This window comes from Coregonus clupeaformis, unplaced genomic scaffold (assembly GCF_020615455.1).
Source record: "Coregonus clupeaformis isolate EN_2021a unplaced genomic scaffold, ASM2061545v1 scaf0436, whole genome shotgun sequence".
Taxonomy (NCBI): domain Eukaryota; kingdom Metazoa; phylum Chordata; class Actinopteri; order Salmoniformes; family Salmonidae; genus Coregonus; species Coregonus clupeaformis.
Window position 1 is genome coordinate 123,098 of NW_025533891.1, and position 115,380 is coordinate 238,477.

Genomic DNA, 115,380 nt, shown 5'->3' on the forward strand with positions numbered 1-115,380 from the left:
AGAGAGAGAGAGAGAGAGAGAGAGAGAGAGAGAGAGAGAGTCTGAGCTAACAGCATAACAGCCTCCTCCCATCCCCTGGTCTAATGAGATCTTCAGCAATTACAGGCCAGGGTGATTCTCCTACTAGCATTCTGCACACGCTCACTGAGGACTTCCTGGTAGGACTCTGCACACACTCACTGGGAACTTCCTGAAGGTGACCTTTCCAATGGCGGTAACCATAGTAACCAACCTCACCGTTCAGAGGAGCAGCTTGTACACAGAGAAAGAGAGAGATAGATAGAGAGAGAGACATAAAGAGAGAGAGAGAGAGAGAGAGAGAGAGAGAGAGAGAGAGAGAGAGAGAGAGAGAGAGAGAGAGAGAGAGAGAGAGAGAGAGAGAGAGAGAGAGAGAGAGAGAGAGAGAGAGAGAGAGAGAGAGAGAGAGAGAGAAAACAGAGAGCAAGAGAGAGATGAAAAAACGACAGAAATGCTATGGCTTGTGTACAAAGAGGGAGAGATGAGTTTGTACACAGAGCGAAGGGAGAGATGAGCACAGTCTGTAACCTGAGAATCTTTATACAAAAGAATGGAAATGCTTGTACACAGAGAATTTCTAGTTAAACAACAGAGAGACATGTCTTGTACACACAGAGAGAGAGAGAGAGAGAGAGAGAGAGAGAGAGAGAGAGAGAGAGAGAGAGAGAGAGAGAGAGAGAGAGAGAGAGAGGGTGAGATGAGGTAACACAGCTTGTAAACACAGAGAGAGAGAATATAAAAAAATGGTGTCATTAACCCAAATTTGAAACCTTTACTCAAGGTTTCAAAGACCTCTCTGATGAGGATAGGCTACCCATCCTGTTGGGGAGGACGCAGAGAGCTGTGGGTTGGCAGCGCACTACATTGCTGCCTGCCATAAGATGAGGGGCAGTGTCTGACAGACCAACCAACCTGCACATGTCCTCTATGCTTATTGTTATTGTTATTATTCAATGGATGGTTATTTTTGCCCTTGATGATTGTTGTTACTGATTGTCCCATTGACAATATTGGTTATTATTATTTTAATTATGTTAACATTGTAAATGTATCAGTCAATCTCCAAAGTACGCTTTGGCAATATGTGCATTGTTAGGTCATGCCAATAAAGCAAATTGAACTGAATTGAGAGAGAGAGAGAGAGAGAGAGAGAGAGAGAGAGAGAGAGAGAGAGAGAGAGAGAGAGAGAGAGAGAGAGAGAGAGAGAGAGAGAGAGAGAGAGAGAGAGAGAGAGAGAGAGAGAGAGAGAGAGAGAGAGAGAGAGAGAGAGAGAGAGAGTGAGAGATGAGGTAACACAACTTGGACACAGAGAATCTAGGGCTATGGTCAAAAGCAATTTCTCCAGCAAACAAACAAGCTATGGTATGGTATGGTATGGTATGGTATGGGTAAACAGCCAAGTGGGTAGGATAGTATTGACCACAGTCAGACAATGTGTGGTGATTGTGAGGGTGGACAAGGCTGGTAGGATAGTATTGACACCAGTCAGACGATGTGTGTTGATTGTGAGGGTGGACAAGACTGGTAGGATAGTATTAACCCTAAAACTTCCAGGTTCTATTAACATGTAACACTGAACAACACTGCTGCCAGGAAGAAAACCCAGGCCTTTACCCACAAGGAAGACATCCTGGAATACACATCTGTTCAGGAGCATGTTAACAGGATGATGTCAGAGCTACAACACATAAAGTCCAGTGGTCATGGTGTGGACTTACTGTCTTATTACTGAAGGTAGGCCTTTCATCATTGGCCAGAGAAACACACATGGACATTAATAAATAGATTGATGCGTAGTGGAATCTGGTCAAATATTGATAGACAGGTTGATTATTAACAGTAATTGATTGATTAGGTGTTTGTAAAGGAATCCTGTGTGGGTGTTGTGGCAGTGTTCTTCTCCCTCATCTGTTTCCTCCAGTAGAAAAAGAGAGAAACTGAGCCAGTGACTAACGCCTAATGCTGGCTTCACATGCTACGTCAATGGACCTAGGGCTATAAATAAACCGGCTCTAGAATGTGATGGGAATTCAATTCAGGGGATTGGTTCTAGAATCATTGGAAGATTTCAACTTTGTAGAACATAAGGAAGGGTTGTTGTGTTTAAAATCCTACCCTCATCAGTGGTTTAATTACAGTCCATTCTCCTTTATGAGAGTTGTATGATTCTTACATCATTATTAGAAACATGTCCAAGATCTTGTCCAAAACAGAGAGGTGTTGCAAGGGGATCTCACAGCCTGTTCTATCCTGTTTCTGGGCCTCATTTAACTGTTGATATCAGCCTGCTTGTCTCATGGGGGAGGATTGGTACTATTACATCAGTAGTTCCTATGGAAACACACATCCAGTCAGGGCTGGTTGTACCGTCTACCTATTATTACCATAGAGCCATACAGGTATATATAATGGAGTTGGTCATTACCGTAGAGCCATACAGGTATATATAATGGAGGTGGTCATTACCATAGAGCCATACAGGTATATATAATGGAGGTGGTCATTACCATAGAGCCATACAGGTATATAAAATGGAGGTGGTCATTACCGTATAGCCATACAGGTATATATAATGGAGGTGGTCATTACCATAGAGCCATACAGGTATATATAATGGAGGTGGTCATTACCATAGAGCCATACAGGTATATAAAATGGAGGTGGTCATTACCGTAGAGCCATACAGGTATATATAATGGAGGTGGTCATTACCATAGAGCCATACAGGTATATAAAATGGAGGTGGTCATTACCATAGAGCCATACAGGTATATAAAATGGAGGTGGTCATTACCGTAGAGCCATACAGGTATATATAATGGAGGTGGTCATTACCATAGAGCCATACAGGTATATAAAATGGAGGTGGTCATTACCATAGAGCCATACAGGTATATAAAATGGAGGTGGTCATTACCGTAGAGCCATACAGGTATATATAATGGAGATGGTCATTACTGTACATTTACATTTTTACATTTTCGTCATTTAGCAGACGCTCTTATCCAGAGCGACTTACAAATACTCTCTCTCTCTCTCTCAATTCAATTTCAATTCAATTTAAGGGCTTTATTGGCATGGGAAACGTATGTTAACATTGCAAAAGCAAGTGAAGTAGATAGTAAACAAAAGTGAAATAAACAATAAATATTAACAGTAAACATTACACTCAGAAGTTTCAAAAGAATAAAAACATTTCAAATGTCATTTTATGTATATATACAGTGTTGTAACAATGTGCAAATAGTTAAAGTACAAATGGGAAAATAAATAAACATAAATATGGGTTGTATTTACAATGGTGTTTGTTCTTCACTGGTTGCCCTTTTCTTGTGGCAACAGGTCACAAATCTTGCAGCTGTGATGGCACACTGTGGTTTTTCACCCAGTAGATAAGGGAGTTTATCAAAATTGGGTTTGTTTTCGAATTCTTTGTGGATCGCTGTAATCTGACGGAAATATGTGTCTCTAATATGGTCATACATTTGGCAGGAGGTTGGGAAGTGCAGCTCAGTTTCCACCTCATTTTGTGGGCAGTGTGCACATAGCCTTTCTTCTCTTGAGAGCCAGGTCTGCCTACGGCGGCCTTTCTCAATAGCAAGGCTATGCTCACTGAGTCTGTACATAGTCAAAGCTTTCCTTAAATTTGGGTCAGTCACAGTGGTCAGGTATTCTGCCACTGTGTACTCTCTGTTTAGGGCCAAATAGCATTCTAGTTTGCTCTGTTTTTTTGTTTGTTCTTTCCAATGTGTCAAGTAATTCTCTTTTTGTTTTCTCATGATTTGGTTGGGTCTAATTGTGTTGATGTTGTTGTTGTTGTTGTTGTTGTTGTCCTGGGGCTCTGTGGGGTCTGTTTGTGTTTGTGAACAGAGCCCCAGGACCAGCTTACTTAGGGGACTCTTCTCCAAGTTCATCTCTCTGTAGGTGATGGCTTTGTTATGGAAAGTTTGGGAATCGCTTCCTTTTAAGTGGTTATAGAATTTAACGGCTCTTTTCTGGATTTTGATAATTAGCGGGTATTGGCCTAATTCTGCTCTGCGTGCATTATTTGGTGTTTTACGTTGTACACGGAGGATATTATGCAGAATTCTGCATGCAGAGTCTCAATTTGGTGTTTGTCCCATTTTGTGAATTCTTGGTTGGTGAGCGGACCCCCGACCTCACAACCATAAAGGGCAATGGGTTCTATAACTGATTCAAGTATTTTTAGCCAGATCCTAATTGGTATGTCAAATTTTATGTTCCTTTTGATGGCATAGAAGGCCCTTCTTGCCTTGTCTCTCAGATCGTTCACAGCTTTGTGGAAGTTACCTGTGGCGCTGATGTTTAGGCCGAGGTATGTATAGTTTTTTGTGTGCCCTCTCTCTCCCTCTCTCCCTCCCTCCCTCCATCCCTCCCTCCCTCCCTCTTCCTCCATTCTCCTCCCTCCCCCACTGTACCTGTGTAGATGTCAGGGTGCGATGTGTATGCAGCGAGTGAAGTCAAGCGCAGGACACAGAGATGCTAGCAGACTTACTTTACTAAATGTAAAGCACAAAACAAAAACCTCAGAACCTGGAGGGAAAAACACCATACTCGTAATATGGAGAATACAGCTATACCGACTAGACACAAAACAATAACACACAAATACCAAACGTGAGACAAGGGTAAATATAGGCTATACAATCAAACATAATAGACAACAGGTGTAACTACTCAAGACAAAACAAGACAAACAACGAAACATCGATCGGCAGTAGCTAGTACTCCGGGGACGACGAACGCCGAAGCCTGCCCGAGCAAGGAGGAGGAGCAGCCTCGGCAGAATCCGTGACAGTACCCCCCCCCCTTGACGCGCGGCCCCAGCCGTGTGCCGACCCCGGCCTCGGGGACGGCCAGGAGGACGCGGAGCAGGGCGAGTCGGATGACTCCGGTGGAACTCCGTCAAGAGGGAGGGATCTAAGATGTCCCTCCTAGGGACCCAGCACCGTTCCTCCGGACCGTACCCCTCCCACTCCACGAGATACTGCAGACCCCCCATCCGACGTCTCGAATCCACGATGGACCGGACTGAGTACGCCGGAGCCCCCTCGATGTCCAGTGGGGGCGGAGGATCCTCTCGTATCTCATTCTCCTGGAGTGGACCAGCTACCACCGGCCTGAGGAGAGACACATGGAACGAGGGGTTAATGCGGTAATTTATGGGCAGTTGTAACCTATAACATACCTCGTTCAATCTCCTCAGGACTTTAAATGGCCCCACAAACCGCCGACCCAGCTTCCGGCAGGGCAGGCGAAGGGGCAGGTTTCGAGTCGAGAGCCAGACTCGATCTCCAGGTGCATAAACTGGACCCTCACTGCGGTGGCGATCGGCGCTCGCCTTATGCCTACTGATAGCCCGCTGCAGATGGACAAGCGCCGAAATCACTCATCCACCGCAGGAGCCTCGATCTGGCTCTGATGTCAGGGTGCCAGGACCGGCTGATACCCCAACACACACTGAAAAGGAGTACGATTAGTGGAGGAGTGGCGAAGTGAGTTTTGGGCAATCTCTGCCCAGGGGATATACCCCGACCACTCCTCCTGCCGGTCCTGGCAATAGGACCTCAGAAACCTACCCACATCCTGGTTTACTCTCTCCACCTGCCCATTACTCTCAGGGTGAAAACCCGAGGTAAGGCTAATCGAGACCCCAAAACGTTCCATAAACGCCCTCCAGACTCTAGAGGTGAACTGGGGACCCCAATCAGACACTATATCCTCAGGCACCCCGTAGTGCCGGAAAACGTGTGTAAACAGGGCCTCAGCAGTTTGTAGGGCAGTAGGGAGACCTGGCATAGGAATGAGACGGCAGGCCTTAGAAAACCGATCCACAACGACCAACATCGTGGTGTTCCCCTGGGAGGGGGGAAGGTCAGTGACAAAGTCCACCGATAGGTGAGACCACGGCCGTTGTGGAACGGGTAGGGGTTGTAACTTCCCCCTGGGCAGGTGTCTAGGTGCCTTACACTGGGCGCACACCGAGCAGGAGGAGACATAAACCCTCACGTCCTTGGCTAAGGTTGGCCACCAGTACTTCTCACTAAGGCAGTGCACTGTCCTGCCAATCCCAGGATGACCAGAGGAGGGTGACGTGTGAGCCCAATATATCAGTCGATCACGGATCTCGAGCGGCACGTACTTCCGCCCCTCTGGACACTCAGGATGAGTAGGGTCTGCACGTAACGCCCGCTCGATCTCCGCATCGACCTCCCACACCACCGGTGCCACCAGACAAGATTCCGGAAGTATGGGAGTGGGCTCAATGGACCTCTCCTCTGTGTCATATCGCCGGGACAGGGCGTCTGCCTTCACGTTCTGTGACCCTGGTATATACGTGAGCTTAAATACAAACCGGGCCAGAAACATGGCCCACCTAGCCTGACGAGGGTTCAGTCTCCTCGCTGCCCGGATGTACTCAAGGTTACGATGGTCAGTCAGAATGAGGAAAGGGTGTTTCGCCCCCTCAAGCCAATACCTCCACACCTTTAGGGCTTGAACCACCGCTAGCAGCTCCCTGTCCCCCACGTCATAATTCCGTTCCGCCGGACTGAGCTTCTTAGAATAAAAGGCACAGGGACGGAGTTTAGGAGGCGTGCCCGAGCGTTGAGACAGTACAGCACCAATCCCTGCCTCTAACGCGTCCACTTCCACTTGGATCGCCAAAGAGGGGTCCGGATGTGCCAGCACCGGAACTGAGGTGAACAGGTCCTTCATGTCACGATCGTCGGGAAGAGAGGACCAATGCGCAGCGTGGAATGTGAACATACTTTATTTTTTTATTCACCACACGAACAAAACAACAAACGATACGAAACGTGAAGTCCTTGGTTACAAGACAAACCATACGGAACAAGATCCCACAACACACTGTGGAAAACAGGCTGCCTAAGTATGGTTCCCAATCAGAGACAACAAGCAACAGCTGATACACGTTGCCTCTGATTGAGAACCACACCGGCCAACATAGAAACAAAAGAACTAGATAATAACCCTAGCACACAAAACACATAGAAACCACACACCCTGGCTCAACATAACAGAGTCCCAGAGCCAGGGCGTGACAGTACCCCCCAAAGGCGCGGACTGCGACCGCGCCAAACATAAACCGAACAGGGAGGGCCGGGTGGGCATTCCTCCTCGGAGGCGGTTCCGGCTCCGGGCTTGACCCCCACCCTCCAACCAACCCCCCCAAAGCGCCCCTGGTCCGGTCTGGCCCTGCTGGCCGGAGCTGGACTGAACACTGGTGGAGCGGATTGCTCTAGCTCCGGAGTGGAGCAGCTGACCGGTGCCGGACCAGGCACCGGTGGAACAGGCACGGGCTGTGCCGGACTGACGACGCGCACCACAGGCTTGGTGCGGGGAGCAGGGACGGGCCGGACCGGGCTGACGACGCGCACCCTTGGCTTGGTGCGGGGAGCAGGGACGGGCCGAACCGGGCTGACGAAGCGCACCACTGGCTTGGTGCGGGGAGCAGGAACAGGCCGGACCGGGCTGACGACGCGCACCATTGGCTTGGTGCGGGGAGCAGGGACGGGCCGAACCGGGCTGACGAAGCGCACCACTGGCTTGGTGCGGGAGCAGGAACAGGCCGGACCGGGCTGACGAGCGCACCACTGGCTTGGTGCGGGGAGCAGGGACGGGCCGAACCCGGGCTGACGAAGCGCACCACTGGCTTGGTGCGGGGAGCAGGAACAGGCCGGACCGGGCTGACGAAGCACACCACTGGCTTGGTGCGGGGAGCAGGAACAGGCCGGACCGGGCTGACGACGCGCACCACAGGCTTGGTGCGAGGGGCAGGAACAGGCCGGACCGGGCTGACGACGCGCACCATTGGCTTGGTGCGGGGAGCAGGGACGGGCCGAACCGGGCTGACGAAGCGCACCACTGGCTTGGTGCGGGGAGCAGGAACAGTTCGGACCGGGCTGACGAAGCACACCACTGGCTTGGTGCGGGGAGCAGGAACAGGCCGGACCGGGCTGACGAAGCGCACCACTGGCTTGGTGCGGGGAGCAGGGACGGGCCGAACCGGGCTGACGAAGCGCACCACTGGCTTGGTGCGGGGAGCAGGAACAGTTCGGACCGGGCTGACGAAGCACACCACTGGCTTGGTGCGGGGAGCAGGAACAGGCCGGACCGGGCTGACAACGCGCACCACAGGCTTGGTGCGAGGGGCAGGAACATGCCGGACCGGGCTGGCGACGCGCACCACAGGCTCGGTGCGAGGGACAGGAACAAGCCGGACCGGGCTGGCGACGCACACCACACGCTCGGTGCGAGGGACAGGAACAAGCCGGACCGTACTGGGGACACACACCACTGGCCCTATGCGGGGATCAGGAACGGGCCGGACCGGACTGGCAACACACCCCAGTACCTCTCGCCGTGCCTCTACATTCTCCTTCCCCCTGGTGACCAGTGACTCCCGTAACCTGGCGGCCTCCTTTGCCAACCCGCTGAACCACTCTATCCCGGCCTCCTGCTGCCCCGTCGTCCACGGCGTGAGCCCCCCCCCTAAAAAATTTCTGGCCGTCTCTCCTCCCCGTGGGCCAGGCCTCCATGGCTCTCGCCAGACTCTCGCTCCTCTGCTCCCAAGTCCAGCCTCTCTCCTCCTCCCGCGGCTTGACCCAGTCGAGGTTGATATCCTTTAACGCCCTCTCTGGCGTTGGCTCCTGGACACGCTGCTTGGTCCAGTTATGGTGGGATCTTCTGTCACGATCGTCGGGAAGAGAGGACCAATGCGCAGCGTGGAATGTGAACATACTTTATTTTTTAATTCACCACACGAACTAAACAACAAACGATACGAAACGTGAAGTCCTTGGTTACAAGACAAACCATACGGAACAAGATCCCACAACACACTGTGGAAAACAGGCTGCCTAAGTATGGTTCCCAATCAGAGACAACAAGCAACAGCTGATACACGTTGCCTCTGATTGAGAACCACACCGGCCAACATAGAAACAAAAGAACTAGATAATAACCCTAGCACACAAAACACATAGAAACCACACGCCCTGGCTCAACATAACAGAGTCCCAGAGCCAGGGCGTGACACTTCAGATGTCTAAACGCCCTGTCCGCCTCAGCCGACCACTGCAAACGCACCGGGCCCCCCTTTAGCAGGGAGGTGATGGGAGCTGCTACCTGTCCAAAACCCCGGATAAACCCCAAAACCGCTGCACCTCCTTAACCGTGGTGGGAGTCTGCCAATTACGCACGGCTGAAACGCGGTCAATCTCCATCTCCAACCCTGACGCGGACAAACGATGTCCCAGGAAGGAGATGGACTCCTGGAAAAACAGGCATTTCTCCGCCTTCACATACAAGTCATGCTCCAACAGCCTACCCAACACCCGACGCACCAGGGACACATGCTCGGCTCGTGTAGCGGAGTATATTAGAATGTCATCAATATACACCACTACACCCTGTCCATGCAAGTCCCGGAAAATCTCGTTCACAAATGTTTGGAAGACTGAAGGAGCATTCATTAACCCGTAGGGCATGATGAGATACTCATAGTGACCCGAGGTGGTACTAAATGCTGTTTTCCATTCATCTCCCTCCCTAATGCGCACCAGGTTGTAAGCGCTCCTGAGATCCAATTTTGTGAAGAATCGCGCCCCATGTAATGACTCCGTCATACTCGCAATCAGAGGGAGAGGATAACTGTATTTAATGGTAATCTGATTGAGACCACGGTAATCAATACACGGGGGCAAACCTCCATCCTTCTTCTTCACAAAAAGGAAACTCGAGGACGCAGGAGAAGTGGAGGGCCGTATGTATCCCTGTCCCAGAGATTCGGCGACGTATGTCTCCATAGCCGCCGTCTCCTCTTGAGACAGAGGATACACATGACTACGCGGAAGTGCAGCGCCTGCCTGGAGGTCTATCGCACAATCCCCCTGTCGATGAGGTGGTAATTGAGTCACCCTCTTCTTACTGAAGACGGGTGCCAAATCTGTATACTCAGGAGGAATGTGCAGTGCGGGCATTTGGTTCGGACTTTCCACCGTTGTCGCCCCTATGGAAACACCTATACACCGCCCGACACACTGATCAGACCATTCCCTGAGAGGCCTCTGTTACCATGAAATGTTGGGGTCATGAGATATTAACCAAGGAAGCCCCAACACCACGGGAAACGCAGGAGAGTCGTTCAAATACAACTGTATAATCTCCTCATGACCCCCCTGCGTCTTCATCTTAAGTGGCGCTGTGACCTCCCTAATCAATCCCGACCCCAAAGGGCGGCTGTCTAGGGCATGGATAGGGAAGGGCACATCAACTGGTATGAGGGGAATCCCTAACTTATAACAGAAACTGCGATCAATAAAATTCCCAGCTGCGCCTGAATCGACTAGCGCCTTATGCTGGGAGTGAGAAGAAACCTCGGGGAACACAACTTGGAAACACATGTGGACAACAGGGAGCTCTGGGTGAGTTGGGCGCTTACTCACCTGGAATGACTCATCAGTGCGTGACCTGCTGCCTCGATCCCTAGGAGACCATCCCCAGCACCGAACCGCAGTGTGTCCTCTGCGGCCACAGTTGGTGCAGGGGACAGCCTCTCTCCTGGTCTCTCTCCTCCTCTCTCTAGCACCAGCACCCCCGAGCTCCATAGGGCTCGGCTCGGAGGTGCTGGGGGATGGAATGGACGGCCCCAGCTCCGGACGTCCGCGGGTGGCCAACAGGGTATCCAGACGAATCGACATGTCCACCAACTGATCGAAGCTTAGGTTGGTGTCCCTGCAGGCCAACTCTCGGCGAACGTCCTCCCGTAGGCTGCACCTATAGTGGTCGATGAGGGCTCTCTCATTCCATCCCGCATTGGCCGACCAGAGTCCGGAAATCCAGTGCGAATTCCTGCACGCTCCTCTTCCCCTGTCTGAGGTGGAACAGACGCTCCCCCGCCGCTTTCCCCTCTGGGGGATGATCGAAAACCTCCCTGAAGCGGCGGGAGAACTCCGCATAACTGACTGTAACGGCGTCTATTCCCCTCCATTCGGCATTGGCCCACTCCAGTGCCTTGCCGGACAGACAGGAGATGAGGGCGGAGACGCTCTCGTATCCCGAGGGCGCCGGGTGAATGGTTGCCAGGTAGAGTTCTACTTGGAGCAGGAAACCCTGACACCCGGCCGCGGTGCCATCATAAGCACTCGGGAGCGAGAGCCGAATCCCACTGGACTCCGGAGATGGAACGATGGGTATGGCCGAGGGTGGTGGTATTGTTGGAGGAGGTGTGGGCAAACCTCCTCTCTCCCATCGGCTCAAAGTGTCCATAACATCCTGCATGGCGGTGCCCAGTCTCTGGATCATGGCGTCTTGGCTGCTCCAATGATCCCGTTGGTACCGCTGATCCTGCTGACTCCATGGTGAAGTGTGTTATTCTGTCAGGGTGCGATGTGTATGCGGCGAGTGAAGTCAAGCGCAGGACACAGAGATGCTAGCAGACTTACTTTACTAAATGTAAAGCACAAAACAAAAACCTCAGAACCTGGAGGGAAAAACACCATACACGTAATATGGAGAATACAGCTATACCAACTAGACACAAAACAATAACACACAAATACCAAACGTGAGACAAGGGTAAATATAGGCTATACAATCAAACATAATAGACAACAGGTGTAACTACTCAAGACAAAACAAGACAAACAACGAAACATCGATCAGCAGTAGCTAGTACTCCGGGGACGACGAACGTCGAAGCCTGCCCGAGCAAGGAGGAGGAGCAGCCTCGGCAGAATCCGTGACAGTAGAGCCATACAGGTACAGTGGGGTCCGAAATGATTGACACCCTTGATAAAGATGAGCAAATGTGACTGTATAAAATAAATAATTAAAATACTGAGCTATATTATAAAAAAATATTTTCTACTAATACAATTGCTCAGGGAAATAGATTTTGTTTAACAAGTCATATTCTTTTCTCAAAAAGATAGGGGTCAAAATTGTTGTCACACCTATAGATTCTTATAAATCCACATTAATCTAGAAGTGTTTAGAAACATATTCTATCTTTTTTACAATAAAAGTGAATCCAAAATGACACAATACATTATTTATCATTCATTTTTATTAGGCACATAATAATCTGAAACACATCCAAAACGAACTACAAATGCATCCAACAAGTTTGTAGAGTCACACGCTTGATGTAGTCATTGTATGTCAGGTATATGGGACCAAATACTAAACTTTTCACTACTTTATTGATAGGAATCTTTAGCAGTGTCAATAATTTTGACCCCTATCTTTTTGAGAAAAAAATATATTACTTGTTAAACAAAATATTTATCTTTCTCGGCTTTATGTGCTGATTTAAAGTAATCTTAGTGGCCTTTTAAATGGAAGGAAATCTGATAATTCCCTCATTCATTGTTATTATTATTTTTATTATTTTTATATAATAAAAAATATACAGTACCAGTCAAAAGTTTGGACACACCAACTCATTCAAGGCTTTTTCTTTATTTGTACTATTTCCTACAATGTATAATAATAGTGAAGACATCAAAACTATGAAATAACACATATGGAATCATGTAGTAACCAGAAAAGTGTTAATCATATTAAAATATATGTTATATTTGAGATTCTTCAAAGCATCCACCCTTTGATTCTCTCAACCAGCTTCATGAGGTAGTCACCTGGAATGCATTTGAATTAACAGGTGTGCCTTGTTAAAAGTTAATTTGTGGAATTCAAAACTATTAAATAGCACATATGGAATCACAGAGTAACCAAAGAAGTGTTAAAGGTTGGGTGATTGTGGAGGCCAGGTCATCTGATGCAGCACTCCATCACTCTCCTTCTTGTTCAAATAGCCCTTACACAGCCTGGAAGTGTGTTGGGTCATTGTCCTGTTGAAAAACAAATGATAGTCCCACTAAGCCCAAACCAGATGGGATGGCGTATCGCTGCAGAATGCTGTGGTAGCCATGCTGGTTAAATGTGCCTTGAATTCTAAATAAATCAACAGCAAAGCACCCTCACACCATCATACCTCTTCCTCCATGCTTCACGGTGGGAACCACACATGCGGAGATCAGATTTCCAGCGGTCTAATGCCCATTGCTCATGTTTCTTGGCCCAAGCAGGTCTCTTCTTCATATTGGTGTCCTTTAGTATTGGTTTCTTTGCAGCAATTCGACCATGAAGGCCTTATTCACACAGTCTCCTCTGAATAGTTGATGTTGAGATGTGTCTGTTACTTGAACTCAGTGAAGCATTTATTTGGGCTGCAATCTAAGGTGCAGTTAACTCTAATGAATTTATCCTCTGCAGCAGAGGTAACTCTGGGTCTTCCTTTCCTGTGACTGACCTTTATGTCTTAAAGCAATGATGGACTGTCGTTTCTCATCGCTTATTTTAGCTGTTCTTGCCATAATATGGACTTGGTCTTTTACCAAATAGGGCTATCTTCTGTATACACCCCTACCTTGTCACAACACAACTGATTGGCTTAAACGCATTAAGAAGGAAAGAAATTCCACAAATTAACTTTTAACAAGGCACACCTGTTAATTCAAATGCATTCCAGGTGACTACCTCATGAAGCTAGTTGAGAGAATGCCAAGTGTGTGCAAAGCTGTCATCAAGGCAAAGGGTGGATGCTTTGAAGAATCTCAAATATAACATATATTTTGATTTGATTAACACTTTTTTGGTTACTACATGATTCCATATGTGTTATTTCATAGTTTTGATGTCTTCACTATTATTCTACAATGTAAAAAATAGTACAAATAAAGAAAAACCTTTGAATGAGTAGGTGTGTCCAAACCTTTGACTGGTACTGTGTATATAATATTAGTATAAAATAATATAATTTACAAAATTTTTGGAGCATACAATATAGCTCAGTATTTGAATGATACATTTTATACAGTCATTATTGCTGATCTGTATCAAGGGTGTCAATAATTTCGGAGCCCACTGTATATGTAATGGGTGTGGTTCAGTGAACCATGAGTGATGAGTGGGTTTGATAAAATAATGTATGCACTAACTGTAAGTCGCTCTGGATAAGAGCGTCTGCTAAATGACTAAAAATGTAAATGTAACATAACCTTGTCTGAGACCTGAAGAATTGTGTTAGCAGTGCAAGCTAACACCAAGGCTTTAGGTCTTCAGGTTATCACAGTCGGATTAAGGCTTTAGGTCTTCAGGTTATCACAGTTGGGATAAGGCTTTAGGTCTTCAGGTTATCACAGTTGGGGTATGCCGGATACCCAGATTCAGACCCAGTCACATACAATATCTCCATATCATTTTCGATTATCTCCATCATTATCCACTTATAAGATATGGACTGAGCTCCATGTTATGCTATTCATATGTACCAACTGTTTGTTTTATCTTAGATGAAATCACTGATATCATACACACATTGCATGTGCTTCTGCCTCTGCATTGTTTTCTCTTTGGGGTTTTAGGCTGGGTTTCTGTATAAGCACTTCGTGACAACTGCTGATGTAAAAATTGCTTTATAAATAAATGTCACTGATTGATGATTGATTGATTGACAAATCAGTTACATAGCTGTTGTCTCCTTTACCGCCCACATGCTGTGGTCACTAATACAAATACAAGTGAGTGACCTTGAAAAACAAGCCATATCAAAATATCAGAATTATGAACCCAGACTAGAACATTAATGGGGAAAGAATGGGGTTTTGGGATAAACACAGAAAATAAGGTCTGAGGTTAACACAGGCTTAGGACATCTTATAAGTTCTATGAGGTAATATCAGTCAGTTAACATTACCTTTATGAATTATGAACCCTGTATGTGCTTTATATGCCTTTTTGTATTACATAAATGGTTCAAATTTCACAAAAAGTGACGAAAGCTGATGACAATTATCTCATAGAACAAAACATATAAGATCTCCTAAGCCTGTGCTTACCTTACATTCGGCGTTTATCAAAAAACCGTCCTAAAACCTATTTCTCAAAGGCTTTGTCCAACGAGTTATTGCCTACAAAAAGATGCCATTACTATTGCTCTCTATTGAGTATGTCGGCAAGACATGGATCTGACGCCTGCGCAGAGGCCAGCATGAGTCTGAATCATCGATAGGGAGACTGTCGGATCTAAGAATCTAGAGTGATGGGACCAGAGTGAAGGAACAGCCGCGAGTGATCACTCTCCAAGCCGGTTATGACAGGTAGATTTCAGCCTTCAATGCATTCGGATATTGCTGTAACGGTTTTTAACGGTTTTATAATGGAAACGACTGTAATAGGCTATAAGATGTGGATTGCATAATAGTGGTGGAAATATGATTAGCTGTATTGCATTTCAACATCTGGAAGTAACATTTAAAATTACAAAATGCCTTGATCTAGTGTGTCAACCTTTAGAGTGTGATTAATCGTCGAGTTATGTATTTATTTTTGAAAGAACTAGGCAGAAGACGTGTTGTCAGACTCAGATCAATAGCGTTTGTAGCTAGGTAAATAGACAGTTACTTGACTTCCCAATCTCAACTTATTTATCCTATAGCATGCGCCTGGTGTGGCTGAGAATCCAAAGCAAATCCGTTTATTTTGACGATAACAGCGTGCAGCCTAATCGATTACAGGGTTTGATGCTATTATCTTAGATAAAAGATGTCTCAAGGGGTCTGTGAAGACAAGACGAAGGAAGGACGTGTGTGTCAGAGCAGTATGGCGTCATGTCTTACATCCCTCCCTCATTGGGTAGAGCGGATTCACATTCAGCTCCATGGACAGCGATATCTCTCTCTCGCTCTCTCTCTCTCTCTCTGTAGTCGCAGTCATTGAGCTATAAAAGAAGGTCGCATTTTGCCGGCCTAGGCTACTTGTTCACCGCCGGCAAATAATAATAATATGCCATTTAGCAGACTTACAGTCATGTGTGCATACATTTTTACGTATGGGTGGTCCCGGGGATCGAACCCACTACCATGGCGTTGCAAGCGCCATACTCTACCAATTGAGCTACAGAGGACCAAATAACACTGTTTACTTCATGGTTTGGTTTAAATGTTAATTTTTTATGATTCTAGATTGGGCTGGGTTGCAATCGGTGAGAGAACATGGTCAAAACATGCTTCAAAACAAGATCAAGTGTATTGACCACTGGCATACACGTGACCTTATAATTGGTATGATAGAGGTTATTATAGGCTACGTTCTGGTTTCTGTTTTGTTTGTTTAATTGACAACTAGGTTTTCTTGAGTGTGTTTACATGGAATATTACTTATCAAAGCACTGGATTGAAACAAATGATGTTGTGGGCTCTTCAGAGCCATATTTATTATGTATGAAGTACATTTTCAAGGAGTACACCAACTACACATTCCGCAATTTTTATTATTTGCATTTTTCATAATACTAAATGCTGAATATTTAGTAATTATTTTTCCACAAGCACATTCCATTTTATTTTACCTTTATTTTAAAGACCAAGGTCTCTTTCACAGATGAGCCCTGCATACACATCATTTACAAAATACAATATAATACAATATACAGAAAATACAACTACCTCCTTCAACACTGATTACATATAGACAACATCACTTTTTTTCATTCAGATAGAGTCTATGTACCAAATGGCACCCTATCCCCTATATGGTGCAGCAGGTAGCAGACAGCAGGCAGAAGGTAGCAGTAGACAGGTTGCAGATAGCAGGTAGCAGGCAGCAGGCAAAACAGGTAGCAGGTAACAGGTAGAAGGAAGCAGGTAAGAGGTAGCAGGTAAAACAGGTAGCAGGAAGCAGGTAGCAGGTAAAACGTAGAAGGAAGCAGGTAGTAGGTAACAGGTAGCATGTAGCAGGTAGAAGGAAGCAGGTAGAAGGAAGCAGGTAAAACAGGCAGCAGGAAGCAGGTAACAGGTAGCAGGTAACAGGTAGAAGGAAACAGGTAGAAGGAAGCAGGTAGAAGGAAGCAGGTAACAGGGAGCAGGTAAAACCGGTAGCAGGAAGCATATAACAGTTAGCAGGTAATAGGTAACAGGTAGCAGGTAAGACAGGTAGCAGGTAGGAGGAAGCAGGTAGAGGTAACAGTTAGCAGGTAGCAGGTAACAGGTAGAAGGAAGCAGGTGGCAGGTAGAAGGTAAAACAGGTAGCAGGAAGCAGGTAACAGGTAGCAGGCAACAGGCAGTAGGCAGCAGGCAGCAGGTAGCAGGTAGACCAGAGTCAGAACAATCAGCTCTGGGCAGCAGGTACTAGCTCCACATCCAGACCAGACCAATCAGCTCTGGGCAGCAAGTAGGTTCTGGACGCCTCCTTCAGACACTAACACATCTGCTTTGTTGATAAGATAGAAACCAGCCCTTATCTCCCATGTAACCACGATGTGATAGAAACCAGCCCTTATCTCCCATGTAACCACGATGTGATAGAAACCAGCCCTTATCTCCCATGTAACCACGATGTGATAGAAACCAGCCCTTATGTCCCATGTAACCACGATGTGAGAGTCAATGGGGAGATACATGAGGAGGACCATCTCACAAATGAACCACAGAACACACAGACAATTACTGATTCTCTGGGGTATAGTCAAGACAACAGGTAATAGATGGAGGGTACCATGGTTACAAATAATGGTTATACACCTTGGACTGAGTTGATGTGGATTCGCTTTTCCTGAATGTTGTTGTTGCTGCTACATTAGCAGCAGCTTGAACATTACTATTCAGGAGGCAGAAACACAACCTAATATCCTGAACAGGTAGCAGGCAGAAACACAACCTAATATCCTGAACAGGTAGCAGGTAGAAACACAACTTAATATCCTGAACAGGTAGCAGGCAGAAACACAACCTAATATCCTGAACAGGTAGCAGGCAGAAACACAACCTAATATCCTGAACAGGTAGCAGGCAGAAACACAACCTAATATCCTGAACAGGTAACAGGTAGCAGGCAGAAACACAACCTAATATCCTGAACAGGTAACAAGTAGCAGGTAGCAGGTAGAAACACAACCTAATATCCTGAAAAGGTAGCAGGTAGAAACACAACCTATTATCCTGAACAGGTAGCAGGCAGAAACACAACCTAATATCCTGAACAGGTAGCGGGCAGAAACACAACCTAATATCCTGAACAGGTAGCAGGCAGAAACACAACCTAATATCCTGAACAGGTAGCAGGCAGAAACACAACCTAATATCCTGAACAGGTAGCAGATAGCAGGCAAAAACACAACCTGATATCCTGAACAGGTAGCAGGTAGCAACACAACCTAATGTCTTGAACAGGTAGCAAGTAGAAACACAACCTGATATCCTGAACAGGTAGCAGGTAGCAGGCAGAAACACAACCTAATATCTTGAACAGGTAGCAGGTAGCAGGTAGAAACACAACCTAATATCCTGAACAGGTAGCAGATAGCAGGCAAAAACACAACTTCATATCCTGAACAGGTAGCAGATAGCAGGCATAAAACACAACCTGATATCCTGAACAGGTAACAGGTAGCAGTGTCATGATCGTCGAGAGACGGATTAGACCAAGGCGCAGCGTGGAATGCATACATGTTTATTAAAACAATAAACACTGACAAAACAACAAAAGGCAACGAAACGTGACGTCGGAAGGCTATACACAAACAAGCCAAACACACCGAAACACAAACAAGATCCCACAACCAGGCAGGAAAACTGGCTGCCTGAGTATGATCCCCAATCAGAGACAACGAGCGACAGCTGCCTCTGATTGGGAACCACACCGGCCAAACATAGAAATACAAAACATAGAGTTTCACACCCTGACCAAACTACCTAGAGAATAACAGTCTCTCCTGATCAGGGCGTGACAAGCAGTCAGGAACACAACCTAATATCCTGAACAGGTAGCAGGTAGCGGGTAGAAACACAACCTGATATCCTGAACAGGTAACAGGTAGCAGGTATCAGGTAGAAACAAACATAATATCCTGAACAGGTAACAGGTAGCAGGCAGAAACACAACCTAATATCCTGAACAGGTAACAGGTAGAAACACAACCTAATATCCTGAACAGGTAGCAGGTAGAAACACAACCTAATATCCTGAACAGGTAGCAGATAGCAGGCAAAAAAACACAACCTGATATTCTGAACAGGTAGCAGGTAGCAGGCAGAAACACAACCTAATATCTTGAACAGGTAGCAGGTAGCAGGTAGAAACACAACCTAATATCCTGAACAGGTAGCAGATAGCAGGCAAAAACACAACTTGATATCCTGAACAGGTAGCAGATAGCAGGCATAAAACACAACCTGATATCCTGAACAGGTAAAAGGTAGCAGTCAGGAACACAACATAATATCCTGAACAGGTAGCAGGTAGCAGGCAGAAACACAACCTAATATCCTGAACATTTAACAGGTAGCAGGCAGAAACACAACCTAATATCATGAACATTTAACAGGTAGCAGGCAGAAACACAACCTAATATCCTGAACATTTAACAGGTAGCATGCAGAAACACAACCTAATATCCTGAACAGGTAGCAGGTAGCAGGCAGAAACACAACCTAATATCCTGAACAGGTAGCAGGTAGCAGGCAGAAACACAACCTAATATCCTGAACATTAAACAGGTAGCAGGCAGAAATACAACCTAATATCCTGAACATTTAACAGGTAGCAGGCAGAAATACAACATAATATCCTGAACAGGGAACAGGTAGCAGGTAGAAACACAACCTAATATCCTGAACAGGTAGCAGATAGCAGGCATAAAACACAACCTGATATCCTGAACAGGTAACAGGTAGCAGTGTCATGATCGTCGAGAGACGGATTAGACCAAGGCGCAGCGTGGAATGCATACATGTTTATTAAAACAATAAACACTGACAAAACAACAAAAGGCAACGAAACGTGACGTCGGAAGGCTATACACAAACAAGCCAAACACACCGAAACACAAACAAGATCCCACAACCAGGCAGGAAAACTGGCTGCCTAAGTATGATCCCCAATCAGAGACAACGAGCGACAGCTGCCTCTGATTGGGAACCACACCCGGCCAAACATAGAAATACAAAACATAGAGTTTCACACCCTGACCAAACTACCTAGAGAATAACAGTCTCTCCTGATCAGGGCGTGACAAGCAGTCAGGAACACAACCTAATATCCTGAACAGGTAGCAGGTAGCGGGTAGAAACACAACCTGATATCCTGAACAGGTAACAGGTAGCAGGTATCAGGTAGAAACAAACATAATATCCTGAACAGGTAACAGGTAGCAGGCAGAAACACAACCTAATATCCTGAACAGGTAACAGGTAGAAACACAACCTAATATCCTGAACAGGTAGCAGGTAGAAACACAACCTAATATCCTGAACAGGTAGCAGATAGCAGGCAAAAAAACACAACCTGATATTCTGAACAGGTAGCAGGTAGCAGGCAGAAACACAACCTAATATCTTGAACAGGTAGCAGGTAGCAGGTAGAAACACAACCTAATATCCTGAACAGGTAGCAGATAGCAGGCAAAAACACAACTTGATATCCTGAACAGGTAGCAGATAGCAGGCATAAAACACAACCTGATATCCTGAACAGGTAAAAGGTAGCAGTCAGGAACACAACATAATATCCTGAACAGGTAGCAGGTAGCAGGCAGAAACACAACCTAATATCCTGAACATTTAACAGGTAGCAGGCAGAAACACAACCTAATATCCTGAACATTTAACAGGTAGCATGCAGAAACACAACCTAATATCCTGAACAGGTAGCAGGTAGCAGGCAGAAACACAACCTAATATCCTGAACATTAAACAGGTAGCAGGCAGAAATACAACCTAATATCCTGAACATTTAACAGGTAGCAGGCAGAAATACAACATAATATCCTGAACAGGGAACAGGTAGCAGGTAGAAACACAACCTAATATTCTGAACAGGTAACAGTTAGCAGGTAGAAACACAACCTAATATCCTGAACGGGGACAGATGAGTGATTCAAAATGGGAGCAACACTGTGGCTGATCATTCAGCATTGTATTTTTGCTGAATCTCTTCCATGCTACATAATAAAACTGTTTATGTGTGTGTGTGTGTGTGTGTGTGCACGTGCTTGGCTGGATGTCTGCTTGCCTCCCTACCTGTGTGTGTGTGTTTGTATCCCTGTGTGTGTGTGTCGGTGTGTGTGTGTGTCAATGTGTGTGTGTGTGTTGTGTGCAGGCAGTGGCACCCGGTGTGTGTGAGGTTAGTGTGGTGTTCTCTCTCTCTAGACAGAGCTGAACTGAGGTGAAGGGTCAGGATGACTTCAGCCTGTGCTGAGATATGTGGGTCAGACTACGCTGAACAGACGCAGCATGACCAGCGATACGGAGTCAGATCATACCTCCACCAGTTCTATGAGGAGTGTACCGCCTCTATCTGGGAACGCGACGAAGACTTTCAGATTCAGAGATCGCCTAGTCGGTGGAGCTCTGTCCTCTGGAAGGTATGATATATGAGAGAAGAGATATCATCCTGACATGGTCTGGGTAGGGTGTTGGGCCAGGTTACTGTAAACAGCCTGATGTGGTCTGGATAGGATATTTGGGCAAGTTACTGTAAAGACTTTTAGAATCAGAGATCGATTGGGAGTGGCACATGAGTCTAGTTCTTCTTGAGGCTTCTTCCCCCTACAGTATTTCTTTGGGGGTTAAGATTAGTTACTGTAAAGCACTAGTTGTTATTGATTGACATCCTTATCTGTCATTTACCCCTCCTCTCTGTTTAACATGTTACTATATTGTCCTTTACCCCACCTCTCTGTTGAACATGTCACTATACTGTCCTTTACCCCTCCTCTCTGTTTAACATGTTACTATACTGTCCTTTACCCCTCCTCTAGGTTTAACATGTCACTATACTGTCCTTTACCCCTCCTCTAGGTTTAACATGTCACTATACTGTCCTTTACCCATCCTCTCTGTTTAACATGTCACTATACTGTCCTTTACCCCTCCTCTCTGTTTAACATGTTACTATATTGTCCTTTACCCCTCCTCTCTGTTGAACATGTCACTATACTGTCCTTTACCCTCCTCTCTGTTTAACATGTTACTATACTGTCCTTTACCCATCCACTCTGTTGAACATGTCACTATACTGTCCTTTACCCATCCACTCTGTTGAACATGTCACTATACTGTCCTTTACCCCTCCTCTCTGTTTAACATGTCACTATACTGTCCTTTACCCCGCCTCTCTGTTTAACATGTTACTATATTGTCCTTTACCCCTCCTCTCTGTTGAACATGTCACTATACTGTCCTTTACCCTCCCTCTCTGTTTAACATGTCACTATACTGTCCTTTACCCCCCCCCTCTCTGTTTAACATGTCACTATACTGTACTTTACCCCTCCTCTCTGTTTAACATGTCACTATACTGTCCTTTACCCCTCCTCTCTGTTTAACATGTCACTATACTGTCCTTTACCACTTTCTCTAATGGAATTTGTCCTTGCCAAATGCTTCGATCCTGTATCGCACCTCATTATCTATTTCACCTGTCAATATCGTCTGTCAATCTAAGTTCCTTTCATCCTTCCTGTCTCTCCCTCCCCCAGGTCTGTCTAGAGTTAGGAACCCTGATCCTGTCTCTCCCTCACCCAGGTCTGTCTAGTGTTAGGAACCCTGATGATGTCTCTCATCCATCCCTCCCCCAGGTCTGTCTAGAGTTAGGAACCCTGATCCTGTCTCTCCCTCACCCAGGTCTGTCTAGTGTTAGGAACCCTGATGCTGTCTCTCATCCATCCCTCCCCCAGGTCTGTCTAGTGTTAGGAACCCTGATCCTGTCTCTCATCCATCCCTCCCACAGATCTGTCTAGTGTTAGGAACCCTGATCATGTCTCTCATCCAATCTCCCCCAAGTCTGTCTAGAGTTAGGAACCCTGTTCCTGTCTCGCATCCATCCCTCCCCCAGGTCTGTCTAGAGTTAGGAACCTTGATGCTGTCTCTCCCTCACCCAGGTCTGTCTAGTGTTAGGAACCCTGATCATGTCTCTCATCCAATCTCCCCCAAGTCTGTCTAGAGTTAGGAACCCTGTTCCTGTCTCGCATCCATCCCTCCCCTGGTCTGTCTAGAGTTAGGAACCCTGATCCTGTCTCTCCCTCACCCAGGTCTGTCTAGTGTTAGGAACCCTGATGATGTCTCTCATCCATCCCTCCCCCAGGTCTGTCTAGAGTTAGGAACCCTGATGCTGTCTCTCATCCATCCCTCCCCCAGGTCTGTCTAGAGTTAGGAACCCTGATCATGTCTCTCATCCATCCCTCCCACAGATCTGTCTAGTGTTAGGAACCCTGTTCCTGTCTCGCATCCATCCCGCCCCCAGGTCTGTCTAGAGTTAGAAAGCCTGATCCTGTCTCTCATCCATCCCTCCCCCAGGTCTGTCTAGTGTTAGGTACCCTGATCCTGTCTCTCATCTATCCCTCCCCCAGGTCTGTCTAGAGTTAGGAACCCTGATCCTGTCTCTCCCTCCACCAGGTCTGTCTAGAGTTAGGAAACCTGATCCTGTCTCTCATCCATCCCTCCCCCAGGTCTGTCTAGTATTAAGTACCCTGATCCTGTCTCTCCCTCCCCCAGGTCTGTCTAGAGTTAGGAACCCTGATCCTGTCTCTCCCTCCCCCAGGTCTGTCTAGAGTTAGGAACCCTGATCCTGTATCTCATCCATCCCTCCCCCAGGTCTGTCTAGTGTTAGGAACTCTGATCCTGTCTCTCCTCCCCCAGGTCTGTCTAGAGTTAGGAACCCTGATGCTGTCTCTCATCCATCCCTCCCCCAGGTCTGTCTAGTGTTAGGAACCCTGATCCTGTCTCTACCTCCCCCAGGTCTGTCTAGCGTTAGGAACCCTGATGATGTATCTCATCCATCCCTCCCCCAGGTCTGTCTAGAGTTAGGAACCCTGATGCTGTCTCTCATCCATCCCTCCCCCAGGTCTGTCTAGAGTTAGGAACCCTGATCATGTCTCTCATCCATCCCTCCCACAGATCTGTCTAGTGTTAGGAACCCTGATCATGTCTCTCATCCAATCTCCCCCAAGTCTGTCTAGAGTTAGGAACCCTGTTCCTGTCTCGCATCCATCCCTCCCCCAGGTCTGTCTAGAGTTAGGAACCCTGATCCTGTTTCTCCCTCACCCAGGTCTGTCTAGTGTTAGGAACCCTGATGATGTCTCTCATCCATCCCTCCCCCAGGTCTGTCTAGAGTTAGGAACCCTGATCATGTCTCTCATCCATCCCTCCCACAGATCTGTCTAGTGTTAGAAACCCTGATCATGTCTATCATCCATCCCTCCCCCAGGTCTGTCTAGAGTTAGGAACCCTGTTCCTGTCTCGCATCCATCCCTCCCCCAGGTCTGTCTAGAGTTAGGAACCCTGATAATGTATCTCATCCATCCCTCCCCCAGGTCTGTCTAGCGTTAGGAACCCTGATCCTGTCTCTACCTCCCCCAGGTCTGTCTAGCGTTAGGAACCCTGATGATGTATCTCATCCATCCCTCCCCCACGTCTGTCTAGAGTTAGGAACCCTGATCCTGTCTCTCATCCATCCCTCCCCCAGGTCTGTCTAGTGTTAGCAACCCTGATCCTGTCTCTCATCCATCCCTCCTCCAGGTCTGTCTAGAATGAGGAACCCTGATCCTGTCTCTCCCTCCCCCAGGTCTGTCTAGAGTTAGGAACCCTGATCCTGTCTCTCATCCATCCCTCCCCCAAGTCTGTCTAGTGTTAGGAACCCTGATCATGTCTCTCATCCATCCTTCCCAAAGGTCTGTCTAGAGTTAGGAAACCTGATCCTGTCTCTCATCCATCCCTCCCCTAGGTCTGTCTAGAGTTAGCAACCCTAATCCTGTCTCTCCCTCCCCCAGGTCTGTCTAGCGTTAGGGACCCTGATGATGTCTCTCATCCCATCCCTCCCCCAGGTCTGTCTAGAGTTAGGAACCCTGATCCTGTCTCTCATCCATCCCTCCCCCAGGTCTGTCAAGTGTTAGGAACCCTGATGATGTCTCTCATCCATCCCTCCACCAGGTCTGTCTAGTGTTAGGAACCCTGATCCTGTCTCTCATCCATCCCTCCTCCAGGTCTGTCTAGAGTTAGGAACCCTGATCCTGTCTCTCCCTCCCCCAGTTCTGTCTAGAGTTAGGAACCCTGATACTGTCTCTCATCCATCCCTCCCCCAAGTCTGTCTAGTGTTAGGTACCCTGATCCTGTCTCTCATCTATCCCTCCCCCAGGTCTGTCTAGAGTTAGGAACCCTGATCCTGTCTCTCCCTCCACCAGGTCTGTCTAGAGTTAGGAAACCTGATCCTGTCTCTCATCCATCCCTCCCCCAGGTATGTCTAGTATTAAGTACCCTGATCCTGTCTCTCCCTCCCCCAGGTCTGTCTAGAGTTAGGAACCCTGATCCTGTCTCTCCCTCCCCCAGGTCTGTCTAGTGTTAGGAACCCTGATCCTGTCTCTCATCCATCCCTCCCACAGATCTGTCTAGTGTTAGGAACTCTGATCCTGTCTCCTCCTCCCCCAGGTCTGTCTAGAGTTAGGAACCCTGATGCTGTCTCTCATCCATCCCTCCCCCAGGTCTGTCTAGTGTTAGGAACCCTGATCCTGTCTCTACCTCCCCCAGGTCTGTCTAGCGTTAGGAACCCTGATGATGTATCTCATCCATCCCTCCCCCAGGTCTGTCTAGAGTTAGGAACCCTGATGCTGTCTCTCATCCATCCCTCCCCCAGGTCTGTCTAGAGTTAGGAACCCTGATCATGTCTCTCATCCATCCCTCCCACAGATCTGTCTAGTGTTAGGAACCCTGATCATGTCTCTCATCCAATCTCCCCCAAGTCTGTCTAGAGTTAGGAACCCTGTTCCTGTCTCGCATCCATCCCTCCCCCAGGTCTGTCTAGAGTTAGGAACCCTGATCCTGTCTCTCCCTCACCCAGGTCTGTCTAGTGTTAGGAACTCTGATCCTGTCTCTTCCTCCCCCAGGTCTGTCTAGAGTTAGGAACCCTGATTCTGTCTCTCATCCATCCCTCCCCCAAGTCTGTCTAGTGTTAGGAACCCTGATCATGTCTCTCATCCATCTCTCCCCCAGGTCTGTCTAGAGTTAGGAACCCTGTTCCTGTCTCTCATCCATATCTCCCCCAGGTCTGTCTACAGTTAGGAACCCTGATCCTGTCTCTCCCTCCCCCAGGTCTGTCTAGAGTTAGGAACCCTGATCCTGTCTCTCATCCATCCCTCCCCCAAGTCTGTCTAGTGTTAGGAACCCTGATCATTTCTCTCATCAATCCCTCCCCCAGGTCTGTCTAGTAATAGGATCCCTGATCATGTCTCTCATCCATCCCTCCCCCAGGTCTGTCTAGTGTTACGAACCCTGATGATGTCTCTCATCCATAACTCCACCAGGTCTGTCTAGTGATAGGAACCCTGATCCTGTCTCTCATCCATCCCTCCCCAGGTCTGTCTAGTGTTAGGAACCCTGATGCTGTCTCTCATCCATCCCTCCCCCACGTCTGTCTAGAGTTAGGAACCCTGATCCTTTCTCTCCCTCCCCCGGGTCAGTCTAGAGTTAGGAACCCTGATCCCTTCTCTCGTCCATCCCTCCCCCAGGTCTGTCTAGTGTTAGGAACCCTGATGCTGTCTCTCATCCATCCCTCCCCCACGTCTGTCTAGAGTTAGGAACCCTGATCCTTTCTCTCCCTCCCCCAGGTCAGTCTAGAGTTAGGAACCCTGATCCCTTCTCTCATCCATCCCTCCCCCAGGTCTGTCTAGTGTTAGGTACCCTGATCCTGTCTCTCATCCATCCCTCCCCCAGGTATGTCTAGTGTTAGGTACCCTGATCCTGTCTCTCCATCCCCCAGGTCTGTCTACTGTTAGGTACCCTGATCCTGTGTCTCATCCTTCCCTCCCCCAGGTCTGTCTAGAGTTATGAACCCTGATCCTGTCTCCCTCTCCCCCAGGTCTGTCTAGTGTTAGGAACCCTAATCCTGTCTCTCCATCCCCCAAGTCTGTCTAGTGTTAGGAACCCTGATCCTGTCTCTCCCTCCCCCAGGTCTGTCTAGCATTAGGAACCCTGATCCTGTCTCTCCCTCCCCCAGGTCTTGTTAGAGTTAGGATCCCAGATCCTGTCTCTCCCTCCCCCAGGTCTGTTTAGCATTAGGAACCCTGATCCTGTCTCTCATCCATCCATCCCCCAAGTCTGTCTAGTGTTAGGAACTTTGATCATGTCTCTCATCCATCCCTCCCCCATGTCTGTCTAGTGTTAGGTACCCTGATCCTGTCTCTCCCTCCACCAGGTCTGTCTAGAGTTAGGAAACCTGATCCTGTCTCTCATCCATCCCTCCCCCGGTCTGTCTAGTATTAAGTACCCTGATCCTGTCTCTCCCTCCCCAGGTCTGTCTAGAGTTAGGAACCCTGATCCTGTCTCTCATCCATCCCTCCCCCAGGTCTGTCTAGTGTTAGGAACTCTGATCCTGTCTCTTCCTCCCCCAGGTCTGTCTAGAGTTAGGAACCCTGATGCTGTCTCTCGTCCACACCTCCCCCAGGTCTGTCTAGCATTAGGATCCCCGATCCTGTCTCGCCCTCCCCCAGGTCTGTCTAGCCTTTGGAACCCTGATGATGTCTCTCATCCATCCCTCCCCCAGGTCTGTCTAGAGTTAGGAACCCTGATCCTGTCTCTCATCCATCCCTCCCCCAGGTCTGTCTAGTGTTACGAACCCTGATGATGTCTCTCATCCATAACTCCACCAGGTCTGTCTAGTGATAGGAACCCTGATCCTGTCTCTCATCCATCCCTCCCCAGGTCTGTCTAGTGTTAGGAACCCTGATGCTGTCTCTCATCCATCCCTCCCCCACGTCTGTCTAGAGTTAGGAACCCTGATCCTTTCTCTCCCTCCCCCGGGTCAGTCTAGAGTTAGGAACCCTGATCCCTTCTCTCGTCCATCCCTCCCCCAGGTCTGTCTAGTGTTAGGAACCCTGATGCTGTCTCTCATCCATCCCTCCCCCACGTCTGTCTCAGAGTTAGGAACCCTGATCCTTTCTCTCCCTCCCCAGGTCAGTCTAGAGTTAGGAACCCTGATCCCTTCTCTCATCCATCCCTCCCCAGGTCTGTCTAGTGTTAGGTACCCTGATCCTGTCTCTCATCCATCCCTCCCCCAGGTATGTCTAGTGTTAGGTACCCTGATCCTGTCTCTCCATCCCCCAGGTCTGTCTACTGTTAGGTACCCTGATCCTGTGTCTCATCCTTCCCTCCCCCAGGTCTGTCTAGAGTTATGAACCCTGATCCTGTCTCCCTCTCCCCCAGGTCTGTCTAGTGTTAGGAACCCTAATCCTGTCTCTCCATCCCCCAAGTCTGTCTAGTGTTAGGAACCCTGATCCTGTCTCTCCCTCCCCCAGGTCTGTCTAGCATTAGGAACCCTGATCCTGTCTCTCCCTCCCCCAGGTCTTGTTAGAGTTAGGATCCCAGATCCTGTCTCTCCCTCCCCCAGGTCTGTTTAGCATTAGGAACCCTGATCCTGTCTCTCATCCATCCATCCCCCAAGTCTGTCTAGTGTTAGGAACTTTGATCATGTCTCTCATCCATCCCTCCCCCATGTCTGTCTAGTGTTAGGTACCCTGATCCTGTCTCTCCCTCCACCAGGTCTGTCTAGAGTTAGGAAACCTGATCCTGTCTCTCATCCATCCCTCCCCCGGTCTGTCTAGTATTAAGTACCCTGATCCTGTCTCTCCCTCCCCCAGGTCTGTCTAGAGTTAGGAACCCTGATCCTGTCTCTCATCCATCCCTCCCCAAGGTCTGTCTAGTGTTAGGAACTCTGATCCTGTCTCTTCCTCCCCCAGGTCTGTCTAGAGTTAGGAACCCTGATGCTGTCTCTCGTCCACACCTCCCCCAGGTCTGTCTAGCATTAGGATCCCCGATCCTGTCTCGCCCTCCCCCAGGTCTGTCTAGCCTTTGGAACCCTGATGATGTCTCTCATCCATCCCTCCCCCAGGTCTGTCTAGAGTTAGGAACCCTGATCCTGTCTCTCATCCATCCCTCCCCCAGGTCTGTCTAGTGTTAGGGACCTTGATGATGTCTCTCATCCATCCCTCCACCAGGTCTGTCTAGTGTTAGGAACCCTGATCCTGTCTCTCATCCATCCCTCTGCCAGGTCTGTCTAGAGTTAGGAACCCTGATCCTGTCTCTCCCTCCCCCAGGTCTGTCTAGAGTTAGGAACCCTGATCCTGTCTCTCATCCATCCCTCCCCCAAGTCTGTCTAGTGTTAGGAACCCTGATCATTTCTCTCATCCATCCCTCCCCCAGGTCTGTCTAGTAATAGGATCCCTGATCATGTCTCTCATCCATCCCTCCCCCAAGTCTGTCTAGTGTTAGGAACCCTGATGATGTCTCTCATCCATCCCTCCACCAGGTCTGTCTAGTGGTAGGAACCCTGATCCTGTCTCTCATCCATCCCTCCCCCAGGTCTGTCTAGAGTTAGGAACCCTGATCCTGTCTCTCATCCATCCCTCCCCCAAGTCTGTCTAGTGTTAGGAACCCTGATGCGGTCTCTCATCCATCCCTCCCCCAGGTCTGTCTAGAGTTAGGAACCCTGATCATGTCTCTCATCCATCCCTCCCCCACGTCTGTCTAGAGTTAGGAACCCTTATCCTTTCTCTCCCTCCCCCAGGTCAGTCTAGAGTTAGGAACCCTGATCCCTTCTCTCATCCATCCCTCCCCCAGGTCTGTCTAGTGTTAGGAACCCTGATGCTGTCTCTCATCCATCCCTCCCCCACGTCTGTCTAGAGTTAGGACCCCTGATCCTTTCTCTCCCTCCCCCAGGTCAGTCTAGAGTTAGGAACCCTGATCCCTTCTCTCAACCATCCCTCCCCCAGGTCTGTCTAGTGTTAGGTACCCTGATCCTGTCTCTCATCCATCCCTCCCCCAGGTCTGTCTAGTGTTAGGTACCCTGATCCTGTCTCTCATCCATCCCTCCCCCAGGTATGTCTAGTGTTAGGTACCCTGATCCTGTCTCTCCCTCCCCCAGGTCTGTCTACTGTTAGGTACCCTGATCCTGTGTCTCATCCATCCCTCCCCCAGGTCTGTCTAGAGTTATGAACCCTGATCCTGTCTCTCCCTCCCCCAGGTCTGTCTAGTGTTAGGAACCCTAATCCTGTCTCTCCATCCCCCAAGTCTGTCTAGTGTTAGGAACCCCGATCCTGTCTCTCATCCATCCCTCCCCCAGGTCTGTCTAGTGTTAGGTACCCTGATCCTGTCTCTCATCCATCCCTCCCCCAGGTATGTCTAGTGTTAGGTACCCTGATCCTGTCTCTCCCTCCCCCAGGTCTGTCTACTGTTAGGTACCCTGATCCTGTGTCTCATCCATCCCTCCCCCAGGTCTGTCTAGCATTAGGAACCCTGATCCTGTCTCTCCCTCCCCCAGGTCTGTCTAGAGTTAGGAACCCTGATCCTGTCTCTCATCCATCCCTCCCACAGGTCTGTCTAGAGTTAGGAACTCTGATCCTGTCTCTTCCTCCCCCAGGTCTGTCTAGAGTTAGGAACCCTGATTCTGTCTCTCATCCATCCCTCCCCCAAGTCTGTCTAGTGTTAGGAACCCTGATCATGTCTCTCATCCATCCCTCCCCCAGGTCTGTCTAGAGTTAGGAACCCTGTTCCTGTCTCTCATCCATATCTCCCCCAGGTCTGTCTAGAGTTAGGAAGCCTGATCCTGTCTCTCATCCATCCCTCCCCCAGGTCTGTCTAGTGTTAGGAACCCTGATCCTGTCTCTCCCTCCACCAGGCCTGTCTAGAGTTAGGAACCCTGATCCTTTCTCGCCTTCCCCCAGGTCTGTCTAGAGTTACTAACCCTGATACTGTCTCTCATCCATCCCTCCCCCAGGTCTGTCTAGCATTAGGATCCCCAATCCTGTCTCTCCCTCCCCCAGGTCTGTCTAGCCTTAGGAACCCTGATGATGTCTCTCATCCATCCCTCCCCCAGGTCTGTCTAGCCTTAGGAACCCTGATGATGTCTCTCATCCATCCCTCCCCCCAGGTCTGTCTAGAGTTAGGAACCCTGATCCTGTCTCTCATCCATCCCCCCCCCCCAGGTCTGTCTAGTGTTAGGGACCCTGATGATGTCTCTCATCCATCCCTCCACCAGGTCTGTCTAGTGTTAGGAACCCTGATCCTGTCTCTCATCCATCCCTCTGCCAGGTCTGTCTAGAGTTAGGAACCCTGATCCTGTCTCTCCCTCCACCAGGTCTGTCTAGAGTTAGGAACCCTGATCCTGTCTCTCATCCATCCCTCCCCCAAGTCTGTCAAGTGTTAGGAACCCTGATCATTTCTCTCATCCATCCCTCCCCCAGGTCTGTCTAGTAATAGGATCCCTGATCATGTCTCTCATCCATCCCTCCCCCAGGTCTGTCTAGTGTTAGGAACCCTGATGATGTCTGTCATCCATCCCTCCACCAGGTCTGTCTAGTGATAGGAACCCTGATCCTGTCTCTCATCCATCCCTCCCCCAGGTCTGTCTAGTGTTAGGAACCCTGATGCTGTCTCGCCCTCCCCCAGGTCAGTGTAGAGTTAGGAAACCTGATCCATTCTCTCATCCATCCCTCCCCAGGTCTGTCTAGTGTTAGGAACCCTGATGCTGTCTCTCATCCATCCCTCCCCACGTCTGTCTAGAGTTAGGAACCCTGATCCTTTCTCTCCCTCCCCAGGTCAGTCTAGAGTTAGGAACCCTGATCCCTTCTCTCATCCATCCCTCCCCCAGGTCTGTCTAGTGTTAGGTACCTGATCCTGTCTCTCATCCATCCCTCCCCCAGGTCTGTCTAGTGTTAGGTACCCTGATCCTGTCTCTCATCCATATCTCCCCCAGGTATGTCTAGTGTTAGGTACCCTGATCCTGTCTCTCCCTCCCCAGGTCTGTGTACTGTTAGGTACCCTGATCCTGTGTCTCATCCTTCCCTCCCCCAAGTCTGTCTAGAGTTATGAACCCTGATCCTGTCTCTCCCTCCCCCAGGTCTGTCTAGTGTTAGGAACCCTAATCCTGTCTCTCCATCCCCCTAGTCTGTCTAGTGTTAGGAACCCTGATCCTGTCTCTCCCTCCCCCAGGTCTGTCTAGCATTAGGAACCCTGATCCTGTCTCTCCCTCCCCCAGGTCTGTCTAGAGTTTTGGAACCCAGATCCTGTCTCTCCCTCCCCCAGGTCTGTCTAGAGTTAGGAACCATGATCCTGTCTCTCATCCATCCATCCCCCAAGTCTGTCTAGTGTTAGGAACTTTGATCATGTCTCTCATCCATCCCTCCCCCAAGTCTGTCTAGTGTTAGGAACCTTGATGATGTCTCTCATCCATCCCTCCCCCAGGTTTGTCTAGAGTTAGGAACCCTGATCCTGTCTCTCATCCATCCCTCCCACAGGTCTGTCTAGAGTTAGGAACTCTGATCCTGTCTCTTCCTCCCCCAGGTCTGTCTAGAGTTAGGAACCCTTATTCTGTCTCTCATCCTTCCCTCCCCCAAGTCTGTCTAGTGTTAGGAACCCTGATCATGTCTCTCATCCATCCCTCCCCCAGGTCTGTCTAGAGTTAGGAACCCTGTTCCTGTCTCTCATCCATATCTCCCCCAGGTCTGTCTAGAGTTAGGAAGCATGATCCTGTCTCTCATCCATCTCTCCCCCAGGTCTGTCTAGTGTTAGGAACCCTGATCCTGTCTCTCCCTCCCTCAGGTCTGTCTAGAGTTAGGAATCCTGATCCTGTCTCTCCCTCCCCCAGGTCTCTCTAGAGTTAGGAACCCTGATCCTGTCTCTCATCCATCCCTCCCCCAAGTCTGTCTAGTGTTAGGAACCCTGATGCTGTCTCTCATCCATCCCTCCACCAGGTCTGTCTAGAGTTAGGAAGCTTGATCCTGTCTCTCATCCATCCCTCCCCCAGGTCTGTCTAGTGTTAGGAACTCTGATCCTGTCTCTTCCTCCCCCAGGTCTGTCTAGAGTTAGGAACCCTGATGCTGTCTCTCGTCCATCCCTCCCCCAGGTCTGTCTAGCATTAGGATCCCCGATCCTGTCTCGCCCTCCCCCAGGTCTGTCTAGCCTTAGGAACGCTGATGATGTCTCTCATCCATCCCTCCCCCAGGTCTGTCTAGAGTTAGGATCCCTGATCCTGTCTCTCATCCATCCCTCCCCCAGGTCTGTCTAGTGTTAGGGACCCTGATGATGTCTCTCATCCATCCCTCCACCAGGTCTGTCTAGTGTTAGGAACCCTGATCCTGTCTCTCATCCATTCCTCTGCCAGGTCTGTCTAGAGTTAGGAACCCTGATCCTGTCTCTCCCTCCCCCAGGTCTGTCTAGAGTTTGGAACCCTGATCCTGTCTCTCATCCATCCCTCCCCCAAGTCTGTCTAGTGTTAGGAACCCTGATCATTTCTCTCATCCATCCCTCCCCCAGGTCTGTCTAGTAATAGGATCCCTGATCATGTCTCTCATCCATCCCTCCCCCAGGTCTGTCTAGTGTTAGGAACCCTGATGATGTCTCTCATCCATCCCTCCACCAGGTCTGTCTAGTGTTAGGAACCCTAATCCTGTCTCTCATCCATCCCTCCCCCAAGTCTGTCTAGTGTTAGGAACCCTGATCATTTCTCTCATCCATCCCTCCCCCAGGTCTGTCTAGTAATAGGATCCCTGATCATGTCTCTCATCCATCCCTCCACCAGGTCTGTCTAGTGATAGGAACCCTGGTCCTGTCTCTCATCCATCCCTCCCCCAGGTCTGTCTAGTGTTAGGAACCCTGATGCTGTCTCGCCCTCCCCCAGGTCAGTGTAGAGTTAGGAACCCTGATCCATTCTCTCATCCATCCCTCCCCCAGGTCTGTCTAGTGTTAGGAACCCTGATGCTGTCTCTCATCCATCCCTCCCCCACGTCTGTCTAGAGTTAGGAACCCTGATCCTTTCTCTCCCTCCCCCAGGTCAGTCTAGAGTTAGGAACCCTGATCCCTTCTCTCATCCATCCCTCCCCCAGGTCTGTCTAGTGTTAGGTACCCTGATCCTGTCTCTCATCCATCCCTCCCCCAGGTCTGTCTAGTGTTAGGTACCTGATCCTGTCTCTCATCCATATCTCCCCCAGGTATGTCTAGTGTTAGGTACCCTGATCCTGTCTCTCCCTCCCCAGGTCTGTGTACTGTTAGGTACCCTGATCCTGTGTCTCATCCTTCCCTCCCCCAAGTCTGTCTAGAGTTATGAACCCTGATCCTGTCTCTCCCTCCCCCAGGTCTGTCTAGTGTTAGGAACCCTAATCCTGTCTCTCCATCCCCCTAGTCTGTCTAGTGTTAGGAACCCTGATCCTGTCTCTCCCTCCCCCAGGTCTGTCTAGCATTAGGAACCCTGATCCTGTCTCTCCCTCCCCCAGGTCTGTCTAGAGTTTTGGAACCCAGATCCTGTCTCTCCCTCCCCCAGGTCTGTCTAGAATTAGGAACCCTGATCCTGTCTCTCATCCATCCATCCCCCAAGTCTGTCTAGTGTTAGGAACCCTGATGATGTCTCTCATCCATCCCTCCACCAGGTCTGTCTAGTGTTAGGAACCCTAATCCTGTCTCTCATCCATCCCTCCCCCAAGTCTGTCTAGTGTTAGGAACCCTGATCATTTCTCTCATCCATCCCTCCCCCAGGTCTGTCTAGTAATAGGATCCCTGATCATGTCTCTCATCCATCCCTCCACCAGGTCTGTCTAGTGATAGGAACCCTGATCCTGTCTCTCATCCATCCCTCCCCCAGGTCTGTCTAGTGTTAGGAACCCTGATGCTGTCTCGCCCTCCCCCAGGTCAGTGTAGAGTTAGGAACCCTGATCCATTCTCTCATCCATCCCTCCCCCAGGTCTGTCTAGTGTTAGGAACCCTGATGCTGTCTCTCATCCATCCCTCCCCCACGTCTGTCTAGAGTTAGGAACCCTGATCCTTTCTCTCCCTCCCCAGGTCAGTCTAGAGTTAGGAACCCTGATCCCTTCTCTCATCCATCCCTCCCCCAGGTCTGTCTAGTGTTAGGTACCCTGATCCTGTCTCTCATCCATCCCTCCCCCAGGTCTGTCTAGTGTTAGGTACCCTGATCCTGTCTCTCATCCATATCTCCCCCAGGTATGTCTAGTGTTAGGTACCCTGATCCTGTCTCTCCCTCCCCCAGGTCTGTGTACTGTTAGGTACCCTGATCCTGTGTCTCATCCTTCCCTCCCCCAAGTCTGTCTAGAGTTATGAACCCTGATCCTGTCTCTCCCTCCCCCAGGTCTGTCTAGTGTTAGGAACCCTAATCCTGTCTCTCCATCCCCCTAGTCTGTCTAGTGTTAGGAACCCTGATCCTGTCTCTCCCTCCCCCAGGTCTGTCTAGCATTAGGAACCCTGATCCTGTCTCTCCCTCCCCCAGGTCTGTCTAGAGTTTTGGAACCCATATCCTGTCTCTCCCTCCCCCAGGTCTGTCTAGAATTAGGAACCCTGATCCTGTCTCTCATCCATCCATCCCCCAAGTCTGTCTAGTGTTAGGAACTTTGATCATGTCTCTCATCCATCCCTCCCCCAAGTCTGTCTAGTGTTAGGAACCCTGATGATGTCTCTCATCCATCCCTTACCCCAGGTTTGTCTAGAGTTAGGAACCCTGATCCTGTCTCTCATCCATCCCTCCCACAGGTCTGTCTAGAGTTAGGAACTCTGATCCTGTCTCTTCCTCCCCCAGGTCTGTCTAGAGTTAGGAACCCTGATTCTGTCTCTCATCCTTCCCTCCCCCAAGTCTGTCTAGTGTTAGGAACCCTGATGATGTCTCTCATCCATCCCTCCCCCAGGTCTGTCTAGAGTTAGGAACCCTGATCCTGTCTCTCATCCATCCCTCCCCCAGGTCTGTCTAGTGTTAGGAACTCTGATCCTGTCTCTTCCTCCCCCAGGTCTGTCTAGAGTTAGGAACCCTGATGCTGTCTCTCGTCCATCCCTCCCCCAGGTCTGTCTAGCATTAGGATCCCCGATCCTGTCTCGCCCTCCCCCAGGTCTGTCTAGCCTTAGGAACCCTGATGATGTCTCTCATCCATCCCTCCCCCAGGTCTGTCTAGAGTTAGGAACCCTGATCCTGTCTCTCATCCATCCCTCCCCCAGGTCTGTCTAGTGTTAGGGACCCTGATGATGTCTCTCATCCATCCCTCCACCAGGTCTGTCTAGTGTTAGGAACCCTGATCCTGTCTCTCATCCATTCCTCTGCCAGGTCGGTCTAGAGTTAGGAACCCTGATCCTGTCTCTCCCTCCCCCAGGTCTGTCTAGAGTTTGGAACCCTGATCCTGTCTCTCATCCATCCCTCCCCCAAGTCTGTCTAGTGTTAGGAACCCTGATCATTTCTCTCATCCATCCCTCCCCCAGGTCTGTCTAGTAATAGGATCCCTGATCATGTCTCTCATCCATCCCTCCCCCAGGTCTGTCTAGTGTTAGGAACCCTGATGATGTCTCTCATCCATCCCTCCACCAGGTCTGTCTAGTGTTAGGAAGCCTGATCCTGTCTCTCATCCATCCCTCTCCCAGGTCTGTCTAGAGTTAGGAACCCTGATCCTGTCTCTCATCCATCCCTCCCCCAAGTCTGTCTAGTGTTAGGAACCCTGATGCTGTCTCTCATCCATCCCTCCCCCAAGTCTGTCTAGTGTTAGGAACCCTGATCATGTCTCTCATCCATCCCTCCCCCAGGTCTGTCTAGAGTTAGGAACCCTGTTCCTATCTCTCATCCATATCTCCCCCAGGTCTGTCTAGAGTTAGGAAGCCTGATCCTGTCTCTCATCCATCCCTCCCCCAAGTCTGTCTAGTGTTAGGAACCCTGATCATGTCTCTCATCCATCCCTCCCCCAGGTCTGTCTAGAGTTAGGAACCCTGTTCCTATCTCTCATCCATATCTCCCCCAGGTCTGTCTAGAGTTAGGAAGCCTGATCCTGTCTCTCATCCATCCCTCCCCCAGGTCTGTCTAGTGTTAGGAACCCTGATCCTGTCTCTCATCCATATCTCCCCCAGGTCTGTCTAGAGTTAGGAAGCCTGATCCTGTCTCTCATCCATCCCTCCCCCAGGTCTGTCTAGTGTTAGGAACCCTGATCCTATCTCTCCCTCCCCCAGGTCTGTCTAGAGTTAGGAACCCTGATCCTGTCTCTCCCTCCCCCAGGTCTCTCTAGAGTTAAGAACCCTGATCCTGTCTCTCATCCATCCTCCCCCAAGTCTGTCTAGTGTTAGGAACCCTGATGCTGTCTCTCATCCATCCCTCCACCAGGTCTGTCTAGAGTTAGGAAGCTTGATCCTTTCTCTCATCCATCCCTCCCCCAGGTCTGTCTAGTGTTAGGAACCCTGATCCTGTCTCTCCCTCCACCAGGTCTGTCTAGTGTTAGGAACCCTGATGATGTATCTCATCCATCCCTCCCCCAGATCTGTCTAGTTTTAGGAACCCTGATCATGTCTCTCATCCATCCCTCCCCCAGGTCTGTCTAGATTTAGGAATCCTGTTCCTGTCTCTCATCCATCCCTCCCCCAGGTCTGTCTAGTGTTAGGTACCCTGATTCTGTCTCTCATCCATCCCTCCCCTAGGTCTGTCTAGAGTTAGGAACCCTGATCCTCTTTCATCCATCCCTCCCCCAGGTCTGTCTAGTGTTAGGAATCCTGTTCCTGTCTCTCATCCATCCCTCCCCCAGGTCTGTCTAGTGTTAGGTACCCTGATTCTGTCTCTCATCCATCCCTCCCCCAGGTCTGTCTATTGTTAGGAACCCTGATGATGTCTCTCATCCATCCCTCCACCAGGTCTGTCTAGTGTTAGGAACCCTGATCCTGTCTCTCATCCAACCCTCCCCCAGGTCTGTCTAGAGTTAGGAACCCTGATCCTGTCTCTCCCTCCCCCAGGTCTGTCTAGAGTTAGGAACCCTGATCCTGTCTCTCATCCATCCCTCCCCCAGGTCTGTCTAGAGTTAGGAACCCTAATCCTGTCTCTCCCTCCCCCACGTCTGTCTAGAGTTAGGAACCCTGATCCTTTCTCTTCCTCCCCCAGGTCAGTCTAGAGTTAGGAACCCTGATCCCTTCTCTCATCCATCCCTCCCCCAGGTCTGTCTAGTGTTAGGTACCCTGATCCTGTCTCTCATCCATCCCTCCCCCAGGTCTGTCTAGTGTTAGGTACCCTGATCCTGTCTCTCATCCATATCTCCCCCAGGTATGTCTAGTCTTAGGTACCCTGATCCTGTCTCTCCCTCCCCCAGGTCTGTGTACTGTTAGGTACCCTGATCCTGTGTCTCATCCATCCCTCCCCCAAGTCTGTCTAGTGTTAGGAACCCTGATCATGTCTCTCATCCATCCCTCCCCCAGGTCTGTCTAGAGTTAGGAACCCTGTTCCTGTCTCTCATCCATATCTCCCCCAGGTCTGTCTAGAGTTAGGAAGCCTGATCCTGTCTCTCATCCATCCCTCCCCCAGGTCTGTCTAGTGTTAGGAACCCTGATCCTGTCTCTCCTCCATCCCTCCCCAGGTCTGTCTAGAGTTAGGAACTCTGATCCTGTCTCTATCCTCCCCCAGGTCTGTCTAGAGTTAGGAACCCTGATGCTGTCTCTCATCCATCCCTCCCCCAGGTCTGTCTAGTGTTAGGAACCTGATGCTGTCCTCTCTCCATCCCTCCCCAGGTCTGTCTAGTGTTAGGAACCCTGATTCTGTCTCTCATCCATCTCCCTAGGTCTGTCTATTGTTAGGAACCTTGATGATGTGTCTCTCTTCTCACCAGGTCTGTCTAGTGTTAGGAACCCTGATCCTGTCTCTCAGTCGACTCAAATCCTTGTCTCTCCCTCCCCCAGGTCTGTCTAGAGTTAGGAACCCTGATCCTGTCTCTCATCCATCCCTCCCCCAGGTCTGTCTAGAGTTAGGAACCCTAATCCTGTCTCTCCCTCCCCCACGTCTGTCTAGAGTTAGGAACCCTGATCCTTTCTCTTCCTCCCCCAGGTCAGTCTAGAGTTAGGAACCCTGATCCCTTCTCTCATCCATCCCTCCCCCAGGTCTGTCTAGTGTTAGGTACCCTGATCCTGTCTCTCATCCATCCCTCCCCCAGGTCTGTCTAGTGTTAGGTACCCTGATCCTGTCTCTCATCCATATCTCCCCCAGGTATGTCTAGTCTTAGGTACCCTGATCCTGTCTCTCCCTCCCCCAGGTCTGTGTACTGTTAGGTACCCTGATCCTGTGTCTCATCCATCCCTCCCCCAAGTCTGTCTAGTGTTAGGAACCCTGATCATGTCTCTCATCCATCCCTCCCCCAGGTCTGTCTAGAGTTAGGAACCCTGTTCCTGTCTCTCATCCATATCTCCCCCAGGTCTGTCTAGAGTTAGGAAGCCTGATCCTGTCTCTCATCCATCCCTCCCCCAGGTCTGTCTAGTGTTAGGAACCCTGATGATGTCTCTCATCCATCCCTCCCCCAGGTCTGTCTAGAGTTTGGAACTCTGATCCTGTCTCTTCCTCCCCCAGGTCTGTCTAGAGTTAGGAACCCTGATTCTGTCTCTCATCCATCCCTCCCCCAAGTCTGTCTAGTGTTAGGAACCCTGATCATGTCTCTCATCCATCCCTCCCCCAGGTCTGTCTAGAGTTAGGAACCCTGTTCCTGTCTCTCATCCATATCTCCCCCAGGTCTGTCTAGAGTTAGGAAGCCTGATCCTGTCTCTCATCCATCCCTCCCCCAGGTCTGTCTAGTGTTAGGAACCCTGATCCTGTCTCTCCCTCCCCCAGGTCTGTCTAGAGTTAGGAACCCTGATCCTGTCTCTCCCTCCCCAGGTCTCTCTAGAGTTAGGAACCCTGATCCTGTCTCTCATCCATCCCTCCCCCAAGTCTGTCTAGTGTTAGGAACCCTGATGCTGTCTCTCATCCATCCCTCCACCAGGTCTGTCTAGAGTTAGGAAGCTTGATCCTTTCTCTCATCCATCCCTCCCCCAGGTCTGTCTAGTGTTAGGAACCCTGATCCTGTCTCTCCCTCCACCAGGTCTGTCTAGTGTTAGGAACCCTGATGATGTATCTCATCCATCCCTCCCCCAGATCTGTCTAGTTTTAGGAACCCTGATCATGTCTCTCATCCATCCCTCCCCCAGGTCTGTCTAGATTTAGGAATCCTGTTCCTGTCTCTCATCCATCCCTCCCCCAGGTCTGTCTAGTGTTAGGTACCCTGATTCTGTCTCTCATCCATCCCTCCCCTAGGTCTGTCTAGAGTTAGGAACCCTGATCCTCTTTCATCCATCCCTCCCCCAGGTCTGTCTAGTGTTAGGAATCCTGTTCCTGTCTCTCATCCATCCCTCCCCAGGTCTGTCTAGTGTTAGGTACCCTGATTCTGTCTCTCATCCATCCCTCCCCCAGGTCTGTCTATTGTTAGGAACCCTGATGATGTCTCTCATCCATCCCTCCACCAGGTCTGTCTAGTGTTAGGAACCCTGATCCTGTCTCTCATCCAACCCTCCCCCAGGTCTGTCTAGAGTTAGGAACCCTGATCCTGTCTCTCCCTCCCCCAGGTCTGTCTAGAGTTAGGAACCCTGATCCTGTCTCTCATCCATCCCTCCCCCAGGTCTGTCTAGAGTTAGGAACCCTAATCCTGTCTCTCCCTCCCCCACGTCTGTCTAGAGTTAGGAACCCTGATCCTTTCTCTCCCTCCCCCAGGTCAGTCTAGAGTTAGGAACCCTGATCCCTTCTCTCATCCATCCCTCCCCCAGGTCTGTCTAGTGTTAGGTACCCTGATCCTGTCTCTCATCCATCCCTCCCCCAGGTCTGTCTAGTGTTAGGTACCCTGATCCTGTCTCTCATCCATATCTCCCCCAGGTATGTCTAGTCTTAGGTACCCTGATCCTGTCTCTCCCTCCCCCAGGTCTGTGTACTGTTAGGTACCCTGATCCTGTGTCTCATCCTTCCCTCCCCCAGGTCTGTCTACAGTTATGAACCCTGATCCTGTCTCTCCCTCCCCCAGGTCTGTCTAGTGTTAGGAACCCTAATCCTGTCTCTCCATCCCCCAGGTCTGTCTAGAGTTAGGAAGCCTGATCCTGTCTCTCATCCATCCCTCCCCCAGGTCTGTCTAGTGTTAGGAACCCTGATCCTGTCTCTCCCTCCCCCAGGTCTGTCTAGCATTAGGATCCCCGATCCTGTCTCTCCCTCCCCCAGCTCTGTCTAGCCTTAGGAACCCTGATGATGTCTCTCATCCATCCCTCCCCCAGGTCTGTCTAGCCTTAGGAACCCTGATGATGTCTCTCATCCATCCCTCCCCCAAGTCTGTCTAGTGTTAGGAACCCTGATCATTTCTCTCATCCATCCCTCCCCCAGGTCTGTCTAGTAATAGGATCCCTGATCATGTCTCTCATCCATCCCTCCCCCAGGTCTGTCTAGTGTTAGGAACCCTGATGATGTCTCTCATCCATCCCTCCACCAGGTCTGTCTAGTGATAGGAACCCTGATCCTGTCTCTCATCCATCCCTCCCCCAGGTCTGTCTAGAGTTAGGAACCCTGATCCTGTCTCTCATCCATCCCTCCCCCAAGTCTGTCTAGTGTTAGGAACCCTGATGCTGTCTCTCCCTCCCCCAGGTCAGTCTAGAGTTAGGAACCCTGATCCCTTCTCTCATCCATCCCTCCCCCAGGTCTGTCTAGTGTTATGAACCCTGATGCTGTCTCTCATCCATCCCTCCCCCACGTCTGTCTAGAGTTAGGAACCCTGATCCTTTCTCTCCCTCCCCCAGGTCAGTCTAGAGTTAGGAACCCTGATCCCTTCTCTCATCCATCCCTCCCCCAGGTCTGTCTAGTGTTAGGTACCCTGATCCTGTCTCTCATCCATCCCTCCCCCAAGTCTGTCTAGTGTTAGGAACCCTGATCATGTCTCTCATCCATCCCTCCCCCAGGTCTGTCTAGAGTTAGGAACCCTGTTCCTGTCTCTCATCCATATCTCCCCCAGGTCTGTCTAGAGTTAGGAAGCCTGATCCTGTCTCTCATCCATCCCTCCCCCAGGTCTGTCTAGTGTTAGGAACCCTGATCCTGTCTCTCCCTCCCCCAGGTCTGTCTAGAGTTAGGAACCCTGATTCTGTCTCTCATCCATCCCTCCCCCAAGTCTGTCTAGTGTTAGGAACCCTGATCATGTCTCTCATCCATCCCTCCCCCAGGTCTGTCTAGAGTTAGGAACCCTGTTCCTGTCTCTCATCCATATCTCCCCAGGTCTGTCTAGAGTTAGGAAGCCTGATCCTGTCTCTCATCCATCCCTCCCCCAGGTCTGTCTAGTGTTAGGAACCCTGATCCTGTCTCTCCCTCCCCCAGGTCTGTCTAGAGTTAGGAACCCTGATCCTGTCTCTCCCTCCCCAGGTCTCTCTAGAGTTAGGAACCCTGATCCTGTCTCTCATCCATCCCTCCCCCAAGTCTGTCTAGTGTTAGGAACCCTGATGCTGTCTCTCATCCATCCCTCCACCAGGTCTGTCTAGTGTTAGGTACCCTGATCCTGTCTCTCCCTCCCCCAGGTCTGTGTACTGTTAGGTACCCTGATCCTGTGTCTCATCCTTCCCTCCCCCAGGTCTGTCTAGAGTTATGAACCCTGATCCTGTCTCTCCCTCCCCCAGGTCTGTCTAGTGTTAGGAACCCTAATCCTGTCTCTCCATCCCCCTAGTCTGTCTAGTGTTAGGAACCCTGATCCTGTCTCTCCCTCCCCCAGGTCTGTCTAGCATTAGGAACCCTGATCCTGTCTCTCCCTCCCCCAGGTCTGTCTAGAGTTAGGAACCCAGATCCTGTCTCTCCCTCCCCCAGGTCTGTTTAGCATTAGGAACCCTGATCCTGTCTCTCATCCATCCCTCCCCCAAGTCTGTCTAGTGTTAGGAACCCTGATGCTGTCTCTCATCCATACCTCCCCCATGTCTGTCTAGTGTTAGGAACCCTGATGATGTCTCTCATCCATCCCTCCCCCAGGTCTGTCTAGAGTTAGGAACCCTGATCCTGTCTCTCATCCATCCCTCCCACAGGTCTGTCTAGAGTTAGGAACTCTGATCCTGTCTCTTCCTCCCCCAGGTCTGTCTAGAGTTAGGAACCCTGATTCTGTCTCTCATCCATCCCTCCCCAAGTCTGTCTAGTGTTAGGAACCCTGATCATGTCTCTCATCCATCCCTCCCCCAGGTCTGTCTAGAGTTAGGAACCCTGTTCCTGTCTCTCATCCATATTTCCCCCAGGTCTGTCTAGAGTTAGGAAGCCTGATCCTGTCTCTCATCCATCCCTCCCCCAGGTCTGTCTAGTGTTAGGAACCCTGATCCTGTCTCTCCCTCCCCCAGGTCTGTCTAGAGTTAGGAACCCAGATCCTGTCTCTCCCTCCCCCAGGTCTGTTTAGCATTAGGAACCCTGATCCTGTCTCTCATCCATCCATCCCCCAAGTCTGTCTAGTGTTAGGAACTTTGATCATGTCTCTCATCCATCCCTCCCCCAGGTCTGTCTAGTGTTAGGAACCCTGATGATGTCTCTCATCCATCCCTCCCCCAGGTCTGTCTAGAGTTAGGAACCCTGATCCTGTCTCTCATCCATCCCTCCCACAGGTCTGTCTAGAGTTAGGAACTCTGATCCTGTCTCTTCCTCCCCCAGGTCTGTCTAGAGTTAGGAACCCTGATTCTGTCTCTCATCCATCCCTCCCCAAGTCTGTCTAGTGTTAGGAACCCTGATCATGTCTCTCATCCATCCCTCCCCCAGGTCTGTCTAGAGTTAGGAACCCTGTTCCTGTCTCTCATCCATATTTCCCCCAGGTCTGTCTAGAGTTAGGAAGCCTGATCCTGTCTCTCATCCATCCCTCCCCCAGGTCTGTCTAGTGTTAGGAACCCTGATCCTGTCTCTCCCTCCCCCAGGTCTGTCTAGAGTTAGGAACCCTGATCCTGTCTCTCCCTCCCCCAGGTCTCTCTAGAGTTAGGAACCCTGATCCTGTCTCTCATCCATCCCTCCCCCAAGTCTGTCTAGTGTTAGGAACCCTGATGATGTCTCTCATCCATCCCTCCCCCAGGTCTGTCTAGAGTTTGGAGCTCTGATCCTGTCTCTTCCTCCCCCAGGTCTGTCTAGAGTTAGGAACCCTGATTCTGTCTCTCATCCATCCCTCCCCCAAGTCTGTCTAGTGTTAGGAACCCTGATCATGTCTCTCATCCATCCCTCCCCCAGGTCTGTCTAGAGTTAGGAACCCTGTTCCTGTCTCTCATCCATATCTCCCCCAGGTCTGTCTAGAGTTAGGAAGCCTGATCCTGTCTCTCATCCATCCCTCCCCCAGGTCTGTCTAGTGTTAGGAACCCTGATCCTGTCTCTCCCTCCCCCAGGTCTGTCTAGAGTTAGGAACCCTGATCCTGTCTCTCCCTCCCCCAGGTCTCTCTAGAGTTAGGAACCCTGATCCTGTCTCTCATCCATCCCTCCCCCAAGTCTGTCTAGTGTTAGGAACCCTGATGCTGTCTCTCATCCATCCCTCCACCAGGTCTGTCTAGAGTTAGGAAGCTTGATCCTGTCTCTCATCCATCCCTCCCCCAGGTCTGTCTAGTGTTAGGAACCCTGATCCTGTCTCTCCCTCCACCAGGTCTGTCTAGTGTTAGGAACCCTGATGATGTATCTCATCCATCCCTCCCCCAGATCTGTCTAGTTTTAGGAACCCTGATCATGTCTCTCATCCATCCCTCCCCCAGGTCTGTCTAGATTTAGGAATCCTGTTCCTGTCTCTCATCCATCCCTCCCCCAGGTCTGTCTAGTGTTAGGTACCCTGATTCTGTCTCTCATCCATCCCTCCCCTAGGTCTGTCTAGAGTTAGGAACCCTGATCCTCTTTCATCCATCCCTCCCCCAGGTCTGTCTAGTGTTAGGAATCCTGTTCCTGTCTCTCATCCATCCCTCCCCCCAGGTCTGTCTAGTGTTAGGTACCCTGATTCTGTCTCTCATCCATCCCTCCCCCAGGTCTGTCTATTGTTAGGAACCCTGATGATGTCTCTCATCCATCCCTCCACCAGGTCTGTCTAGTGTTAGGAACCCTGATCCTGTCTCTCATCCAACCCTCCCCCAGGTCTGTCTAGAGTTAGGAACCCTGATCCTGTCTCTCCCTCCCCCAGGTCTGTCTAGAGTTAGGAACCCTGATCCTGTCTCTCATCCAACCCTCCCCCAGGTCTGTCTAGAGTTAGGAACCCTAATCCTGTCTCTCCCTCCCCCACGTCTGTCTAGAGTTAGGAACCCTGATCCTTTCTCTCCCTCCCCCAGGTCAGTCTAGAGTTAGGAACCCTGATCCCTTCTCTCATCCATCCCTCCCCCAGGTCTGTCTAGTGTTAGGTACCCTGATCCTGTCTCTCATCCATCCCTCCCCCAGGTCTGTCTAGTGTTAGGTACCCTGATCCTGTCTCTCATCCATATCTCCCCCAGGTATGTCTAGTCTTAGGTACCCTGATCCTGTCTCTCCCTCCCCCAGGTCTGTGTACTGTTAGGTACCCTGATCCTGTGTCTCATCCTTCCCTCCCCCAGGTCTGTCTACAGTTATGAACCCTGATCCTGTCTCTCCCTCCCCCAGGTCTGTCTAGAGTTAGGAAGCCTGATCCTGTCTCTCATCCATCCCTCCCCCAGGTCTGTCTAGTGTTAGGAACCCTGATCCTGTCTCTCCCTCCCCCAGGCCTGTCTAGAGTTAGGAACCCTGATCCTTTCTCACCTTCCCCCAGGTCTGTCTAGAGTTAGTAACCCTGAAGCTGTCTCTCATCCATCCCTCCCCCAGGTCTGTCTAGCATTAGGATCCCCGATCCTGTCTCTCCCTCCCCCAGGTCTGTCTAGCCTTAGGAACCCTGATGATGTCTCTCATCCATCCCTCCCCCAGGTCTGTCTAGCCTTAGGAACCCTGATGATGTCTCTCATCCATCCCTCCCCCAGGTCTGTCTAGAGTTAGGAACCCTGATCCTGTCTCTCATCCATCCCCCCCCCAGGTCTTTCTAGTGTTAGGGACCCTGATGATGTCTCTCATCCATCCCTCCACCAGGTCTGTCTAGTGTTAGGAACCCTGATCCTGTCTCTCATCCATCCCTCTGCCAGGTCTGTCTAGAGTTAGGAACCCTGATCCTGTCTCTCCCTCCCCAGGTCTGTCTAGAGTTAGGAACCCTGATCCTGTCTCTCATCCATCCCTCCCCCAAGTCTGTCTAGTGTTAGGAACCCTGATCATTTCTCTCATCCATCCCTCCCCCAGGTCTGTCTAGTAATAGGATCCCTGATCATGTCTCTCATCCATCCCTCCCCCAGGTCTGTCTAGTGTTAGGAACCCTGATGATGTCTCTCATCCATCCCTCCACCAGGTCTGTCTAGTGATAGGAACCCTGATCCTGTCTCTCATCCATCCCTCCCCCAGGTCTGTCTAGAGTTAGGAACCCTGATCCTGTCTCTCATCCATCCCTCCCCCAAGTCTGTCTAGTGTTAGGAACCCTGATGCTGTCTCTCCCTCCCCCAGGTCAGTCTAGAGTTAGGAACCCTGATCCCTTCTCTCATCCATCCCTCCCCCAGGTCTGTCTAGTGTTATGAACCCTGATGCTGTCTCTCATCCATCCCTCCCCCACGTCTGTCTAGAGTTAGGAACCCTGATCCTTTCTCTCCCTCCCCCAGGTCAGTCTAGAGTTAGGAACCCTGATCCCTTCTCTCATCCATCCCTCCCCCCAGGTCTGTCTAGTGTTAGGTACCCTGATCCTGTCTCTCATCCATCCCTCCCCCAGGTCTGTCTAGTGTTAGGTACCCTGATCCTGTCTCTCATCCATATCTCCCCCAGGTATGTCTAGTGTTAGGTACCCTGATCCTGTCTCTCCCTCCCCCAGGTCTGTGTACTGTTAGGTACCCTGATCCTGTGTCTCATCCTTCCCTCCCCCAGGTCTGTCTAGAGTTATGAACCCTGATCCTGTCTCTCCCTCCCCCAGGTCTGTCTAGTGTTAGGAACCCTAATCCTGTCTCTCCATCCCCCTAGTCTGTCTAGTGTTAGGAACCCTGATCCTGTCTCTCCCTCCCCCAGGTCTGTCTAGCATTAGGAACCCTGATCCTGTCTCTCCCTCCCCCAGGTCTGTCTAGAGTTAGGAACCCAGATCCTGTCTCTCCCTCCCCAGGTCTGTTTAGCATTAGGAACCCTGATCCTGTCTCTCATCCATCCCTCCCCCAAGTCTGTCTAGTGTTAGGAACCCTGATGCTGTCTCTCATCCATCCCTCCCCCATGTCTGTCTAGTGTTAGGAACCCTGATGATGTCTCTCATCCATCCCTCCCCCAGGTCTGTCTAGAGTTAGGAACCCTGATCCTGTCTCTCATCCATCCCTCCCACAGGTCTGTCTAGAGTTAGGAACTCTGATCCTGTCTCTTCCTCCCCCAGGTCTGTCTAGAGTTAGGAACCCTGATTCTGTCTCTCATCCATCCCTCCCCAAGTCTGTCTAGTGTTAGGAACCCTGATCATGTCTCTCATCCATCCCTCCCCCAGGTCTGTCTAGAGTTAGGAACCCTGTTCCTGTCTCTCATCCATATTTCCCCCAGGTCTGTCTAGAGTTAGGAAGCCTGATCCTGTCTCTCATCCATCCCTCCCCCAGGTCTGTCTAGTGTTAGGAACCCTGATCCTGTCTCTCCCTCCCCCAGGTCTGTCTAGAGTTAGGAACCCAGATCCTGTCTCTCCCTCCCCCAGGTCTGTTTAGCATTAGGAACCCTGATCCTGTCTCTCATCCATCCATCCCCCAAGTCTGTCTAGTGTTAGGAACTTTGATCATGTCTCTCATCCATCCCTCCCCCAGGTCTGTCTAGTGTTAGGAACCCTGATGATGTCTCTCATCCATCCCTCCCCCAGGTCTGTCTAGAGTTAGGAACCCTGATCCTGTCTCTCATCCATCCCTCCCACAGGTCTGTCTAGAGTTAGGAACTCTGATCCTGTCTCTTCCTCCCCCAGGTCTGTCTAGAGTTAGGAACCCTGATTCTGTCTCTCATCCATCCCTCCCCAAGTCTGTCTAGTGTTAGGAACCCTGATCATGTCTCTCATCCATCCCTCCCCCAGGTCTGTCTAGAGTTAGGAACCCTGTTCCTGTCTCTCATCCATATTTCCCCCAGGTCTGTCTAGAGTTAGGAAGCCTGATCCTGTCTCTCATCCATCCCTCCCCCAGGTCTGTCTAGTGTTAGGAACCCTGATCCTGTCTCTCCCTCCCCCAGGTCTGTCTAGAGTTAGGAACCCTGATCCTGTCTCTCCCTCCCCCAGGTCTCTCTAGAGTTAGGAACCCTGATCCTGTCTCTCATCCATCCCTCCCCCAAGTCTGTCTAGTGTTAGGAACCCTGATGCTGTCTCTCATCCATCCCCCCACCAGGTCTGTCTAGAGTTAGGAAGCTTGATCCTGTCTCTCATCCATCCCTCCCCCAGGTCTGTCTAGTGTTAGGAACCCTGATCCTGTCTCTCCCTCCACCAGGTCTGTCTAGAGTTAGGAAGCCTGATCCTGTCTCTCATCCATCCCTCCCCCAGGTCTGTCTAGTGTTAGGAACCCTGATCCTGTCTCTCCCTCCCCCAGGTCTGTCTAGAGTTAGGAACCCTGATCCTGTCTCTCCCTCCCCCAGGTCTGTCTAGCGTTAGGAACCCTGATCCTGGTGACAGGCCTCATCGTCCTACTGGTGGGCTACGCCACCCCGACTAAGATCGAAGCGTTCGGGGAGGAAGAGCTCCTCTTCGTGGACAGCCACGCTGTGCGCTTCAACCGAGCCCTGGATGTGTGCAAGCTGACGGGCGCCGTGCTGTTCTGCGTGGGTGGCAGCCTGATGGCTGTAGGTCTCCTCCTCTCGGCCTTCTCTAAGAGCTACTCCAAGGAGGAGCTGTACCTGCAGCAGAAGTTTAAGGAGAGGCTGGTTGATATCCAGAAAACGGTCCATCCCATCACCAGAGCCCCTACTCCGGGGGAGAGTAAGATCCCTGTCACCCTGTCTAAAGTGCAGAGTGTCCAGCCCAACTCAGAGACATAACAGTTATCAACATAGTAGTGACGGTGAATCATCAGTGGTGTACATGTGTCCTTGTTCCTAACCCTTCTAAAGGTCAGCTTACGTCATCTTAGTACTACTCCAGGAAAAACAAACCCTCTGTATCCAGAACACACACTAAAGGCTGCAGGAGGTATCACACAGCTGATTTCATGTAATGCTGTGTTAGTGAGTGTCAACTACTGGCTGGGTTCCAATCAGCTTACGTGATTATAGTACCTAGACCAAGATAACTAACATACTCGCTGTATAGAGCAGTGGTTCTCATCCTGGGGTACATGTACCCATGGGGTACTTAGCCTATCCACAGGGGGTACTTATCCTATCCACAGGGGGTACTCATCCTATCCACAGGGGGTACTTATCCTATCCACAAGGGGTACTTATCCTATCCACAGGGGGTACTTATCCTATCCACAGGGGGTACGTAGCCTATCCACAGGGGGTACGTAGCCTATCCACAGGGGGTACGTAGCCTATCCACAGGGGGTACGTAGCCTATCCACAGGGGGTACGTATCCTATCCACAGGGGGTACTTATCCTATCCACAGGGGGTACTTATCCTATCCACAGGGGGTACGTAGCCTATCCACAGGGGGTACTTAGCCTATCCACAGGGGGTACTTAGCCTATCCACAGGGGGTACTTATCCTATCCACGGGGGTACTTATCCTATCCACAGGGGGTACTTATCCTATCCACAGGGGGTACGTAGCCTATCCACAGGGGGTACTTGGGAAGACTCATCAGAACGTAGGCCCACTGGTCAAATGAGGGGGGAGTTCTGGGGTACAGTAAACAAAAAATTTGGCGGACCACTAATATAGAGGACAATACATTGACTTGACAAAACATTAAGAACACCTGCTGTTTCCATGATTGTCTGACCAGGTGAATCCAGGTGAAAGCTATGATCCCTTATTGATGACACCTGTTAAATCCACTTCAAATCAGTGTAGATGAAGGGGAGGAGACAGGTTAAAGAATAATTTTAAAGCCTTGAGACAATTGAGACATGGATTGTGTATGTGTGCCATTCAGAGGGTGAATGGGCAAGACAAAATATTTAGGTGTCTTTGAACGGGGTATGGTAGTAGGTGCAAGGTAAACCGGTTTGTGTCAAGAACTGCAACACTGCTGGGTTTTTCAAGCTCAACTGTTTCCCATGTGTATCAAGAATGGTCCACCACCCAAAGGACATCCAGCCAACTTGACACAACTGTGGTAAGCATTGGAGTCAACAAGGGCCAGCATGCCTGTGGAACGCTTTCGACACCTTATAGAGTCCATGTCTCGATGAATTGAGGCTGTCCTACAACTCAATATTAGGAAGGTGTTCTTAATATTTTGTACACTCAGTGTCTCCACTAACTGCTAGAGGCATTCACAGCTCTTTTGATCTAACTCTTTATTAGGGACAGTCAGTCACTGTCTAGCGTAGCTTTTCCATTTTGACTGGATTTATGAGTGGCATCTTCAGCAGTGAAACATTCAAAGAATGGGGTTCTTTTTTTCCAAAACTATCTGTATTGAGCCTAAGCAATCGCTGCCAACTATTGTTCTATAATTGCTGTGGTGTAACTAGCAGCAGCTGTGGTGTAATTAGCAGCAGCTGTGGTGTAATTAGCAGCAGCTGTGGTGTAACTAGCAGCAGCTGTGGTGTAACTAGCAGCAGCTGTGGTGTTTGATGTGTAGTCCTATGATTGATGTAGTCCTATGTTCAAAGTAACACAGCTCATTGTAACAGCAGATAGGAAGCACATAGAGTGAGGAAAGGCCTTTAACACAGAGGATTTGTGTTCCACAGTGGTGCAATAACAATGGGATTGCAACTGCAGTTGTGTTGTGATTTTATTTACGTACAAATAATGTATCTTTGTAAAAACACCAAACTGAATCCTCCTCAGTTCCCTTATAAGGTAGTAGATATATAGGTCTTATCAAACAGTTGAAACATATTTTTATTTATTTCACCTTTATTTAACTAGGTAAGCCAGTTGAGAACAAGTTCTCATTTACAACTGCGACCTGGCCAAGATAAAGCAAAGCAGTGCGATAAAAAACAACAACACAGAGTTACATATGGGTTAAACAAAACATAAAGTCAAAAATACAACAGAAAATATATATACAGTGTGTGCAAATGTAGCAAGTTATGGAAGTAAGGCAATAAATAGGCCTATCTAAAGGATACATCTTATATTTACATTCTGCTCTGTCACTACCTCGCTTCAAACCCTGTGTCATGTTGTTGTAAATCACCAGATAAAATCTATAGACACTTGGCTTCAAACCCTGTGTCATGTTGTTGTAAATCACCAGATATAATCTATAGACACAAGGCAGGGTGATAAAGATACTGGGCTGTTGAGGACATCAGATGCACCAGACACTAGACATCACATTACTCTAGTCTACTGTTCTGTCATATCAGACACAATGGAACTCTCTAGTGATTCAATTTGTAAGTCACTCTGGATAAGAGTGTCTGCTAAATGATGTAAATGTAAATGTAAATGTAATTCTAATAGCAGGGTTAGAATGGAGGCTGCTACATTTTTGTTATAGGAGAATACAGATGGTGTGGGATTAACAAGTTGGTAGAGCTGAAGATTCAGTGTTGTACTTCAACCATTGGAACAATTTATCTTCAAATTAATACATCAGCTTCAATTTTCATGTTTGTAAAATACCATTATTGTAAAATACCAAATACCACAGTGTGTGATCTCGTAAGCTGACCTTTCACATTTGAACAAACCCCTGACCCCTACCTTCTTTCCTCTTTGATTTTTATAACTGTGAGAGGTGACGTCATCCAAACTCATCCTGTACTATACACAACACAGGCCAGGTGTGAAAACAGACAAACAAGAGACCACCTGGAACTAACGATGAGACCTCACCTGGAATACTGGAGGCTGGTGGGCGGAGATATCAGAGGACGGGCTCATTGTAGTGGCTGGAATGGAATAAATGGAGCGATATCAAATGCATGACAACTTTCTATCCATTCCATTCCAGCCATTATGATGAGCATGTCCTCCTATATCTCCACCCACCAGCCTCCACTGACCTGTAACCAAGGTAACAATATATCAATTTATAGAAACAATCATCAGTGTGAGATAAAGCTGCAAACAAACCAATGAGAAGAACATTACTAGCTAACTACGGGGAATATAACTAGAACAGTGATTATACCAGTCACTTCTGAGTGGTCAGTTTGGCTTGATGTATCCATATAGTACCATGTTGAGAATACATTTATAATAACATTTTAATGGAGTAAATTGAGCCCGGTATTCAAAACCCTGTTCAAAATATTACAGAAGAGAGTTGTGTTAAATCTAAGGGCATATTTGCTGTCAATGGATTCTACCTGTCAGAGAAACTAGCAGATAATTCTGTCCTATGTTACATGTCTATTTTTAAATGAACATAATAAATAAAACATGGAATTATCCGCAGCTTACTCCTGGTGAGGATTCTGTTTTCTGATCAACTGTCTCTTCTCTGGCTGCCATTTTCTGTCCTTAAGCTCTTTATTATCGTAACATATAGTACAGTGGGGGAAAAAAGTATTTAGTCAGCCACCAATTGTTCAAGTTCTACCACTTAAAAAGATGAGAGAGGCCTGTAATTTTCATCATAGGTACACGTCAACTATGACAGACAAAATGAGAAATCCAGAAAATCACATTGTAGGATTTTTTATGAATTTATTTGCAAATTATGGTGGAAAATAAGTATTTGGTCAATAACAAAAGTTTCTCAATACTTTGTTATATACCCTTTGTTGGCAATGACACAGGTCAAACGTTTTCTGTAAGTCTTCACAAGGTTTTCACACACTGTTGCTGGTATTTTGGCCCATTCCTCCATGCAGATCTCCTCTAGAGCAGTGATGTTTTGGGGCTGTCGCTGGGCAACACGGACTTTCAACTCCCTCCACAGATTTTCTATGGGGTTGAGAACTGGAGACTGGCTAGGCCACTCCAGGACCTTGAAATGCTTCTTACGAAGCCACTCCTTCGTTGCCCGGGTGGTGTGTTTGGGATCATTGTCATGCTGAAAGACCCAGCCACGTTTCATCTTCAATGCCCTTGCTGATGGAAGGAGGTTTTCACTCAAAATCTGACGATACATGGCCCCATTCATTCTTTCCTTTACACGGATCAGTCGTCCTGGTCCCTTTGCAGAAAAACAGCCCCAAAGCATGATGTTTCCACCCCCATGCTTCACAGTAGGTATGGTGTTCTTTGGATGCAACTCAGCATTCTTTGTCCTCCAAACACGACGAGTTGAGTTTTTACCAAAAAGTTATATTTTGGTTTCATCTGACCATATGACATTCTCCCAATCCTCTTCTGGATCATCCAAATGCACTCTAGCAAACTTCAGACGGGCCTGGACATGTACTGGCTTAAGCAGGGGGACACGTCTGGCACTGCAGGATTTGAGTCCCTGGCGGCGTAGTGTGTTACTGATGGTAGGCTTTGTTACTTTGGTCCCAGCTCTCTGCAGGTCATTCACTAGGTCCCCCCGTGTGGTTCTGGGATTTTTGCTCACCGTTCTTGTGATCATTTTGACCCCACGGGGTGAGATCTTGCGTGGAGCCCCAGATCAAGGGAGATTATCAGTGGTCTTGTATGTCTTCCATTTCCTAATAATTTGTTCCCACAGTTGATTTCTTCAAACCAAGCTGCTTACCTATTGCAGATTCAGTCTTCCCAGCCTGGTGCAGGTCTACAATTTTGTTTCTGGTGTCCTTTGACAGCTCTTTGGTCTTGGCCATAGTGGAGTTTGGAGTGTGACTGTTTGAGGTTGTGGACAGGTGTCTTTTATACTGATAACAAGTTCAAACAGGTGCCATTAATACAGGTAACGAGTGGAGGACAGAGGAGCCTCTTAAAGAAGAAGTTACAGGTCTGTGAGAGCCAGAAATCTTGCTTGTTTGTAGGTGACCAAATACTTATTTTCCACCATAATTAGCAAATAAATTCATAAAAAATCCTACAACGTGATTTTCTGGAAAAAAAAATCTCAATTTGTCTGTCATAGTTGACGTGTACCTATGATGAAAATTACAGGCCTCTCTCATCTTTTTAAGTGGGAGAACTTGCACAATTGGTGGCTGACTAAATACTTTTTTCCCCCACTGTATATACCCAACCGCTGTTATTGTCTTACATAACATCTGTTATTATCAACATCCTGTAAACACAGGACTTTTGAAGGGAAGTAGAGACATGACCTTGTTATTTCTAGCAGATTGAAGAGGCTGGTGGGAGAGAGAGGAGAGAGGGGGAGGGACAGAGAGTATAATGGTGCTCCTAGAAATAGACCTTGAGGATGCTCACAGCGTTTGATGACTCACCAGGTTAATGGTTTCTCTACGCTGTGACTCACTCTGTCTCATTCCCAACCTGTACGACTGCAGATAGGACGGGAGGGGGTGCTGCTAACTGTCTCTTACGGTAATCAATCAATGAGGATTCAAAAGCAAATTTAGAAATTGTATTTTCAGGTGTTGTGTCATGTGCTCTTTCGTAATAACTCATTACACATACCTTCCATTCATAACATCATATAATACATAATTGCACAGACCTTCCATTCATAACATCATATAATAAATAATTACACAGACCTTCCATTCATAACATCATATAATACATAATTGCACAGACCTTCCATTCATAACATCATATAATAAATAATTACACAGACCTTCCATCCATAACATCATATACTAACTCATTACACAGACCTTCCATTCATAACATCATATAATAAATAATTACACAGACCTTCCATCCATAACATCATATAATACATAATTGCACAGACCTTCCATTCATAACATCATATAATAAATAATTACACAGACCTTCCATCCATAACATCATATACTAACTCATTACACAGACCTTCCATCCATAACATCATATACTAACTCATTACACAGACCTTCCATCCATAACATCATATAATAACTCATTACACAGACCTTCCATTCATAACATCATATACTAACTCATTACACAGACCTTCCATCCATAACATCATATAATAACTCATTACACAGACCTTCCATTCATAACATAATATACTAACTCATTACACAGACCTTCCATCCATAACATCATATAATAACTCATCACACAGACCTTCCATTCATAACATCATATAATAACTCATTACACAGACCTTCCATCCATAACATCATATACTAACTCATTACACAGACCTTCCATCCATAACATCAGAACTTATTCACAAATTCATACCACAGAACCCCACCACAGCTACTCAACAAAGCTGTGGTATACAGCTCATCCATAATGTAGGCCTACATTCCTCCCTGACATTTTTTATTTGTAATTTTTTTAACCTTTATTTAACTAGGCAAGTCAGTTAAGAACAAATTCTTAATTACAATGACGGCCTACCTAAAGGCAAAAGGCCTCCTGCGGGGACAGGGGCTGGGATTAAAAATAAAGACATAGGACAAAACACACATCACGACAAGAGAGACACCACAACACTACATAAAGAGAGACCCTAGACAACAACATAGCATGGCAGCAACACATGACAACACAGCATGGTAGCAACACCACATGACAACAACATGGTAGCAACACAACATGTCAGCAGCCCAACATAGTAGCAGCACAAAACATGGTACAAACATCATTGGGCACAGACAACAGCACAAAGGTAAGAATGTAGAGACAACGATACATCACGCGAAGCAGCCACAACTGTCAGTAAGAGTGTCCATGATTGAGTCTTTGAATGAAGAGATGGAGATAAAACTGTCCAGTTTGAGTGTTTTTTGCAGCTTGTTCCAGTCACTAGCTGCAGCAAACTGAAAAGAGGAGCGACCCAGGGATGTGTGTGCTTTGGGGACCTTTAACAGAATGTGACTGGCAGAACGGGTGTTGTATGTGGAGGATGAGGGTTGCAGTAGGTATCTCAGATAGGGGGGAGTGAGGCCTAAAAGGGTTTTATAAATAAGCATCAACCAGTGGGTCTTGCGACGGGTATTTTATTTTTTTACAGAGATGACCAGTTTACAGAGGAGTATAGAGTGCTGTGATGTGTCCTATAAAGAGCATTGGTGGCAAATCTGATGGCCGAATGGTAAAGAACATCTAGCCGTTCGAGAGCACCCTTACTTGCCAATCTATAAATTACGTCTCCATAATCTAGCATGGGTAGGATGGTCATCTGAATCAGGGTTAGTTTGGCAGCTGGGGTGAACGAGGAGCGATTACGATAGAGGAAACCTTAGCCTGCAGCTTTGATATGTGCTGAGAGAAGGACAGTGTACCGTCTAGCCATACTCCCAAGTACTTGTATGAGGTGACTACCTCAAGCTCTAAACCCTCAGAGGTAGTAATCACACCGGTGGGGAGAGGAGCATTCTTCTTACCAAACCACATGACCTTTGTTTTAGATCTGTTCAGAACAAGGTTAAGGGCAGAGATAGCTTGTTGGACGCTAAGAAAGCTTTGTTGTAGAGCGTTTAATACAAAATCCGGGGAGGGGCCAGCTGAGTATAAGACTGTATCATCTGCATATAAATGGATGAGAGCTTCCTACTGCCTGAGCTATGTTGTTGATGTAAATTGAGAAGAGCGTGGGGCCTAGGATCGAGCGTTGGGGTACTCCCTTGGTGACATGCAGTGGCTGAGACAGCGGATGTTCTGACTTTATACACTGCACTCTTTGAGAGAATACTATAGACATCAAGAAAGCCAGTCAGTTGATTATTGTCACGTTTTTCCAACACTTTTGATAAACAGGGCAATATAGAAATTGGCCTATAACAGTTAGGATCAGCTTGATCTTCCCCTTTAAATAAAGGACGCACCGTGGCTGCCTTCCAAGCAATGGGAACCTCCCCAGAGAGGAGAGACAGGTTAAAAATGTCAGAGATAGGCTTGGCGATGATAGGGGCTGCAACCTTAAAGAAGAAAGGGTCTAAACCATCTGACCCAGATGTTTTTTTGGGGTCAAGTTTAAGGAGCTCCTTTAGCACCTCGGACTCAGTGACCGCCTGCAGGGAGAAACTTTGTAGCAGGGCACGGGGAAAAGAGGGAGGAACATCAGGGCTAGTCGCATTAGAAGGGGTGGGAGATGAGGAAATGTTGGACGGGCAATGAGGCATGGCTGAGTCAAATAGGAATCCTGATTTAATGAAGTGGTGATTAAAGAGCTCAGCCATGTGCTCCTTGTCAGTAACAACCACATCCTCAACATTAAGGGACATGGGCAACTGTGAGGAGGAGGGTTTATTCTCCAGGTCTTTAACCGTTTTCCAGAACTGCTTCTTAAAGTAACTAACTTTGGCCTTCCGGATAGCCTGAGTGCATTTATTTCTCATTTGCCTGAATGAGAGCCAGTCAGCCTGAGTATGCGTGTGCTGAGCCGTTTGCCAAATGGAATTCTCGAGGTGGAGTAACTCTGCCAGATCACAGTCGAACCAGGGGCTGAACCTGTTTTAATTCTCATTTTCTTTATGGGGGCGTGTTTGTTAACAATACCACTGAAAATATAAAAAAAGAAGGTTCAAGCGTCTTCGACAGAGGGGATCAAGATGATTCTATACCTATTTACAGAGACCAGGTCATGAAGGAAGGCTTGCTCATTAAAGTTTGTTAGCAAGCATCTATGACAAATCAGGACAGGTCATTTCACTGAGCAGCCATTACGAACACAGGCTGTAAAACAATGATCACTAAGGTCATTACAGAAAACACCAGACTGATACCTATCAGAATTATTTGTGAGGATAACATCAAGGAGAGTAGCCTTTTCTGGGTGTTTGGAGTCATACCTTGTGGGATTGGTAATAATCTGAGAAAGATTTAGGGAGTCCCATTGCTTTAGGACTGGCCAGGTGGTTTAAGCATGTCCCAGTTTGTCCTCCCGAGTGGCGCAGTGGTCTAAGGCACTGCATCGCAGTGCTAGCTGTGCCACTAGAGATCCTGGTTCGAATCCAGGCTCTGTCGTAGCCGGCCGCGACTGGGAGACCCATGGGGCGGCGCACAATTGGCCCAGCGTCATCCAGGGTAGGGGAGGGAATGGCCGGCAGGGATGTAGCTCAGTTGGTAGAGCATGGCATTTGCAACGCCAGGGTTGTGGGTTCGATTCCAGTATAAAAAATAAAAATGTATGCACTAACTGTAAGTTGCTCTGGATAAGAGCGTCTGCTAAATGACTAAAATGTAAATGTCACCTAGCAGGACAGATTCAGACTTAGTGTAAGGGTCCAGGAGAGAGCTTAGGGCAGGTAGGGTACAGGCCGGTGGTGATGGAGGACGATAACACCCAGCAACAGTCAACAAAGAGCTATTTGAAAGTTGAATGCTTAAAACCATCAAATTGTTTGGGGACAGACTTGGTAAAGATTGCCACTCCACCACCTTTGGAAGATCTGTCTTGCCGAAAAAGGTTATAACCAGAAATGTTAACATCAGTGTTCAAAACACTCTTTCTTAACCACGTCTCAGTAATGACCAATACATCTGGATTGGAGCTGTGAACCCACACTTTCAATTTATCAATTTTAGGTAATAAGCTTCTAGTGTTAACGTGCAGAAAACCCAGGCTTTTACAAGAGCAGAAATCAGTGAAACAGATATCAGAGCACAAGTCAGAATTAGGGCTAGCAACAGTAGACGGGCCAGGGTGTACATTTCCAGATATCATCAGCACTAATACAATCAGGGCACGGCAGAGGACAGGGAGAGCTCTGCAGTGTTGATTTTTTATGACATTTGAATGTGCATCAAATGGCAACAAGATCATATTGTACAGCAATTTCATCAGGTAACATGAATACAAAGCCGACGAGAGGTGGTTAGAATGGGAGGCCAAGAGTCTGTGTAACCAATAGAGAGTCAGAGTCCCGAGCGTGGGAACAAACATAGACGGTTGGGTAAACAAGCAAGTTCATAGTCAACAAAGCACACAGGAGTCATAATGCAAATAGCATAAAGCACAAGAAAGAAATATAACAACTTGGGGCTTGGGACATCACAGTGGCATATAGCTCATCCATAATGTAGGCCTACATTCCTCCCTGACATCACAGAGAGGAAGCAGCAGCTTTCTCTGCAACTGTAATGATGTCATCACATCAATGTGTCTCTGCTCACCTCTTCTGACTTCCCTCCGGTACTGAGCTTATGACTTCATGAATTGATTAATTCATTCATTTACTTTCTCCCTGTGCTATTTCTTTACCAGCAGTAGACCCCTTTCCATTCTCCTCATTCACTGCAGAATCATTACAGCTTACAATTACAGCATTACATTATTACATTACATTACATTATTACAGCATTACACTATTACAGCATTACATTATTACATTACATTATTACAGCATTAGACTATTACAGCATTAGACTATTACAGCATTAGACTATTACAACATTACATTATTACAGCATTACATTATTACAGCATTAGACTATTACAGCATTAGACTATTACAGCATTAGCCTATTACAACATTACATTATTACAGCATTACATTATTACAGCATTATACTATTACAGCATTAGACTATTACAGCATTAGACTATTACAGCATTAGACAATTACAGCATTACATTATTACAGCATACAGTCGTGGTCAAAAGTTTTGAGAATTACACAAATATAAATTTTCACAACGTCTGCTGCCTCAGTTTTTATGATGGCAATTTGCATATACTCCAGAATATCATGAAGAGTGATCAGATTAATTGCAATTAATTGCAAAGTCCCTCTTTGCCATGAAAATGAACTTAATCCCTCAAAAACATTTCCACTGCATTTCAGCCCTGCCACAAAAGGACCAGCTGACATGTCAGTGATTCTCTCGTTAACCCAGGTGGGAGTGTTGACGAGGACGAGGCTGGAGATCACTCTTTCATGCTGATTGAGTTAGATTAACAGACTGGAAGCTTTAAAAGGAGGGTGGTGCTTAAAATCATTGTTCTTCCTCTGTTAACCATGGTTACCTGCAAGGAAACAAGTGCCGTCATCATTGCTTTGCACAGAAAGGGCTTCACAGGAAAGGATATTGCTGCTAGTAAGATTGCACCTAAATCAACCATTTATCGGATCATCAAGAACTTCAAGGAGAGAGGTTCAATTGTTGTGAAGAAGGCTTCAGGGCGCCCAAGAAAGTCCAGCAAGCGCCAGGACCATCTCCTAAAGTTGATTCAGCTGCGGGATCGGGGCACCACCAGTGCAGAGCTTGCTCAGGAATGGCAGCAGGCAGGTGTGAGTGCATCTGCACGCACAGTGAGGCGAAGAATTTTGGAGGATGGCCTGGTGTCAAGAAGGGCAGCGAGGAAGCCACTTCTCTCCAGGAAGAACATCAGGGACAGACTGATATTCTGCAAAAGGTACAGGGATTGGACTGCTGAGGACTGGGGTAAAGTCATTTTCTCTGATGAATCCCCTTTCCGATTGTTTGTGGCATCCGGAAAAAAGCTTGTCCGGAGAAGACAAGGTGAGCGCTACCATCAGTCTTGTGTCATGCCAACAGTAAAGTATCCTGAGACCATTCATGTGTGGGGTTGCTTCTCAGCCAAGGGAGTGGGCTCACTCACAATTTTGCCTAAGAACACAGCCATGAATAAAGAATGGTACCAACACATCTTCCAAGAGCAACTTCTCCCAACCATCCAATAACAGTTTGGTGACGAACAATGCCTTTTCCAACATGATGGAGCACCTTGCCATAAGGCAAAAGTGATAACTAAGTGGCTCGGGGACAAAAACATCGACATTTTGGGTCCATGGCCAGGAAACTCCCCAGACCTTAATCCCATTGAGAACTTGTGGTCAATCCTCAAGAGGCGGGTGGACAAACAAAAATCCACAAATTCTGACAAACTCCAAGCATTGATTATGCAAGAATGGGCTGCCATCAGTCAGGATGTGGCCTATAAGTTAATTGACAGCATGCCAGGGTGGATTGCAGAGGTCTTGAAAAAGAAGGGTCAACACTGCAAATATTGACTCTTCGCATAAACTTAATGTAATTGTCAATAAAAGCCTTTGACACTTATGGAATGCTTGCAATTATACTTCAGTATACCATAGTAACATCTGACAAAAATATCTAAAAACACTGAAGCAGCAAACTTTGCGAAGACCAATACTTGTGTCATTCTCAAAACCACGACTGTACTATTACAGAATTACATTATTACAGCATTACATTATTACAGCATTACACTTTTACAGCATTACATTGTTACAGCATACTATTACAGCATTACATTATTACAGCATACTATTACAGCATTACATTATTACTGCATACTATTACAGCGTTATATTATTACTGCATTACACTATTACAGCATTACATTATTACCGCATTACACTATTACAGCTTTACATTATTACAGCATTACATTATTACAGCATTACACTATTACAACATACTATCACAGCATTACATTATTACAGCATTACATTATTACAGCATACTATTACAGCAATACATTATTACAGCATACTATTACAACATTACATTATTACAGCACACTATTACAGTGTTATATTATTACCGCATTACACTATTACAGCATTACATTATTACAGCATTACATTATTACAGCATACTATTACAGAATTACATTATTACAGCAATACATTATTACAGCATACTATTACAGCATTACATTATTACAGCAATACATTATTACAGCATACTATTACAGCATTACATTATTACAGCAATACATTATTACAGCATACTATTACAGCATTACATTATTACAGTATCACATTATTACAGTATTACATTATTACAGCAATACATTATTACAGCATACTATTACAGCATTACATTATTACAGCAATACATTATTACAGCATACTATTACAGCATTACATTATTACGGCAATACATTATTACAGCATACTATTACAGCATTACATTATTACAGCAATACATTATTACAGCATACTATTACAGCATTACATTATTACAGTATCACATTATTACAGTATTACATTATTACAGCATACTATTACAGCACCAGTCTTCTGCTGCCACTCTGACAGAGGCAATACATCATGAGTGAAATCTATTTCTGGAGAGGGAGAGTGAGTAGCTGTGATGAAGAGTGAGTAGCTGTGATGAAGAGTGGGATGCTGTGATGAAGAGTGGGATGCTGTGATGAAGAGTCAGATGCTGTGGTGAAGAGTGGGATGCTGTGATGACGTGAGGGACCTTCCACCTCCACACACGGTAGTTACAGCATCAGTCTTTAGTACAGTCAGTCAAGCATGTCACAGTAGCAGAGGCTATACATCATGAGATACACAGGGATGGTCTGACTGACTGGCTGCGCACTGACGTCTTCTGTCCCTGGTGAATTAACAGGCTGTTTCTGAAGGAGAGTGGGGACCTGTGAGAAAGAGTGTAGAATTGTGGGGAGATGTGAGGATTCTCTGTGACTAGGCTATTACCTCTCTCTCCGCTAGGAAAAAACATGGTAAGTGATTTGATCAGCCTGCTACCACAAGAATTTTGATTTTATCCAGGACAACTAAATGTCTTGACAGGTATCGCTGTGGAGTAGCCCTTTCCTGCAGTTTTAAACATTTTTGCTATATTTCAGTCTGTTGCTATATTTCAGTATTTTGTGATGTACACTGAACTAATATATATATATATATATATATATATATATATATATTGTGATGTCACGAGAGGCTGTGTCCTGGAGGGACGTTACATCCCCCTGAGGTGGCTGCAAACCCAGACAGCTATGGCTCCATCTGCTGGTATGGTCGGGAACTCCACCCCTCTATGGCCAATCTTCCCACGCAGCTGAACCAAATGAGGAGCTGATGAGCTGAAGTTTTGGGAAGGGAAGAGACACACTGAGGGAGTGTGTGGGGGGTGAAGAGACACAGTCTCCAACCTGGGCTCTCTGGAGGACAAGAGTGCTGCATGTCCACTTCCATGAGGAATATAAGGATTTGGAGATACTTACCTTTGGGAAATACTCACCTTTGGATATATGCACCTGTGGAAATACGTGTGGGACATTTGGAAGGACGTTTTGCTGGGTTGGCCACTAGCTGCAACGTGGAATACAGTAAGACTGGGGAAAAGTTATTTGAGCGAGGGAGAGTTATGATTTTGGATGTGGAAGAGACATCCCTGAACTGTTAACCCTTAAAGAGCCACCAGAGAACAGAATTGTGTTATACTTTCGTTAGTTTCCCAAGACCTATAATAAAATCCTTGTTTTGTTTGAACCTTGTCTCCTTGCACTACTTGAGCAATCCCGCTGAAAGCTGTGTAGCCTCTCGTGACGTCACAATATATATATATATATACAGTGAGGGGAAAAAGTATTTGATCCCCTGCTGATTTTGTACGTTTGCCCACTGACAAAGAAATGATCAGTCTATAATTTTAATGGTAGGTTTATTTGAACAGTGAGGGACAGAATAACAACAAAACAATCCAGAAAAACGCATGTCAAACATTTTATAAATTGATTTGCATTTTAATGAGGGAAATAAGTATTTGACCCCTCTGCAAAACATGACTTAGTACTTGGTGGCAAAACCCTTGTTGGCAATCACAGCGGTCAGACGTTTATTGTAGTTGGCAGCCAGGTTTGCACACATCTCAGGAGGGATTTTGTCCCACTTCTCTTTGCAGATCTTCTCCAAGTCATTAAGGTTTCGAGGCTGACGTTTGGCAACTTGAACCTTCAGCTCCCTCCACAGATTTTCTATGGGATTAAGGTCTGGAGACTGGCTATGCCACTCCAGGACCTTAATGTGCTTCTTCTTGAGCCACTCCTTTGTTGCCTTGGCCGTGTGTTTTGGGTCATTGTCATGCTGGAATACCCATCCATGACCCATTTTCAATGCCCTGGCTGAGGGAAGGAGGTTCTTACTCAAGATTTGACGGTACATGGCCCTGTCCATCGTCCCTTTGATGCGGTGAAGTTGTCCTGTCCCCTTAGCAGAAAAACACCCCCAAAGCATAATGTTTCCACCTCCATGTTTGACGGTGGGGATGGTGTTCTTGGGGTCATAGGCAGCATTCCTCCTCCTCCAAACACGGCGAGTTGAGTTGATGCCAAAGAGCTCCATTTTGGTCTCATCTGACCACAACACTTTCACCCAGTTCTCCTCTGAATCATTCAGATGTTCATTGGCAAACTTCAGACAGGCATGTATATGTGCTTTCTTGAGCAGGGGGACCTTGCGGACGCTGCAGGATTTCAGTCCTTCACGGCGTAGTGTGTTACCAATTGTTTTCTTGGTGACTATGGTCCCAGCTGCCTTGAGATCATTGACAAGATCCTCCAGTGTAGTTCTGGGCTGATTCCTCACCGTTCTCATGATCATTGCAACTCCACGAGGTGAGATCTTGCATGGAGCCCCAGGCCGAGGGAGATTGACAGTTCTTTTGTGTTTCTTCCATTTGCGAATAATCGCACCAACTGTTGTCACCTTCTCATCAAGCTACTTGGCGATGGTCTTGTAGCCATTTCCAGCCTTGTGTAGGTCTACAATCCTGTCCCTGACATCCTTGGAGAGCTCTTTGGTCTTGGAATGGTGGAGAGTTTGGAATCTGATTGATTGATTGCTTCTGTGGACAGGTGTCTTTTATACAGGTAACAAACTGAGATTTGGAGCACTCCCTTTAAGTGTGCTCCTAATCTTAGCTCGTTACCTGTATAAAAGACACCTGGGAGCCAGAAATCTTTCTGATTGAGAGGGGGTCAGATACTTATTTCCCTCATTAAAATGTAAATCAATTTATAACATTTTTGACATGCGTTGTTCTGGATTTTTTTGTTGTTATACTGTCTCTCACTGTTCAAATAAACCTACCATTAAAATTATAGACTGATCATTTCTTTGTCAGTGGGAAAACGTACAAAATCAGCAGGGGATCAGATACTTTTTTCCCTCACTGTATATACTGAACTAAAATATAAAAAGAAAGGTCCTCTCACTGTCAACTGCGTTTATTTTCAGCAAACTTAAGATGTGTAAATATTTGTATGAACATAACAAGATTCAACAACTGACATAAACTGAACAAGTTCCACAGACATGTGACTAACAGAAATGGAATAATGTGCCCCTGAACAAAGGGGGGGTCAAAATCAAAAGCAACAGTCAGTATCTGGTGTGGCCACCAGCTGCATTAAGTACTGCAGTGCATCTACTCCTCATGGACTGCACCAGATTTGCCAGTTCTTGCTGTGAGATGTTACCCCACTCTTCCACCAAGGCACCTGCAAGTTCCCGGACATTTCTGGGGGGAATGGCCCTAGCCCTCACCCTCCGATCCAACAGGTCCCAGACGTGCTCAATGGGATTGAGATCCGGCCTCTTCGCTGGCCATGGCATAACACTGACATTCCTGTCTTGCAGGAAATCACACACAGAACGAGCAGTATGGCTGGTGGCATTGTCATGCTGGAGGGTCATGTCAGGATGAGCCTGCAGGAAGGGTACCACATGAGGGAGGAGGATGTCTTCCCTGTAACGCACAGCGTTGAGATTGCCTGCAATGACAAGCTCAGTCCGATGATGCTGTGACACACCGCCCCAGACCATGACGGACCCTCCACCTCCAAATCGTTCCCGCTCCAGAGTACAGGCCTCGGTGTAATGCTCATTCCTTCGACGATAAACGCGAATCCGACCATCACCCCTGGTGAGACAAAACAGCGACTCGTCAGTGAAGAGCACTTTTTGCCAGTCCTGTCTGGTCCAGCGACGGTGGGTTTGTGCCCATAGGCGACGTTGTTGCCGGTGATGTCTGGTGAGGACCTGCCTTACAACAGGCCTATAAGCCCTCAGTCCAGCCTCTCTCAGCCTATTGCGGACAGTCTCGGGCAGTTGTTGTTGCCATCCTGTACCTGTCCCGCAGGTGTGATGTTTGGATGTACCGATCCTGTGCAGGTGTTGTTACACGTGGTCTGCCACTGCGAGGATGATCAGCTGTCCGTCCTGTCTCCCTGTAGCGCTGTCTTAGGCGTCTCACAGTACGGACATTGTAATTTATTTCCATGGCCACATCTGCAGTCCTCATGCCTCCTTGCAGCATGCCTAAGGCACGTTCATGCAGATGAGCAGGGACCCTGGGCATCTTTCTTTTGGTGTTTTTCAGAGTCAGTAGAAAGGCCTCTTTAGTGTCCTAAGTTTTCATAACTGTGAGCTTAATTGCCTACCGTCTGTAAGCTGTTAGTGTCTTAACGACCGTTCCACAAGTGCGTGTTCATTAATGGTTTATGGTTCATTGAACAAGCATGGGAAACAGTGTTTAAACCCTTTACAATGAAGATATGTGAAGTTATTTGGATTGAAAGACAGGGTCCTGAAAAAGGGACGTTTCTTTTTTTGCTGAGTTTATATATATATATATATATATATATATATACTGAACAAAAATATATATATGCTGAACAAAAATATAAATGCAACATGTAAAGTGTTGGTCCCACGTTTCATAAAGCTTAAATAAAAAATCCTGCACAAAAAGTTTATTTCTCTCAAATTTGGTGCACAAATGTATTTACATCCCTATTAGTGAGCATTTCTCCTTTGTCATAATAATCCATCCACCTGATAGGTGGGGCATATCAAGAAGCTGATTAAATAGAGTGATTATTACACAGGTGCTGTGGAGTATTTCTGTTTGTTATAAAGCCCTTTTGTGGGGAAAAACTCATTCTGATTGGCTAGGCCCGGCAGTGGCTGGGCCTATGCCCTCCCAGGCCCACCCATGGTTGCGACCCCTGCCCAGTCATGTGAAATCCATAGATTAGGGCCTAATACATTTATTTCAATTGACTGATTTCCTTACATGAACTGTAACTCAGTCAAATCTTTTGAAATTGCATGTTAAATTTATATTTTTATTCAGTATATATTAAGTGTAATATTGGGATGTAAACTACTCAAAATGGTATACATTTCAACTCTATATCTGACATGGTACAGGTGTCTTCTTTTTTTTAAGCCCATAACCATGTGTGTGAGGTGTATACTTTTGTTTCAAAGTAGATTTGTTTAAGACTACCAAGAATCACTCTGTGTGACCCTGATTTAGCCCACTGCAGTAAAAGGTTCAAAGGTGAACTAGTGTTATTTGTCAATTATAAATCATTTCAATACATACACATATTGTTTTTCTATGTTTCAGTTTATTCAACTTCTGTTACAAGACAGTTTCAGAGAACAGATTATCTTTTACAGGGTGAAGCACCACGATGCAGAAACAAAAAAAAAGGACAATATTGTCTTCTTTCATTCTTATTGCTTGATGAGGTACAGTATTACACATTGTAGCTTATTCATCATACTAACCACTATATGGTAAAAGACTGGCAAATCGTACAAAATGTAATGGCATAAGCATAAAGCATAAAGCATAAAGCATAAACATACCCGTTTTCACACACAGATACAGGAACAAATAATAAGTATACACACTAAGGCAGTAATATACAGTGGGGGAAAAAAGTATTTAGTCAGCCACCAATTGTGCAAGTTCTGCCACTTAAAAAGATGAGAGGCCTGTAATTTTCATCATAGGTACACGTCAACTATGACAGACAAAATGAGGAAAAAAAATCCAGAAAATTACATTGTAGGATTTTTAATGAATTTATTTGCAAATTATGGTGGAAAATAAGTATTTGGTCAATAACAAAAGTTTCTCAATACTTTGTTATATACCCTTTGTTGGCAATGACACAGGTCAAACGTTTTCTGTAAGTCTTCACAAGGTTTTCACACACTGTTGCTGGTATTTTGGCCCATTCCTCCATGCAGATCTCCTCTAGAGCAGTGATGTTTTGGGGCTGTCGCTGGGCAACACAGACTTTCAAGTCCCTCCAAAGATTTTCTATGGGGTTGAGATCTGGAGACTGGCTAGGCCACTCCAGGACCTTGAAATGCTTCTTACGAAGCCACTCCTTCGTTGCCCGGGCGGTGTGTTTGGGATCATTGTCATGCTGAAAGACCCAGCCACGTTTCATCTTCAATGCCCTTGCTGATGGAAGGAGGTTTTCACTCAAAATCTCACGATACATGGCCCCATTCATTCTTTCCTTTACACGGATCAGTCGTCCTGGTCCCTTTGCAGAACAACAGCCCCAAAGCATGATGTTTCCACCCCCATGCTTCACAGTAGGTATGGTGTTCTTTGGATGCAACTCAGCATTCTTTGTCCTCCAAACACGACGAGTTGAGTTTTTACCAAAAAGTTATATTTTGGTTTCATCTGACCATATGACATTCTCCCAATCCTCTTCTGGATCATCCAAATGCACTCTAGCAAACTTCAGACGGGCCTGGACATGTACTGGCTTAAGCAGGGGGACACGTCTGGCACTGCAGGATTTGAGTCCCTGGCGGCGTAGTGTGTTACTGATGGTAGGCTTTGTTACTTTGGTCCCAGCTCTCTGCAGGTCATTCACTAGGTCCCCCCGTGTGGTTCTGGGATTTTTGCTCACCGTTCTTGTGATCATTTTGACCCCACGGGGTGAGATCTTGCGTGGAGCCCCAGATCGAGGGAGATTATCAGTGGTCTTGTATGTCTTCCATTTCCTAATAATTGCTCCCACAGTTGATTTCTTCAAACCAAGCTGCTTACCTATTGCAGATTCAGTCTTCCCAGCCTGGTGCAGGTCTACAATTTTGTTTCTGGTGTCCTTTGACAGCTCTTTGGTCTTGGCCATAGTGGAGTTTGGAATGTGACTGTTTGAGGTTGTGGACAGGTGTCTTTTATACTGATAACAAGTTCAAACAGGTGCCATTAATACAGGTAACGAGTGGAGGACAGAGGAGCCTCTTAAAGAAGAAGTTACAGGTCTGTGAGAGCCCAAAATCTTGCTTGTTTGTAGTTGACCAAATACTTATTTTCCACCATAATTTGCAAATAAATTCATTAAAAATCCTACAATGTGATTTTCTGGATTTTTTTCCCTCAATTTGTCTGTCATTTTTGACATATACCTATGATGAAAATTACAGGCCTCTCTCATCTTTTTAAGTGGGAGAACTTGCACAATTGGTGGCTGACTAAATACATTTTTTCCCCACTGTATATATCTCTCTCTCCCTCTCTCTCCATCTTCCTCTCTCTCTCCCTCTCTCTCTCTTCCTCTCTCTCTCTGTCTCCCTCCCTCTCTCGCTCTCTCTCTATCTCTTCCTCTCTCTCTCTCTCCCTCTCCATCTCCATCTCTCCCTCTCCGTCTGTCTGTCTCTCTCTCATTCCTTTATATCATTCACAGAGTACAGAACATAATGTTACATTAAAAGCCTAACAGACACATCTCTCAAGAGTATAGCGCTTCCTTTTACAGTATTTCACCAGATAATAACCACTTGAACACTAGGAAACTATTTGAAGTTAGTCATTTATCATCACTCACTACTTAATTACCATTTAAGAACAATTAGTTACCATAGATTTACATGGTTATTTGATGAAAAAAGGCACTGCGTAATTTATATAACAGCAGTTGGATTATCTTCTCCCTGGTGACGTCGGCATACGTTTACACTATACTTCAAATATAAACTCCCATATAGCTGTGTACCCCTATGCAACCATACAACCATTCATATATCATCTCACATATAATGCCATAGTCCCCTGTAGCTCAGTTGGTAGAGCATGGCACTTGCAACGCCAGGGTTGTGGGTTCGTTTCCCACAGGGGGCCAGTATGAAAAATGTATGCACTCACTAACTATAAGTCGCTCTGGATAAGAGCGTCTGCTAAATGACGTAAATGTAATATGATATCCAGGGTATTCCCCAAAGAATGTAAGAGGGGCGCTTTGTTCAGCAGCACCACCTTGTTAAAAAATCCTGGTGAGAACCCTGTATCTAATATAGTTTTTTGTCTTCGATTATAATCATATTTTTCTTTGTTTCCTACATGTTTGTCTTACCACCCTTGACCCTAAGGCTTTTCTAAACACCACTTCAGCACTTCTTTGCTTCTTTACTTTTCTAATTAGAACCTTTTACTTGGTCTCCGTTTCTTCCTCTTCACTGGAATGGGATTCTGATTCTCCCTCCTCGTTTCTCTCCTCTTTCTCACCCCCTCTCCTTTCTCCTTTGCAGACTCGTCTGTCTTTTGCATCTTTTGAAGTAGCTGCATCTTCCTCCTCTTCCTTTTTACCTGCATCCTTCTCTCCATTAACCTCTCTATCTTCTCCTGTCTCCGAAGCATCACCCTCTTTTAATTTTTATTTCGTTGTATCTTCTTTTTCACTTCCTCCCTCCTCTGTCTCAGAATCTGTCTCAGTTCCAGGTTCCTTGTCTACTTCCTCCCTCCTCTGTCTCAGAATCTGTCTCAGTTCCAGGTTCCTTGTCTACTTCCTCCCCCCTCCGTCTCAGAATCTGTCTCAGTTCCAGGTTCCTTGTCTACTTCCTCCCTCCTCTGTCTCAGAATCTGTCTCAGTTCCAGGTTCCTTGTCTACTTCCTCCCTCCTCTGTCTCAGAATCTGTCTCAGTTCCAGGTTCCTTGTCTACTTCCTCCCTCCTCCGTCTCAGAATCTGTCTCAGTTCCAGGTTCCTTGTCTACTTCCTCCCTCCTCTGTCTCAGAATCGGTCTCAGTTCCAGGTTCTTTGTCTACTTCCTCCTCATCTCTCTTTTCCTCATGGTATGAATAATCTCGTCCTCTGTCCACTTTCTCTTTCTCCTCTTTTCCATCTGTTGAAGATGGACCGTCCTCCCCTGCTTCTCCACCCTCCTCAGCTTTATCCGGTGCCGCCTCCTCCTTCTCTCCCTCCTTCCCCTCTCCATCCTTCATTCCTCCAGGACCAGATTCTCCAGACTCCCCTGTAGCTTGGTCTGCAGGCTCTTCTCCCCAACCACACTGTCTGTAGAGTCTTCCTTGTTATCACCTTGTTCCTCTGTGGTCTTAGTAGAGTCTTCCTTGTTATCACCTTGTTCCTCTGTGGTCTTAGTAGAATCTTCCTTGTTATCACCTTGTTCCTCTGTGGTCTTAGTAGAGTCTTCCTCGTTATCACCTTGTTCCTCTGTGGTCTTAGTACAGTCTTCCTTGTTATCACCTTGTTCCTCTGTGGTCTTAGTAGAGTCTTCCTTGTTATCACCTTGTTCCTCTGTGGTCTTAGTAGAGTCTTCCTTGTTATCACCTTGTTCCTCTGTGGTCTTAGTAGAGTCTTCCTTGTTATCACCTTGTTCCTCTGTGGTCTTAGTAGAGTCTTCCTTCTTATCACCTTGTTCCTCTGTGGTCTTAGTAGAGTCTTCCTTGTTATCACCTTGTTCCTCTGTGGTCTTAGTAGAGTCTTCCTTGTTATCACCTTGTTCCTCTGTGGTCTTAGTAGAGTCTTCCTTGTTATCACCTTGTTCCTCTGTGGTCTTAGTAGAGTCTTCCTTGTTATCACCTTGTTCCTCTGTGGTCTTAGTAGAATCTTCCTTGTTATCACCTTGTTCCTCTGTGGTCTTAGTAGAGTCTTCCTTGTTATCACCTTGTTCCTCTGTGGTCTTAGTACAGTCTTCCTTGTTATCACCTTGTTCCTCTGTGGTCTTAGTAGAATCTTCCTTGTTATCACCTTGTTCCTCTGTGGTCTTAGTAGAGTCTTCCTTGTTATCACCTTGTTCCTCTGTGGTCTTAGTACAGTCTTCCTTGTTATCACCTTGTTCCTCTGTGGTCTTAGTAGAGTCTTCCTTGTTATCACCTTGTTCCTCTGTGGTCTTAGTACAGTCTTCCTTGTTATCACCTTGTTCCTCTGTGGTCTTAGTAGAGTCTTCCTTGTTATCACCTTGTTCCTCTGTGGTCTTAGTAGAATCTTCCTTGTTATCATCTTGTTCCTCTGTGGTCTTAGTAGAGTCTTCCTCGTTATCACCTTGTTCCTCTGTGGTCTTAGTACAGTCTTCCTTGTTATCACCTTGTTCCTCTGTGGTCTTAGTACAGTCTTCCTCGTTATCACCTTGTTCCTCTGTGGTCTTAGTAGAGTCTTCCTTGTTATCACCTTGTACCTCTGTGGTCTTAGTAGAGTCTTCCTTGTTATCACCTTGTTCCTCTGTGGAGTTCTCAGCTTCTGCAGTCTCCTCCTTTACACCTTCTTCTCCCTCTGGACTCTCCTCTGTGTCAGTAGATATAATGTCCTCTGTTGGCTTCTGAAATGAATTGTACATTATACAATTAATATGATTATATTATCATGAGCCTATCATAAGTATTTCAGAAAGAATATGTTGAACATTCAAACAGTTGGAATTGTATTTGTGCTATGGATGTGAAAATAATGTACACTTTTTTTAAAGCATGAAACACTTGTACAGTAGTAAGCAATGTATGCAAGTGTGAGGTTTGTCTAACCTCTTCAGTGGACAGGTCACTCTGTGGAGAGGTATGTCTAACCAGTTCAGTGGACAGGTCACTCTGTGAAGAGGTATGTCTAACCAGTTCAGTGGACAGGTCACTCTGTGGAGAGGTATGTCTAACCTCTTCAGTGGACAGGTCACTCTGTGGAGAGGTATGTCTAACCTCTTCAGTGGACAGGTCACTCTGTGGAGAGGTATGTCTAACCTCTTCAGTGGACAGGTCACTCTGTGGAGAGGTATGTCTAATCTCTTCAGTGGATAGGTCACTCTGTGGAGACTGGTCTTCATTCTCTAAAGGGCATTCATCAGTCTGCACCTCCCCGTCTGCATCAGAGGAAGGGAACGTGGTGTTACTATTAAACAGCCATAGCACAACACTGACACCTCATGGTAGAAACACAGACACATACACATAACAAACATTATTAATGGAAAACCAGCCCTTCAGACAGCACAGCTCATAGGAGTAGATACCAAAAATGAAACTAAGACCCTGCAATGTGGCTTTAAAACATAGTATTTAGATATCATCTCATTATTAACATATATTTAGCTCAGTAAAAAGAACATTTGCACACAATAATACATGCTTGATGTACTTGTAAGGCAGTTTTACAATTGCATTGACATTCATTCTGTGTTTTTGAGTAATTTGTTTAAGATTCATAAGTAGAATAACATTAAATGCTCTGATAAACAAGACAATTACATGCTTGTTTTAAGTACTTGATGAGTAAGGATTTTAATTATAAGAGAGAAATAAAAAATCCCATCATAAAATTAAGTGTTACATATGTTTTGTGTTTAATAATATAAGTTTCCCCTTACGTCAAAACCAGTTTCACAAAATATTGCTTTGCAGATCAGACCAGATTACCAAGGCATTTAATGCATTTCAAATGCAAAACTGATTGAAGTTTAGCAGCAAAGATTAAACAGCCACAGCACTAATGGGTCCTCTTTGAATATTTTATGGAAATGTCTTGCCTTCATTAACACTAGCTATTCCTTCAAACTAACCACACAAACACACTGTAAGCAGAAGAGTTAAAGTGACTACAAACTCTAAACATCTTAATGTGATTTAGTAGGTTGAGAGCTTCAAGTTCCTTGGTGTCCACATCACCAACGAACTATCATGGTCCAAGCACACCAAGACAGTCGTGAAGAGGGCACGACAAAGCCTATTCCCCCTCAGGAGACTAAAAAGATTTGGCATGGGTCCTCAGATCCTCAAAAAATTCTACAGCTGCACCATCGAGAGCATCCTGACTGGTTGCATCACCGCCTGGTATGGCAACTGCTTGGCCTCTGACCGCAAGGCACTACAGAGGGTAGTGCGTACGGCCCAGTACATCACTGGGGCAAAGCTCCCTGCCATCCAAGACCTCTATACCAGGCGGTGTCAGAGGAAGGCCCTCAAAATTGTCAAAGACTCCAGCCACCCTAGTCATAGACTGTTCTCTCTGCTACCGCACGGCAAGCGGTACCGGAGTGCCAAGTCTAGGTCCAAAAGACTTCTCAACAGCTTCTACCCACAAGCCATAAGACTCCTGAACAGCTAATCATGGCTACCCGGACTATTTGCACTGCCCCCCACCCCATCCTTTTTACGCTGCTGCTACTCTGTTAAGTATTTATGCATAGTCACTTTAACTCTACCCACATGTACATATTACCTCAACTACCTCAACTAGCCGGTGCCCCCCGCACATTGACTCTGCACCGTTACCCCCCTGTATATATAGCCTCCCTACTGTCACTTTATTTTACTTCTGCTCTTTGTTTTTCTCAACACTTTTTTTTTTTTTTTTTTGTTGTTTTATTCTTACTTTTTTTGTTTAAAATAAACGCACTGTTGGTTAAGGGCTGTAAGTAAGCATTTCACTGTAATGTCTGCACTTGTTGTATTCGGCGCATGTGACCAATAAAATTTGATTTGATTTGATTTATAGGGAATGGGGGGAGAGAGGGCTGCCTCAAAAAAATGCTACATCAAATTAAATACAATATTTAAAAATCTCCCCTTCATTAAATCCAATAGATTTGTCTGGGCATTGAAGATGACTGGATGACTAGGTACTTTGGTGTCTGCTTCCCTCAGACAGACATAGCATGCATCCCAAATGGCACCCTATTCCCTACATAGTGCACTACTTTTGACCAGGGCCCATAGGACTCTAGTCAAAAGTAGTGAGGTATGTAGGGAATAGGGTGCCATTTGGGACACAGCCATGCGGTTCAAAGACAGAGCTGCTCAGTACAGTCAGATATCAGCCCGTGGCTAATTTACATAGCTAGGCTGAGCTGGTAAAGTCATTATCTGTTTTAAGCAGGGAATACCGGACAGGAGCAATATTCTGGTATCTGATACTCATGTAAATTGATGTCACTGTATTTCACTATGATATGAGGTACAGGGTTAATTCGGTTTTCATAGCAAAAACGATAGTACTTTCTGTCAATCCTCAGTATATTTGACAGTTAATAGCAAACAATGGTTCACTAGGGTGAGGATGCATGAAGTATGAAAATGTTTGCCATCACTAACTGTAAGTTGCTCTGGATAAGAGCGTCTGCTAAATGACTAAAATGTAAAAATGATACATATGAATTTTGCGATGTGTGTTTTAAAATTGTCAAACACAAATCTCTCTGAAAACAAGACGGTTGAGTCAACAACACCTGAAAGAGCAGTTTAATTGAGATGAACAGGAGGTGTAGTCCATTCCATTTCTTTACTAGGCTTTGGTATTACTTCAGCTTCCTTGTCTAATCCCTTTAACCACACCTGAAGGCACCACTGAGACAACCACTGCTCTTAACACCAGCTAGCAAACAAGACAGTTGAGTCCTCTCTCTCTCTCTGCTCTGGGAGGATGAAACAGTTGACAGTCTGCAGGGAGGGATGTGTTGTTTCTGACAGATCAGAGATCTAGTACTTATGTATCTGCCTAGACTGGGCAATGACACCACAGGGAATTATTCTACTATCTACCTAGACTGGGTAATGCCACCACAGGGAATTATTCTACTATCTACCTAGACTGGGTAATGACACCGCAGGGAATTATTCTACTATCTACCTAGACTGGGTAATGACACCACAGGGAATTATTCTACTATCTACCTAGACTGGGTAATGACACCACAGGGAATTATTCTACTATCTACCTAGACTGGGTAATGACACCACAGGGAATTATTCTACTATCTACCTAGACTGGGTAATGACACCGCAGGGAATTATTCTACTATCTACCTAGACTGGGTAATGACACCGCAGGGAATTATTCTACTATCTACCTAGACTGGGTAATGACACAACAGGGAATTATTCTACTATCTGCTTGGATGTGTCTTGTCTTTCAGTGCAGCAGAGTGGAGTGATTTTGAAATGTAACTACAGAAATATGTTAATAAAGTTATGTAAATGTCTCTGATAAAATGTGCCAATGTCTCGTACAACTAAAAACCCTTCATTTCCTCACCTCTGTATAGAATCATTACTGCTAAAAAAAAACTTGACTTCCTCACCTTTGACTGTATAGAATCCTTATTGCTAAAAACCCTTCACTTCCTCACCTCTGACTGTATAGAATCATTACTGCTAAAAACCCTTCACTTCCTCACCTCTGACTGTATAGAATTATCACTGCTCCTACTATACAGTACCTGGTCACATATGAATATTAACCTGCATGCAATAGGTCTGGGACAAGGACATCTGAATATTAACCTGCATGCAATAGGTCTGGGACAAGGACATCTGAATATTAACCAGCATGCAATAGATCTGGGACCATACATTCAGACCATAAACACCCAAGGACATCTGAATATTAACCAGCATGCAATAGATCTGGGACCATACATTCATACCATCAACACCCAAGGACATCTGAATATTAACCAGCATGCAATAGGTCTGGGACCATACATTCAGACCATCAACACCCAAAGACATCTGAATGCTGGCAAAACACACATTGTCAATTAAATAAACTTCAATAAACATCAATAAACTTAATGTGAACATACACTACCAGTCAAAAGTTTGGACACACCTACTCATTGAAGGGTTTTTCTTAATTTTTACTATTTTTTACATTGTAGAATAATAGTGAAGACATCACAATTATGAAATAACACATATGGAATCATGTAGTAACCAAAAAAGTGTTAAACAAATCAAAGTATATTTTATATTTGAGATTCTTCAAATAGCCACCCTTTGCCTTGATGACAGCTTTGCACACTCATGGCATTCTCTCAACCAGCTTCATGAGGTAGACACCTGGAATGCATTTCAATTAACAGGTGTGCCTTGTTAAAAGTTAATTTGTGGAATTTCTTTCCTTCTTAATGTGTTTGAGCCAATCAGTTGTGTTGTGACAAGGTAGGGGGGTATACAGAAGACAGACCTATTTGGTAAAAGACCAAGTCCATATTATGGCAAGAACAGCTCAAATAAGCAAAGAGAAACGACAGTCCATCATTACTTTAAGACATGAAGGTCAGTCAATATGGAACATTTCAATGGAACAATGGGAGAGATGAAGGGGATCCCATTTAGTCCTGTTTCTGTCTGCCATGTTGTCTAACGTCTAAGACGCTCCTCACTGTAACATGACATGAAACAGCAACACCACGCATGTGTCACAAATGGCATCCTATTCACTATATAGTGCACTACTTTTGAGCTGGGCCCATAGGGCTCTGGTTGAAAGAAGTGCACTATGTAAGGAATAGGTTGCCATTTGGGACAGCCCACCTATCAACTGCTCTAGTTTCTCCTGCTATACTGGGGGACTCAGCCTAGTTAACTCAAAGACTGCTAGCTACTGGATACCTTCAAAAGACACATGTAGATCTAACATGTCTGTTTACACGTATATCACATCATGTTCTTAACGTTTTAATTTGAACACCACTCAATCAATCAATCAATTTTATTTTATATAGCCCTTCTTACATCAGCTAATATCTCGAAGTGCTGTACAGAAACCCAGCCTAAAACCCCAAACAGCTAGTAATGCAGGTGTAGAAGCACGGTGGCTAGGAAAAACTCCCTAGAAAGGCGAAAGCCTAGGAAGAAACCTAGAGAGGAACCAGGCTATGAGGGGTGGCCAGTCCTCTTCTGGCTGTGCCGGGTGGAGATTATAACAGAACCATGCCAAGATGTTCAAAAATGTTCATAAGTGACAAGCATGGTCAAATAATAATCAGGAATAAATCTCAGTTGGCTTTTCATAGCCGATCATTAAGAGTTGAAAACAGCAGGTCTGGGACAGGTAGGGGTTCCATAACCGCAGGCAGAACAGTTGAAACTGGAATAGCAGCAAGGCCAGGCGGACTGGGGACAGCAAGGAGTCACCACGGCCGGTAGTCCCGACGTATGGTCCTAGGGCTCAGGTCTCTCAGTTGGCTTTTCATAGCCGATCATTAAAGAGTTGAAAACCACTGACTGGAAGGAGGCATTATGGATATATCTATCACACGGACTGGGCTAATTCCCAAAAGCGACATTACGTTTTTACAATATGAGAGGGAGTTGTTTTAATCTGGTGGTTTGCTTATAGAACTGTCTTTCACCTCACTGATGGCTGGATTAACAGTCTCTGTATTAACCACTGCCTACACTCTGCCTACACTCTGCCTACACACTGCCCAGTGCCGCATCCCAAATGGCACCCTAATCCCAATATAGTGCACTAATTTTGACCATTGGTCTCAGGTCGAAAGTAGTGCACTATATAGGGAATTGGGTGCTATTTGGGATGCACTGGGTATCTGTATAAACACATAATGGACTGTTGAGTTCTACCAACCATCAACCAGTGTTGATAAAACTGTAGCGTATGCTGCAGAAATACTATGAGATAGAGGTGGTTAGAAAATGCTTTCAGTTTCCTGGAACACATTCTTCTGCTTCATAACACAAATAAATAACATAAAGCCTGATCACAACAGAAGTTTACAAAATAAATGAACTTCATTGCCAACATCCTTGACCAGTCTAAAAAAGAAAACACATTCCTACTTCTTCCATTCCTTTTCTATTGAATGTTAATGTTATTAATTCTCTATACATTGTTGTTGAAAAACGGCATTGAACATGGAATGTGTTGTATCCTTCGGTTGTAAAGTCCTAATTGAGTTGACATGAAATGCATTGCCATTGAAAGGGTTCTATTTAGAGCAAGAGCTTTTGTTCCAATACAAGGTCACAGTGTTGGGTTTCATGATAGAACAAGTTCAGAACAGTACAGTTACTCTGATGCTGCGTCCTTGAAGTATGCCATCTGCTAGTGTTGATCAAATCTAACACATACATGATAACAGCAGAGAGATATCCCAGAAACCTCCAGTTCTACGGTGATGGCTAATACACCAAGGACCAAAGCCAACATCGAGGTTATGTTTTCTAACACACAGTGGCATTACACTGTACTGCAAGGTTCGACACAATTCCATTTCAATTCAATCAGTTCAGTAAGTAAGTAAACAACTGAAATTCCAATTTTCCTAATTGCATGGAAATGAACGCACCCCAACCGTGCCGAAATGTGTACAGTCCAGTTATCTACAACCAGCACTGAGCTGTGTTTATATTCTTAACAGGACAATAGGATGAAGGTTGTTTCTTGAGGAATAGCATGTAGGTAGCTCTAATGAACAGTACCTCCTCTACCCAGCCTAGGTTATAATCCACTCTATCTGGATAACTCTGGAATGGGGCTGCATTCAGTATGTTTACACGCATTTCACTGATTATGGCAGTAGGCAGATTATGCATTAGTCACGTAAACACCTTACTCCGCTTATCTTAAATCGGCGTAAGTAAACATACGCTGATAAAAACACCTGGTTTTCTGAGCAATTTTTCGAATTATTAGGACATGTAAATGCCTTAATCGGAGCTCCAGCAGAGTATCTGACCTCCACATGTTCTAGCACCATCCGAGCGAGCCTCCCTCTTTAGCACAAGTGAAGTGAGTTCGGAACAACTGAAAGTATTCGTCTTAGTTTTCACATACAGAAATAACATGGTCGCGGTGATAGAATGTCTATTTTGATTGGTGATTTTCTGCATTTATTAAAGTCCAATCAGGTAGCATGATTTCAGATGTGTCCATGGAAACAGCATTATTAGGGAAATCATTCTTCTTGCAAAGCATGTAAACATTTTAACTGAACTATTATATTAATCTGACCACCCACAATACTGGCATTATTGTCTGCATGTAACCGTACTCACGGTGGTGTATTTTGACCATAGCCATGGAGCAGTGCTCATCATTTTTAAAGACCTTTTCTGACAAGTATTAACTGCACTCAGGAGAGGGGGGGGGGGACTTAACCAATCAAAATGTCCCCTGTGTTTGAGGAGGATGTTGTTCATGCATGTATAAGGAAGGATGCAGAGAGAGAATGTCCCAAATGGCAACACTATTCCCTATAAAGTGCACTACTTTTCACCAGTCCTGTGGGCACTACATACAGTAGACACTAGGGTGCCATTTGGGACACAGACAGAGAGATAATCAGTCTGACGCCACACTCCTTCTCCAGAGTAACCTCTTTTGTTGATTTGTCAGAGCACCAGTTTTGGAGCAGCAGTGGGGGAGTCAAATAATCCAACAGTGTTTTGAGGGGCCTGGGTCTGGCTTGGAGTGATTATCCCAGAAAGGCAATTACCGTGGCAGGCCCTCTCTCCCTCCTCTCCTCCCCTCTCCTCCTCTCTGTAGGGGGCCTCCTCTCCTCTTCTCTCCCTCTCCCCTCCTCCTCTCTCTCTACTCTCCTGTCCTACTCCTCTACCTATCTCCTCTCCTCTCCTTCCCCTCTCTCCTCCTCTCTACTCTTCTCCTCTCGTCCCTCTCCTCTCCTTTCCTCCTCCTCTCCTCCTCCTCCTCTCCCTCTCTCCTCTCCTTTCCTCCTCCTCTTCTCTCCCTCTTTCCTCTCCTCTTCTCTTCTCTCCCTCTCTCCTCTCCTCTCCTACCTCTCCTCTCCTCTCCTCTCCCTCCCTCCCTCCTCTCCTCCTCCTCTTCTCCCTCTCTCCTCTCCTTTCCTCCTCCTCTTCTCTCCCTCTCTCCTCTCCCTCTCTCTCTCCCTCTCTCTCCTCTCCTTTTCTCTCCTCCTCTCCTCTCCTCTCCTCTCCTCTCCTCTCCTCTCCTCTCCTCTCCTCCTCTCCTTCCCCTCTCCTCTCCTTCCCTCTCCTCTCCTTTTCTCCTCTCGTCCCTCTCTCCTCTTCTCCTCTCCTCTCCTCTTCTCTCCCTCTCTCCTCTCCTCCTCCTCCTCCTCTCCTCTTCGCTCCCTCTCTCCTCTACTTTCCTCCTCCTCTTCTCTCCCTCTCTCCTCTCCTCTTCCTCTCCTCTCCTCTTCTCTCCCTCTCTCCCTCTCCTCTTCTCTCCCTCTCTCCTCCCCTCTCCTCTCCGCTCTCTCCTCTCCTCTCCTCTCATCTCCTCTCCTTCCTCTCTCTCCTCCTCTCTCCTCTCCTCTCGTCCCTCTCTCCTCTTCTCCTCTCCTCTCCTCTTCTCTCCTCTTCTCTCCCTCTCTCCTCTCCCCCTCCTCTCCTCTCCTCTCCGCTCCTCTCCGCTCCTCTCCTCCCCCTCTCCTCCTCCTCTCCTCTCCTGGACAGAGACTAATGGCTGCTGTCAGGGCGTCACACAGTACCAGGCTTCAGTGATAGCCAGCAGAAACACAAGAGAAGAGAGAAGAGAGAGAGAGAAGAGAGGAGAGAGGGAGGAGAGAGAAGAGAAGAGAGAGAAGAGAGGAGAGAGAGAGAGACGAGAGGGAGGAGAGAGGGAGGAGAGAGAAGAGACGAGAGAGAGAGAGACGAGAGGGAGGAGAGAGAAGAGAGAGAGACAAGAGGAGAGAGGGAGGAGAGAGGGAGGAGAGAGAAGAGAGGAGAGAGAGAGAGACGAGAGGAGAGAGGGAGGAGAGAGAGGAGAGAGAGAGACGAGAGGGAGGAGAGAGAAGAGAGGAGAGAGAGAGAGATGAGAGAGGGAGGAGAGAGAAGAGAGAGAGAAGAGAGAAGAGAGGGAGAAGAGAGGAGAGAGGGAGAAGAGAGAAGAGAGAGGAGAGAGGAGAGAGGGAGAAGAGAGAGAGAGAAGAGAGAAGAGAGAAGAGAGAAGAGAGAAGAGAGGGAGAAGAGAGAACAGTCTCAGGTTGCTCTCCTGTGATAAACAACAGTGGCATAAGCTTTCAGGCTGCTTTAATGATCTGTCTCTTGCACCGTACGCACCATATTCACTCTTTAGTGTGCTACTTTTGACCAGGGCCTGGCTATGGTGAAACTAATACACTATATATGTAATAGGGTGCTTTAACTCAGAGGTGGTGGGGGGGGGTTCATACATACATACATACAGTGAGGGAAAAAAGTATTTGATCCCCTGCTGATTTTGTACGTTTGCCCACTGACAAAGAAATGATCAGTCTATAATTTTAATGGTAGGTTTATTTGAACAGTGAGAGACAGAATAACAACAAAAAAATCCAGAAAAACGCATGTCAAAAATGTTATAAATTGATTTGAACTTTAATGAGGGAAATAAGTATTTGACCCTCTCTCAATCAGAAAGATTTCTGGCTCCCAGGTGTCTTTTATACAGGTAACGAGCTGAGATCTCAGCTTGTTACCTGTATAAAAGACACCTGTCCACAGAAGCAATCAATCAATCAGATTCCAAACTCTCCACCATGGCCAAGACTAAAGAGCTCTCCAAGGATGTCAGGGACAAGATTGTAGACCTACACAAGGCTGGAATGGGCTACAAGACCATCGCCAATCAGCTTGGTGAGAAGGTGACAACAGTTGGTGCAATTATTCGCAAATGGAAGAAACTCAAAATAACTGTCAATCTCCCTCGGCCTGGGGCTCCATGCAAGATCTCACCTCGTGGAGTTGCAATGATCATGAGAACGGTGAGGAATCAGCCCAGAACTACACGGGAGGATCTTGTCAATGATCTCAAGGCAGCTGGGACCATAGTCACCAAGAAAACAATTGGTAACACACTACGCCGTGAAGGACTGAAATCCTGCAGCGCCCACAAGGTCACCCTGCTCAAGAAAGCACATATACAGGGCCGTCTGAAGTTTGCTAATGAACATCTGAATGATTCAGAGGAGAACTGGGTGAAAGTGTTGTGGTCAGATGAGACCAAAATCGAGCTCTTTGGCATCAACTCAACTCGCCGTGTTTGGAGGAGGAGGAATGCTGCCTATGACCCCAAGAACACCATCCCCACCGTCAAACATGGAGGTGGAAACATTATACTTTGGGGGTGTTTTTCTGCTAAGGGGACAGGACAACTTCACCGCATCAAAGGGACGATGGATGGGGCCATGTACCGTCAAATATTGGGTGAGAACCTCCTTCCCTCAGCCAGGGCATTGAAAATGGGTCGTGGATGGGTATTCCAGCATGACAATGACCCAAAACACACGGCCAAGGCAACAAAGGAGTGGCTCAAGAAGAAGCACATTAAGGTCCTGGAGTGGCCTAGCCAGACTCCAGACCATAATCCCATAGAAAATCTGTGGAGGGAGCTGAAGGTTCGAGTTGCCAAACCTCAGCCTCGAAACCTTAATGACTTGGAGAAGATCTGCAAAGAGGAGTGGAACAAAATCCCTCCTGAGATGTGTGCAAACCTGGTGGCCAACTACAAGAAACGTCTGACCTCTGTGATTGCCAACAAGGGTTTTACCACCAAGTACTAAGTCATGTTTTGCAGAGGGGTCAAATACTTATTTCCCTCATTAAAATGCAAATCAATTTATAACATTTTTGACATGCGTTTTTCTGGATTTTTTTGTTGTTATTCTGTCTCTCACTGTTCAAATATACCTACCATTAAAATTATAGACTGATCATGTCTTTGTCAGTGGGCAAACGTACAAAATCAGCAGGGGATCAAATACTTTTTTCCCTCACTGTATATACAGTTGAAGTCGGAAGTTTACATACACTTAGGTTGGAGTCATTAAAACTCATTTTTCAACCACTCCACGAATTTCTTGTTAACAAACTATAGTGTTGGCAAGTCGTTTAGGACATCTACTTTGTGCATGACACAAGTAATTTTTCCAACAATTGATTACAGACAGATTATTTCACTTATAATTCACTGTATCACAATTCCAGTGGGTCAGAAGTTTACATACACTAAGTTGACTGTGCCTTTAAACAGCTTGGAAAATTCCAGAAAATGATGTCATTGCTTTAGAAGCTTCTGATAGGCTAATTGACATAATTTCAGTCAATTGGAGGTGTACCTGTGGATGTATTTCAAGGCCTACCTTCAAACTCAGTGCATCTTTGCTTGACATCATGGGAAAATCAAAAGAAATCAGCCAAGACCTCAGAAAAACAATTGTAGACCTCCACAAGTCTGGTTCATCCTTGGGAGCAATTTCAAAAAGCCTGAAGGTACCACGTTCATCTGTACAAACAATAGTACGCAAGTATAAACACCATGGGACCATGCAGCCGTCATAATGCTCAGGAAGAAGACGCGTTCTGTCTCCTAGAGATGAACGTACTTTGGTGCGAAAAGTGCAAATCAATCCCAGAACAACAGCAAAGGACCTTGTGAAGATGCTGGAGGAAACAGGTACAAAAGTATCTATATCCACAGTAAAACGAGTCCTATATCGACAACCTGAAAGGACGCTCAGCAAGGAAGAAGCCACTGCTCCAAAACCGCCATAAAGAAGCCAGACTTCGGTTTGCAACTGCACATGGCGACAAAGATCTTACTTTTTGGAGAAATGTTCTCTGGTCTGATGAAACAAAAATAGAACTGTTTGGCCATAATGACCATCGTTATGTTTGGAGGAAAAAGGGGAAGGCTTGCAAGCCGAAGAACACCATCCCAACCGTGAAGCACGGGGGTGGCAGCATCATGCTGTGGGGGTGCTTTGCTGCAGGAGGGAAAGGTGCACTTCACAAAATAGATGGCATCATGAGGAAGGAAAATTATGTTGCTATATTGAAGCAACATCTCAAGACATCAGTCAGGAAGTTAAAACTTGGTCGCAAATGGGTCTTCCAAATGGACAATGACCCCAAGCATACTTCCAAAGTTGTGGCAAAATGGCTTAAGGACAACAAAGTCAAGGTATTGGAGTGGCCATCACAAAGCCCTGACCTCAATCCTATAGAAAATATGTGGGCAGAACTGAAAAAGCGTGTGCGAGCAAGGAGGCCTACAAACCTGACTCAGTTACAGTGGGTATAAGTATTGTCTCGAAAAGACAACTTGAAAAGCCAACTTCTTTGAACATGAGCTCTTATTCTTTCTTTCTTTAAGTCTTAATAATAAAACAGTTGACTTACAGTGGGGAAAAAAAGTATTTAGTCAGCCACCAATTGTGCATGTTCTCCCACTTAAAAAGATGAGAGAGGCCTGTAATTTTCATTATAGGTACACGTCAACTATGACAGACAAAATGAGGAAAAAAAATCCAGAAAATCACATTGTAGGATTTTTAATGAATTTATTTGCAAATTATGGTGGAAAATAAGTATTTGGTCAATAACAAAAGTTTCTCAATACTTTGTTATATACAGTGGGGAAAAAAAGTATTTAGTCAGCCACCAATTGTGCAAGTTCTCCCACTTAAAAAGATGAGAGAGGCCTGTAATTTTCATCATAGGTACACGTGAACTATGACAGACAAATTGAGAAAAAAAATTCCAGAAAATCACATTGTAGGATTTTTAATGAATTTATTTGCAAATTATGGTGGAAAATAAGTATTTGGTCACCTACAAACAAGCAAGATTTCTGGCTCTCACAGACCTGTAACTTCTTCTTTAAGAGGCTCCTCTGTCCCCCACTCGTTACCTGTATTAATGGCACCTGTTTGAACTTGTTATCAGTATAAAAGACACCTGTCCACAACCTCAAACAGTCACACTCCAAACTCCACTATGGCCAAGACCAAAGAGCTGTCAAAGGACACCAGAAACAAAATTGTAGACATGCACCAGGCTGGGAAGACTGAATCTGCAATAGGTAAGCAGCTTGGTTTGAAGAAATCAACTGTGGGAGCAATTATTATGAAATGGGACACATACAAGACCACTGATAATCTCCCTCGATCTGGGGCTCCACGCAAGATCTCACCCTGTGGGGTCAAAATGATCACAAGAATGGTGAGCAAAAATCCCAGAACAACACGGGGGGACCTAGTGAATGTCCTGCAGAGAGCTGGAACCAAAGTAACAAAGCCTACCATCAGTAACACACTATGCCGCCAGGGACTCAAATCCTGCAGTGCAAGACGTGTCCCCCTGCTTAAGCCAGTACATGTCCAGGCCCGTCTGAAGTTTGCTAGAGTGCATTTGGATGATCCAGAAGAGGATTGGGAGAATGTCATATGGTCAGATGAAACCAAAATATAACTTTTTGGTAAAAACTCAACTTGTCGTGTTTGGAGGACAAAGAATGCTGAGTTGCATCCAAAGAACACCATACCTACTGTGGAGCATGGGGGTGGAAACATCATGCTTTGGGGCTGTTTTTCTGCAAAGGGACCAGGACGACTGATCCGTGTAAAGGAAAGAATGAATGGGGCCATGTATCGTGAGATTTTGAGTGAAAACCTCCTTCCATCAGCAAGGGCATTGAAGATGAAACGTGGCTGGGTCTTTCAGCATGACAATGATCCCAAACACACCGCCCGGGCAACGAAGGAGTGGCTTCGTAAGAAGCATTTCAAGGTCCTGGAGTGGCCTAGCCAGTCTCCAGATCTCAACCCCATAGAAAATCTTTGGAGGGAGTTGAAAGTCCGTGTTGCCCAGCGACAGCCCCAAAACATCACTGCTCTAGAGGAGATCTGCATGGAGGAATGGGCCAAAATACCAGCAACAGTGTGTGAAAACCTTGTGAAGACTTACAGAAAACATTTGACCTGTGTCATTGCCAACAAAGGGTATATAACAAAGTATTGAGAAACTTTTGTTATTGACCAAATACTTATTTTCCACCATAATTTGCAAATAAATTCATTAAAAATCCTACAATGTGATTTTCTGGATTTTTTTTTCTAATTTTGTCTGTCATAGTTGACGTGTACCTATGATGAAAATTACAGGCCTCTCTCATCTTTTTAAGTGGGAGAACTTGCACAATTGGTGGCTGACTAAATACTTTTTTTCCCCACTGTACCCTTTGTTGGCAATGACACAGGTCAAACGTTTTCTGTAAGTCTTCACAAGGTTTTCACACACTGTTGCTGGTATTTTGGCCCATTCCTCCATGCAGATCTCCTCTAGAGCAGTGATGTTTTGGGGCTGTCGCTGGGCAACACGGACTTTCAACTCCCTCCAAAGATTTTCTATGGGGTTGAGATCTGGAGACTGGCTAGGCCACTCCAGGACCTTGAAATGCTTCTTACGAAGCCACTCCTTCTTGCCCGGGCGGTGTGTTTGGGATCATTGTTATGCTGAAAGACCCAGCCACGTTTCATCTTCAATGCCCTTGCTGATGGAAGGAGGTTTTCACTCAAAATCTCACGATACATGGACCCATTCATTCTTTCCTTTACACGGATCAGTCGTCCTGGTCCCTTTGCAGAAAAACAGCCCCAAAGCATGATGTTTCCACCCCCATGCTTCACAGTAGGTATGGTGTTCTTTGGATGCAACTCAGCATTCTTTGTCCTCCAAACACAGACGAGTTGAGTTTTTACCAAGAAGTTCTATTTTGGTTTCATCTGACCATATGACATTCTCCCAATCCTCTTCTGGATCATCCAAATGCACTCTAGCAAACTTCAGACGGGCCTGGACATGTACTGGCTTAAGCAGGGGGACACGTCTGGCACTGCAGGATTTGAGTCCCTGGCGGCGTAGTGTGTTACTGATGGTAGGCTTTGTTACTTTGGTCCCAGCTCTCTGCAGGTCATTCACTAGGTCCCCCGTGTGGTTCTGGGATTTTTGCTCACCGTTCTTGTGATCATTTTGACCCCACGGGGGTGAGATCTTGCGTGGAGCCCCAGATCGAGGGAGATTATCAGTGGTCTTGTATGTCTTCCATTTCCTAATAATTGCTCCCACAGTTGATTTCTTTAAACCAAGCTGCTTACCTATTGCAGATTCAGTCTTCCCAGCCTGGTGCAGGTCTACAATTTTGTTTCTGGTGTCCTTTGACAGCTCTTTGGTCTTGGCCATAGTGGAGTTTGGAGTGTGACTGTTTGAGGTTGTGGACAGGTGTCTTTTATACTGATAACAAGTTCAAACAGGTGCCATTAATACAGGTAACGAGTGGAGGACAGAGGAGCCTCTTAAAGAAGAAGTTACAGGTCTGTGAGAGCCAGAAATCTTGCTTGTTTGTAGGTGACCAAATACTTATTTTCCACCATAATTTGCAAATAAATTCATTAAAAATCCTACAATGTGATTTTCTGGAGAAAAAAAATCTCAATTTGTCTGTCATAGTTGACGTGTACATATGATGAAAATTACAGGCCTCTCTCATCTTTTTAAGTGGGAGAACTTGCACAATTGGTGACTGACTAAATACTTTTTTCCCCCACTGTACACCAGCTCTGTCAGGAGGAATGGGCCAAAATTCACCCAACTTATTGTGGGAAGCTTGTGGAAGGCTACCCGAAACATTTGACCCAAGTTAAACAATTTCAAGGCAATGCTACCAAATACTAACTGAGTGTATGTAAACTTCTGACCCACTGGGAATGTGATGAAATAAATAAATAATTATCTCTACTATTATTCTGACATTTCACATTCTTAAAATAAAGTTGTGATCCTAACTGACCTAAGACAGGGAATTTTTACTAGGATTAAATGTCAGGAATTGTGAAAAACGGAGTTTAAATGTATTTGGCTAAGGTGTATGTAACCTTCCGACTTCAACTGTATCATTAGACACTATCTACAGTAGTATCTACATCTTCAACTGTATCATTAGACACTATCTACAGTAGAATCTACATCGTGGTCCTCTGTAGCTCAGCTGGTAGAGCGCGGCACTTGTAACGCCAAGGTAGTGGGTTCGATCCCCGGGACCACCCATACACAAAAAAATAAATAATAATGCACGCATGATTGTAAGTCGCTTTGGATAAAAGCGTCTGCGAAATGGCATATTATTATTATTATTATTATTCAACTGTATCATTAGACACTATCTACAGTAGTATCTACATCTTCAACTGTATTTACACAGTAAGGCATATTGGCCGTTTGTCTTGTATTAACATGGAATTTAAAAGCGTGTTTTCCAGACGCAGGCTGGTTAAATGCTGATAAGCAAGAGAGAGAACTGGGCCTTTCAGCACCAGGGACAGAGACAGAGACAGAGACAGGGACATGGACAGAGACAGAGACAGAGATAGAGACAGGGACAGGGACAGGGGCACAGACAGAGACAGGAACAGAGACAGGGGCACAGACAGAGACAGGGACAGAGACAGGGGCACAGACAGAGACAGGGACAGAGACAGGGACAGGGACAGGGACAAGGACAGGGGCACAGACAGAGACAGGGACAGAGACAGGGACAGAGACAGGGGCACAGACAGAGACAGGGACAGAGACAGGGGCACAGACAGAGACAGGGACAGAGACAGAGACAGAGACAGAGACAGGGGCAGAGACAGGGGCAGAGACCATTTACTACAGCATTAACAAATGATGTCGTAACTCAGTTTATTGAGTTAAATTAAAATGTATTCAGTCTGTGAATCAGTCTGTGTTTGTTAACATCTCTCCAGAGATGTTTGTAATATTCCTTTAGAACTCAACCCAACAAACCCTCTTCAATTTGGAGTGACTGTCAAGCACAATAGCAATCTTCCCATTCAGTAGCGCTCATTGTAGAGACAGACAGGTAGACAGACAGACAGACAGACAGACAGACAGACAGACAGACAGACAGACAGAGTGACAACACATCCCCAGACTGCGGAGACATTTGGCATGCTGCATCTCTAGTGTTTAATGTGGTGTCTGAACATACTGTCTGCCAAGGCTGACTGGATGGTACACTAGAGGGAAGGCTGTAGAGACCTGCCTGTCTGTCTGCCAAGGCTGACTGGATGGTACACTAGAGGGAATGCTGTAGAGAAACCTGCCTGTCTGTCTGCCAAGGCTGACTGGATGATACACTAGAGGGAAGGCTGTAGAGAAACCTGCCTGTCTGTCTGTCAAGGCTGACTGGATGGTACACTAGAGGGAAGGCTGTAGAGACCTGCCTGTCTGTCTGCCCAGGCTGACTGGATGGTACACTAGAGGGAAGGCTGTAGAGAAACCTGCCTGTTTGTCTGCCAAGGCTGACTTGATGGTACACTAGAGGGAAGGCTGTAGAGAAACCTGACTGTCTGTCTGCCAAGGCTGACTTGATGATACACTAGAGGGAAGGCTGTAGAGACCTGCCTGTCTGTCTGCCAAACTGACTGGATGGTACACTAGAGGGGAGGCTGGAGAGACCTGCCTGTCTGTCTGCCCAGGCTGACTGGATGGTACACTAGAGGGAAGGCTGTAGAGACCTGCCTGTCTGTCTGCCCAGGCTGACTGGATGGTACACTAGAAGGAAGGCTGTAGAGACCTGCCTGTCTGTCTGCCAAGGCTGACTGGATGGTACACTAGAGGGAAGGCTGTAGAGAGACCTGCCTGTCTGTCTGCCAAGGCTGACTGGATGATACACTAGAGTGAAGGCTGTAGAGAAACCTGCATGTCTGTCTACCAAGGCTGACTGGATGATACACTAGAGGGAAGGCTGTAGAGACCTGCCTGTCTGTCTGCCAAGGCTGACTGGATGGTACACTAGAGGGAAGGCTGTAGAGAAACCTGCCTGTCTGTCTGCCAAGGCTGACTGGATGGTACACTAGAGGGAAGGCTGTAGAGACCTGCCTGTCTGTCTGCAGAGACCTGCCTGTCTGTCTGCAGAGACCTGCCTGTCTGTTTGCCAAGGCTGACTGGATGATACACTAGAGGGAAGGCTGTAGAGAGACCTGCCTGTCTGTCTGCCAAGGCTGACTGGATGATACACTAGAGGGAAGGCTGTAGTGAGACCTGCCTGTCTGTCTGCCTGCCTGTCTGTCTGCCTCTCTGTCTGTCTGCCATGCACTGTGTAACAGTTATTGAATTAAAGGTCACAGTTGTCAATAGAGAACACATAGTGAGACAAACAGGGAGTCTGACATGGCAACAATCTAATATTCACATGACCTGAAGGTTTCAAGGTTACATTAGAGGGTAAATACTGAGGTCTGAATTTACACGACTAAATGCACATGACATGAGTATCCTTCAATTGGCCACCTGGCTTCAGTATGCTCTCTCTCTCTCTCTCTCTCTCTCTCTCTCTCTCTCTCTCTCTCTCTCTCTCTCTCTCTCTCTCTCTCTCTCTCTCTCTCTCTCTCTCTCTCTCTCTCTCTCTCTCTCTCTCTCTCTCTCTCTCTCTCTCTCTCTCTCTCTCTCTCTCTCTCTCTCTCTCTCTCTCTCTCTCTCTCTCTCTCTCTCTCTCTCTCTCTCTCTCTCTCTCCCCTCTCTCTCCTCTCTCTCCTCTCTCTCTCTCCCTACATCTCAAGAGATCCTTGTTTAACTTTGTTACAATATTGACCTAACACAGGACACAGACCTGTCTTTCTGACTTTGTGATAAAACATGTTGTTTTGTCCCAATTACTAGAGACAAGGGCTGAACAACATCCACAGTTATTAGAGACAAGGGCTGAACAACATCCACAGTTATTAGAGACAAAGACTGAACAACATCCACAGTTATTAGAGACAAGGGCTGAACAACATCCACAGTTATTAGAGACAAGGGCTGAACAACATCCACAGTTATTAGAGACAAGGGCTGAACAACATCCACAGTTATTAGAGACAAGGGCTGAACAACATCCACAGTTATTAGAGACAAGGGCTGAACAACATCCACAGTTATTAGAGACAAGGACTGTGCCTCAAATGGCACCCTATTCCCTATATAGTGCACTCCATTGGACCAGGGACCAGAGAGTGACGTAATGTGTGAGTTTCATGCTAGGTTCCTGTTGGAAACGTTGCTGTTACTGTAGCTGTTCTGTTCTTTCTTAGACTAACACTGCCCCCTTGTGTTCAGATGGGAGAATGCATTATATAAGATTCCATTCCAAACATTACGTCATCATTTTTAAATGAAGGTCATTCAATATGCAAGTCTCTGCTCCCCACCTAGACACAAACACTTAGTTACAGTCAGATACAGACCCACCTACAGACACTTAGAGAGAGAGAGAGAGAGAGAGAGAGAGAGAGAGAGAGAGAGAGAGAGAGAGAGAGAGAGAGAGAGAGAGAGAGAGAGAGAGAGAGAGAGAGGAGAGAGAGAGAGAGAGAGAGAGAGAGAGAGAGAGAGAGAGAGAGAGAGAGAGAGAGATCCTGCAGCGCCCACAAGGTCCCCCTGCTGAAGAAAGCACATATACAGGCCCGTCTGAAGTTTGCCAATGAACATCTGAATGATTCAAAGGAGAACTGGGTGAAAGTGTTGTGGTCAGATGTGACCAAAATCAAGCTCTTTGGCATCAACTCAACTCGCCGTGTTTGGAGGAGGAGGAATGCTGCCTATGACCCCAAGAACACCATCCCCACCGTCAAGAGAGAGAGAGAGAGAGAGAGAGAGAGAGAGAGAGAGAGAGAGAGAGAGACAAACAAAGAGACATACAGTGAGGGAAAAAAGTATTTGATCCCCTGCTGATTTTGTACATTTGCCCACTGACAAATAAATTATCAGTCTATAATTTTAATGGTAGGTTTATTTGAACAGTGAGAGACAGAATAACAACAAAAAAATCCAGAAAAACATATGTCAAGAATTGTATACATTGATTTGCATTTTAATGAGGGAAATAAGTATTTGACCCCCTCTCAATCAGAAAGATTTCTGGCTCCCAGGTGTCTTTTATACAGGTAACGAGCTGAGATTAGGAGCACACTCTTAAAGGGAGTGCTCCTAATCTCAGCTTGTTACCTGTATAAAAGACACCTGTCCACAGAAGCAATCAATCAATCACATTCCAAACTCTCCACCATGGCCAAGACCAAAAAGCTCTCCAAGGATGTCAGGGACAAGATTGTAGACCTACACAAGGCTGGAATGGGCTACAAGACCATCGCCAAGCAGCTTGGTGAGAAGGTGACAACAGTTGGTGTGATTATTCGCAAATGGAAGAAACACAAAATAACTGTCAATCTCCCTTGGCCTGGGGCTCCATGCAAGATCTCACCTCGTGGAGTTGCAATAATCATGAGAACGGTGAGGAATCAGCCCAGAACTACACGGAAGGATCTTGTCAATGATCTCAAGGCAGCTGGGACCATAGTCACCAAGAAAACAATTGGTAATCAGCCAGGGCATTGAAAATGGGTCGTGAATGGGTATTCCAGCATGACAATGACCTAAACCACACAGCCAAGGCAACAAAGGAGTGGCTCAAGAAGAAGCACATTAAAGTCCTGGAGTGGCCTAGCTAGACGCCTAGCCAGACCATAGAAAATCTGTGGAGGGAGCTGAATGTTCGAGTTGCCAAACGTCAGGCTCGAAACCTTAATGACTTGGAGAAAATCTGCAAAGAGGAGTGGGACAAAATCCCTCCTGAGATGTGTGCAAACCTGGTGGCCAACTACAAGAAACGTCTGACCTCTGTGATTGCCAACAAGGGTTTTGCCACCAAGTACTAAGTCATGTTTTGCAAAGAGTCAAATACTTATTTCCCTCATTAAAATGCAAATCAATTTATAACATTTTTGACATGCGTTTTTCTGGATTTTGTTGTTGTTATTCTGTCTCTCACTGTTCAAATAAACCTACCATTAAAATTATAGACTGATCATGTCTTTGTCAGTGGGCAAACGTACAAAATCAGCAGGGGATCAAATACTTTTTTCCCTCACTGTAGAGAGTGAAAGAGACACACACACACACTCACTAGGCCTACTGATAAATGACTAGGCATCCGATAGGGAATAAGCTCTTACTACCCCAGTTGGGTTGAATGGCATCCGATAGGGAATAATCTCTAACAACCCCAGTTGGGTTGAATGGCCTATCAAAATGAATAAATATTACTGTCCGCATGCTGTTAATACCAATTATATCTGAATCCCTGTCATTTATCACACAGTGGCAGCTAGAAGCTGGTTTGCATCAATGCCAACTGGGTGGGCATCAGGGTGTGTGTGTGTGTGTGTGTGTGTGTGGATGTCATAAGCTGGAGGTGAGAACAGGCAGATCAGGTTCACACATTAACACATGAGTTACCCTAGGGCTCTGTCCCAAATTACACACAGTTCCCTATATAGTGCACTACGTTTGACCAGAGCCCTATGGGACACTATATAGGGAATAGGGTCCCATTTGGGACGTAGCCCATGTCTCAGCCACAGGACCAACAAACACTGAGGTTGGAGATGGAGATGGGGTCATTTCAGTGCTAGACTAGTACAGTATGTCGCTTTCCCCTTGTTGGATGATTAAAAGGCTGTGCCTGAAGAGGAGGACCCTCTATCCACAAGACGCCAAATGATTGGGTCTGTAATGAACCCCTACAGTACTTTGTTAGTTCCTGTGTGTGCTATCCTTTTTATTTGGAGGATTATAGTGTCAGGTGAGAAGGAGGACTCTGTAAATTCCCCTTTCTTCAAGATTATACCGTGTCTAAGGAGGACGAGGATGAGCTTGGGGGTGTCGCAAATGGCACCATGTTCCCTATACAGTGCACACATTTTGACCAGAGCCCCTATGGGGGCACTATATAGGGAACAGGGTGCCATGGGTCGTGGCTCTAGTATCTCAGTCAGTCGGGGGGCCATTCCTACCGTTGTCCTGTGTTCCCAGGGAGATGCTGAGACCACTCCTCCTCTTCCTGAGGATTATGAGTCTCCGCTGGGAGATCTCCCTGACGATGGACGACGTGCGGTCCTTGTCACGCGCAGATATCTTCGAGTCTGCTGGCTCGCTGCACTGCACTATAGACTTACTGTGGTGGACCGTCAACTGGGGAGAGATAGAATCAATATTGATATAGCCCTAAGAACATGTCACAAAGTGCTTTATATTGAAGAGAATTCAGGGATAATCTGTTGGTCTTGATGTTTAGTCTGATGGATTGATAAAGAAGCGTCAACATTAGATAAGTCAACTGTTTTGATGTTTAGTCTTATGGAATGATAAAGGAGCGTCAACATTAGATAAGTCAACTGTTTTGATGTTTAGTCTTATGGAATGATAATGGAGCGTCAACATTAGATAAGTCAACTGTTTTGATGTTTAGTCTTATGGAATGATAATGGAGTGTCAACATTAGATAAGTCAACTGTTTTGATGTTTAGTCTTATGGAATGATAAAGAAGCGTCAACATTAGATAAGTCAACTGTTTTGATGTTTAGGCTTATGGAATGATAAAGAAGCGTCAACATTAGATAAGTCAACTGTTTTGATGTTTAGTCTTATGGATTGATAAAGGAGCGTCAACATTAGATAAGTCAACTGTTTTGATATTTAGTCTTATGGAATGATAATGGAGCGTCAAAATTAGATAAGTCAACTGTTTTGATGTTTAGTCTTATGGAATGATAAAGAAGCGTCAACATTAGATAAGTCAACTGTTTTGATGTTTAGTCTTGTGGAATGATAAAGAAGCGTCAACATTAGATAAGTCAACTGTTTTGATGTTTAGTCTTATGGATTGATAAAGGAGCGTCAACATTAGATAAGTCAACTGTTTTGATGTTTAGTCTTATGGAATGATAATGGAGCGTCAACATTAGATAAGTCAACTGTTTTGATGTTTAGTCTTATGGATTGATAAAGGAGCGTCAACATTAGATAAGTCAACTGTTTTGATGTTTAGTCTTATGGAATGATAAAGGAGCGTCAACATTAGATAAGTCAACTTTGTTGATGTTTAGTCTTATGGAATGATAATGGAGTGTCAACATTAGATAAGTCAACTGTTGATGTTTAGTCTTATGGAATAATAATGGAGTGTCAACATTAGATAACTCAACTGTTTTGATGTTTAGTCTTCTGGAATGATAAAGAAGCGTCAACATTAGATAAGTCAACTGTTTTGATGTTTAGTCTTATGGATTGATAAAGGAGCGTCAACATTAGATAAGTCAACTGTTTTGATGTTTAGTCTTATGGAATGATAATGGAGCGTCAACATTAGATAAGTCAACTGTTTTGATGTTTAGTCTTATGGATTGATAAAGGAGCGTCAACATTAGATAAGTCAACTGTTTTGATGTTTAGTCTTATGGAATGATAAAGGAGCGTCAACATTAGATAAGTCAACTGTTTTGATGTTTAGTCTTATGGATTGATAAAGGAGCGTCAACATTAGATAAGTCACCTGTTTTGATGTTTAGTCTTATGGAATGATAAAGGAGCGTCAACATTAGATAAGTCAACTGTTTTGATGTTTAGTCTTATGGAATGATAAAGGAGCGTCAACATTAGATAAGTCAACTTTGTTGATGTTTAGTCTTATGGAATGATAATGGAGTGTCAACATTAGATAAGTCAACTGTTTTGATGTTTAGTCTTATGGAATAATAATGGAGTGTCAACATTAGATAACTCAACTGTTTTGATGTTTAGTCTTGTGGAATGATAAAGAGGCGTCAACATTAGATAAGTCAACTGTTTTGATGTTTAGTCTTATGGATTGATAAAGGAGCATCAACATTAGATAAGTCAACTGTTTTGATGTTTAGTCTTATGGAATGATAATGGAGCGTCAACATTAGATAAGTCAACTGTTTTGATGTTTAGTCTTATGGATTGATAAAGGAGCGTCAACATTAGATAAGTCAACTGTTTTGATGTTTAGTCTTATGGAATGATAAAGGAGCGTCAACATTAGATAAGTCAACTGTTTTGATGTTTAGTCTTATGGATTGATAAAGGAGCGTCAACATTAGATAAGTCACCTGTTTTGATGTTTAGTCTTATGGAATGATAAAGGAGCGTCAACATTAGATAAGTCAACTGTTTTGATGTTTAGTCTTATGGAATGATAAAGGAGCGTCGACATTAGATAAGTCAACTGTTTTGATGTTTAGTCTTATGGATTGATAAAGGAGCGTCAACATTAGATAAGTCAACTGTTTTGATGTTTAGTCTTATGGATTGATAAAGGAGCGTCAACATTAGATACAGTGGGGAAAAAAAGTATTTAGTCAGCCACCAATTGTGCAAGTTCTCCCACTTAAAAAGATGAGAGAGGCCTGTAATTTTCATCATAGGTACACGTCAACTATGACAGACAAATAGAGAATTTTTTTTCCAGAAAATCACATTGTAGGATTTTTAATGAATTTATTTGCAAATTATGGTGGAAAATAAGTATTTGGTCACCTACAAACAAGCAAGATTTCTGCCTCTCACAGACCTGTAACTTCTTCTTTAAGAGGCTCCTCTGTCCTCCACTCGTTACCTGTATTAATGGCACCTGTTTGAACTTGTTATCAGTATAAAAGACACCTGTCCACAACCTCAAACAGTCACACTCCAAACTCCACTATGGCCAAGACCAAAGAGCTGTCAAAGGACACCAGAAACAAAATTGTAGACCTGCACCAGGCTGGGAAGACTTAATCTGCAATAGGTAAGCAGCTTGGTTTGAAGAAATCAACTGTGGGAGCAATTATTAGGAAATGGTAGACATACAAGACCACTGATAATCTCCCTCGATCTGGGGCTCCACGCAAGATCTCACCCTGTGGGGTCAAAATGATCACAAGAACGGTGAGCAAAAATCCCAGAACCACACGGGGGGACCTAGTGAATGACCTGCAGAGAGCTGGGACCAAAGTAACAAAGCCTACCATCAGTAACACACTACGCCGCCAGGGACTCAAATCCTGCAGTGCCAGACGTGTCCCCCTGCTTAAGCCAGTACATGTCCAGGCCCGTCTGAAGTTTGCTAGAGTGCATTTGGATGATCCAGAAGAGGATTGGGAGAATGTCATATGGTCAGATGAAACCAAAATATAACTTTTTGGTAAAAACTCAACTCGTCGTGTTTGGAGGACAAAGAATGCTGAGTTGCATCCAAAGAACACCATACCTACTGTGAAGCATGGGGGTGGAAACATCATGCTTTGGGGCTGTTTTTCTGCAAAGGGACCAGGACGACTGATCTGTGTAAAGGAAAGAATGAATGGGGCCATGTATCGTGAGATTTTGAGTGAAAACCTCCTTCCATCAGCAAGGGCATTGAAGATGAAACGTGGCTGGGTCTTTCAGCATGACAATGATCCCAAACACACCGCCCGGGCAACGAAGGAGTGGCTTCGTAAGAAGCATTTCAAGGTCCTGGAGTGGCCTAGCCAGTCTCCAGATCTCAACCCCATAGAAAATCTTTGGAGGGAGTTGAAAGTCCGTGTTGCCCAGCGACAGCCCCAAAACATCACTGCTCTAGAGGAGATCTGCATGGAGGAATGGGCCAAAATACCAGCAACAGTGTGTGAAAACCTTGTGAAGACTTAAAGAAAACGTTTGACCTGTGTCATTGCCAACAAAGGGTATATAACAAAGTATTGACAAACTTTTGTTATTGACCAAATACTTATTTTCCACCATAATTAGCAAATAAATTCATAAAAAATCCTACAATGTGATTTTCTGGAATTTTTTTCCTCATTTTGTCTGTCATAGTTGACATGTACCTATGATGAAAATTACAGGCCTCTCATCTTTTTAAGTGGGAGAACTTGCACAATTGGTGGCTGACTAAATACTTTTTTTCCCCACTGTAAGTCAACTGTTTTATTATTAAGACTTAAAGAAAGAAAGAATAAGAGCTCATGTTCAAAGAAGTTGGCTTTTCAAGTTGTCTTTTCGAGACAATACTTACACCGTTTCTGTTTTGCTTTCCAAATCTGTATATGGGAGGTAATGAGGAAGCTTTGGATCTGGAAAAACAAAACATAATGTGTAAGAAAGATCAGATGATTTACAGAAAACAGAAAACCAACAGTCTAAAATGCATTGTGCTTCAGACATAAAGTGTAAGAAACTTCTGTAACGGAGATGGAGAGAGTCTAAAAAAGGAGAGAACAATTCATGAGTTAAAGAGTTAAAAGTGAGGAATGAACAAAGGAACAATCCATGAGTTAGAAGCCTTCTGAAAAGCCTTCTGAGATCTTTACCCTATAGTCCTTCGTATTCCCCCTGGTTTGGTGAACAGAAGGTCACTGTAAGGAAGCCTTTTAAACTTGTCTCTCCCAACAGCCACGTAAAACTGTCCACTCTCCAAGTCCTTTCCATCATTCACATGATTTCCATCAAAGGTATAAAGGCTGTAAAAAGAAAAACACAGCCATTTAAGAAGAAGAAGAAGAAGAAGAAGAAGAAGAAGAAGAAGAAGAAGAAGAAGAAGAAGAAGTTATAAACCAGATCTATTCTTATGATGACAATGAAACTCACAGGGCGAGTTTCCCAGACACAGATTAAGCCTAATCCTGGACCAGAAATGTATTTGAAAGGAGAATTCCCATTGAGAATGCTGTTTAGACGTGGACTAGGTTTAATCTGTGTCTGGGAAACGGGCCCCAAAAGTTGATGAAACAGATTTAGAATTGACTTAATCAACATCTATTGAAGTGTAACTAATGACGTTTGGTACCTTCGTACACACCCCAGGATTCTCAAGCCCATTTTGTCCGTGATCATCTCCAGAACCCTGTCATACTGGCCAAGTATCCGCTGGGGTATCAGCAGCCTTAAAGCTGGGTTCAACACATCACCATTCGCTACCACACTGACAAGAGAATCAGAACATATAACATACTTACTATGACTGTAATACGTGGCTGTCTTACCCGGCTATCTTAAGATGAATACTTCACAATCAGAACACATAACATACTTACTATGACTGTAATACGTGGCTGTCTTACCCGGCTATCTTAAGATGAATACTTCACAATCAGAAAACATAACATACTTACTATGACTGTAATACGTGGCTGTCTTACCCGGCTATCTTAAGATGAATACTTCACAATCAGAACATATAACATACTTACTATGACTGTAATACGTGGCTTTCTTACCAAGCTATCTTAAGATGAATGCACTGTAAGTCGCTCTGGATAAGAGTGTCTGCTAAATGACTCAAATGTAAATGTAATTATAAACTGGGTGGTTCGAGCCCTGAATGCTGATTGGCTGACAGCCGTGGTATATCAGACCCTATACCACGGTTATGACAAAACATTTATTTTTACTGCTCTAATTACGTTGGTAACCAGTTTATAATAGCAATAAGGCACCTTGTGGGTGTGTGATATATGGCCAATATACCACGGCTGAGGGCTGTGTCCAGGCACACCGTGTTGCGTCGTGCATAAGAACAGCCCTTAGCCGTAGTATATTGGCAATATATCACACCCCCTCGGGCCTTATTGCTTCAATAGAACACAATTAAGATCATGCATCAGTTCAGTTTAGGATCCAGTATACATGTTCATCAATGCAGACACAACAAATAAATACAATCACAAACAACTGTGATGATGTAGGATCTACCTGTATATTCACACAAACACACACACACACATTCACACAGGGAGAAATGCACACAAGTTGAACTTACAAAATCGCACAGGGCTCTTTGATGGGTTTCAGGAATCTTGCTGATACAATGATTCGACTCTGGGGCACCGGTTTAGCCTGTGGGTAAGGCTAAAAGTAGAGGAGAGATTGACTGCATCACATCTTTGGTTACGCTTTGTTTTACAGTCGCTGAATTACTGAGTATCTTAAATAATCCCACAGCACCCCACCTCGCACTTCCCTCTCACCCCGAGGAAAAGTGTACTTACTATGACTGTGATATGTGGTTGTCCCACCTAGCTATCTTAAGACGAATGCACTAACTTGAAGTCGCTCTGGATAAGAGCGTCTGCTAATCCCTAAGAGTGTATTGACGCACCCGTGCCTATAAACTAATATGACCACTCTATGGAAAGATGAGACTCTCACGTTTTGCTCTATGACCCCCACAAGCGTCATGGGTCTCGTCTGAAGGTAACCCATACAAATGAATGGAAGTATGGAGATAGTTTTGTGGCAACAAAAAAAAAGGGTAAAAAAAAAAAAAGGGGGTTAAATATGTGTCCAACAAAACTCCATTACTTCCTGATCTTACTTCTATCTCCTAGATAAAGGACATACACTTCAAAACCCTATTCCTTATTATGTCTTTTGTGACTCTTTTTTGACATTAATTAATGTGTTATTTAATGCGTTTCTATGGGCCAGAGTAGTAAAGACCAAATTCCCCCTGACTTAAGACTTTTAGAGGTTATATGACTAACGTCAAATGTACTGGGCAATATACATAATATCTCCCTAAAGTGAACAAGTAAAACATCTCATCAATATAAACCTCTTCCCTGATGAGAGAGAGCACAGTCTATTGTGCTCCCTGACAACCTTCATATATCTCTGAGGATCAAAGCCTTAGAGCCCAGTGGGTTGTCAGTGGGTTGTCTGGTGTTTAGCCGCCTGGGCCATGCTGTGTGTGTGTGTGTGTGTGTGTGTGTGTGTGTGTGTGTGTGTGTTTGTGTGTGTGTGTGTGTGTGTCTGTGTGTCTGTCTCTGTGTGTGTGTGTGTGTCTGTGTGTGTGTCTCTGTGTGTGTGTGTGTGTTTGTGTGTGTGTGTCTGTGTGTGTGTGTTTGTGTGTTTGTGTGTGTCATAGTGTGTGTGTGTGTGTGTGTGTGTGTCATAGTGTGTGTGTGTGTGCTGTGAAGGGTCATACCACTCCTACAGGCTTCCAATCACCCTAGGCCACGCCCTCCCTCCACACCTGTTCACTCTCCCTTAATCACCTCTCCTCTACCTTTCTGACTCCTCTGTTTCCCCGTATAAGCTGCATGCTCCTTCCTTTCTAGCAGTTCAGTTGATGGTGGTGATGCCATGGGGCGGCCCTATCCTTCCATTGGGTGTGATATGATGAAGTAAGTGCCCTTTGTTATTATACTGTATGGAGAAATAGAAATCCTAAATGTTTATGTATACAGTATATGCGGTGGCCTACGTTATATCCCTTTGATATCCATGTCATGTTTGGTCATGCTAATTTCTCCTTTATGTTTATCCTGGCAGTCTCCTCAGCTGGATGTTAAGCCTATTCCCCAGAGTCATCAGAGGGTATCCTATGAAGCAAGCTAGATCTGGGTTTTCTAAAGCTAGCCAGCTTCAGTTAGCTTCACATTCCAGCTCAGGCTTCATCTGTACTACAACGGTGGATATTGCTTGTCCGCCTGCCCCCAACTCTAGCAAGCTTGTAACTGCGCATGCATGTCGCACATGGCTAGTCGAACGCCAAACTCTTCATTGAGACGATGCTGAAACATCAATCCATGGGAGAGTCAGTGCTGCTAGTCGAACGCCGAACTCTTCATTGAGACAATGCTGAAACATTCCTTGAGTCAGTGCCACATTTTCATTTGTGCTGAAATCTAAATGAAAGGCCTTTTACAAGTATTTAATTTGTTACTTATCATTAATACCAACTTTGGTTTTGTGTAATACATATTTTAACATTACTATTTTAAAACACAAAACATTTGATTAATACAATATTTAATTAGCCATTTTCCTCAAATGAGGGGGATGATGCAATCTTTGCAAGCGGGAGGGAATCTGCTTTCATTGGTCCTCAACTCATTGCTCAGTCATTTTATTCAAGGAAAGTGGAATTAGTAGGTTAGTTCTGGAGGATTCGTTGCCATAAAAATTACCTGGCTAAAAGGTGAGCCACTTTCGTATGTGTCACGACTTCCTCCGAAGCTGCCTCCTCTTCTTGTTCGGGCAGGCTTCGGCGTTCGTCGTCACCGGCCTTCTAGCCACTGCCGCTCCTCATCTCATCATTCCATTTGTTTTGTCTTGTCAATTACACACACCTGGTTCATATCCCCTCATTAGTACCTGTATAAGTGTTCCCTCTGCCCCCTTGTCTTTGTGTCTGATTGTTTATTGTGGGGATTAGTAGCTCGGTTGAGCTCAGTGTATTTTTGTATTGCCGGGGTATTTTCCCCGTGTGCATGTTTGTTCCAGTGCGCCTGTTTTGCGCACTGGAGTGGTTTACGCTGTATTACGAAATAAACTCTGTATACTGTGATTTACCCTCCTGCACCTGACTCCTTCAAATCACGCATCACAGTATGACCGGTTATCCCGAGTTGAATTCAAGAGTTGATCAACGTTACCTCTCTAACTCCTCAAACCTGCTTGGTAGGATATCCCTGTGGGATCAACGTTACCCCTCTAGCTCCTCAACCTGCCTGGTAGGATAACCCTCTGGGACTACGTTACCTCTCTAACTCCTCAACCTGCCTGGTAGGATAACCCTCTGGGACTACTTTGTCTGCTCCTATGTTATGTGTTCCTAATGTTTCCATTCTGTATCTCCCTTTCAGACCTCCACATCCTGGTTCTCCACATCCTTGTTCTCTACATCCTGGTTCTCTACATCCTTGTTCTCTACATCCTGGTTCTCTACATCCTTGTTCTCTACATCCTGGTTCTCTACATCCTGGTTCTCTACATCCTTGTTCTCTACATCCTTGTCCTCCACATCCTTGTCCTCCACATCCTTGTCCTCCACATCCTTGTTCTCCACATCCTTGTCCTCCACATCCTTGTTCTCTACATCCTTGTTCTCTACATCCTTGTTCTCCACATCCTTGTCCTCCACATCCTTGTCCTCCACATCCTTGTTCTCTACATCCTTGTCCTCCACATCCTTGTTCTCTACATCCTTGTTCTCCACATCCTTGTTCTCTACATCCTTGTCCTCCACATCCTTGTTCTCCACATCCTTGTCCTCCACATCCTTGTTCTCTACATCCTTGTTCTCCACATCCTTGTCCTCTACATCCTTGTCCTCCACATCCTTGTTCTCTACATCATTGTTCTCTACATCCTTGTTCTCCACATCCTTGTTCTCTACATCCTTGTTGTCCACATCCTTGTCCTCCACATCCTTGTTCTCTACATCCTTGTCCTCCACATCCTTGTTCTCTACATCCTTGTTCTCTATATCCTTGTTCTCTACATCCTTGTTCTCCACATCCTTGTTCTCTACATCCTTGTTCTCCACATCCTGGTTCTCCACATCCTGGTTCTCCACATCCTGGTTCTCCACATCCTGGTTCTCCACATCCTGGTTCTCCACATCTCTACATCCTTGTTCTCCACATCCTTGTTCTCCATGTCCTTGTTCTCCACGTCCTTGTTCTCCACGTCCTTGTTCATTGCATTCTGACCGATGCGCCATGATGGCAGCAACAGTCCTGAGCCTAGCTTACAGTCCATGATGGCAGCAACAGTCCTGAATCTAGTTTACAGTCATGGTGGCAGCAACAGTCCTGAACCTAGCTTACAGTCCATGATGGCAGCAACAGTCCTGAACCTAGCTTACAGTCCATGATGGCAGCAACAGTCCTGAACCTAGTTTACAGTCATGGTGGCAGCAACAGTCCTGAACCTAGCTTACAGTCCATGGTGGCAGCAACAGTCCTGAACCTAGTTTACAGTCATGGTGGCAGCAACAGTCCTGAACCTAGCTTACAGTCCATGATGGCAGCAACAGTCCTGAACCTAGCTTACAGTCCATGATGGCAGCAACAGTCCTGAACCTAGCTTACAGTCCATGATGGCAGCAACAGTCCTGAACCTAGCTTATAATCCATCCTAACCCTACTTCCTCTTCAGTGTGGCAGACAGACCCACAGCAGGCTGTTTGGAACAGTCCTAAACCTAGTTTACAGTCCATTGTAGCCCTACTTCCTCTTCAGTGTGGCAGACAGACCCACATCAGGCTGTGTGGAACAGTCCTAAACCTAGTTTACAGTCCATCCTAGCCCTACTTCCTCTTCAGTGTGGCAGACAGACCCACAGCAGGCTGTTTGGAACAGTCCTCAACCTAGTTTACAGTCCATCCTAGCCCTACTTCCTCTTCAGTGTGGCAGACAGACCCACATCAGGCTGTTTGGAACAGTCCTAAACCTAGTTTACAGTCCATCCTAGCCCTACTTCCTCTTCAGTGTGGCAGGCTGTTTAGCCATAGCCAGGGTTCTGAGTGTTGTTTGAGGGCCTCTTTAATTGAACCAATCAGGGGAACATGGCAGTTGTGAGCGTGGCTCTCATAAATAGATTGGCCTATTAAACCTTCACTAGTCATGATTACACAACAGAAACCATGCAGTGGCTCTGTCCCAAATGGCACCCTATTCCCTATATAGTGCCCTACTTTTGTCCAGAGCACAATAGGCCCTATGGACTCTGGTCAAAAGTAGTGCACTATATAGGGAATAGGGTGCCATTTGGGACAGAGCCTGTGCTGATTGTAAATAAAAACCCTTGGTGCTGGACAAGGTGGCCACGGACGCGTGACGTCAGTGTTTCCACCGCTCGGTGTGTGGTAAGATATATATCTGACCACAAGGCACTTCGCGGCCAACAATGGTTGATTAAAGATGTATTCAAGATTAAAGATGTATTGAAGGAGGCTGATTATGATCATACATTAATAATTAATAGTCACTGATCCGCCAACAAAATGATTATTCACAAACCACAAAGGAGGTGACTAAACACTGGCATTCACCTCGCTAAGCTGAATTTTCTCAAACAGCACTGACCACGTTTACATGCACTCCAATATCCTGTTATTATTCGGGATACTCAAGTATTCTGTTTTTGAGTTGACGCATATAAACATCATATCCCGTTTACAATAACCCCAAAAAGCTTGTATCCCGGTTATGAGATACCCGAATAAGATTCCTGGGATATGCTAATCTTAGACGGGATACATCTTATCCCGTTTACTGTTGTTTTTCGTGGTCTGCACAGGCTCAGTTTCACAGATCATGGGTGTTCTGTGATGATGTTTTCATCTGATTGTCAAACAAATCACTTCAGAAAGTAGGCTACCTGGCAGATCGATCCACCATAATTCCATAATAATTTATTTTGCTGATACTCCATACTGGACCGTATAGCCTAGACTACTGGCTACTTTCACACCTAATTTAGACAAGTTACTGCTTCTTATTTTGGACATTTGGTAGGCCATATTATCATTTTGGACATTTGGTAGGCCATATTATCATTTTGGACATTTGGTAGGCCATATTATCATTTTGGACATTTGGTAGGCCATATTATCATTTTGGACATTTGGTAGGCCATATTATCATTTTGGACATTTGGTAGGCCATATTATCATTTTGGACATTTGGTAGGCCATTTGTTTGTCAACTATAGTTAGTTACATGCAGCTTCTATTCTGTCATAACTTGTTGAACTAGGAAATGAAAAACTAATACTGCTCACCAGAATAATGTCTTACATCGACAGAATGAATGCATTAGTAATCTAGTTAACACCGGTAAAGTTGTCTGTTTCGTTTAGGGACTGGGGAGAAAACGCAATTACTCCAAAACAGTGGAAAGATTGTTCCCAAGCAAAAATGTCAAAATGTCATCAGTTTGACAGGTTTTAAGGAAATGAAAAGCTGAGAAAATGATTAAACACATTTCCGATGAGACTTCAGTTTGTCTTGGGTGCATATTTTATGTGGTTGAAATAGTGTCTGCTTGAATCACTGTGTCAAAGATAACACATTACACGTGCATTCACATTTTCTAAAGAGATGCTGAAAGAAAGAAATCATATTTCTCCACTCCTGTTCCCGAGACTAAAATAACATTTGACTGCAAGAAATGCATATTTCTGCAGGAGTTAATATTATATTACGCTACATGTGGGAGGTTATAGTCCTACAGTCAGTGTCCATATTTCAGTTACTATTCCATTGAACAGATATGAACTTAAATGAGGAATATTGGGATAATTCATGGGTACAGGGATACTGGTGAGCGCGATATCAAAGATGCATGTAAACAGCTTATCCCAAATAAGACCTTAAACGGGATATGAGCTACTACCCAGAATACTGTGCGCATGTAAACGTGGTCACTGACGTTACACCTTTCTAAGCTGATTTTTCTCAAACAGGCACCCAGAGGACAGGGCTTCTCAAACAGGCACCCAGAGGACAGGGCTTCTCAAACAGGCACCCAGAGGCCAGGGCTTCTCAAAAAGGCACCCAGAGGCCAGGGCTTCTCAAACAGGTACCCAGAGGACAGGGCTTCTCAAACAGGCACCCAGAGGCCAGGGCTTCTTGTGAGTGAATGTTGACATGCAAAACATGTTTCCTTTTGAAGGCCAAATGTCATCAATCATTCAAAACAGTTGCAGTCTAGCTGACAGCACAGCATGGGCAGCAAGCCAGGACCAGTAAAAGACATGGTCTAGTGAGCTTCTCCTGGTAAAGTGATGTGAATGGAGGATATTGTAACAAGTCATCTTACCTGCCCTGAAATAGTTTGAAGCATCTTTTTCTTTCTGGATCCTATCTGTGAGTAACTGCAATTACAATGGAGTGGCAAAGTTATACACACACACTGCAATTATCTGTGGTATAATTGGTTAATTGTTCAGAAATTTAACTGAATATGTGTCTAGGAGGAGTGTGGTCCAAATACCACAATGCCATCTCTACAAAGCTCCTATCTAAGTAATTGCAATTACAATGGAGTGACAGTTATCATTTAAAATCTTTCAGTGATAAAATACGAGAATACATTACTAAGAATAGATTCTATAAGGAGTGTGGACCAAATGCCATCTCTACAAACCCTTTAACAAAAGGCTGCTTTACAGATAAATAATTATAAAAAATAGTAGGTACAGTACATGTTTAGGGAACACCGTCCAATTGTAACAGTTCAACTTAGGGTTATCACTATTTTACAGCTATTGCAACATCAGTAACGTGAGCTCAACTTGACCATGCAATGTGAACATCACAGACAGCGAGTCTGTCATTCAGTATCAATGAACATCAATGAATCATTCAATAATCTACATTAACTAATACAACAGACAATTATTACGCACACATAATGATCTTACTCACTCCAATTTCTTGAATTTCTCTCTCCCGGCAGCGACATATTGTTCCCCGCTCTGCAGGTGGTCCAGGCAGGCCACCCGATGCCCCATTTTAGGGGTGTAGATGTTCCGAACCGCTCCGAACGGAGCCTGCACACCCCCCGTCACATCTCGAAGAAAAGTGTCAAAATTGGACACTCTCTTTTGGTTTACCACTAACCGGCGAGCCTCGTAAAAGGGATCTCCATTTCGATACACGAAAATGTTCTTCACGACAGGTTGGGATAGAAAATTGGGCTTTTCAGAGTTCATGACGATTGTGGTCAAAGTATCCAAGGCTATGCTAAATAATTTCCCCACGCATATATAAATGTATTTGAGATCCAATTTCAACGTAGTAAACCACAATGTTACAGGATAGGACGGTCGTCATTATTGATACGCCATTAAATGATATTTTAGGTCCATTCAGTCCACATTTTCAAATGAGCATCTTCGACTTCACATAAAATAGTCCACTGCACAACCTGAACGAAAGTTAGGCTACTTTGAAGTTCTTCAAGCGTGCATGTTATCCAGGTAAATACTTCCAGGTAACATTAGTCTGAATGTAACGGGCGCGACTTCATAAAAGGCAAATGCAGGGTCAGGGCGCGTGCTCTGTTATGCCCAGGTGACAATAGATGTCTCGTGCGTATCATACAGTTTTCCTACGGTGTGTTCAGAGCGAAGGTATCATGGGAAGGCAGGTGTTGAGCCGTTTCTATAGAAACACACACGCACACACACACAGTCACACAAATTGTCACTAATTATAACACCACAAGCAACAGGTGGGTTAATAACTAAAATAAAAAAAAGTGCATGGAATAGAAACGTTATGAATGCGGAATATGCCATAAGCACAACCTATAACTTGAACTAAAAACGTGAAGAGGAGCAATTTAAAACCAAAATCTATGGAACCTTAAAGGCCCAATGCAGCCGTTTCTATCTCAATATAAAATCATTTCTGCTTAACAGTTAAGTACCTTACTGCGAATGTTTTCAATTAAAATGGTAAAAAAGAAACAAATATCTTCTTTGCAAATAGCAACTTCTCAAGCAAGAATTTTGCCAGGACTGTCTGGGAGTGGTCTGAGTGGTGATGGGAAAACTAAAACTAGCTGTTATTGCCAGAGAGATTTAGAATTTTCTTAACTAATTTTCTTAACTAAATGTGGTGACGTCACCAGGTAACGTCTTTCCAAACAGCTCTTACAATAAAAGGGCATTATCATAATTTTATAAATTTCACAGAATTATTCCAACCACATAGTGTGAAAGTAGATATAAAACACTGCACTGGACCTTTAAAACTGAACAGTTTTAATGAGATACCAAGGGACCAATCGGAGATCCTGTGTTGGATCCTGAAAGAAGAAGAAAAACATGTTTGTTTTGTAGACTATATATTGTGTTGCATGACAACAGAGATGCAGATCATTTCACAGTATGTATGCTATTAATGGCTCAACACCTGACTTACCGTGATACCTTCGCTCTGAACACACCGTAGGAAAACGGTATGATACGCACGAGACTTCTATTGTCACCTGGGCATAACGGAGCACGCGCCCTGACCCTGCATGTGCCTTTTATAAAGCCGCGCCCGTTACATTCAGAATAATGTTACCTGGAAGTATTTACCTGGATAACATGCACGCTTGAAGAACTTAAAAGTAGCCCAACTTTCGTTCAGGTTGTGCAGTGGACTATTTTATGTGAAGTCGAAGATGCTCATTTGAAAATGTGGTGTATAAAACTGAAAGTAAAAGACACAAAAACTAAATTTAAGAACGGGAAGCATAGAAATAGCGCACATAGAACATATCTACCGCTTCTTGGACTTGCTTTAAATGAGTGACAGATCTCTAACTGAGATTTCTATGTGAATTTGGTCGGGTAGCCCAAAAAGTTACATATTGCAGCTTTACACATCGAGGTTAGGTGGATCACAATGTGTTGTTACTGACAAGGCCAGAAGATGGTGCAATAGTATTAGATGTTGAACCAGTCTCTCTCTCTCTCTCTCTCTCTCTCTCTCTCTCTCTCTCTCTCTTCCCCCCCTCTCTCTCTCTCTTTCCCCCCCTCTCTCTCTCTTCCCCCCTCTCTCTCTCCCCCCCTCTCTCTCTCTCTCCCTCCCTCCCAGTCAGTACAGCCCCGCTAGACACCAAAAAAGAACAGAAATAGCAGCAGTTAAACCCTATCCTAGAGGTGGTGTTTATTGGATGTATTAATAGCAGCAGTTAAACCCTATCCTAGAGGTGTTTATTAGATGTAGTAATAGCAGCAGTTAAACCCTATCCTAGAGGTGTTTATTGGATGTAGTAATAGAAGCAGTTAAACCCTATCCTAGAGGTGTTTATTGGATGTAGTAATGGCAGCAGTTAAACCCTATCCTAGAGGTGTTTATTGGATGTAGTAATGGCAGCAGTTAAACCCTATCCTAGAGGTGTTTATTGGATGTAGTAATGGCAGCAGTTAAACCCTATCCTAGAGGTGGTGTTTATTGGATGTATTAATAGCAGCAGTTAAACCCTATCCTAGAGGTGTTTATTAGATGTAGTAATAGCAGCAGTTAAACCCTATCCTAGAGGTGTTTATTGGATGTAGTAATAGCAGCAGTTAAACCCTATCCTAGAGGTGGTGTTTATTGGATGTATTAATAGCAGCAGTTAAACCCTATCCTAGAGGTGTTTATTAGATGTAGTAATAGCAGCAGTTAAACCCTATCCTAGAGGTGTTTATTGGATGTAGTAATGGCAGCAGTTAAACCCTATCCTAGAGGTGTTTATTGGATGTAGTAATGGCAGCAGTTAAACCCTATCCTAGAGGTGGTGTTTATTGGATGTATTAATAGCAGCAGTTAAACCCTATCCTAGAGGTGTTTATTAGATGTAGTAATAGCAGCAGTTAAACCCTATCCTAGAGGTGTTTATTAGATGTAGTAATAGCAGCAGTTAAACCCTATCCTAGAGGTGTTTATTGGATGTAGTAATAGCAGCAGTTAAACCCTATCCTAGAGGTGGTGTTTATTGGATGTATTAATAGCAGCAGTTAAACCCTATCCTAGAGGTGTTTATTAGATGTAGTAATAGCAGCAGTTAAACCCTATCCTAGAGGTGTTTATTGGATGTAGTAATAGCAGCAGTTAAACCCTATCCTAGAGGTGGTGTTTATTGGATGTATTAATAGCAGCAGTTAAACCCTATCCTAGAGGTGTTTATTAGATGTAGTAATAGCAGCAGTTAAACCCTATCCTAGATGTGTTTATTGGATGTAGTAATAGCAGCAGTTAAACCCTATCCTAGAGGTGTTTATTAGATGTAGTAATAGCAGCAGTTAAACCCTATCCTAGAGGTGTTTATTGGATGTAGTAATAGCAGCAGTTAAACCCTATCCTAGAGGTGTTTATTAGATGTAGTAATAGCAGCAGTTAAACCCTATCCTAGAGGTGTTTATTGGATGTAGTAATAGCAGCAGTTAAACCCTATCCTAGAGGTGTTTATTGGATGTAGTAATGGCAGCAGTTAAACCCTATCCTAGAGGTGTTTATTGGATGTAGTAATAGCAGCAGTTAAACCCTATCCTAGAGGTGGTGTTTATTGGATGTATTAATAGCAGCAGTTAAACCCTATCCTACAGGTGTTTATTAGATGTAGTAATAGCAGCAGTTAAACCCTATCCTAGAGGTGTTTATTGGATGTAGTAATAGCAGCAGTTAAACCCTATCATAGAGGTGGTGTTTATTGGATGTATTAATAGCAGCAGTTAAACCCTATCCTAGAGGTGTTTATTAGATGTAGTAATAGCAGCAGTTAAACCCTATCCTAGAGGTGTTTATTGGATGTAGTAATAGCAGCAGTTAAACCCTATCCTAGAGGTGTTTATTGGATGTAGTAATGGCAGCAGTTAAACCCTATCCTAGAGGTGTTTATTGGATGTAGTAATGGCAGCAGTTAAACCCTATCCTATAGGTGTTTATTGGATGTAGTAATGGCAGCAGTTAAACCCTATCCTAGAGGTGTTTATTGGATGTATTAATAGCAGCAGTTAAACCCTATCCTAGAGGTGTTTATTGGATGTAGTAATAGCAGCAGTTAAACCCTATCCTAGAGGTGTTTATTGGATGTAGTAATAGCAGCAGTTAAACCCTATCCTAGAGGTGTTTATTGGATGTAGTAATATCAGCAGTTAAACCCTATCCTAGAGGTGTTTATTGGATGTTGTCACAAGCTGATGTGGTTGCGGTGTTGGAGTCAGGCGCAGGACACAGAAGCTCAGTCAAAACGACTTTACTAGTCAAAAATACAAAATAACGGGCCTCAACACTGGAGGCGAGCGATTACGCAAACAGTGCGTAAATACACTATCAATACGAGAACAAAATCCCATACATCAATGGACAGGCGGACAATCACACACAACTGCAAACAAAACTAAAGGAAACTTATAGGTGACCTAATCAATACATAACACGAAACAGGTGCACTAACAAGACAAGACCAAACAAACATCGAGACATCAAGCGGTAGTAGCTAGTACTCCGGGGACGACGAACGCCGAAGCCTGCCCGAGCAAGGAGGAGGAGCAGTCTCGGCGGAATTCGTGACAGATGTAGTAATAGCAGCAGTTAAACCCTATCCTAGAGGTGTTTATTGGATGTAGTAATAGCAGCAGTTAAACCCTATCCTAGAGGTAGTGTTTATTGGATGTAATAATGGCAGCAGTGCGTGAGAGAGAGAGAGAGGAAGAGAGAGAAGGAGAGAGAGAGGGGAAGAGAGAGAGAGAGAGAGAGAGAGGAAGAGAGAGAGAGGAAGAGAGAGAGGGAGAGGAAGAGAGAGAGAGAGAGAGAGAGAGGAAGAGGATGACAGATTACGATGACATAAACAGTCACAATCAGAGTGTAGTTTCCCAAGGATTCCCGTCCATGCATCACATATGAAAATTCTCCTGATCCACTCCAAACACTGTTCTCTCATCCATAATCAGTTGGATGCATTGTGTAGTCAAATCAATATAACCTGAAAATGACAAATCAATCAGGTTATTATTGTGTCTTCAACCCCCTCCTCCTCCGTCCCTACTTAAAAAACAAGATGCTTGTTGTCATGCTTTTTAAATCATCAATATTATCAATATTTCTTAAAAGTTTTCAGGTGTTGTTATTGACCCCTCTACCAACAGCAGACAGATCATTTTCTGAGACATCCACATGGTTTGTATTGTGTTGTGTTGTTGTGTGGTGTGCTTTGTTGTGTTGTGGTATGGTGTGGTGTGGTGTTGTATGGTGTGGTGTACTTTGTTGTGGTGTGGTGTGGTGTGGTATGGTATGGTGTGGTGTGGTGTGGCATGGTGTGGTGTGGTGTACTTTGTTGTGGTGTGGTGTGGTGTACCTTGTGGTGTGGTGTGGTATGATGTGGTGTGCTTTGTTGTGGTGTGGTATGGTGTGGTGTGGTGTGGTATGGTGTACTTTGTTGTGGTATGGTGTGGTGTGGTGTGGTATGGTGTGGTGTACTTTGTTGTGGTGTGGTATGGTGTGGTGTGGTATGGTGTGGTGTGGTGTACTTTGTTGTGGGATGGTGTGGTGTGGTATGGTGTGGTGTGGTGTACTTTGTTGTGGTGTGGTATGGTGTGGTGTACTTTGTTGTGGTGTGGTGTGGTATGGTGTGGTGTGGTGTGATGTGGTGTGCTTTGTTGTGGTATGGTGTGGTATGGTGTGGTGTGGTGTACTTTGTTGTGGTGTGGTGTGGTATGGTGTGGTGTGGTGTACTTTGTTGTGGTGTGGTGTGGTATGGTGTGGTATGGTGTGGTATGATGTGGTGTGCTTTGTTGTGGTATGGTGTGGTGTGGTGTGGTATGGTGTGGTATGGTGTGGTATGGTGTGGTGTGGTGTACTTTGTTGTGGTGTGGTGTGGTATGGTGTGGTGTGGTGTGGTGTACTTTGTTGTGGTGTGGTGTGGTATGGTGTGGTGTGGTATGGTGTTGTGTACTTTGTTGTGGTGTAGTGTGGTATGGTGTGGTATGTTGTGGTGTGCTTTGTTGTGGTATGGTGTGGTGTGGTGTGGTATGGTGTGGTGTGGTGTGGTGTGGTATGGTATGGTGTGGTATGGTGTGGTGTGGTGTGGTGTGGTGTGGTGTACTTTGTTATGGTGTGGTGTGGTGTGGTGTGGTGTGGTCTGGTATGGTATGGTGTGGTGTGGTGTGGTATGGTGTGGTATGGTGTGGTGTACTTTGTTGTGGTGTGGTGTGGTGTGGTGTGGTGTGGAGTGGTATGGTGTGGTATGGTATGGTGTGGTGTCCTTTGTTGTGGTGTGGTGTGGTACGGTGTGGTGTGGTATGGTGTGGTGTACTTTGTTGTGGTGTGGTGTGGTGTGGTATGATGTGGTGTTGTGTGATGTTGTGTGCTTTGTTGTGGTATGGTGTGGTATGGTGTGGTGTGGTATGGTGTGGTATGGTGTGGTGTACTTTGTTATGGTGTAGTGTGATGTGGTATGGTCTGGTACGGTGTGGTGTGGTGTACTTTGTTGTGGTGTGGTGTGGTGTGGTGTGGTATGGTGTGGTGTGGTATGGTGTGGTGTCCTTTGTTGTGGTGTGGTGTGGTGTGGTGTGGTGTGGTGTAATGTGGTGTGCTTTGTTGTGGTGTGGTATGGTGTGGTGTGGTATGGTGTGGTGTCCTTTGTTGTGGTGTGGTGTGGTATGGTGTGGTGTGGTGTGATGTGATATGCTTTGTTGTGGTGTGGTGTGGTGTGGTATGGTGTGGTGTGGTGTACTTTGTTGTGGTGTGGTATGGTGTGGTGTGGTGTGGTATGGTGTGGTATGGTGTGGTGTGGTATGGTGTGGTGTTGTGTACTTTGTTATTGTGTGGTGTGGTGTGGTATGGTGTGGTGTGGTGTGGTGTGGTATGGTGTGGTGTGGTATGGTGTGGTGTACTTTGTTGTGGTGTGGTGTGGTGTGGTATGGTGTGGTGTACTTTGTTATGGTGTGGTATGGTGTGGTATGGTGTGGTGTACTTTGTTGTGGTGTGGTGTGGTGTGGTATGGTGTGGTGTGCTTTGTTTTGTTATGGTGTGGTATGGTGTGTTGTGGTATGGTGTGGTGTACTTTTTTGTGGTGTTGATGTGGTATGGTGTACTTTGTTGTGGTGTGGTGTGGTGTAGTATGGTGTGGTATGGTGTGGTGTACTTGTTTGTGGTGTGGTGTGGTATGGTGTGGTATGGTGTGGTGTGGTATGGTGTGGTGTGGTGTACTTTGTTGTGGTGTGGTGTGGTGTGGTATGGTGTGGTGTACTTTGTTGTGGTGTGGTGTGGTGTGGTATGTGTGGTGTGGTGTGATGTGGTGTGCTTTGTTTTGGTATGGTGTGGTGTGGTATGGTGTGGTGTGGTGTGGTATGGTATGGTGTGGTGTACTTTGTTATGGTGTGGTATGGTGTGGTGTGGTATGGTGGGGTGTGGTATGGTGTGGTGTACTTTGTTGTGGTGTGGTGTGGTATGGGGTGGTGTGGTGTGCTTTGTTGTGGAATGGTGTGGTGTGATGTTGTTTGGTGTGGTGTGGTATACTTTGTTGTGGAGTGGTGTGGTGTGGTATGGTATGGTGTGGTGTGATTTTTTGTGGTGTTGTGTGGTGTGGTATGGTGTGGTGTACTTTGTTGTGGTGTGGTGTGGTGTGGTGTGCTTTGTTGTGGTGTGGTGTTGTATGGTGTGGTGTGCTTTGTTTTGTTGTGGTGGGGTGCGGTGTGGTATGGTGTGGTGTGGTTTGTTGTGGTGTGGTATGGTGTGGTGTGCTTTGTTTTGTTGTGGTGTGGTGTGATGTTGTATTGTATTGTGTTGTGTTTTATTGTATTGTGTTGTGTTGTATTGTATTGCACTCCTCCCATAATGAACTGAGTGAATTCAGGACCATTCCAGATATCTGGAAAAGGCCAAACCAATTACCTTTACCGAGCTGTTTATGTTTTCCTTCTGGCAAACATGACTTTAATGTCTGTCTTGTCTTAA

At 45.8% G+C, this 115,380-nt stretch overlaps 2 protein-coding genes across 2 annotated transcripts; one reads left to right on the forward strand and one right to left on the reverse strand.

Annotated features, from left to right (window-relative positions):
* Window positions 1-15,120: 15,120 nt before the first annotated feature.
* Window positions 15,121-49,402, forward strand: LOC121559424 (neurensin-1-like). Its single transcript, XM_041872647.2, has 3 exons — window positions 15,121-15,227; window positions 21,223-21,487; window positions 48,526-49,402. The coding sequence occupies exons 2-3, from the start codon at window positions 21,302-21,304 to the stop codon at window positions 48,922-48,924; spliced, it is 585 nt and encodes a 194-aa protein (XP_041728581.2). The 5' UTR covers window positions 15,121-15,227; window positions 21,223-21,301; the 3' UTR covers window positions 48,925-49,402.
* Window positions 49,403-69,700: 20,298 nt separating this feature from the next.
* On the reverse strand, window positions 69,701-107,729 carry LOC121559427 (dentin matrix acidic phosphoprotein 1-like; the record flags this gene model as incomplete). Its single annotated transcript, XM_041872652.2, has 9 exons — window positions 69,701-72,129; window positions 72,332-72,660; window positions 94,177-94,354; window positions 98,224-98,281; window positions 98,519-98,668; window positions 98,995-99,129; window positions 99,967-100,055; window positions 106,760-106,814; window positions 107,368-107,729. Coding segments are annotated over 9 exons (2,694 nt in total), but the record flags the coding sequence as incomplete, so codon positions are not given.
* Window positions 107,730-115,380: the final 7,651 nt, after the last annotated feature.

Excerpts from the sequence above, each read along its gene's own strand:
- LOC121559424 (XM_041872647.2), top strand. The coding sequence starts at position 21,302 with ATGACTTCAGCCTGTGCTGAGATATGTGGGTCAGACTACGCTGAACAG. Across the intron at positions 21,488-48,525 it reads GGAGCTCTGTCCTCTGGAAG|GTCTGTCTAGCGTTAGGAAC; the intron begins GTATGATATATG and ends TCCCTCCCCCAG.